At 50.8% G+C, this 142,052-nt stretch overlaps 1 long non-coding RNA gene, 12 other non-coding genes and 1 pseudogene across 13 annotated transcripts in view; 3 read left to right on the forward strand and 11 right to left on the reverse strand.

Annotated features, from left to right (window-relative positions):
* LOC127041588 (uncharacterized) overlaps window positions 1-12,956 on the reverse strand; it is a 271,683-nt gene extending 258,727 nt beyond the window's left edge. Inside the window, exon 1 of the long non-coding RNA XR_007771682.1 lies at window positions 12,929-12,956. This is a non-coding gene — a long non-coding RNA (uncharacterized LOC127041588). The remainder of the gene's footprint in view (window positions 1-12,928) is intronic.
* On the reverse strand, window positions 3,238-3,309 carry TRNAG-UCC (transfer RNA glycine (anticodon UCC)). Its single transcript has one exon. It is a non-coding gene; the product is annotated as a tRNA-Gly (tRNA).
* Window positions 12,957-24,430: 11,474 nt separating the features above from the next.
* TRNAE-UUC (transfer RNA glutamic acid (anticodon UUC)) lies at window positions 24,431-24,502 on the reverse strand. Its single transcript has one exon. It is a non-coding gene; the product is annotated as a tRNA-Glu (tRNA).
* A 3,336-nt stretch (window positions 24,503-27,838) lies between these two features.
* TRNAS-UGA (transfer RNA serine (anticodon UGA)) lies at window positions 27,839-27,920 on the reverse strand. Its single transcript has one exon. It is a non-coding gene; the product is annotated as a tRNA-Ser (tRNA).
* Window positions 27,921-30,210: 2,290 nt separating this feature from the next.
* On the reverse strand, window positions 30,211-30,284 carry TRNAT-CGU (transfer RNA threonine (anticodon CGU)). Its single transcript has one exon. It is a non-coding gene; the product is annotated as a tRNA-Thr (tRNA).
* Window positions 30,285-40,365: 10,081 nt separating this feature from the next.
* TRNAT-AGU (transfer RNA threonine (anticodon AGU)) lies at window positions 40,366-40,439 on the reverse strand. Its single transcript has one exon. It is a non-coding gene; the product is annotated as a tRNA-Thr (tRNA).
* Window positions 40,440-54,998: 14,559 nt separating this feature from the next.
* Window positions 54,999-55,080, reverse strand: TRNAS-CGA (transfer RNA serine (anticodon CGA)). Its single transcript has one exon. It is a non-coding gene; the product is annotated as a tRNA-Ser (tRNA).
* Window positions 55,081-69,110: 14,030 nt separating this feature from the next.
* Window positions 69,111-69,309, reverse strand: LOC127041593 (U2 spliceosomal RNA). The gene has a single exon (XR_007771686.1). It is a non-coding gene; the product is annotated as a U2 spliceosomal RNA (small nuclear RNA).
* Window positions 69,310-70,442: 1,133 nt separating this feature from the next.
* Window positions 70,443-70,557, reverse strand: LOC127041612 (U5 spliceosomal RNA). The gene has a single exon (XR_007771702.1). It is a non-coding gene; the product is annotated as a U5 spliceosomal RNA (small nuclear RNA).
* Window positions 70,558-75,139: 4,582 nt separating this feature from the next.
* TRNAM-CAU (transfer RNA methionine (anticodon CAU)) lies at window positions 75,140-75,211 on the forward strand. Its single transcript has one exon. It is a non-coding gene; the product is annotated as a tRNA-Met (tRNA).
* A 722-nt stretch (window positions 75,212-75,933) lies between these two features.
* TRNAN-GUU (transfer RNA asparagine (anticodon GUU)) lies at window positions 75,934-76,007 on the reverse strand. Its single transcript has one exon. It is a non-coding gene; the product is annotated as a tRNA-Asn (tRNA).
* Window positions 76,008-100,763: 24,756 nt separating this feature from the next.
* Window positions 100,764-100,944, reverse strand: LOC127041600 (uncharacterized; annotated as a pseudogene).
* Window positions 100,945-112,897: 11,953 nt separating this feature from the next.
* Window positions 112,898-112,969, forward strand: TRNAE-UUC (transfer RNA glutamic acid (anticodon UUC)). The gene has a single exon. It is a non-coding gene; the product is annotated as a tRNA-Glu (tRNA).
* A 21,110-nt stretch (window positions 112,970-134,079) lies between these two features.
* TRNAG-UCC (transfer RNA glycine (anticodon UCC)) lies at window positions 134,080-134,151 on the forward strand. Its single transcript has one exon. It is a non-coding gene; the product is annotated as a tRNA-Gly (tRNA).
* Window positions 134,152-142,052: the final 7,901 nt, after the last annotated feature.

The raw sequence follows: 142,052 nt of genomic DNA on the forward strand, positions 1-142,052 counted from the left end.
ATGTTAGTTTAAGTTCCCTGCGGGTCAGGAAAATTCCATCTCCTTGAAATAGGTGGGGAAGTGACCTGTTTGTGTAACCTAGAATAACAGAGCTTTTATAAAGCAGTTTTGCCTTTAATATACTGGGATAAAGACAGTAAATAGTAAATTCTACAGCCAGACACCAGGCCAGGATCAATTGATGGGGCCAGGATCAATTAATTACAGAAGAAACAAACTCTTGGGAAGTAGATGTAATTTGTCCCCAAACCTTTCTTTATTCTCATATGCTCTGAGGGATTCTCTTCCAGAGGGCAGAATTAAAGTTATCTGGGCATGTACCCTCACTCTGTATTCCCTGTTTTTCCAGAGTTTGAGTTTTACTGAACTCGATGTTCTGGAAGGTAAGAGATATTCACAGTCAAAGTTAACTCTGTGTTAATAAAGGTTTTGTTAGTGGCAAATAATGAGACTAATCCCTCACTGCGGTAATTCCACTGACTTCAGTGTACTCCTCCTCATTTCTAGTTCCAAAAAAATAAGCAAATTAAAACAACCTTGAGAACTAAAATACTGTGAGAAAATGGAAATTTTAGTAGCTCAAATAATTCAGTTTCTTCTGTTTTGTGCGTGTGTAAATGGCACAACATGTTAATTTCTAAGCACATCTTTCTTAACTTCTTCAAATATTCTTTAGTACATTAACTATATCAAGTGGGTTGTTCAATGCAGTGAGGTTTTCATGCATTGCCCAAAACATATTTTTCATGTTGTGTAAATGAACACAACTCATTGAACACAAAATTGTGTATTTCATGCCGTGAACTGAGTCGGTAGGTCAAATTAATAGACTTGTTTTTTCTCTGTCTCTCTCCATGAAAACAGAAAGAAACTGTGAAAATACCCATGGAGAGAGGGTGTTTCTGAGAGCTGGGGTAGATATGGAGATATTTATGAAAGGAGGAGAGGCCAAAGTAGGGCCTTAGCTGGAACAAATGGGGAGGTTTTTTGTGCAGTTTCATTTCAGCCAGCCTCACATCCTGTAGTCTCTACTTCACCACCCCACCAACAAAGCCACCTGTGACTCCTAAGACAGTCCCACTGCAAAAACTGCAGAACCCTCAGCACTTCCTCTCCTAGCTGGATCCGCTGGCAGCCAGAGCTCTCCGCAGAACTGCTGTGGTTGCTCTCCTGAGTGTCTGATCAAGGATGGCTATCGGCTTCTCCTGAGACTGCAGCTGAGAAATGACTCACCCTTCTCTAGATTCTCGCCTCTGGGCTCTGAGAAGCAGGATGGGCCCTGTATGATAAAGTTCATGCAACATTCCCCTCTCATCCCAGCCCTGGTTTGTCACTAGTAGCCTGCTGTGTCTGGGTAGCAGCAAAGGATGTTTCCCAACATTCAGGAGACCCCAGCCTGGGACTAAAGTCAGCCCAGCCCAGACCCCACATCCTAAAGTGAATAAGAAAAATTTATTTACTTGTTCTCATAATACAAGAACTAGGGAACACCAAATGAAAGTAATGGGCAGCAGGTTTAAAACAAATAAAAGGAGGTTCTTCACACAGTGCACAGTCAACATGTCAAACTCCTTGGCTGAGAAGGTTGTGAAGGCTGGGACTATAATAGGATTTAAAAAAAAACCTAGATAAATTCATGGAGGTTAAGTCCATTGATGGCTATTATCCAGGATGGGTAAGGAATGGTGTCCCTAGCCTCTGTCATAGGGTGGAGATGGATGGTAGGAGAGAGATCACTTGATCATTACCTGTTAGGTTCACTCCCTCTGGGGCACCTGTCATTGGCCACTGTTGGTAGACAGGATACTGGGCTGGATGGACCTTCGGTCTGACCCAGTATGGCTGTTCTCATGTTCTTATGAAGGGAGGGAGAAAGCCCTGCAACACAGTTTCTGTAGTGTAGTGGTTATCACATTTACCTAACATGCAAAAGGTGATTGGTTCAAAAACAGGAGGATTTACTTTTTCTGCCTGTCCAGCAAAACGCTCCTACTGCTGCCACTATCCTGTCCTGCAATAACCCCAACCCCTGCATGGCAGACGGCGGTGAAATGAGCTGAGCAAAAAGCCTTGGCATCAGCAGGGGAAAGCTAGAGGGTCTAGGCCAGTCACCTTTTGAAGCCTTGTGGCTTGGTCTCCTCTGCCCTTGGAGGCTGGCCTACGGAGGTCGGCTCTTCCTGCTGGCCTCCTTTGTGTGACATGCCAAGGAGGGAATGAGGCAGGAACGGGGCAAAAGAGGAAAGTCCAGCTGAGGAAGGCAGGGCAGAAGCTAAGCACCTCAGTGCTGCTAAGTGGGGTTAGTAGAGTGCCACCATTCGTTCTGCAAAGCCTGGGGAGGTGCAGTTGGCTGCTGGGAGGTAGAATCCTGTGCCTGCCTCTTGGCTTCCCAGGGATGGCTACTTGCATCCCAGGAGAAGAAGGACAGTTCTGGGTGAAAGGAAGGCAAGCAACGCTATGGGAGGAAATTTGGGTGCAGGGTGCTGGCTCTGCACTGGGGGAGGGGATTGGGGTGTAGGAGGGGTGACTGCTTACCTCGGGCAGTGCAGCTCCCAAAGTGATCGGTACAGACAACCCTGCGTCAGCAGCTCCTAGGTGGGCCATGCCAGGGTGTGTCCATGCACTGCTGCATGCAGGCGCTGCCCCCAGAGCTCCCATTGGTTGCAGTTCCTGGCCAATGGGAGCTGCGGAGTTGGTAGTTGGGGCAGGGGCAATGATTGGAGACCCTCCCCCCGCCCCAGGGGATGCCGGAACATGCCAACCACTTCTGGGAGTGGCACGGAGGGATGGAGGTAGAGTGGGCAGGGAGCCACCTTAGTGCTGTTGGCACATCTTTGCACACCCATGGCGGGAGGGGAGCAGAGGTCGCACATGTGCTGCCTGGGGTAGGAGCAGTGCACAGAGCTTCCTCCCCTACTGGGTCTATTACAGGAGTGGATGGGTGGGGTCTTTTGGCCTGTAAGGTGCAGCAGGACGGACTAGATGATCACATTGGTCCCTTCTGACCTTAAAGGCTCCGAGTCTAAAAGGGAGAGGGAAGTAAAGGAAGTTTTAAAAAAAAAGGAAACCAAACATTGTAATACAAAGATGACTCCAACAGCTCATTGTACAGTCCCTCTCCTTTCTTCCTCCATTGTGTGTTGAATGACCTGTAGGACATTGATTGTCTCATTCCATTGATAAACTGATACAATGCAACTGAAATTAAACCAACTCCCAAGGGAGAAAACATCACATCACTGTATTGGCTGGGAATTGAACCCAGGTCAACTGCTTGGAAGGCAGCTATGCTCACCACTATACCACCAATACATTTGGCAAATGTGTCACTTATGCTTGCAAAATGAGGATAGAGCAGCATTGAGGAGATTTTCGGCCTGTTAAAATGTACTGGATTCTCATCACTAAAAAAAAACACCTCCATCTTCACTTGGATTTGAACCATCAGCCTTTCAATTAGTCACCAAAGTTGTTAATCACAGGGTATGTCTACACTACGGATTATTCCGATTTTACAGAAACTGTTTTTTGGAAACAGATTGTATAAAGTTGAGTGCACGCGGACACACTAAGTATATTAATTCGGCCATGTGCGTCCATGTACAGAGGCTAGCGTCGATTTCCGGAGCGTTGCACTGTAGGTAGCTATCCCATAGCTATCCCATAGTTTCCGCAGTCTCTCCCACCCACTGGAATTCTGGGTTGATGTCCCAATGCCTGATGGGGCAAAGGCAGTGTCGTGGGTGATTCTGGGTAAATGTCGTCACTCACTCCTCCCTCCGTGAAAGCAACGGCAGACAATCATTTTGCTCCTTTTTCCCTGGATTGCCTGGGCAGACGCCATAGCACGGCAACCATGGAGCTGTTCAGCTTTTTTTCACTGTCACCGTATGTCTACTGGATGGTGCTGACAGACGCGGTGCTGCAGCACTACACAGCAGCATCCTCTTGCCTTTTGCAAGTTAGCAAAGATGGTTACCAGCCATACCGTCCCGTCTGCTGCTTTGCAAGCTCTTTTTTGATTCTGGGACTGCATGGTCACCTGTGCTGATCGGCGCTCCACGCTGAGCAAACAGGAAATAAAATTCAAAATTTCACGGGGCTTTTCCTGTCTACCTGGCCAATGCATCCGAGTTCAGATTGCTGTCCAAAGCGGTCATAATGGTGCACTGTGGGATGGCGCCTGGAGGCCAAAACCATTGAATTGTGGCCACACTAACCCTAATCCGAAATAGCAATACCGATTTCAGCGCTACTCCCCTCATCGGGGAGGAGTACAGATACCGGTATTTAGAACTCTTTATATCGATATAAGGGCTTCATTGTGAGGACGGGTGCAGGGTTAATGCTATTTAACGCTGCTAAATTTGATATAAACTCATAGTGTTGACCGGGCAGAGAGAGCAGCAGGTTTCCCCTATTGTTTCCCGCTCCTGTGCCACCAGCCACTGCCCGCTGCTGCACCCCCTTCACCCCTAACCCCTGCACCCCCTCCTGCCCCCACGTGGGGACAGTGACCCGTGTGCATGGAGCTGCAGGCATTGCTACCCGCTCCTCCCTGGAATGCTTCTCCTCTGGGCACCCCTAGGAGCTGCAGAAATGGGGGGGGGGCAAGAAGCAACATCATCTGAGTTCCCTGCATCCAGGTCACTTTTCTCAGCCAGACTGCATAAGGGGAGGGCAGAGAGCAGCAGCTTCTGATGCTCCCCTCACAGCACAGCCCAGGTGGGGAAAGTGACCAGGACGCATGGAGCACATAGTGTTGCTCCTCTCTCCCTGCAACCCTCTATGGGGCCATGGAGAAGCATTGGGGCAGGGGAGAGCAGTGAGCACCTTCGCACTGCCACACGGTGCCCTTTGACCCCCTGGAGCCCTGGGCGGATGCTGGGGGGCCCCACCCCTAAGGCCAGCCAAGCTCCCCAGCAAGAACAGCAGAGAACACAAGGAGACTGGCCACACACTGAGCAGCGGTAGCCTGGGCAGCACATAATGGAGGCTTGGGTGGGCTCAGCCTCCCCAAACCTTGTGTCACCAAGAGGCAGTGGAGCCCATGACTAGGGGCCCTGGAGAAATTATGTCCCCCCTGGAAAAGTCTCCCCCATGTCAGCCCCAGGGCTGGAGGAGCTCTCACTCCGTGCTATGGCCCAGGGGCTGCAGCAGGGGCACAGAGCTTCTCTGGTCTTGGGGCCACAGCAGGGCAGGGGTAAAGGAGTGACAGGGTGGGGATAGTGGGGGAAGTGGTGGAACAGAGGTGACATAGTGGATGGGGCCGTGGGTGGAAGGTGTGGCAGGGGGCAGAGCCACAGACAGAAGTGAGGGGGCCTAGTTCCAGTGCTGGGGCCCCTGCACTTGTTCTCCCTTTCCCTGGGCTTTGGCATCACTAGCCCCTGCTTAACATATAGGGTTCAGTGGTCTCCAAAATGTGGAGCATGACTCCTAGGGGGACACAGAGGAAGATTCATAGGGGCCTCAGGGGCTGAGCCAGCGCCCATGGAGGGAGCACCAGTCAGCCCGACTCTGTCCCAGCTCTTTTCCAACCCCACCCTCAGCCTGGGCCCCTGACTCTCAGCTCGGCCTCGACCCCCTTACCCCTGTCTGCACCCCTCTCTTCAGCAAGCAACACCCCACTCCCAGCCCCAGTTTTCAACTATGGCTCCAAGGGCCCACAGCCATGGATAAGAGGGCACAGTGTGAAATGTTTGGGGACCACTGCTTTAGGGTGACGTTCTGAATCACTTCTATGCAGTCCAATAAAAGCTATTCCTCACCCATCAGGACTGACTAAATATGTTCTGCTGCCCTTCACTCATGCAGGAAGGATAATAACATTTCATACCACTCAGTGCTAAAGTGATTTGTAACCCGCTACCAGCTAAAACTGGTCATTTTGGGGAAGCGGCCCCATGATGCTGCATACCTAGGCAGAGTAGGTGTGTCTATGCAAACACGATCTGTTCCTGAAGCCTTTCCCACAGCTGGTCAGTAGGTGTGAGGGGGGAGCTCATTCAGCCCCTGCTTCCGCTTAGTATTTAAAAACACCTTAGTGTCCCTATCTCTGCTTGCCTTAGATTTCTCGTCCTGTCCATTTTCTGACATCTCAGATGAGGTGGCTGAGTGTTTAAGGCAATGGACTATTAATCCATTGTACTCTGCGCTCATGGGTTCAAATCCCATCCTTGTCAAATGCAATTACTCTTCATTCCTCCTTTCTAGACAGCCATCTGCCCCTTTGGTACATGACAGATCAAACAAAAGCCTGCTCAGAAACCCCCTTGCTCTAAATAAAATGTCTAAATCTCAGATTTCTAAAAAAAAAATTCTCTAGCGCTGTATGTCTTAGTTTTTATCTCAAAAGGTAACAGCCTCATAATCTCCCCCAAACACCCTGAGATCTCCCCAAATTATTAAAATACCCCAGTTCTCAGCAAGGCCATGACAGTGACCCACAGCTAGAGTGTCTAGGCTAAGATGTTCTGAAGGAGGCAACTCAAACATTTTCTCCCTGCTTCCCTTGGCAAGGTCTGACTGGGAAAACAAAATTCCCCAAACTGAAAATTTTTGGCTGAAAAACCAGTACTAGATATTTGGGGACTTTGGTTTGAATGTATTATTATTATTATTAGTATCAGTTTTGTCATCCAGGTGTTTTTCCAGCTGTTGATTTGTGGGGGAGAGATGCCAAGTCATGATGTCTCTTCCCCCCTTTCATAGTTTCTTCCAACTTTCTAGAAAGCTCCTTTGCTATGATGTGAGTCAAGGAATGTCCATTGTTGCTGTGTTATCTCGGCAAAGTCTGCATTGTACACGGTTTCTGGGATAGTCCTTGGGACTGTAGCCACCTTTAATGGGCCAGCAGTGAGTCTGGCTCCTCCATTTTTGCACCTGAAAGGCTGGTGGGGGGCATTTCCCAACCTCATAACATATTTCTGTAATGCACACAGAGCAAAGTTCATAACTTCCCAAACCAATGTGAGCACATAGAATGCAAGAAGACATTAAGGTTCAACAGATGAACAGTTCAAGATTTTTGAAATGATACCTCACCAGGCAGACTTTGTTCAAATGTATCATCACTATATGAGAGTGGTGAATACGGGGCTTGCAGGGTGCTGCTTTGAGCACAGCGTGCCACACCTGGGCTTCCATTGCAATGGGAACGTACCCTTAGAATCCATCTCTCCCAGGATAAAGATGGCAGGATGGCTGGCCTGGGTCATCTGACTTGGGCTCATGGAGCTAAAGCTGAGAGGCTAAAAACTGTGGTGCAGATATTTGTGTTCACACTGAAGCCTGGGTTCAGAAACCCTCACCCCTTGTGGGGTCTCAGAGGTTGGGTTCAAGTCCATATGTCTGCACTGTAATTTTATAGTCTTGCAGTCCAAGTCCCATAACCCTGAGTCAGCTGACCTGGGCTTTGAGACAGGTGACCTGGGTGTTTTAATTATAGTGTAGACATAACATTAGGGTAGGTCTAGGAGTCCAGAAAGCTGGGAGGGAGTTTAGCAAGTGGAAATGGTAAAACTGCAGGGAAGTATTACCCTGGAGTCATGGCAGTTCTCCATAGGTCTGTCTGCTTTTGAGACAGGGATAATAACTGCCAGTGGTGCCCTGTTGAGTGGCTTTTGGGGCACCTGCTCTTGGCTGTTGTCAGAAGGACCTTTGGTCTTGCCCAGTGTGGGTTTTCTTATGGTTTAAATTGCACACACAGGCACTGATAACAGAATTACTAAACATTTGGGAGTTAGGAGCTGGTAGGTCAGTGGTCCAGTCCCCTCATGGATGACCCCCTCCCTCTGGGACAGGGGCAGGTCTGAGCTCTCACACCAAATGCTCATTGTGGCTGCCAGAATCTGTGGGCAGCTCACCTAGTTTATGCCGAGGGTTGAGTCCTGCTTTGTGCCCAGTGTCTGAGAATGAAAATCCTAAAGCACCCTATGAAATAACGAATGCAGCAAGATGTGCTATTGTCCCTGCCCCAAAGCAGGCAGACCAATGGAGAAATGCCATTGAGTCCAGGGTAATACTTCATTGCGGTTTTACCTTTTTTGCTTGCTAAACTCCCTCCCAACTTTGAGGGGGCCCAGAGCCCAGTATTGAGCCTGAGCTGAGATATCTACACTGCAAATTTACCACCCCACGGCCAAAGCCTCGGGAGCCTGAGCTGGCATTGGGCAGCTCTGGGTTTTTCATTGCAGCGTGGACATAGCATAGTATTATGTCTGCACTGTCCTAAACACAGCCAAGTCACTATTCTGAAACCCTGGGTCAGCTGATTCAGGCTTGTGGGGCTTGTGCTGCAGGGTTATAAAATTACAGTGTAGACACTTGGGCTTGAGCCCAGCCTCCAAGACCCCACAAGGGGTGAGGGTCTCCGAACCTGCGCTCCAGTCTGAGCCTAAATGTCTGCACTGCAGTTTTTAGCCTCACAACCTGAGCCCCAGGAGTCCAAGTCAGATGATCCAGGCCAGCCGGGCCACACTGCTTTTATTATGTTATAGATGCCCTCTCAGGGTATGTCTACATTGCAATGTAAGCCCAGGGTTAGCAGAAGTCATGTCAGCAGCCCCAACGCATAAATATAAACCAAGAGGAAAAGACCCACCCCCCAAATAAGCTGGGCAGTGTCATTCTCCCTACGGTTCATAAGTCCAGCAACCAAAAGTCCTTTAACATGAGCCATCCCCTCTCTGCACCCCACTCACAGCTGTTGTCCTTAGTCAGTGCAAGCCCAGAGGTGCCTCTATACAGTTCACCTGCCATCCTGGGTGGAAAGGGGGGAAAATAAGAAGGCACTATTCTCACTATGTTGTCTAGGGACTCACTCATCCCTCCACAGCCACCCTATCCTAACACTGATCTAACCCCTAAATTTTAGTATTAGGACCCAGGCACCTGCCCATTTGGCTTTCGAACCCCTGTCTCATGCCTAGCAAGTGCTATTGAACTTAGCATGAGTCCCTCAGCCGGGGTCTGCTGAGCACAGTTGTGCTGCTCTCAATTTACACAACAACGATAACAACGCTTTATTTCTCCTGCCCCAATAACAAGGAGACTGGGAATCCAACACCACGCAAAAGTGATCATTTCGGAAAGCAATCCAACATATTTCCAACGTACTGTAAAATCCACATGCAGACTCATACATGAAACTTTGCAAGAAAATCTTCCTGAGGGGGTCTGAAGCACCTGCTGCTGGAGGGAAGCAGGGAGCTGTGGGTTGGGATTGAGGGGCACTGGGAATAGGAGGGGGCTGTGGGTTGGGATTGAAGGGGCTGTGGTTAGGGATAGAGGAGAAGGGTAAAGAGGAGTAGGCTCTGCTTGGGAGTGAGAAGAAGTGTGCATAGGAGGGACTGAAGTTTGGGATTGAGGGGCACTGGGAAAAGAGGGGACATGGGTTTAGGCTGAAGAGCATCGTCATTTGGGGATCCAGCAGGAAAGGGGAAAGCAGCAGGTGATTCTAATTCCTAGGGATATTCTATGTTTTTGTATGTGTGTGTGTGTGCAGGGAAGGAACATGCTATACGCCCAGAGGCCTTTATTCCTCCAGGCTGCAAGGACAAATGAGCTGTCAGGAAGTTGCCCCTTCAAACCCACACACAAAAAGGCCCTTCTGAGGAAAGGGAAAATCCTGAAGAGAAAAAGTTAAGTCAAAGAGGACTCCAGAGAGACAGTTTAAGATCTTGGGCAGTAGTTTATCACCTGACCAGGGATTTGAACCCTGGACCCTCAGATTAAAAGTCTGATGCTCTGTGAACAGAGCTAGCCAGACTCACAAAGTAGAAGGGCAACTTGGTATGGAGGAGAACTAGTCAAGAAAACAAGAGTGGGAAACAGTAGGGAAGACCTGCTGCTCTCTCTGGCCTGGTGAACACTACAAGTTTATGTCTAATTTAGCAGCATTAAATCACATTAACCCTGCACCCGTCCACACAACGAAGCCCTTTATATCGATATAAAGGGTTCTTAATACCGATATCTGTACTCCTCCTCGACGAGGGGAGTAGTGCTGAAATCGGTATTTGCCATGTCGGATTAGCGTTAGTGTGGCCGCAATTCAGCGGTATTGGCCCCCTTTGAGCTCTGCTTGCAGAGGCAATACAGTCAGTGTTGTTTCAAATTTCTGCATTCTTTATTACTTCATCACACAAACAGGGGGATAACTGCCACAGTAGCCCAGGAGGGGTGGGGGAGGAGGGAAGCAACGGGTGGGGTTGTTGCAGGGGCACCCCCTGGAATGGCATGCAGCTCATCATTTCTGCGGGATGTCTAGGGCTCTGACCCGGAGCGGCCGTTTGCCTCTCTGGTTCTTTAGTAGGCTTGCCTGATAGTCTAGACAGGACTGACTCTCCCTTTAGACAAAACTCAAAGAAGGGAATGATCTGGAGAGTCATTCCCATTTTTGTCCATGCGCCCCTGGCCAACCTCACCGAGGCTGGCCAGGAGCACCCATGACAGCAGCAGACGGTACAGTATAACTGGTAACTGTCATTGTCAACTTGCAAAGCAGCAGACGGGACGGTATGGCTGGTAACCATCTTTGATAACTTGAAAAGGCAAGGGGATGCTGCTGTGTAGTGCTGCAGTACCGCATCTGTCAGCTTCATCCAGTAGTCATACGGTGATGGTGAAAAAAGGCTGAACGGGCTCCATGGTTGTTGTGCTATGGCATCTGCCCAGGCAATCCAGGGAAAAGGGCGCAAAATGATTGTCTGCCGTTGCTTTCACGGAGGAAGGACTGAGTGACGACATTTACCCAGAATCACCCACGACACTGTTTTTGCCCCATCAGGCATTGGGACCTCAACCCAGAATTCCAATGGGTGGGATAGACTGCAGAAACTATGGGATAGCTACCCACAGTGCAACGCTCTGAAAATTGACTCTCGCCTCGGTATATGGATGCACACCGCCGAACTAATGTGCTTAGTGTGTCCCTGTGCACTCGACTTTATACAATCTGTTTCCAAAAGCTGTTTTCCGTAAAATCGGAATAATCCCGTAGTGTAGACATACCCAATGATTAACAAATTTGGTGGCTAATTGAAAGGCTGATGGTTCAAACCCAAGTGAAGATGGAGGTGGTTTCTTTTAGTGATGAGAATCCAGTTCATTTTAATAGGCAGAAGATCTCCTCAATGCTTGTCTAGCCTCATTGGGCAAGCATAAGTAACACTTTCACCAGGTGCATTGGTGGTGTAGTGGTGCGCATAGCTGCTTTCTAAGCAGTTGATGTGGGTTCAATTCCCAGCTAGTGTAGTGATGTGATGTTTTCTCTGCTGGGAATTAGTTTAATTTCAGTCACATTGTATCATTTTATCAATGGAATGAGAGAATCAATGTTCTGCAGGTCATTCAACACACAATGGAGGAAGAAAGGGGTGGGACTATACAATGAGCAGGGGGAGTTATCCTGGTATTACAATGTTTGGTTTTTTTTTTTTTAAAGACTTCCTTTACTTCCCTCTCCCTTTTAGACTCAGAGCCTTTAAGGTCAGAAAGGACCAATGTGATCATCTAGTCCGACCTGCTGCAACTTACAGGCCAAAAGACCCCCCTCCTCTCCTGTAATAGACCCAGTAGGGGAGGCAGCTCTGTGCACTGCCCCTACCCCAGCCAGCAAATGGGCGACCTCTGCCCCCCTCCCCTAATGGGTGTGCAGAGATGTGCCAGCAGCACTAAGGTGGCTCCCTGCCCACTCTGCCTCCGTTCCTCCGTGTCACTCTCAGAAATGGCCAGCATGTCCCGGCATCCCCTGGGGCGGGGTGAGTGTCTCCATTCATTGCCCCTGCCCCAAGCACCAACTCCACAGCCCCCATTGGCCAGGAACTGCAGCCAGTGGGAGCTCTGAGGGCAGCGCCTGCAGGCAGCGGCACACAGAGACTCCCTGGCACGGCCCACCTAGGACCTGCTGCCGCCAGGTTGTGTGTACCAGTCACTTTGGGAGCTGCAGTGCCCGGGGTAAGCGCCACCCCTCGTGCACGCCAACCCGCTCCCCCAGCGCAGAGCCCGCATCCCACATCCAAATTTTCTCCCAGAGCTTTGCTTGTTCTCCTTTCACCCAGAACCATCCTTCTTCTCCTGGGATGCAAGTAGCCATCCCTGGGAAGCCAAGAGGTAGGCACAGGATTTTACCTCCCAGCAGCCAACCTCACCTCCCCAGACTTTTCAGGCTTTGCAGAACAAATGGGCTTAGCTTCTGCCCTGTCTTCCTCAGCTAGACTTTCCACTTTTGCGCCATTCCTGCTTCAATCCCTCCTTTGGCAAGTCAGACAAAGGAAGCCAGCAGGAAGAGCCGGCCGCCATAGGCCAACCTCCAAGGGCAGAGGAGACCAAGCCACAAGGCTTCAAAAGGTGACTGGCCAAGGTACTCTAGCTTTCACCTGCTGATGCTAAGGCTTTTTCCCAGCTCATTTCACCACTCTCTGTCCTGCAGGGGTTGAGCTTATCGCAGCTGTTACCCAAAATTGGGCCAGCTAGTAAGCGTAGGGAGGACTAATGACCCACAAGAGTTTGGCAGAAAGCTGCAGGTTTATTATACTGACAGCTAAGTTCAAAAGAAGAAGCTGGGGTGTCACACTCAGACTTGCATAGTCATGCTCCCAGGACAGGCACAGCACTGGAGATGTCAGGATTCTGCAAGGTAAGTGTCCCACAGTGCAGCTATGGACGGTGCGAGGAAGGTAAGTCTTCCTGAGGCACAATGAAATACAACACAGAGAACCACTGGCCAGGCAATCTGGACAAAGGGCATTCACTGGAGGTACAAGCTTGTGAGTGACTCCTGAGCACATGGCCCCTTCTCCTTTTAAGGACCTGCACCTAATGGCCTGCGACTAGAGATGACTTGGCTGCATCTGGTTGGTCACGCTCCACTTTGGGCAGTGTCCATGCTCTGGGTGTGTGAGTGCTGCCTAATTAGAGTCCCAGACACCTTGTCTACCTGGAAGCTCTTCTGCTCTTTTAGCTGTTCAACCAGCCCATTCATCCCACAAGCATTCCAGGAGGGGGAGGGGGAAAACCACTTCACAGGTATTCAGAGGGGGAGAGGAGACAAAAGCAGGAGGGAGGGAAGTATAACACACCTATCAAGCATACAGGTTATACATTGCATAGAAATCACTGCTGCTCCTACAACAGCAGGGACAGGCCAGTAGGAGCTGGGAAAAGGAAGCCATCACGTTTCTGCCTGGATTTAAACCAGAGACCTTTTGCGTGTTAAACAAACATGATAACCACTAAACTACAGAAACTTTGTTGCAGTGTTCTGCCCCTTCCTTCATAAGAACATAAGAATGGCCATACTGGGTCAGACCAAAGGTCCATCCAACCCCGCATCATATCTGCCAACAGTGGCCAATGCCAGGTGCCCCAGAGGGACTGAACCTAACAGGTAATGATCAAGTGATCTGTCTCCTGCTATCCATCTCCACTCTCTGACAAACAGAGGCTAGGGATACCATTCCTTACCCATCCTGGCTAATAGCCATTCATGGACTTAACCTCCATTAATTTATCTGCAAAAAGAACAAGGAGTAATTGTGGCACCTTAGAGACTAACAAATTTATTTGAGCATAAGCTTTTGTGGGCTAAAACCCACTTTATCAGATGCATGCAGTGGAAAATACAGCAGGAAGAGATATAGATATAGAACTAGATACACACACATACTCACACACACACAGAGAACATGAAAAATGGGTGTTGCCATACACACTATAACAAGAGTGAGCAGTTAAGGTGAGCTATTATCAGCAGGAGAAAAAACCTTTTGTAGTGATAATCGGGATGGCCTATTTCCAACAGTTGACAGGAAGGTGTGAGTAACAGTAGGGGGACAAATAAACATAGGGAAATAGTTTTACTTTGTGTAATAACCCGTCCACTCCCAGGCTTTATTCAAGCCTAATTTAATGGTGTCCACTTTGCAAATTAATTCCAGTTCAGCAGTCTCTCATGGGAGTCTGTTGTTGAAGGTTTTTTGTTGTAATATTGCGACTTTTAGGTCTGTAATCAAGTGACCAGGACGATTGAAGTGTTCTCCAACTGGTTTTTGAATGTTATAATTCTTGATGTCTGATTTGTGTCCTTTTATGTAGAGACTGTCTGGTTTGGCCAATGTACGTGGCAGAGAGGCATTGCTGGCACATGATGGCATATATCACATTGGTAGATATGCAGGTGAATGAGCCTCTGATAGTGTGGCTGATGTGATTAGGTCCTATGATGGTGTCCCCTGAATAGATATGTGGACAGAGTTGGCAACACGCTTTGTTGCAAGGATAGGTTCCTGGGTTAGTGTTTATGTTGTTTGGTTGCTGGTAAGTATTTGCTTCAGGTTGGGGGGCTGTCTGTAAGCAAGGACTGGCCTGTCTCCCAAGATCTGTGAGAGTGAGGGATAGGTTGTAGATCCTTGATGATGCACTGGAGAGGATTTAGTTGGGGGGCTGAAGGTGACGGCTAGTGGGGTTGTATTACTTTCTTCATTGGACCTGTCCTGTAGTAGGTGACTTCTGGGTACTCTTCTGGCTCTGTCAATCTGTTTCTTCACTTCAGCAGGTGGCTAGTGTACTTGTAAGGATGCTTGATAGAGATCTTGTAGGTGTTTGTCTCTGTCTGAGGAGTTGGAGCAAATGTGGTTGTATCTTAGAGCTTGGCTGTAGACAATGGATTGTGTGATGTGGTCTGGGTGAAAGCTGGAGGCATGTAGGTAAGTATAGTGGTCAGTATGTTTCCAGTATAGGGTGGTGTTTATGTGACCATTGCTTATTAGCACAGTAGTGTCCAGGAAGTGGATCTCTTGTGTGGACTGGTCCAGGCTGACATTGTAGGTGGGATGGAAATTGTTGAAATTATGGTGGAATTCCTCAAGGGTTTTCTTTTCCATGAGTCCAGAAGATGAAGATGTCATCAGTGTAGGGCAACTAGAGTGGGAGCATTAGGGGATGAGAGCTGAGGAAGCATTGTTCTAAGTCAGCCATAAAAATGTTGGCATGCTACGTGGCAATGCGAGTACCCATAGCAGTAATGCTGACTTGAAGGTATACATTGTCCCCAAATGTGAAATAGTTGTGGGTGAGGACAAAGTCACAAAGTTCAGCCACCAGGTTTGCCGTGACATTATCGGGGATACTGTTCCTTACAGCTTGTTGTCCATCTTTGTGTGGAATGTTGGTGTAGAGGGCTTCTACCTCCATACTGGCCAGGATGGTGTTTTCTGGAAGATCACCAATGGATTGTAGTTTCCTCAGGAAGTCAGCTGCATCTCGATGATAGCTGGGCGTGCTGGTAGCATAGGGCCTGAGGAGGGAGTCTACACAGCCAGACTATCCTGTTGTCAGGGTGCCATTGCCTGAAATGATGGGGCATCCAGGATTTCCAGGTTTATGGATCTTGGATAGCAGACAGAATACCCCTGCTGCTTTTTTGGCCTGCTGCTTCTCTGTCTGGGATGTTTTTGTCAGCCCTGGCATACAAAAATGGCATCATTGTGAGCGCCCACGAAGGCAAGATGAATTTTGGCTGCCTTGCTCAGCTTGACTTGCTTCCTCACCCCATTCCTGCCTTAGATCCTGGGTCACCTGGTGGCTGAAGATGGTCCATTGTCTCAAGCGGTGCCAGAGCCTGAAATAGTGCCCCTGGGCAGCCTTTGCTCTGCATACGCCGGCCATGCACATTTGCAAATACTTTAAAGTGCCTGTCAGTAAGTTCTGGGAACAGTGGCTCACCTTCAGAGGAAGCGCCCTAAAATTGGCCTGTCTCACCCAGTGGTACATTGATCTCTGTTCAGACTGAGCCAAAGAGGGGGGGGAGCCTAGCTGCTGTGGCTGCCGCTGCTGTGAGGGCAGCCACTGTTGCGGATGAAGCCATCCTACAAGCACCTTCCACCAAGCCACCCACTGAAAATCCTGTAAGGTGTAAGGTGAGAGTAGAAGAACACTAGAGGGGGGGGGCTTCCCCCTTCCCTCATCATCGGCCATCCCTTACCCAGTGCTGCACCCAGTGGGGTAAAAATAATACAGCCATATCGGAAGAGTCAGTTGCATTCTTTGTGGTTGCCCCACCATTTCCATTGGTCCTGACCTGCCTTCCAGCTCAGCCACCACTGAAAATTGAAACACAAAAAAGTAGAGCCGTACAAGGCTTCAAAGCCCACCAAACCCAACCCCCCTTCTAATACGGCAGAAAAGCCACATGTCTCCTGACTAGGTAGGGACGTCCTATTGCCCCACAGGAAGTGGAAAGCCATGGTGTTCGGTCTCAGCAGCACTCATGGAGCAGGGGGAAACACATGGCTGAGGAAATTCCCCACAGCCAAAAGATAGGTCTTGAGCATCATAGCTTTGTAGGCTAATGACAAAGTCCACTTATGCCACTGGCTGAGCCTTTCCTCACAGGCCAGCAACCGCTTCTCCGAGTTCGCGTTCCCCACCTCGTCCCCAACTGAATGGCAGAAGGCCCAGCTCATCAGCCTGCCCACTCTTGCAGCCCTCCTCTTCCGCCCTGACTGATAGGGAGGAGTATTGAGCCTTCCTATCTTAGGACCTTCAGCATTCCTGGGGACATCAACACTGCCCAAGTGACTTTGGGCCAGTAGGTCAACCAATAGGGCTGCCTCCTAGGCCAGGCTGCAACCTAGCTTCAGGACTCAGAGGAAATGAAGCTCGCATCCCTACCTACAGGACTCCAGGCACAGCCAGGCTTCTGGATCAAACATCCCCTCTTGTGCTCAAGTCACAACAGCTAGCGGGCAAAAGACAGACTTTCATGGCCTTTGAGAAAGCAAGCCAGAGCCTTGGAAGACCCAATAGGGTTAGGTGCCACAGGAATTGCTTTCAGATCCCACTGAGACTTCAACTCAGATTGCAGGATTCAAAATCCTGAGTGCTGGCCCTTACACCATGGGACCAATAGGGAACACCCAGACCTCTGCTGAGTTCTGATGAGGATGACCCTGTGTGGGCAACCCTGCATTTGCTCACCAAGTTGTCATGCAGCAGTTTGCTGCAGCTCCCAGAGGCCTTTCTTAATCCAGACTGAGAGGCCAGTGGGCATGTGAGGAAGCTGACCCTTGAGTCCTAGGCAATACATGGTCCTTCCTAGGAAAGGCCAAGTCCTGAAAAGGAGAAGCTGAAGTCAAGGAGCATCCTCAAGAGATGCCTTCTGAAGATCTTGGAAGATATTACAGGGAGAACTGTCTTTTTCACTGACCTGAACTGTAGACCCTCATATGAAAAGCCTGATGCTCTACCAACTGAGCTAGCCAGGCTCGCATATGCAAATAGAAAATTTCATGCAGAAGAGAAATTAATCATGAAAATGAGGGCAGGAAACAATACAGAAAACTTGCTACTCTTGCTTTCTTAGCAGTCCTAGCCCCAGCCTGCTCCTCCATCTGGCGCCCTGAGGCCTTATTCTTTCTTTAGTTAAATATCAAATCCAGGAGAAAATACAGTTATACAGAAATGTCATTGGAAATACAAAAATTAAAAAGGAAAATGCAATTCCCATCACTTTAGCATATCTGGGCCATTCCTGTATCGAGAGGACCTGCTAAGGTCCCTGTGTGCTTACGAGAAACCTGGAGGAACTCATACCACAGCCTGAACATGAAACTCAACTGCTCCCAGGTGCCGCAGTAAAACTCTTTCCCTGCTGTGACGTTGAACTCCATAGGATTTTATGAAAATATGCTAATGAGTGTGAATATAAAGTAACTGAAACATGCTTCATGCAAAAGGTCTCTTGTAAGGTATCATTAAAAAGCTTATAATCTACTGTGTGTATCAGAGGGGTAGCCGTGTTAGTCTGGATCTGTAAAAGCAGCAAAGAATCCTGTGGCACCTTATAGACTAACAGACGTTTTGTAGCATGAGCTTTCGTGGGTGAATACCCACTTCCTCAGATGCATGTAGTGGAAATTTCCAGGGACAGGTATATATATGCTAGCAAGCAAGCTAGAGATAACGAGGTCAGTTCAATCAGGGTAGATGGGGCCCTGTTCTAGCAGTTGAGGTGTGAAAACCAAGAGAGGAGAAACTGGTTCTGTAGTTGGCAAGCCATTCACAGTCTTTGTTCAATCCTGAGCTGATGGTGTCAAATTTGCAGATGAACTGAAGCTCAGCAGTTTCTCTTTGAAGTCTGGTCCTGAAGTTTTTTTGCTGCAGGATGGCCACCTTAAGGTCTGCTATAGTGTGGCCAAGGAGGTTGAAGTGCTGTCCTCCAGGTTTTTGTATATTGCCATTCCTAATGTCTGATTTGTGTCCATTTATCCTTTTCCGCAGAGACTGTCCAGTTTGGCCAATGTACATAGCAGAGGGGCATTGCTGGCATATGATGGCGTATATTACATTGGTGGATGTGCAGGTGATCTATCTGCAGATCAGTGGCACTGCTATGGGCACCTGCATGGCCCCACAATATGCCAATATCTTTATGGCCGACCTGGAACAACGCTTCCTCAGCTCTCGTCCACTCACGCCTCTTCTCTACCTACGCTACACTGATGACATCTTCATCATCTGGACCCATGGGAAGGAGACTCTGGAAAAATTCCACCACGATTTCAACAGCTTCCACCCCACCATCAACCTCAGCCTGGACCAATCTACACGGGAGGTCCACTTTCTTGACACCACGGTGCAAATAAGTGATGGTCACATTAACACCACCCTATATCGAAAACCTACCGACCGCTATGCCTACCTTCATGCCTCCAGCTTCCATCCCGGACACATCACACAATCCATTGTCTACAGCCAAGCACTGAGGTACAACCGCATCTGCTCTAACCCCTCAGACAGAGACCAACACCTACAAAATCTCCACCAAGCATTCTCAAAACTACAATACCCACACGAGGAAATAAGGAAACAGATCAACAGAGCCAGACGTGTACCCAGAAGCCTCCTACTGCAAGACAAACCCAAGAAAGAAACCAACAGAACTCCACTGGCCATCACATACAGCCCCCAGGTAAAACCCTCCAACGCATCATCAAGGATCTACAACCCATCCTGGATAATGATCCCACACTTTCACAGGCCTTGAGTGGCAGGCCAGTCCTTGCCCACAGACAACCTGCCAACCTGTAACATATTCTCACCAGTAACTGCACACCGCAGCGTAATAACTCTAGCTCAGGAACCAATCCATGCAACAAACCTCGATGCCAACTCTGCCCACATATCTACACCAGCGACACCATCACAGGACCTAACCAGATCAGCCACACCATCACTGGTTCATTCACCTGCACATCCACCAATGTAATATACGCCATCATATGCCAGCAATGCCTCTCTGCTATGTACATTGGCCAAACTGGACAGTCTCTACGGAAAAGGATAAATGGACACAAATAAGACATTAGGAATGGCAATACACAAAAACCTGTAGGACAGCACTTCGACCTCCCTGGCCACACTATAGCAGACCTTAAGGTGGCCATCCTGCAGCAAAAAAACTTCAGGACCAGACTTCAAAGAGAAACTGCTGAGCTTCAGTTCATCTGCAAATTTGACACCATCAGCTCAGGATTGAGCAAAGACTGTGAATGGCTTGCCAACTACAGAACCAGTTTCTCCTCTCTTGGTTTTCACACCTCAACTGCTAGAACAGGGCCTCATCCTCCCAGATTGAACTGACCTCGTTATCTCTAGCTTGCTTGCTAGCATATATATACCTGTCCCTGGAAATTTCCAGTACATGCATCTGAGGAAGTGGAAGCAGCAAAGAATCCTGTGGCACCTTATAGACTAACAGACGTTTTGAATACCCACGTCTTCAGATGCAGGTGCCACAGGATTCTTTGCTGCTTTTACAGATCCAGACTAACACGGCTACCCCTCTGATACCTGAGGAAGTGGGTATTCACCCACGAAAGCTCATGCTACAAAACGTCTGTTAGTCTATAAGGTGCCACAGGATTCTTTGCTGCTTCTACTGTGTGTGTTCATCCTATTTGTACGAATCGATAATTCCTGTATCTGAAACTAGAAATATGAAATATAACTCTGAGGTCCTATTGTAATGATGCAAAGTGTGGGCCACTAATAGTGGTTTGGACTCTTGATGACTCCCATTAACCAGGACAATAGACTGCAGATGGCTCTGTCCTGCACTATCTGTGAGTCAGGCCAGGAAGAATGAAGGCTTGGGGTCTCCCAGGACATGTGACCATGTCACCTGGTACAGGAATCCATCTTAAACCTGGGGCTTTTCCCCAGGAGAGAGACAAAAGATTCCTGCCTTGTAGCAAAGTTGTATAAGGGGATGGAACAGAAGAAAGGTGGGTGCAGTCATGAGAAATCTCCTAGCTACCTTGAGCTGGAACAAGGACTATACCTGGTGAAAAGATTGGGCCCAGACAAGAAATAAGTCTAGTCTGTGAAAGAAGAGTATTGGAAGATCTCTGAGGGTGAGACTTGATCTGTATTGAGTTTCATGCTGTATTAGGCTTGGACTTGCATGTTTTTGTTTTATTTTGCTCTATGGAGAATACAAATGGCACAGAGAAGGAAAAGATAATGCCATAGAAAAGTCTCTGTGTGTGTGTGCGTGAGAGATGGCTGGGAGGGTGTCTAGAAACCACTCTCCTCTAGTTTCTTTTCTCTGATTTCCTTTGGGAAATCTGAAGCAGGGAGCAAACACCTTTGCTACCTCTGAAGGTTGAACTTACGACCTTCAGACTATGAGACTGACATGCTGTCAACTGCACTAAGAAGACTTGGTAAAGCTTTAGGCTCCGTGCATGTAGGACCCTCCTACATCGGTGACTGGGGCAGGGAAGGAGCCAGGGGTGTGCTGGAAGAAGCAGGGAGCTCTGGTGCCCACAGACCTGTCCTGGCAGCTTTCTCAGCAGCAGAGAAATCAATTTGCCCTGCCAGTGAACAATCACCTGGAACTAATGGCAGCACAGGGGGGATCTTTCCAAGCTGTGCACCTACTGCCACATTTTGGAACTTACTCTCCTTTTCCTAGCAGGGCACTTTCCATGGGAATTAGGCAAAGCAAACTACACAGGTAAGAGGAACAAGCTGGGGAAGGTACATGGGGAACAGAATCCAGGGCTCCAGATAAGGTCTGAATTTACAATCCCAGCAGCTTGCCCTTCTGCACTAACCAATTGCACCACTGCAGACGCTTTTTAGATGGATTTGGGAAGCAGGCAGTTCCCCGTCTCTGTAGTTCACACCTTTGCCTGGTAATTGAAAAGCAGCTGGTTCAAACCTAATTCAAGATGCGGCTTTTCAGTGATGAGACTCCAGTACGTTTTAACAGAAAGAAAATCTCCTCTATTCTGGTTTAGCCCCATTTGACTCCTTCTGCCCATCTTCTCTGCCCCCCCTCAGTCTCTTTCCTTCCCCACTGGGGCCATGCAGAGAGGAGCCGCAGTCAGTCTCTGTCACAGAGAGTCTGTATCCTACAAATGGAGGGAGGGGTCACTCTAAAACATTGATAACGGGGAGGGGAGGGGTGTGCGTGGTTAGGGGGAGAAAGGATGGAGACCTAACGGTGGGGCCCAGAGAGATTCCTCCAAACAGGGGAGATCCCCTGCTGCCCCCCATCTGCCAGCGGTGGGAAGAACAACTGTGTTTTTGGGGTCTCCACATGCTGTCCCCGCCCCAAGAGCCAACTGTGGCAATGGGAGCTGCAGGCCTGGAATCTGTGGGCAGCAGTGCTCAGAGATGCCCCCAGCCCTCCTGCTTAGGGGCTGCTGCCAGAGGCGGGTGTGGGTTGCTTTAGAGACATGCCCAAGGTAAATGCTGCACCCTTCATCCTCTCCTGTACTCCCAACCCCCTGCCCCAACTCAGACCCCACATCTGCACCCAAACTTCTTCCAGGACCCTGCTCCTTGCACACCCTCCTGCACCTCAGCCCCCTGACTGAGCCCAGCCCCTGCACCCAAACTCTCTCCCAGAGCCCAGCCCCTCTCCCTCCCACACCCAAACTCCCTCCCAGAGCCTTAGGCAGGTGTGGGGAGGAGGGGAAGGACTTGGTCCCATTCTGGGCACCACCAAAAACTATACAAACCTGCCACCCCTGCCCAGCCCAACCTTCTGCTGATGCACCTCACCCCACACCCGTGCAGGGTTTGAAGCTTCCATTGCTTAACTTCCAGGACACGGAAGGATTTCAGCTCCACTTTGCCCAGAGGGAGCCTTCACCCCACTCCCAACCAGGTTCTTGTCCATGAGATCACTGTTAGGGGGGCTGGGTCCCTCGGTATCTTTTCTCTCTCTAGGATAGGCCAGGGTGCAATAACTGGGGCATCTGAGCACCCAGGACCTTCTGTGGCGCTGCCATTCCCCTTCCCCTTCTGTGGTCTCGTCTGTCATTGACTCCAGCCTTTTTCCTATCCATCGTCAGCACCTCCCAAGCAAGCTGCACTCACCTCAAAAAGATAGAAAGTCCTGTGGCACCTTATAGCATAAGCTTTCGTGGGTGAATACCTGCTTCGTCGGATGAAAGTGGCGGAAATTTGCAGGAGCAGGTATAAATATGTAGGTAAGAATCAGTTTAGAGATGAGGAGATTAGTTCAATCAGGGAGGATAAGGCCCTCTTCTAGCAGCTGAGGTGTGAACGCCAAGGGAGGAGTAATTGCTTTTGTAGTTGGCTAGCCAGGCACAGAATTCCCACTACATTCAGCCGATGAAGTGGGGATTCACCCCTCAAAGCTTATGCTCCTGTACATCTGTTAGTCTATAAGGTGCCACAGGACTCTCACTTTTTACAAATCCTGGTTAACGCAGCTACCCCTGTGATACTCAAAAAGACAGTGTCCCCTGTTGGGTGTACATAACTGACCTCTCTCCTCTCCGAGCACTGACTGCCCCTCTGTTTCCTTGCCTCTCAATCTGAGCAGATGGGACCTTTCCCTCCAGTGCTGGAGGATTCGCCCTTCTCATCTACCCTTGTCCCAAGCAGCACAGTGAGAGGGAATCTTAAATGTACCAAGGTGACTTTGGAGCAGAAACCCCGCAGATCTTCCATGCAATTGGCACTTGCCCCTCACTGAGCAGAACTGAAACTGGTGCAGGGATACTGGTAGGCCACATCCCCTCTGGGCATGAGCAAAGCAGCAAGGTGCAAAAATGAACCTGGAAATGCTGAGGATTGGACCCAGGGCCTCATACATGCAATGCATGTGCTCTACCACTGAGCTACATCCCCAGATGGGCTGTGTTTGCTATGGGTTATACTCAGAGCCTTCCTGTTCTCACTGCATCCAGTGACTTATAAGCTTCACAAGAAGCCCATACCCCTCTCTGAGGGACAGGCCTGCTCTCCTGGAGGTTACTTGTTCATAGGAGTCTCTTTGCAGCCCGGCAAGATTCTATGTGTGGGGCAGAGAGAGTTTGTGCCCTGGACTCAGGGTGCCGAGATACACTAAGCCCTCTCCCCTGCATTGGGTGGTGGGGGTGCTGCAATCCCCTGCTGTAAGGTCATTGTGGGGTATGCTGTGAGCAGCTCAACACCTCACCCTGGTGGCAGAAGTGGGGTGTGGAGTTCTAGGTGTTTCCACCTGCCTGTGAAGTCCAACTTTCCCCAGCACTTTCACTGCGGTGCAATTGGGTCACTATTTCCATGGCTGAACAGCAAAGAATCACTCCCAGTTTCCCTTCTAGCTGCAGCAGGATTAGCCTGTGTCAGTGGTTGATGAGGTGGATCTGGTTGTAGATTGTTATTCATTCCCCACCTTGACAATTCACATAGTCCCTTTCCTAATCAAATCCCCAGCACCTCAGTGATCCTGGTAGCAGGGGTTGGGTCCTGAGACTTTGAGGGTCCTTTTTACCCTTCACCTGGAGTGAACTCAGCTTTTCCCCCATCCCAGACAATCCATGAAATAACAACAGGAGCATAAAGAAAGAGGGGAGGGAACATCTCACTGCCACGGCTGGATGTGCCCAGGGCCCCATCTCATCCATTGTTTCCATGGAATTTGGCCCCCTGCTTTGCACAAGGGACAGAGAAAGATCTTGCTGTTCCTGTGTCTGTGCAAGGAAAATTGTGCTTCTGTATGAAAGAGAGGAGGAAAACGGCCCCATGATGGGACAATATCCTCAGGATTAAGACCTAAGGACTCAGGCTGAGAACTGATAGAACTCCACTCATCTGGGATTTAACAAATTGTCTTCCATGGAGCAGAGCCAGATCCAGCATTTTTGCCACCTCAAGCGGAAAAAAAAAATAAAGAAGCTGCAATCAGCAGAAACTCTACCTCTTTTGGCAGTGAGTCTTCCCCTCCAAGAGGGACTGAGAGGACCCAATAGCCACAGAAACCTCCCCACTCTATTGGCCATCCTGAGTGCCTGAAGCCAGCCCTGCAATGGAGACACTGGGAAGATGGGGGAATCAGGAAACAGCCACACATTTATTTACATTGCAATGGAAGTATAACTGAAGCTTTTTCTAATTGAAGTCACTTTTTCCTGACTGGGAATTGAACCCAGGCCTTGGCAGTGAAAGTACCAAATCCTAACCACTAGACCACCAGGGTGCTGATAATGCTGTTTTTTTTCTCACTTATGCTACACTGTCTTAAGCTTCTTTCTATCCACTTTCTGACAGTACTCCATTGTCCACTCCCTGAGGGGTTAAGAACAGAGAGTACAGGAACCCCTATACTCAGGGTCACAACGTCAGCCCAACACAAGCCACTGAAATAAACTCTAAGGATGCTTCCTCCAGCAGGATCACAGAGCCACGCAAAAAAAAACCCAGGAGGAACAATCCTCCTCTGTCTTCATTTACCCCATCGCAACACTCTCAGCAGCCGACTCTTGCAGGAAGGACACTCAGATGACAGGAGCTCTGGCATAGAGACCAAGGGAGGGGTGTTGCTTCCTCTCACTGTGAGCTGATCACAGTCTCACTCCGTGGAACAGGGCTCTGAACTTTGCCATCTTGTGTGTTCTGAGAGCAGAGCTCCCCAGACCCTCCTGCTGAGAGCATGGTGATTGCACAACAGCTGCAAGGCCTTTTTCCTTATCCTTGGCTTCCCTAGACTTTCCTCACAAATGGTTCTATCAGGTGCTGGAGGGATCTAAGGACCTGCAGGTTTCCCTCACCCATCTCTTAAAGCAAACAGCGATTCCCTTTTCTGACACTTCTGGGTCTGGGCTTCTTTTGAGCTTTTCCCAAAGGGGGGGCCCGATTCCCTGTGAAAATGTGTGTGTGGCACCAGCTTGTCTGCCCCCTCTCTGGGAACTGAGAATCTTTTTCAGACTCTCCCCCACTAGATGAGTCCAACAGCACCTCCCCTTGGTGGGAGAATCCTAAATTCCGACCTCCCGCCCTGGTTGCTCTGACCAGCTGATGGTGGCAGCATGCTAAATCAACCCCAGCTCTCTGGGCTAGAAAGCAGCATCTAACCAGCCTGGTGACAGCTCCGGTTTGCTCGCTGGAGACATAACAAACCAGAAAGAAGTCAAATCTCAGACAGGGAACCTCAGCTCACAAATAAAAACCGTCAGGGCACCTTCTACACTGGCAGTTGACTGACTTTAAATCTAGCTAGCTCTGTTGGTAGAGCATGATGCTCTTAATCCCACCATCATAAATCCAAGCCCCATGGTGGGTGGTAGCGACAAACCTTAGGTGTCACTCTTCTGCTAATAGTCACAGATCAAAATGAAACAAACTCTCTATGCTCTTTGGCAGGTCATGTTTCTTCCTCTCTCTGAGCTTCAGTAAAACATGAAGAGAGAACAAACTGACATTTGCATCCTATGTTAAGAGAGTATTTTCTCCTCTTCCATTCTACCCCAGGCAAGAAGAGGGGATAATAACCAGTTAACAGATGATTGCAGAGGGAAAAGTTTGGTCTTTATAAATAGGACAATGATCATTTGGTCTCCATGTCCACTGATGGTAGGACAAGAAGTAATGGGCTTAATCTGCAGCCAGCGAGATTCACGTTAGATATTGGGAACAGCTTTCTAACTGTGAGGGTAGTTAAGCTCTGGAATAGGCTCCCAAGGGTGTCTGTGGAGTCTCTGTCCTCGGAGGTTTTAAGAACAGGTTGAACAAACCTCTGTCAAGGATGCTCTGCATATACTTGGTTCCATAGACAACCTGCTCTGGCTCTGGTTCCCTCCTTCTGCTCCCTGCCTGGGCCGACTGCTGTGGGCACTTGATCCCACATGCCCCCGATGCATCGTCTCTGCTTGGCTCTGCTTCAGCAGAGAGGGCTGGATTTCATGACCTCTCCAGGGCGCTTGCAGCCATACAGCTCTATAATTCGATGCCATCGCAATACAATACAAACAACAACAAAAGTGGAAACACCCCAATCTAACATGTAACAATTCAGCGTGAACTGACATCCTACAGCACAAAGTGACAACACGTAGGAGTGCAAAGCTCGACAATTCAGCACCATGCAAATGAACACCCCATGGGCCAAAATGACGCACTGCAAAAGAGCTCAGCTCAAACCAGTGCAACGCAAGCCAGTGCAAAAACCATACAACACGAAACAATGCATCAGAGTGCAAAGTGACACTGTGCAAAACAGCTCAGCATGGAACAATGACACAGCAGAAACCCACACAACAGAATCATATAGAAAGGTAGGGCAGGGAGGGACTCTGAGAGTCAGGACCAAGTCTCCCTAGGCTGTCCTTGACAGGTGTTTGAAAAACAAGGAAAGAAAGGGCACCACAAACTTATGTTTTTTTGGATGAGCAAAGAAAAGGGAGTAGCATTGTCCCCCTCAGGTAGCCCCTGTTCAATTCCAGGTCAGAAAAGAAAACTCTTCTGCAAGAATATCCAAAAAATATTGTGTTTCACTTTACTTCATAAGTACAGTTGTGTGGCAATTAAATGATGACTCTAAAGTTTCATAAAAGTGTGGGAAATATGGATGTCTGAGGAAATGGCTTGGAATGAAGGAAGACAAAAACTGATGGGTCGAGAGAACAGGCCCTGTTTCCCCCAGGTTTGGAACTTCTCTCATAACTACTGGAAGACAAAAGCTAAGCAAATGGTGTTCTATTGTTGCAAAGGAGGTTAAAGTGAGGCCATTTTCTGCAGATAGAATTAAATGGTCATGTCAGGAGTGGGATTTGAAACCACGTCTCCATGCTTGTCTGTATAATCTCTGTCTGGTTCTGTAACTGTTTCTGTCTGCTGTATAATTAATTTGTTTTGTCTAAACCATTTAAGGTGGTGGGGTATAATTGGTTAGATAATCATGTTACAATATGTTAGGATTAGTCAGTAAAATGATTGGTTAAGATAGAGCTAAGCAGAACTCAAGTTTTACTATATAGTCTGCAGTCAATCAGGAAGTAAGGCGGGGAATGCGAATGGGAATTGGGGTAGGGGAATTGGAATTATGTTTTGCTAAGGGAGGGGAATAGGAACAGGGAAGGGGAACAGGGACACAGGCAAGCCTCTGTGGTGTCAGAGCTGGGAAGGGGGATACTGAGGAAGGAAACTGGAATCATTGCTTGCTGGAAGTTTACCCCAATAAACATTGAATTGTTTGCACCTTTGAGCTTCATGCATTGCTGCTCTCTGGTCACGTGAGAAGGTCCAGGGAATGGGAGGGTGATGGGACAAACCCTGTAACAAGTACATCTTTCAGGGTGTGAAACCCCCCAGAACCAGTATAATTAAGCTGACCTAAGTCATGGCTAGATAGTGCTAAATGGAAGGAAAGATTGTTTTGCCAATGCAGCTATTACAGGGATGGAAAACCCTTCTGGCCCCTGTAGCAACTGTATACTACACACTGCTTTAAGGATAGCCAGCCTCAGAGGGAGACAAGGTCTGGCTCCATGATTGCTCAGGCACTAAGACAGCAGCAATGACAATACACTAACGCTTCCGTAGTTGACAGGATTCGAACCTGCGTGGGGAAACCCCAATGGATTTCAAGTCCATCACCTTAACCACTCGGCCACAACTACTTAATGAATAGGTGCTGCCCTACATGATGATTCTGTTCTCACAGAATTGTCACTTCAGATGGCTCAGACCAACTCCCCCAGCACACTCACGGCTGTGCATTAGTGTAAGTGTGTCCATGGTGAACAGCAAGAGTTCCTGCCCATTTCCCTTCCAGCTGGAGCATGATTAGTGTGTTTGTGGCTAACGACATTGCTATAGATTGTTGTTCATTCCCCACACTGACAATTCAGACAGTCCCTTTCCTATTCGAATCTCCACCATATCATTCCAATAGCCGGGGGCAGGATTTCTCTGGGGCATTGAAATGTTTCAGGGGATTGGTGTGTGAGCTCAGCCTTGCATTCCATCCCTGATGTTTCATGGACTAACAACAGCAGCAGAAAGAAAGAGCCGAGCCAATATCTCCCTGGCAGGGATGCAGGTGCCACGTCCCCTCTGTCTGACCATTGCCATTGCAGGAGAGAAGGGTTCACTGCAATCGAATGCCCTGGCTCAGACCAGAGACACAGGGAGGTTTTACTGTTATTGGATCTGTGCAAAGGAAATTGTGCCTCTATATGAAATTGAGGAGGGAAATGAAACGTCCACATGGTGGCCAAATGCCCTAAGGAATGTGGGCGATTGACTCTGCTGAGAAATGATTTAACAGGAATTTGTATCAATGTATTGCCCTGATTAAAAGCTATGGGTGTAAGGTGCCACTGTTGTTAGTATTTGAACCTGCGTGGAAACACCCGAGTGGGTGTCAAGTCCATTACCTTAACGAGGGGTAGTTGATTATTTTGTCATGATCCAAATTTCTTGGTCAAGATCTAGTCAATGTCTAGATGACAGAGAAAATAATACATTGATGATAATAAGAAGAATTTAGAAATATTTACAGTTGCTATGGGCATAACTATGATGATTGTTTTATGTTTCACTCTTTATATCTGACACCACCATCACCTTTCCCTTTAGCCTTGTAGTTTGCCAAGGGTAAAACTAAACATCTCTTCAGATACAAGGGAGTGTTTGTGTTCACTCCTGCTAGCTACACAGAGGCTTGATGTAGCTGCTTTCAGTCCTCCGGCTCTGCTGGGATAAGAAACATTTCAGGGTGCCACTGAACTGAAGAAGGGAGATCATTTTTTGACAGATGATGCCTCCTCTTAAAGGTGTTTGTCTGGCTGGCAGACCTGATTCCCAGGTGTCTCCTGAGGGAAGAAAGTTTCTGTGCAAAATACTAAAACTTTTAACAGAGAGGAGGGAAAGGTAACGACCACATGATGGGGCCAGTATGTACCACAACATGGTTCTTTTATGTGGGATGACTCTGAACATTGACTGATCTCCACTCCCTTGGATTTGAAGAGATGTTTAGTTGTGCACTTAGGAACCTATAAGGCTGAAGCAATTTTATGGGTGGTGACACTATGATGGAAGGGTTTTTTAATGTTGTAGAAATTGTTAAAAACACTTAGCTTAAACTGGAACTGCCTGTTATTAAAGGTTGGTTTCCCCACGTCAGTTCCATAAGCTCTCCTAAAAACACCCTGGTTTCTCTCCTGCCTCGGTGGGAACTAGAGGGAATCGTCCCCTGCTGCCCTTGGCTCTAGGCTGATTTTTCTGGGGAGGGGACGTGGGATTGATTTGTTCGCTGTTGAGAAGGGAACCAGGCCACTTCTCAGGGAACCAGAACTCCTAGCATCTTCCCAGTCCAACCCAGGCTGCTGCCCCGTCCCAGTCTCTGTTCCTCTGGGAGCCCTCCATGTTTGACTCTAGAGCAGGCTGGGAGCAGCAGCTGAGACAGAAGACAGCCTGGGCCAGGCAGATAAGGAGTTTAGCAAGCAAAAAATGTAAAATGGCAGTGGAGTATTACCTTGGACTTGACGGCATTTCTCCATTGGTCTGTCTGCCTTGGGGCAGGGACAATAACACGTCCTGCTGCATTCGTTATTTCAAGAGGCAGTTTAGGATTTTCATTCTCACACACAGTGCACAAAGCAGGACTCAACCTTTGGCATAAACTAAACAAGCTGCTCACAGATTCTGACAGCCACAATGAGCGGTCGGGTGAGAGCTCAGACCTGCCCCTGTCCCAGAGGGAAAGTGTCATCTGTGTGGGGACTGGAGCACTGACCTACCCGCTCCTAACTCCCAAACTTTCAGTAACTCTATTATCAGTACCTGTGAGTGTTATTTAAAACCATAAGAAAAACCACACCGGGCTAGACTAAAGACCCATCTAGCTCTGAATCTTGTCTTCTGACAGTAGCCAATAGCAGGTGCCCCAACAACCAGTCAGCAAGGCACCACTGGGAATTGAACCCAGGATCTCCTGGTTACGAAACAGATGCTTTAGCCAGCTAAGCCATGGTGCCTGTGGGTAGCTAAAACACAGTGTTTGCCCACACCTGACTCCTGGCCATCGCCACCAGGGCATGACAAGCTTTGCTTGTATTTGGATTCTGCAAAGCAGAGGAGCAGGTGACGTTGTTCTTACAAGTTGTGTGTGAGTGAATCTTTGGCCAGGTCTGCACTACAAAGTTGTTTCAGCAGAATTATGTTGCTCAGGTGTGTGAAAAACACACAACGCTACCTCAGTCGGCAGCTTGTGGCAGGTGTACACACTGCAATGCCACGTCTGGCGACAAAACTGCCCTGTTTTGCTGACAAAATAAAACAACTTTGATGGGAGGTCTAGAGCTTTTTGCAGCAAACTTGAAGTGACAGAGTAGACGCTGCCGTTCATTATATCACCATAACTGGCCTTCTCCAGTATCCCACAATGCCCGCCGTGAACTCGCCTACCCTGCATTCCTGCTACAGAGCCATGGGCCCTCCCCTTTCATTGCTCTGGGAAGTTCTGACAGCTGAGCCAGCTGCTCTGCTCTGGCAGCCAGGAGCAAATCACTGCCGTGGAATGCTGCTCTCTCCCGCACTGCGAACACAGAGCAGGGTGGCGGGAACTTCGTTACAGTGTGGGGGGCCACTGGCATCTGAACTGTGACACGCCCAGGACACCTCTTTTCTCGAGGAGGCTCTTACCTTCTAAACAGGGACGGCTGTTTTCTAGTAAAATCAGGAAAAGGGAAGGAGAAAACTCAAAAGAAGTTCCTCCTGGCACTCACATACGTGAACCCGAATACTTTCTCAGTCCTCAAAGAGAGACCTGGAGAAAGAGACTTGCTGAAGCAAAGCCACAGGGGTCTCTGAGGTTTCCTTGGCCCCTTACCCCTGTCCTGCCTGGCTGATGTCAGCATCTCTCTGTGAGGTCACCACCTCCCCACCACCTTTGACCAATAGTCTGAGGCCCTGCAAAAGGCCTTTGTGATGTCACTGCCACATCCCTCCCTTGCTGTGCTAATGTCCTGCCCCTGGCCAGGAACTTTGGAGGTTTGAGCTACTCCTGTGGTCACCCCACTCAAGGAGCGTTCGTTCTAGGAAGCAAGCCGGCTAGACAGTAAAACATCAGACTCTGATCCCAATACTACACTCCGTTTTTCAGAAATTAGTCGACTTTATGGCCAGAAGAGACCATTAGAGCATCTAATCTGACCCCCTGCATATCACAGGCCTCCTGTATGACAGAATAGCTACTTTTGAGGCAAACACATTCCACAAAGGCATCTAGTCTTCATTAAATGACATCAAGAGATGGTGAATCCACCACTTTCCTTGGTAGCTTGTTCCTGTGGTGAAACATCCTCGCTGTTGAATTTTTCTGCCTTATTTGTAATATGAATTTGTCACTTTTCACCTTCCAGCCACTGTGTCTTGTTCTGCCTTTCTCTGCTAGATTCAAGAGCCCTTTAATGCCCAATATTTTCTCTCCATTAAGGCTCTTCAACACATCACTGAAGTCACCTTTCAGTCTTCTTTTGATAAGCTAAACAGGTTGAGCTCTTTCAGCAACTCACTAGAAGGCATTTTTCTCCAGCCCTCAGAACATTTGATGGCTCTTTGCTGCCCCAGCTCCAATTTCACAACATCTTTTTCAAATGAGGACACCAAAACTGGAGGCAATATTTCAGTATCAGTCTCACTGATGCCGTGTCACCTGCTGTGACGTTATTGACATAATCTGTAACTGTATAGATCACCATTACGACCACTGTCATATATTTGCAGCCAATATTGTAGAAAGGTTGTGGTTTAAGGGGTCTGTGTAGAGGTTCTGATTGGTTGATTAGAATTATGCTATCTCTAGATGTGTATCATTTTTAGTAGTAGACTTTATAAATATTGGTTCTATGCTGCTCATATTTCAAACTTGTGCTCTGCTTACAGGGAACACCCCAGACAAATTGGTGTCAGTTCTGCCTAGCCTGCTTGATGGCCCAGTAAGGACCATCAGCTACACAATTGACCCATTGAGAGAAGGCAGATATACCTTGTGACTCAGCAAGGTATGCAGGGACCTGCCTATGGACAGAACTCTAAGGTTTTTCTATGTCACATGCTGGATGAAGTGTCCTTGGGACAAAGAAAGCAAAGACCACATGGCAAAAGACTATAAAATGCTGAGGCCTCGCCTCCACCTTGTTTTCAATCCTGCTTCATACCTCTGGAGGGACTTTGCTACAAACTGAAGCTCTCTACAAAGGATTGAATGACCCATCCCAGCTGTGGATATATTCCAGAGACTTGATTTCAACCTGCAGTTTATTCCATGACAGCTACAAGCCTGAACCAAGATCTTTGCCATTACTGGATGTGAAGGGTTAAAATCCATGTGCAGTTTATATAACAACCTGATCTATGGATTGTGAAGCTCTTAACCAGACCCAAAGTCCAGAGCATGGTCAAGGGATCAGAGGCCTAGCAAATCGTGATCAGCTAAGAGAAAGCTGGGGTAAACAGAAAGCCTTGCTTGCTAAGATAGGCCTGGTCAGCAAGTTGCCAGGTGTCGGAGCTGAGATCTAAAGAATTGTGTCTTATTCAGAGTTGCAGATTGAACAAAGAATCCCTGTTCCTATTGTGTTAGTCTCTTCTGTAGGGAGACATTCTTCCCACAAATCCAACCTTGAGTTTATGAGAAGTTGGCACATGTCAGTATAAAATATGGCATCCTTCCAGCTCCCTTCCAAGGAACCAACGCCTGCCTTAATACACACAAAAAAGAATCTTTATTGCCATATACTTTCACTGTTTCTTTGCTTTAACCCCTAGGAATGTACCTGTTGGACAATCAAAGAAGTTGCTCCATTCCTATGGACCCCAAATCAGAATTCAACATAGATATTTTATACTAATAACATTTTATCAAAGTATTCATTAAATGTTAACTTGCTAACTTGAGACCATGGGTGGAGACATTATGTAACATGTTTAACCATTGGCTAATATGCTTATCTTGTCTTGCTGCAAAACCTAAGCTGTGGTGTGGAACTGCCTACCCCGTCATTTTCCCCCGCCCATGGACAATCTATATATTCTGTTGTAATCAATTAATTGACAGTGCCTGTCATAAACAGATAGTTAAGGGTTAATGTCTCTTTTACTTGTAAAGGGTTAACAAGCTCAGTGAACCTGGCTGACACCTGACCAAAGAACCAATCGGGAGACAAGATACTTTCAAATCTGGGTGGAGGGAAGTCTTTTTTTTGTGCTGTTTTTCTTTGTTCTCTGTTCTCTCTTGGGATTAAGAGAAGCCAGTCATGCAACCAGATTTCTCCAATCTTACTGAAACAGACTCTCAGGTTCCAGATAGTAAGTAATAGATAGAAAGCGGATTCAATTTGTTTGTTTTCTTTATTTGCAAATGTGTATTTTGCTGAAAGGATTTTACCTCTGTTTGCTGTAACTTGTATTTTATGCTAGGGGGAGGGAGTCCCTCTAGTCTATATAGCTGAAGACTCTGTAAACATTTTTCCATCTTGATTTTACAGTGATAATTTTTATTTTTTTCTTTCATTAATTAAAAGTTTTTCTTTTAAGAACCTGATTGATTTTTTTTTATTCTTGTGTGAGACCCCAGGGAACGGGGTCTAGACTCACCAGGGATTGGTGGGGGGAAAGGAGAAAAGGGGAGGGAAAGGTGAATTTCTCTCTGTGTTAGGTTCACTGTCTCTCTCTCAGGGAGAGTCTGAGAGGGGGAGAGAAGTGGGGGGAAGGTGAATTTCCTCTCTGTTTTAAGATTCGAGGAGGTTGAATCACAGTGATCTCCCAGTGTAACCTAGGGAGGGGAAAATCTGGGAGGAAGAAAGGATAGGGGGGAATGGTTTATTTCCCTTTGTTTTGAGACCAGGGGGTTTGGGTCTTGGGTCCCCCAGGGAAGGTTTTGGGGGACAAAGAGTGTAACTAAACACTGTATTTTGGGTTGGTGGCAGCGTGATAAGATCTAAGCTAGGAATTAAGCTTAGAAGGTAACAGGCAGGTCCCCACTTTCTGGACGCTAAAGTTCAAAGTGAGAAACAGACCCTGACAGTGCCTCTGAACCTAATAAGCAAGGTGACACTCCACCAGCGCTGTGTGCAATAAACTCCTCTGCTTGACCTCTACACGGTATGATTTACGTCCTTCAGAGAACAAAGAAAGAAGTGGAGGCCAGGTGACCAGGTTGCCAGGAAAACAGAACAAAGGACAGAAGAGGGACAAAAGGGCCTGGCTGAGTTGGGCTGTTGGAAGCAAGGAGTCTGCTGGTTTTGAGACTCAAGGGGCGAGCCCAGGCTCTGAGTTTTGGGTCTCATGAAGATGGACTTTGCTGAATCTTCCTACTTCCTATGCTAACAAAGAACTTTCCTAGGCTGTATTCCAGACCACTAATAAACCTTCTGTTTTACAATGCTGGCTGAGAGTCACTGGGGATTGTGGAAGTTAGGGGTGCATGACTCCTTTGGGGGGTGTAAGGTTTTCCCAGGTGTCCTGCTAAGGTGACTCACTACAGGAAGCTCCTGGCATGGAACGGGTGCTGAAAGGTCCAAGGTCAGTCCCAGGTCGTGCTGAAGGCAAGGAGGTTTCCCCCAGTGACAGCGTCCCCTGAGCAGTGTCACACTGATGAGGACTCTGCCTGGGTTTGGCTCAGAGCTGTTCCAGAGCACTGAGCCTGTGTCAGCTCCCCAGCATGTGACCGGCAGGCGCCACTCTGGCAAAGCTCCCTGTCCCTGGGCTTTGGCATCACTAGCCCCTGCTTAGTGACTAGGTGTCAGTTTAGGGCAGTGATTCCCAAAATGTGAGGCATGCCTCCTAGGGGGGCACAGAGGAATGTTCATGGAGGCACCTCAGGGTTCAGCCAGCCCCCATGGAGGTCAGGGAGGGAGCACCACTCAGTCCCACTCTGTCCCAGCTCTTCATCCACCCTACCCTCAGCCTGAGCCCCTGGCCCAGCCGCGATCCCTTTACCTGTGTCTGCACCCCTCTCCCCAGCAAGCCACAGCCCCACTCCCAGCCCAGGTTCTCGACCGCGGCTTCCAAGGGGCCACAGCCATGGTTAAGAGGGCACAGTGTGAAAAGTTTGGGGACCACTGGTTTAGGATGATGTCCGCAATCACTTCTATGCAGTCCAATAAAAGCTATTCCTCACCCACCTACCCCTCCATCAGGATGGACTAGGTATGTTCTGCTGCCCTTCACTCATACAGGAAGGATAATAACATTTCATTCCACTCAATCCTAAAGTGATTTGTAACCCAACACCAGCCAAAACTGGTCATTTTCGGGAAGCGGCCCCATCATGCTGCATACGTAGGCAGAGTAGGTGTGTCTATGCAAATACGGTCTGTTCCTGAAGTCTTTCCCACAGCTTCTCACTAGATGTGAGCGGGAAGCATATTCAGCCCCTGCTTCTGCTTAGTACTTAAAAACTCCATATTGTCCCTATCACTGCCGGCCTTAGATTTCTTCTCCTGTCATGTTTTTAACAGTTCAGGTGAGGTGGCCGTGTGGTTAAGGTGATGGACTGCTAATCCATTATCCTCTGCACACATGGGTTCAAATTTAATCCTCATCAGATGCATTTAGTTTTCACCTCTCCTTTATAGACAACCATCTCCCCCTTTGGTACAATAACAGACCCAACAATGTTGCTTCTTGAAAACAAAAACCTTCTCAAAAACTCAGACCGCTCCCCTTGCTTTAAATTAAATATCTAAATCCCAGATTTCTAAAAAAAATTTCTCTAGTCCTGTATTTCTTAGTCTTTATCTCAAAAGGTAACGTCCTCATAATCTCCCCCAAACACCCTGGGACTTGCCCAAATAATTAAAAGACCCCCATCCTGAGCAAGGCCACAACCGTGGACCAGAGCTAGTGTCTAGGCCAAGCTGTTCTGAAGGAGGAAACTCAAACATTTTCTACCTGCTTCCCTTGGCAAGGTCTGACAGAAAACAAAATTCCCCAGACCGAAAATTTTCTGCTGAAAAACCAATACTAGTCTGTTTGGGGACTTTTATTTGAATGTATTATTATTATTCTCTTCTGATTTATCTCAGTTCAGTGTTTGTCCTCCAGATGTGTTTACAGGTATTGAGTTGTGGGGGAAGGAGGCCAATTCATAATGTCTCTACCCCCCTTTCATAGTTTCTTCCAACTTGCTAGGAAATACCTTTGCTACGACGTGAGTCAAGCAGTGTCCATTGTTGCTGGGCTATCTCGGAGAAGTCTGCATTGTACACGGTTCCTGGGATAGTCCTTAGGAGTGTGGATACCTTCAATGGGCCAGCAGCCAGTCTGGCTCCTCAATTGTCACACCTGAAAGGCTGGTGGGGGGCATTTCCCAACCTCATAACATATTTCAGTAAGGCACACAGAGCAAAACTTTATAACTTCCCAACCAATGAGAGCACACACAATCCAACATGATATTAATGTTCAACAGATCAAGACTTTTGAAATGATAGCTCACAAGGCAGACTTCGTACAAACCATGTCATCATTATATGAGAGTGGTGAATATGGGGCTACCAGGGTGCTGCTTTGAGCACAGCATGCCACACCTGGGCTTCCATTGCAATGGAGACGTACCGTTAGAGTCCATCCCTCCTGGGATAAATGTGGCAGCAGGGCTGGCCTGGGTCATCTGACTTGGGCTCATGGAGCTAAAGCTGAGAGGCTAAAAACTGTGGTGCAGATATTTGTGCTCACACTGAGGCCTGGGTTCAGAAACCCTCACCCCTCTGGGGGGTCTCAGAGATTGAGTTCAAGTCCATATGTCTGCATCGTAATTTTATAGTCTGGCACAGCCCAAGTCCCATAAGCCTGAGTCAGCTGACCTGGGCTTTGAGACAGGTGCCCTGGGTGTTTTAATCACAGTGTAGTCATAACGTTAGGCTACATCTCCATTGCAATGAAACACACACAGTTGGTCTATGTCACATTAATCAGGATCATGCAGCTAGGTCTGGAGTAAAGTTGCAGTGCACATGTCTGGGCTCAGACTCAGTACCCTGCTCTACGAGCCCAGAAGGTTGCGAGGGAGTTTAGCGAGTGGAAATGGTAAAACCGCAGTCAAGTATTACCCTGGACTCAATGGCATTTCTCCATTGATCTTTCTGCTTTGGGGCAGGGACAATAGCAAATCCTGCTGCATTTGTTATTTCAAAGGGTGGTTTAGGATTTTCATTCTCAGACACTGGACACAAAGTAGGTCTCAACCCTGGGTGTAAACTAAATGAGCCGCTCACAGATTTTGGGAGCTACAATGGGCATTTGGTGTGAGAGCTCAGACCTGCCCCTGCCCCAGAGGGTGGGGGTCATCCTTGAGGGGACTGGACCACTGACTTATCAGCTCTTAATACCTAAACTTTCAGGAACTCTATTATCAGTGCCTGTGAGTGTAATTTATACCATAGGTTCATCTAGTTCTGAATCTTGTCTTCTGACAATAGCCAATGCCAGGTGCCCCAAAAGCCACTCCCCAAGGCACCACTGGGAGTCGAACCCAGGATTACCTGGTTTATGAAATAAGGGCTTTAGCCAGCTAAGGAAAGCAAAAGTGAATTTTGTCTTAATGGGTCACTGACAAAAGCATCCCAGACAGAAAAGCAACAGGCTGAAAAGAAACCTAGCAACTGTTGCAGTAGTTCAGTTGGGTGAGTGCTAAGCTAAAGGTCTGTGGTTCAATCCCAACCTCTAGCAGGCTCTTCTTTCTCCCTTTGTGCAGGGCTGGACTGTTTTCTGAAAGTGCAGCAGTTCCTTTAACTGCCACAAGCCCCTCATTTCAGGCTATGCAGCAGGAAAAGACAGCATGGGCTTCTGCACCGAGCTGGCCCACCTGCCCTTTCATTCTTCTCTTGTTCTTCGTCAGCAAGGGGAAGAAAAAGAAGCTTTCCTTCAAGCAAGGTTCAGAAGGGTGACGTAAGGATGACTTCCTGAGCACCGGCTCCAGTCCTCTGCTCTGCCAGCTGAGCTATTGGAGGGCTGCCACCACTCCCCATCAGTGTGTGCCAGGGTGAGCACAAGCTAAGCAGACAGAGTTTCTGTAGTGTAGTGGCTATCCCATGTGCCCAATACACAAAAGGCCCCTGGTTCAGAAACAGGCTGGCTTCCTTTTCTCAAATCCCCTTGCTGTCCAGGAAGGCACTCCTCCTTCTGCTATTGGCCTGTCCCTGAGATAACTCCAACCCCTGCATGACAGAGGGTGCTGACGTAAATGGAGAAAACACCTTGGTGTCAGTCTGGAGAACCTAGAGCAGTTAGGTGTGTCACCTTTTGGAGGCTTGTGGCTTGGCCTCCTCTCTCCTTGGAGGTTGGCCTATAGATTGATGGCTTTAGAGGTGGGGGCTGGGCTGGCTGTGAGCAACTGGGATCCAGGAAACCCCCACCTGCCCTTCTGAGGGCCGAACCTATGGAGGTGTGGTTCGCTTCTGGGAGATAGAACCCTTTACCTGCCTCTTGGCATCTCAGAGATGGCTACTTGTAGGTCAGGAGAAGTGGAGTTCTGTGGGGAAGGAAAAGAAGCAATGGTGAGGCTGAGTGGGCTCCTTTCTGGCTGAGATTGTGGGCTGCGGGGGGTCTGGCAGTTGCCTGTAAGCCATAAGTGGACTTGGTGCAGTGAAAACTGCTGCTTCATTCTGGCCGACCTGGGGGCGCCACTGATGACTTGGAAGTGGGGGCAGAGGGCTGGCTGTGTGCAAATGGGATCCAGGAAGCCCCAGCCTGCCTCACCAGGGTCTGAGTCTTCTTCTCTCCTGCCATGGGGAGCCCGGTCTTAAGCCTGCCCAGCATGTGCTGCAGCTCAAGAATTAAGCCTTTCTGTGGGGCCTGTGCTGGAGCTGACCATGGACCCCTGTGCGGTACTGCTGGGGGAAATCACAACTGCAAATAATTCTGGCCACAAGATCAAGCCGTTGGGTCGAATGGGGCAAGCTGGAGGCCTGGAGACTTAGTCCGCAGGGCTAGCAGGACAAACCTTTTTCCCGCATGTGGGGGAGGCAGCCGCTGTGGTTCGCCTTTCCTGTGGTATAATCCATGGGTGCAAGGCTGCAGAGCTGGGGGGAATTGGCGGGAGGCTCTCTATCATTAGTTTTATGAGTGGCTGGGAGAAGCATTCATGTAACTCAGTTGGATGTGCCCCGACCTGTGGATGTCTGTGTAAGTGAAATATGTGCCAGAGATTTGCAGCCTGTCACAGCATCACAGTGTGAGAGGGAATCCAGGCGGTGGGACACAGGGCTCAGGGGTCCCTCTGTTCAGGTTTCATCCTGTAGATCTCATCACAGATTTTCAACAACCACAGGGGATGTTCACTGAGACAGAGAGAGAGATGCCAAATGGTGATCTCCAGGGCCTGCGGACATCAAACGATAAGGAATTCTGCACACAGAGAGGACCCTGCTAGTGGAAAATGCCTTTGGAAAAGCCCCTTCTGTCACCAGCTGTGGTCCTACAGTGCTCAGTGCTCTGCGTTGTGGCCTCAAGAGCCATGGATGCAAGTTGAGTTACGATGACCTTTTTCGTTGTCCCCACGTTTCTTAGGTGCCTCCTTCTGACACTTGTCAGAAAAAAATGACCAGTTTCTTTTGGAAGCATCTGCACTGCAAGGCAAAGGCAGTCTTCTCTGTTTCCTCGAAAGATTGACCAAGAGGTGGGAAGAGCAGACATATTTGGCAAGGCACCACTGGGTGATATATCTCTAACCTCCACTTTACCTGGCAGGTGCCTTGGCCAGCTTAGCCATGGTGCTGCTCTCTGGGACTTTTCTCTCAGCTGCTCCATTTCTCATCAGTGACAATAAAAAGGAAGGTGACATGGCCTCTGTGTGTGGACATCCCCAGCGAACCCCAAGGACGTGCGGCACAGGCTCTCGTGTTGCAGCAATTGCAGTTGAAGCAATCGCCAGGCTAATGCCAGTCACAGCAGCCTTTTCATCAACTCCAGGCTTGTGATTTGATTCTTTCCAATGCTTCTCTCCAAAGAAGCCTTTTCCTTAGCAAGCAGTTACTTGGATACCAAGGGAGGTCTCTTCTGTTTCCTAGAAAAACACAGGAAAATGTGAGCAGAGGAGACAAAAGCCACACACCAAGGCACCACTGGGAGTTGAACCCAGGATCTCCTGTTTACTAGACAGGTGCTTTAGCCAGCTAAGCCATAGTGCCTGCCTAAAGAAAGTGTTTACAACTGTTCCATTTGATGGTCCAGGACAACACCTGCAAATTCCAAAGTACAGACCTTCCCCATTTCCCTCAAGCCTTGTAGACTTTGAGGTGTCTGGCTCTCTGTGCACAGAAAGCCACAGCTGAGTTGACAGAGGGCTTCTAACATGTGCTTCTCCCACCAGCCACTGTGATCATATACTGATTAGTGATCTGTGTTTCAGTCACAGCAATCTTGGCTCAGTTCTGAGTCATGGTAACCTTTCCTTCAGCTCTAGACTTCTCATTTGCCACTTTCCAAGTGTGGTGGGGTGACTGCCCCAAACAATCAGGAAAAAAATTAAGGCAGCCTTGCAGAGGCGGTGCAGAACCCAGCCAGTCAGGAAAGGGCTTATTGGGAGAGCCAATCAGGAGAAGGCTTGCTGGAGTAGCCCATATATAAAGGGCTGCTCAGCACAGCAAGTTAGTCACTCCTTGGAGTTTGAGGAGGGAGGATTTGCTGCCTGAAGGAAGGAGAAGGAGAAGGAGAAGGAGAAGGAGAAGGAGAAGGAGAAGGAGAAGGAGAAGGAGAAGGAGAAGGAGGGGTACCGTGGTCAGAGTAGTGCTGGGTGGCAAAGGGGAGCATGAGTGACCTCCTGGCTGATTACTGCCAGACTGAGGCCCTTATACAAAGGTGGAGGAAGGTGCTAGGTCTGTGGGGAAGTGGTCCAGGGAAACAGATGGTGAGGGTTGGAGGTGCACCCCTTTTGCCTCAGTCGCCACTGACACAGGTGGCTACACCCTGGACTGCAGCTGGCCACTGAGGCAAGTGTCTGGGTGAAGGACAGCTGCCCCCTGGAAGCGGGGAGAGAAATGAGTGGGGCACAGCCAGAGGGCTCTGTCCATAAGAGGACATTGAAGTCCTGAGAGCGACATGGGTCCTAAAGATAGAACAGATGGCAGCCAGATGCCACTGGATGAAGGTGCACTGGTGGAGCAGACCTAAACGCCAGGATGGCCAACAGGAGGCACTGCAGTGGTGAGATATGCCCCCTGGCACCAAGACTTAGCTGCAAGGAAGGCTCTCTCTGTCTTGAACCACCACTTAGAAGGATTCTGATGACAGGTCTTTTCTTTCTTATGAAGAGATACGAAAAAGGAGCCAACAGACACATTAGGTTCAGCAAGGAAGAACTGTCAGGCCAAGCCAAGATTTTCTGGTTACTAGGAAGGCTCTTCAATCAGCTCTCCAGAGGCCTTTTAACAGTTACTGCAGATGTTCACCACAAAAGAGACAAAGAGATGCCAAAATAGAGTTCTCCACTGCCTGCAGCCATCAAGCTACCAGGAGTTCTGTGCACAGAGAGGCCCCTGCTGGTGAAAAAAGGCTTTGGTAGAGACTCTTCTGACTCCAGCCGTGATCATATAGCGTTTAGCACTCTGTGTTGTGGCTTCAGCATCCACAGATGCAAGTTCAATTAGGAGATTTTTTTCTTGTCTCCACATTTGCCTAGTGACTCCTTTCAACACTTGTCACCAAAAAGACCTGTTTCTTTTGCAAGCAATGTACAGCTAGGCAAAGGCAGTCTTCTCCATTTTCTCAAAAGATCACCAAGCTGTGGGGAGAGGAGGCACATTCAGCCAGGCACCACTGGGTGCTGGATGCTGAATCTCCTCTTTATTCAGCAGCTGTCTGTGAAGGAGATAAATCTACACTGTGTAGAGGTCAATAAAAGGAGAGTCACCTTGCTTGTTAGGCTCAGAGACACTGTCAATCAATTGATTACAATAGAATACATAGGTTTTTCATGGGTGGGGGAAAGTGACAGGGTAGGCAGTTCCACACCCCGAGATAGGTTTTGCAGCAAGACAAAATAGCACATTAGCCAGTGGCTAGCAGGTTACATAATGTCTCCGCCTATAGACTCAAGTTAGCAGGTTAACATTTACTGAATACTTTGATAAAATGTTATTAGTATAAAATATCTATATTGAATTCTGATTTGAGGTCCATAGAAATGGAGCAACTCTTTTTCATGGTCCAACAGGTACATTCGTAGGTGTTAAAGCAAAGAAACAGTGAAAGTATGTGGCAATAAAGATTGTTTTCTGTCTGTCTAAAGGCAAGGCATCGGTCCCTTGGAAGGGAGGTGGAAGGATGCCATATTTTATACTGACGTGCCAACTTTTCATAAATTCAAGGTTGGATGTGTGGGAAGAACATCTCCCTACAGAATAATCAAACACAATAGGAACAGGGATTCTTTGTTCAATCTGCAACTTTGAATAAGACATTACTTAGTTCTTAGCTCCAACTCCTGGCAATTTGCTGACCAGGCCTATCTTAGCAAGCAAGGCTTTCAGTTTACCCCAGCTTTCTCTTAGCTGATCACTATTTGCTAGGCCTCTGCTCCCTTGACCATATTCTGGACTTTGGGTCTGGAAAAGAGCTGGCACAATCCATAGACCAGGTTGTTATATAAACTGCACATGGATTTTAACCCTTCACACCCAGTAATGGCAAAGTTTTTGGTTCAGGTTTGTAGCACTGATGGAATAAACTGCATGTTCAGATCAAGTCTCTGGAGTCCATCCACAGCTGGAATGGGTCATTCAGTTCTTTGTAGAGAGCTTCAGTTTGTAGCAAAGTCCCTCCAGAGGTATGAAGCAGGATTGAAGACAAGATGGAGACGAGGCATCAGCTTTTTATAGTCTCTTGCCATGTGGTCTTTGCTTTCTTTGTCCCAAGGACACTCTATCCAGCACGTGGCATAGAAAAAAACCTTAAAGTTCTATCCATAGGCAGGTCCCTGCATACCTTGCCTTCTCTCAATGGGTCTGTTGCATAACTTGTGGTCCTTAATGAGCCATCAAGCAGGCTAGGCAGAACTGACACCAACTTGTCTGGCTGGAGTGTTCCCGGGAAGCGTAGCACAAGTTTGAAATATGGGCAGCATAGAGCCAATATTCATAACGTCAACAACAAAAATGATACACATGTAAAGATAGCATCATTATAATCAGCCAATCAGAACCTCTCCATACACCCCTTACACGACAACATTTCTACAATATTGGCTGCAAATATAGAACAGTGGTCGCAACGGTGATCTATAGAATTACAGATTATGTCAATAACATCACAGGAGGTGACACAGCATCAGTGAGACTGATACTGAAATATTGCATCCAGTTTTGGTGTCCTCATTTGAAAAAGATGTTGTGAAATTGGAGCTGGGGCAGCAAAGAGCCACCAAATGTTCTGAGGGCTGGAGAAAAATGCCTTCTAGTGAGCTATTGAAAGAGCTCAACCTGTTTAGCTTATCAAAAGAAGATTGAAAGGTGACTTCATTTAAGTGCCTTAATGGAGAGAAAAGATTGGCTATTAAAGGGCTCTTTAATCTAGCATAGAAAAGCATAACAAGACCCAATGGCTGGAAGGTGAAAAGAGACAAATTCATATTACACTTAAGGCACAAATAAGCAACAGGGAGGGTGATTCGCAACAGGGAGGATGATTCATCACAGGAACAAGCTACCAAGGAAAGTGATGGATTCACCATCTCCTGATGTCATTCAATGTAGACTAGATGCCTTTGTGGAATGTGTTTGCCCCAAAAGTAGCTATTGTGTCATACAGGAGGCCTGTGATATGCAGGGGGTCAGATTAGATGCTCTAATGGTCTCTTCAGGGCATAAAGTTGACTAATTTCTGAAAAACGGAGTGTAGCATTGGGAGCAGCATCTGATGTTTTCCTGTCTAGCCGGCTTGCTTCCGAGAACGAACGCTCCTTGAGTGGGGTGACCACAGGGAATAGCTCAAACCTCCAAAGTTCCTGGCCAGGGGCAGGACATTAGCACAGCAAGGGAGGGATGTGGCAGTTACATCACAAAGGCCTTTTGCAGGACCTCAGACTATTGGTCAAAGGTGGTGGGGAGGTGGTGACCTCACAGAGAGATGCTGACATCAGTCAGGCAGGACAGGGGCAAAGGGCCAGGGAAACCTCAGAGACCTCTGTGGCTTTGCTTCAGCAAGTCTCCTTCTCCAGGTCTCTCTTTGAGGACTGAGAAAGTATTTGGGTTCAGGTACGTGAGCATCAGGAGGAACCTCTTTCCAGTTTTCTCCTTCCCTTTTCCTGATTTTACTAGAAAACAGCTGTCCCTGTTTAGAAGGTAAGAGCCTCCTTGAGGTTTGAAACCTGTTTAGTCTGATCCATCTGGTGACAGATGAATTCTAGGCATGGAAAACACGAGCTTAAGGCAGCAGAATTTTATTCTGCACCTGGGATTTTATCCCTTAGAATCACTGGGAACATTAGGGTTTGTCCGTTTTGTTTCACCTTTTCCTCCATCCCTCCCTCCCTCCTTTCTCTTCTTCTCTTGCTTCTAGTGTCCCCTCAGGGGTGTGTGTGTGTGTGGGTGTCGGTGTGTGTGTGGGTGGGTGGCGGGGGAGTGCTCGGCAGCTCCCACTATGGGAGGTCTACCCAAAAATGTGGGGCTGAAATAGTGCTTGGGCAGTGATCCCCACCAGTGACCTGGCCATCCTTTGGGCTCTTTAGTGAGAACTCTCAGCCTCTCATCCTCAGTCTCTACCCTGATTGGCTGAGCTGAGGGTTATTGACAGGGAGGAGACTCAGGTCCTTGTTGTTCTCTTTGAAGACCAAGTAAATAAGTCATAACCACTTATATGTTTGATGAATATTGCTGCTTCTCTGCATTAATGGTCTCTGAGCAGTTCACGATTCTCTCTAACATTGCAGTTCTCCTCAAATACTTGCTGAATAATTACTGTGCACTGTTGTTGATCTGGAGCTCATCTGAGAGCACTTTATTCAGGTCATTCAATGTCTGAAATTCAAGATCCGATGGTTAGTTTGAACATCAGGGCTCTTGGGTCCTACTCCCAACTCTGCCACTGGCTGGCTGTGTGACCTAAGACAAGTCAATTCTCCTTTCTCAGCCTCAGCTTCTCCCTTTTTCAAGTAGGGATAATAATGATCTGCTCCTACCTACCTTACGGTATGTGGAGGCAGGACTGGCTCTAGGTTTTTTGCTGCCCCAAGCAAAAAAAAATTTGTCTGTCCCCGCATCCCCCTGGTGCCCGAGCCCTGGGCTCTCCCCACACCCGCTGCCTCCACAGCTCTGGGCCTCCTCCCACCCCCACCCCCACCCCCCTGCTGCCCCACCCCTGGGCTCTACCCTCTGACCCTCACCCCCCTGCTGCCCCAGCCCTGGGCTCTCCTCCCCACACCCGCACTCCCTGCCAAGCCAGCCCTGGGCTCTTGCACACATACACCCCATGCTGCCCCAGCTCTGGGATCTCCCCTCACCAGTGCTCCCCCACCCACACACCCCCTGCTGCCCCAGTCCTGGGCTCTGCCCCCTTCACCTGGACCCCCTGCTGCCCCAGCCATGGGCTCCTCCCCCCACCTGCACCCTCCTTCTGCCCCAGCCCGGGGTCACTGGTAACTTGCTCCCAGGGTGGGTCATTCAGCAGGAATTTTGGATGTGCACAGAACACAGGATTGGTTCCCACATGGTTACAGAGCTGCAGTAAAGTGAAACAATTTTCAGCTTGTGTGATTGGAAGATATCTGGATGCATATTGTAAGACTGTCCTCCATAAATGAAGAAAAGTTGAGGTGCCTTTATTATTCTTTCTTCCACTCTTTGTTTCTATGGGGAATTTGCCAATGCAATATCACTGTCTTTCGTTTAAACAAACAAAAATGCAATGGCTGTTGAAAATAGCAATTCCAGTCCTAAAAGCCTCTGGGAAGCATTTCTTGCTCAATTTTATCCTACTTTTTCTACAGGAAATTACAGTGGATCAGTACATTTGTTTTGGGAGAAATAAAGTACCAGCTGCCCAAACTGAGCTTGAGCACTCCTGAATTTTGAGGTGTTCAAATCTGGAAGGCAGGTGCTAGATTCCCTTTCTGAATATTAGCTCAATCTGGAAAGGAAAAGTCAATTTCTGCTTCCATGGCTCAGAAGTGGAAATCCTCCTGCGTGCCTGGTACTGTATCTAAAGCTGCCCAGGTCCAGTAGAGCTTCCCCTCTCTTACTTTTCATTTTAAATTCTAGTGGGACCCACATACCTCCCTTGCTAGGCTTCAGATAGAGAGGGGCACTGTCCATTTAGTCCCCCCAATTCCTTCTTTGGGGGCTGCAAGGTGAGGTCACACCAGTGTCCCTAAGCCAGTCTGGGGATGTCTTCTGAAGGGGGTATATGGGCCAAAGCCTTCTACTCCTTGGGCACATTTGTTCCCCATTCACAGTGCCACCCCGCTCTAGCAGTGAGCTCTCCATTCACAGCAAGCTGCAGTATGAGGTTTCACCTACCATACTCCCTTCTCCTCCCTTCCCTGTTGATAGCACCCAATGGAATACTGGGAAATGTAGTTCTTTCCCTGCTCCAGGGCTGACTCTATAGGCAGGGAGCTAACCAAGGAACTACAGCTCCCAAGGCCTCCTGTTGGTTCTCAGCTCCCAGGCTTCAGAGTAGCAGCCGTGTTAGTCTGTATCCGCAAAGAACAGCAGTACTTGTGGCACCTTAGAGACTAACAAATGTATTTCAGCATGAGCTTTCCTGAGCTACAGCTCACTTCTTCGGATGCACAGAATGGAACACACAGACAGGAGATATTTATACATACAGAGAACATGAAAAGGTGGAAGTATGCCTACCAACAGGAAGAGTCTAATCAATTGAGATGAGCTATCATCAGCAGGAGAAAAAAAAAACCTTTTGAAGTGATAATTAAGATGACCCATAGAAGGTGTGAGGAGAACTTAACATAGGGAAATAGATTCAATTAGTGTAATGACCCAGCCGTTCCCAGTCTCTCTTTAAGCCTGAGTTAATTGTATCTAATTTGCATATTAATTCAAGTTCAGCAGTTTCTCTTTGGAGTCTGTTTTTGAAGTTTTTTTGTTGCAAAATTGCCACCTTCATGTCTGGCAGTGAGTGGTTAGAGAGGTTGAAGTGTTGTCCCACTGGTTTTTGAATGTTATGATTCCTGATGTCAGATTTGTGTCCATTTATTCTTTTGTGTAGAGACTGTCCAGTTTGGCCAATGTACATGACAAAGGGGCATTGCTGGCACATGATGGCATATATCACGTTGGTAGATGTGCAGGTGAACGAGCCCCTGATGGCGTGGCTGATGTGATTAGATCCTATGATGGTGTCACTTGAATAGATATGTGAACAGAGCTGGCATTGGGCTTTGTTGCAAGGTTAGGTTCCTGGGTTAGTGTTTAGGTTGTATGGTGTGCGGTTGCTGGTGAGTATTTGCTTCGGGTTGGGAGGCTGTCTATAAGCGAGGACTGGCCTGTCTCCCAAGATCTGTGAGAGTGAGGGATCATCTTTCAGGATAGGTTGTAGATCTTTGTTGATGTGCTGGAGAGGTTTTAGTTGGGGGCTGTAGGTGATGGCTAGTGGCGTTCTGTTATTTTCTTTGTTGGGCCTGTCCTGTAGTAGGTGGCATCTGGGTACTCTTCTAGCTCTTTCAATCTGTTTTTTCACTTCAGCAGGTGGGTATTGTAGTGGTAAGAATGCTTGATAGAGATCTTGTAGGTGTTTCTCTCAGTCTGAGGGATTGGAGCAAATACGGTTGTATCTTAGAGCTTGGCTGTAGTCAATGGATCATGTGGTGTGTCCTGGATGGAAGCTGGAGGCATGTAGGTAAGTATAGAGGTCAGTGAGTTTCCAGTATAGGGTGGTGTTTATGTGACCATCGCTTATTAGCACAATAGTGTCTAGGGAAATGGACCGCTTGTGTGGATTGGTCTAGGCTGAGGTTGATGGTGGGATGGAAATTGTTAAAATCACGGTGGAATTCCTCGAGGGGTTCTTTTCCATGAGTCCAGATGATGAAGATGTCATCAATGTAGCACAAGTGGAGTAGGGGCGTTAGGGAACGAGAGCTAAGGAGGCATTGTTCTAAGTCAGTCATAAAGGTGTTGGCATACTGTGGGGCCATGCGGGTACCCATAACAGTGCTGCTGACTTGAAGGTATATATTGTCCCCAAATGTGAAATAGTTGTGGGTAAGGACAAAGTCACAAAGTTCAGCCACCAGGTTAGCCATGTTATTATCGGGGATACTGTTCCTGACAGCTTGTCTTTGTGTGGAATGTTGGTGTAGAGGGCTTCTACCTCCATAGTGGCCAGGATGGTGTTTTCTGGAAAATCACCGATGGATTGTAGTTTCCTCAGGAAGTCAGTGGTGTCTTGAAGATAGCTAGGAGTGCTGGTAGCATAGGGCCTGAGGAGAGAGTCCATATAGCCAGATAATCCTGCTGTTAAGGTGCTTGAGATGATGGGGCATCCAGGATTTCCAGGTTTATGGATCTTGGGTAGCAAATAGAATACACCTGGTCGGGGTTCTAGGCATGTGTCTGTACAGATCTGTTCCTGTGCTTTTTCAGGGAGTTTTTTGAGCAGATGGTGTAGTTTCTTTTGGTAACTCTCAGTGGGGTCAGAGGGTAATGGCCTGTAGAATGTGGAGTTAGAGAGCTGCCTAGCAGCCTCTTGTTCATATTCCGACCTATTCATGATGACGACAGCACCTCCTTTGTCAGCCTTTTTTATTATGATATCGGAGTTGTTCTTGAGGCTGTTGATGGCATTGTGTTCAGTATGGCTTAGGTTATGGAGCAAGTGATGCTACTTTCCCACAATTTCAGCCTGTGCACGTTGACAGAAGCAATCTATGTAGAAGTCCAGTCTGTTGTTTCGACCCTCAGGAGGAGTCCATGCAGAATCCTTTTTATTATAACATTGGTAGGAAGGATTCTGTGGGTTAGGATGTTGTTCAGAGGTGAGTTGGAAGTATTCTTTGAGTCGGAGATGACAAAAGTAGGATTCTAGGTCACCGCTTCCAGGCTCGATCTCTCTTAGCTGCTGCCCCTGCAAACGGGCTGCCCCAAGTACCTGCTTGCTTTGCTGGTGCCTAGAGCCACCCCTGGGACCGACACGTTTGTTTTCATCCTCTGAGTCAGGAAACCCACAAAAGCCTCTTCTTTTTTACTGGGGCAGGCAAAAATAAGGTGATACTAAATTCTTCTGATTGCTAAAAGCAGGTTTAGGGAGTTGTGTATTTTTGAAAAATAAATAAATAAATAAATATCCTTCTAACTAGCAGCATGAGATAAAAAGAGACCACAGACAAACCTTGTCAGTAAGGGCTAATGTCCTAAATGGGAAATCAGCAGCGGTTTGTAGCTGGGGGAGCGTACAGTCTGAATGTGTATGACCTGACCCCAGCCCCCACCCCCACATAGCAGTAGGGCTTGGCGCTCTCTCTGCATTGATGTGGTGGCTGAGTGGTTAACCAAGCAGTGACAATTCAAGGAGGTTCCCTGAGTCGGTTTCATTCCTCAGGAGATTCTGCACAATAAAAATTCTGTGCACAGTAGTTTAAAATTCTGCAAATTTTATTTGCCAATAAATAAATGTGGAGGCTCCAGCATGGCAGTGGGGAGCAGAGTCTCTTGGATGCTCAGAGGTGGGATATCACCCTGCAGCCCCCTCTCCCTTCCAGGGAAACAGACTCTGTGGCGAGGCTGCACCTCTCTGCTGCCTACTCCAGGAGCTCCCAAAAGACTCCCCAGAACTGCTCATGAGGGGTGGATGACCACTCTTGTGGCTTCCCTTTGCTTCTCCATCAGAAAGCCTGAGCAGCTGGCCCCAGGTGATTGGAAAGGGCCCGGGGGTTCCTGCCACCACTACCGGCAGCACAGTGGGGCTAAAGCAGATTCCTGCCCACCCTCGCTTCACACGGCGCACCACCCCCAGAAGAATCTGGCACGTCCCTGCGGCCCCTGTGGGGTGTGTCTCTTGCACGCTGCGCCTGCCCCAAGTGCCAACTCTGCCATTGGAACTGTGACAATGGGAGCTGCAGGGGTGGTACCTGTGGGCAGTGGTGCCAGGGGACTCCCCCAGCCTCCTCCATGTAGGAATTGTGCCAAATGGGGGTGTGGGTCACTTTCAGAAGCTGCCTGAGATAGGTGCCACATCCCAACCCCCTGCTCCAGCCCAGAACCTGCACCTCATGCACCCAAAATCCCTCCTAGAGCCTGCCACTGTCCCCCTTGCACCCCAACCCCTTCCCCCAGCCCAGATTCTGCACCATACCCAAACTCCATCCCGGAGCCCGCCACCGCCCCCCCCCCCGCTTTGTTGGCAGCTTTGTTCCAGCTGCTGGGGAAATACCACAACATTAAAGAAACCAATGGTACCAAGTCCTGCAGCGTCACCTGTGGGGTTTCCACAAGAGCATCCATGCTGAGGAGCCAGTCAGCATGTGACTGTACGACCGGATCAAACGACAGCTGGCCGAGTTCTAGGAGATGAGGCTGCAGCTGGCCGATATGAGCAGGAGCACTGAGTGAAGGGAGAGGCAGCTCCCCTAACATTTTTGTGGCCTGCAGGGAATGGAGACAAAGCAGGGGGATGCGGGGACTCAGGGCAGGACCTGCGGATCTGATAGTGCAGGACCACAGTCGCTGGAGGAGGAGAGAGAGTCCTGCAAGAGGAAGCTGCTAGAGGGAAGCAATAAGTGCAGGGTACAAACCAGCCAGCTGAGAGTCACAGGGGTCTAGAAAATGAAATGGCAGCAGGTCCCATGGTGTAATGGGCAGCACTCAGGACTTTGGATCCTGGAATCTGAGTTTAAATCTTAGTGGGACCTCCTGGAGCAATGCTGGTTTCCTGCAAAGCCATGGAGCTCAATGTGCTTGGCTCCCCTCTCTCAGGGTGAACTGGAGTGAGTTTTTTCCCTCCTGCTGGGTGACTGATGCCCACTGGAGACAGGTCTTTGGTCCGGCCGGTTCAATGGGCTGGCTGCTATAGGTTGGGGTCCTTGAACTTAACACTCTGGCTGGAGAGCCCTGCAGGTTGACCATATGGTTGTTTCTCACTGCTTCACTTGATGTCCACAACTTTGGTCCCTGCAGCTGCCACACTCTTCCTCTTGCCCACATGGCATTCAAAGGAAGGAGTGCCAGGGCCAGGCTTCATAGTCAGGGCTAGGCCGGAAGGAGGAAGAATCCCAGGCTGGAGCCCAACATCTTTCCTGCTCTGGGCACCTAGAGCAGAGGCGGCTGGGGCTGACAGCTCGAAGGGAAGGTTTATAAGCCACCGAGCAACCGAGGGCAGGGCAAGAGGAGGAGATAACCATGCCTATGCGTGGCCAGCAGACAGCCACAAAGACACCCGGCCAGCCTGCTCCATGCCATGCCAAACCCCCACTGAAGGCCACCCACAGACCAGCATTCGTTCTGCGGCCGGCATCACAAGGTGGTTGGAAAGCAGGTGGGGCCTCTGACCATTCCTAATGCAACCCCCTCAACCCCTAATCTATCCATGAATCAAGGAGACAAGACCCCCAGTTAGGCAGCAGAGGTGCAATGGGTTAGTGCACAGGACTTATAGTAGCAGTGCTGAGGGGAATGATGCTGAAGCTGTGAGTTTAAACCTCACCTAAAGCACTAGTTTTCTTTAAGCAAATGGCTTCTGCCAATCATTTTGTCCTGCAGAAAATACAATTCCAGCTCAGAAGACACCAAAGTCCCCTTGCTTTACAGAGAGCAGGGCAGATTCCACAGATCTACCAGGCTCTGCTCTCTACCAGCCACCTGTGTCAGGAGGGGTCAGACAGAGCACTGCCCCTGACTCCCCCTCAGTCTTTGCTCCCCAAACCACCTGTGTGCTCACTCTCTTCGCTGTGAGACTCCAACCCTGCCTGGCCTTCTATATTTTGATGTGTTTTTCATCTGTCGTGTTGATCTGCATGTGGGTCCTGTGTGATTTTGGTGGATGCCTGGCATAGTTTTGGGTGTGTGTGTGTATGATTTTTGCATACAGATTGCTTTTTGCTTAGTATTCTTTTGGTATGTGGTTGTTGTGCTTTCTTGTTGTGGGCTTTTGCTGTGTTTTTTGGTGTGGATTTGCTCTTTCTATATTTTGTGTGGCTTTCCCTTACGTGTATATGGCTCTGTGTGCTGTGTGGGTTTGGTTTTTGTTTATGTCTGTGTGGGCCTGTGCAGTGTGTGATTTTCTCTTTCTCTCTGTGTGTGTTTGTCTCTCTGTTTGTATCTTCATGTGTATATTCACAGGAACTTTTCAGAATCTCCACAGCTTTGCCAATTTTCACCAGGAATTTTTCTCCATTAACAAATTCTCACGTGTTCCCTACCAGTTTGTGACCATTGCCCCAGGGGCATGTCAGTCTCAGGGGCCTGATTTCCCATTGACCCTTCTCCCTTCTATTGGGACTGGGAACTAGCCAACCAAAAACCCCACTAAGTTTTAGTAAAGGGCCAACAGTCCTTTACACGAGCCAGCCCCATGAGGGTCACCGATGGCCAGAGAAGGCAGCACAAGCTGATCCCATGGTGTAATAGGCAGCACTCAAGACTCTGAATCCTAGAGTCTGAGTTCAAATGTCAGTGGGACCTTGTGCTGGTTTGTGGTAAAGCCCTGGAGCTCAAAGCGCTCAATTTCCCTGTTTCCAGTTGTTTAAGAGTGAGTCTTTTCCCTCCTGCTGGGTGACTCACACCCACTGGAGCCAGGTCTTTGGTTGAGATGGCTGCAATGGATTAGGGTGTAGAAGTGGCTATGGCTGCCTGTAGTTCTGTGGTTTGACCTGGTGGTTGGGATTCTTTCTGCTTCACCTGATTCCCACAAGTTTGGCCCTTGTGCTTGCTGCCACACTTTTCCTTTGGCCCACACAGCGCTTGAAGAAAGGAGTGTCAGGGCCGGGATTAATAGTCAGGGCTTGGCAGGAGGGAGATGGAGCCCAGCCTGCAGCCCCTCACACCTTCCCTCCTCCGGACACCTAGAGCAGAGGCTGCTAGTGCTGACAGCTTCAAGGGAAGGTATATAAACCACAGAGCAACTGAAGGCAGGGCAAGAGGAGGGGAGGACCATGCTTATGCACGGCCAGCAGACAGCCACAAAGACCCCCAGCCAGGCTGCTTCCTGCCATGCCAAACACCCACTGAAAGCGACCCGCAGACTAGCATGCAGGGCAGCTGCTGATGCTCTGTCGCCAACATCAGAAGAAGCTAGGAAAGCAGGACCAGCCTCCTGGTGTGGCCCCTGTCTGTTCCCACTCACAGTGCTCACTTTTACCGTGGGGCAGGAGACTTTACCCCAAGAGGCTTTTCCCCAGCTGGCGAGAAGCAGAGAAACATGCAGGTTCCCAAGGCGCTATGTAGCAACCCCCTCAAGCACAGGGACAGGCGCACTCTTGGAAGAGGGAAACTGCTCTACACGCCAGCCCGGGCAGCTGCCCATTTTCTTTGGCAAGTCAGGAAGGGCAGAGGCTAGACTGGAAGCACCTGGGGCTCATGCCCCAGTCTTTGTGACACTCACCCCTGAATTCCTTCCCAGGACTGTAGCTGAAGCCAGAGCACTGGCCTGAGTGGCCAAGAAGAGGTTCCAGCCCTGAAGGGAGCAGGAATTTCAGCACAAAGGTAAAACTGCAGCAACAAAACCATGAAGTAACTTGAACTCTCAACTCCTGCTCTGAAGTCAGATGCCTTATCCATTAGGCCACATGAGAAAAGCCCCTCCAAGCACTTCTTTAGAAAAGGCAGACACTGTGTTTCTTGGGTCTTCTACTGAGTGGGGCCGAGACTCTCTGGGCACAAGAAGTAGAGTTCCCAGCAACACATGAGAATTAATTCTATGGAGCCAGATGCAGGACTTTGGCAGGGAGGCTCAGGCATGGGGAATTGGGGTGCAGTGGACGGGCTGGCTGTCTAGGTGAGGAGATGTAGTGATCCTCAGGTGCAGGAGGGAGGAAGAATTGACAGTGGCCATAGAGAAGAAGAGGAGGGGTGGAGGTTCTTAGCAAGCCTTGCTAGCTCAGTCAGTAGAGCATCAGGCTCTTAATGGGAGGGGCCAGGGTTTGAGCTGCTGTCCAGAGCCTCAGCTTTTAAGTTGCCTTGTGTGCCAGCAGCTAATTGATTCCTGGTGGTTCCCAGAGCCATGTGTGGGAGAGAGGCTGAGACTTGTGGCACCTGCTCTGCAGCAGGGATCCTGGCAGCTCAGACTCAGGGAAGGCTTCTGCACTCAGAGCCGCTAACTTTGAGAGTTCCGGGCGGAGCTCAATGCTTGCTCCACCTCAGGCCCTGCCCCCAAACCATCAAATCTCTTCCTATTCGACCCTGCCCCACTTCTTTCTCTCCTCACTCCTCCAGCACACCCCATCAATGGCCAGCAGGAGGTGCAGAAGGAGAAGCTTGTCGGCCAGGCCTGCTAGGTGGGAGGTGCAGGGGCAGAGGTGGCTGCTGGGCACCTTTTTTTTTTCTGCAGCCCTGTAGCTCCCATGGAATCGCTGACTTGGCTCCTTTCGCACGCTAGAGAGAGGAGCAGAACCAGGGATATGGCTGATCTATGGGGCACAAGGTGAGTGCCAGAGGCGTCAGGTGCTGAGAAGTGGTGTCCCAGGCATCTCTATGAAAGGAGCAGAACAGGATTTACTTGGGTTGGGGAGAGAATTGAGAGTGTCTCGGGGGTTGTGGAAAGGTATTGCTCGAGTTAAAAACTGGCTAAAACACAGGCCTCGCTGTGAGCAGGATTTGAACCTGCGCAGGGGAACCCTATTGGATTTCGACTCCAACATCTTAACCACTCAGCCATCACAGCTGTGACCACACAACTACCCCACTGCCAGAGAAACTGGTAAAGAATCACAATGCCCAGGCATGAAGTCTTCTGAACTATAGAATTCCCACAGCAAACCTGGCTCCCAAAGCACAGGGGGGATTTGGGGTTTGTTCTCTTTGCTTAGCCATGTGCAGTCGCACAGAGAGCGCGCTTAAAAGTCTCCCCTCCCACAGAGCGGGAATGGGAAATGATTCTCAACTTGAAGCTTGATGTGAATGAGGATGTCTGGGCCACAGGGCCAGGGACTGACCTTTGCTATAGAAACCAGTGACGCACGGAACCAGGCTAAGGAAAATGTTTCCTGGAGTCAGTAACTGGATTAGCAGCAGTATTGTGCAGAGAAATGTCTCACAAGAGGAGTCAGCGCATTGTTGGTTCAGTAGCAGAAGTCACAGATACAGCGGGGGAGGTCTGTGGATCGCGAGTGAGGGGCACTGGCAGAGCAGTGAGAGGGGATCCCAGGGCTGGGATAACAGGGGCTGTGGGTCAGGAAAAGCAGTTCTGTGCGGAGTGTTCAGAGGTGCCCTGTATCTGCCCTTTCTCTGCACCGTCCCTGCTCCCAGAATGCACCAGGCCCTGGACTGAACTCTTCCCCTGCAGGCTGAGCTGGTTTCGTTTGCTGTGATCCTGTTGGATGGGCAGGGGAGGAGTGACAGTCCCAGCCCAGAGCCAATGCCCCCCTCTCACCCAGCACCCTTGGCCCCAGATCCACCCAACCTAGTAGAGAACTCAGCAGGGCAGGTCAGCCAGGAGCTGTGCCCTGCCAGGCGCTCAGGGGCATCTACCCTGCAGCTGTGAGATCTCCCCAGCGTGGTCCATAGGAGCTCACGCATTAATGGGGTAGCGGCAGCAGCCGCGTGGTGGGTTGGGCTGGTGACCCGGGTCCATCTCCTGGGGCCGGCTGGGTTCATGCTCAAGCGACTGGCCCCAGTCACCGTCCGAGCCCCTCAGCCACGCTGCTGCTGTTAGCGCACTAGCCTTGGTTGGAAGCTGCTGGCTGGCTGGACCCTGAGGGTGGATCCGGCACTAGGGGAAACCCTCCGGCCTGGAGATTCGTTGCCGAGATTCCTGGGAGCTGCCCATCCCCATGGCTTCTGTGCCTGCCCCCCGGGGCCCAGCAATGGCTCTGGAGGGTGGCTTGCATCACCTGGGGGGAGGTGATCCAGTCAGTGGGCAGCCGGGGGGCCTGACTTACTGATAAAATTGGTCTCTTCACTCCATGGTGCTCGACGGCCTGGGTCAATACCAACACCTCCCAGGAACAGGTCGGGGTTGGGTGGGCTTAGAATTTCCCTCCAAAGCGATTTTAGGGTCTGATCCTGCAAGTCCCCCATGTACCCAGTACAGGATGGCTCCAGGCACCTCACCAGATCCAGTGCTGGTGTGTACAGCAGAGAATTGGAAGCGGCAAATCGGGGGGTCCTATAAAGAGACTAGAAATACAAGAAATTACTTTTGAAAGGAGAAAAGAAAAAGACGCATTCCCAAGCTGTTTAACAGGGCGAACTGCCCCTTGCAGGCTGCGAAGGGAAATCTCCGGGGTTGTGTTCACCTGTTCCCAGGGCTGTGTCCTCAAGACAGATTTGTGGGAGAAAGGAAATCACCACCAAGAGAGGAGTTGGGCTCAGTGTGGATTTTTGTGCTTTGGCAGGAAATTTAGGACCTGGGACTGGAGCCTTAAAGAGGGAGCGGGTGAAGGCTCCCCTCTGCTTTCAAGCTGAAGGAATCCTGGGTTTGGTCAGTCCATCCGGGGGGTCACATCACTCCCAGGCAAAGAGAGGAGGAGAACTTCCCCCACAATGACACATCTGGATCCTGGAGAATAAGAAAGAGAAAAGAGACCAGCAGCAGGTGAAGGGGACTGAGGAGGGGATTCCCTTGTGCATGTTACGGAGCACTTGGGAAGCTTTGGCCATTCAAACACACTGAGCTTTACTAACAAGCAAGACCAGACTGCTGTGACTCGGAGAAGGGTTTAGGTGTCATAATGAACAAACAACTAAGCATGAAATGCCCGTGCGATGCTGTGGTCGTCCTTGGATATACAGACAGAAGAACAGTGACGAGATATAGGGCACTAGTGTTATCTCTGTACAACATTGGTCAGACCAACACTGGACTCTTGCACACAGTCGTCTTGGCCACATTTTAAGATGAAGAACAAAAAATTGGATGGGGGGCAGAGAAGAGAAAAAAAAGTGCTGAAAAATTGCCTTCCAGTGCGAGACAAGAGCTCAATCTGCTCAGTTTATCACAGAGAAGACCAAGAGGTCACTTGATGACAATGCGTAAATCACCTCCCAAGGAGAAAATTCTGGGTACGGAAGGGTTCTTTAACCCAGCAGCAAAAGGCAGAACAAGAACCAGTGGCTGGAACTTAATGGCAGAGAAAGTAAAATGAGAAATAAGGGACACATTTGCAATCGGGTGATTAAACATTGGAACAAAGTACCCAGGGCAATGATGGATTCTCCACCCCACATGGGGGTGGCAAGAGGGGACAGGGGGGCTGAAGAAAGTGCTCTCGGGTGAGATAGAAAACCATTTCTCTCCGGTGCTTCGCTGGTGGCCTTGCTCTCATGCTCAGTGTCTCCCTGATCTCCGTTGCTGGGGTGAGGAAGAAATTTCCCCCAGCTCACACTGGCAGGGATGTTGGAGTTTTTGTCATCCTCTGTGGCATGGGGCACAAGTCACTTGCCCAGATCAGCTGGGTACATCTCACCAAATCCATTCCAGTTCAGGGTCCTCCAGTATTGGTACCCCTCTGCCTCTCCTATGCTCCGTCTGTGGCACACAACAGGATATTTTCCTAAGGGCTGGAATATTTTGGTTTAATACCAGTGGTTGGGCTCAGTGCAGGGGTGACTTTGTGGCATGTCACGTGCATGGGAGTTAGACAGGATTATTTAGTTGTCTTGACTGGCCTTAAAATCTAGACATGGATGTTCTGGCTACAATGTTGCAGTGTCTGACCCGTGGTCTATCCAGCTCCCAGGGGCCTCGTTCCAATCGAATTCCAGGCCAGGATTCAGAGACTGGCAGCTGCAGGGCAAGGCAATGGGGGCTGGTGGGAGTCACTTTGGGGCTGTCACTAGCCAGAGAAAACAGAACCTCTCCCAACATCCCGACTGCTGCCCATCAGGGCATCTGGCCATAGAGGAGCCGGGTCAGCGCCCCCCGTGGAAGGAATCGGGGGGATGGAAACCCCCAGGATGGGGAGTTATGTGTTTCAGCCCTGTTAGTATCACTCAAACACATGCACAGTACCCACACGCAGAGCCAGTTCATGCTGTAAAACCCCCAGACCCACGAGGGACGTGTTAATCTCAGCACAAGTTCTGCTTTAACCCATTAGAAATAACCCTGTAATTATTGTGGCATCTCAGTGCCAGAGGACGCCAAACCCCTGAGCTGTCAGTAGAGGGCCAGGTGTAGCGTCACTGGACACTGTCAGCGCTTCGGCAGGGAGGCCTTGTACGTGCTGGCCCTGGTGGCTCAGACACATGGCTATGGAAAGGGGAAGGTTACACACATCCCCAGCCGGAGCCCTCACCCCTTCCTGCACCTCAACCCCCTGCCCAGCCTGGAGCCCCTTCCTGTACCCTGAACCCCTCATTTCTGCCCTTCATCCCCTGTTAGAGCCCTCACCCCCTCCCGCATCCTTACCCCCCTGCCCCAGGCCAGAGCCCCTTCCCATGCCCTGAACCCCTCACTCCTGGCCTTCACCCCCCTTTAGAGCTGCTGTGTCACTCTACTGGCTCTTTACCTCCAGCACCCACACTTGCCTTGCGAGCTCTAGCGCTGGCAGGCAGATGCGCACGCTGCTAGGCAGCAGCCTTGGTAACAGCAGACATGTGTCTCTGTGGCGCAGTGGGTCTTTGTGTTTTGCTGTTAATCAAAAGGATGGTGGTTTGAGCTCCCCCAGGGATGGCAGTAACCCCTTCCTCCTCAAGACCTGCTGGGAGCCTCAAAGGCCACCTCAAACCCGTCTCTCTTGGCCTCAGTGGTTTCAGCTCAGGCCCGAAGACTGTGCTGGATGCAACTCAGAAATCCATCTCCCAGCACCCATGCCGGAGGCTCAGGCTTAATCTTCAAAGTTGAACGCAAAACCTTGAGCCAGGCGTGTTTTGCTCCATTCTCGCCTCCGCCCAAGCGGCAATGGAGAAATGTAGGAGAAACGCCTGCTAGAAGACACCTCCCTCTCACTTCTCTGTAGGCTGTGACTTTATTAATATCAACTGGGACCATATAGATCATTGCTGCCACCACTATTACATATTTGCAACAAATATTGTGCAAAAGTTGTCGTGTGAGGTGTCTATAAAAAGGTTATGATTTGCTGGTTATAATTATACTAGCTGTATGTGTGTACCATTTTTGTATTTGAAATTATGAATATGGGCTATGTACTTGTATCTCAAATGTATTTGATTTCAAGTAGCCTCAGTGATGCATTTGGTCAGCTTCATGAGAAAGGACTATTCTCAGTAAGTGCCTAATCAAGAAACGCTTCACTGACAATGGACTTTGGAAAATGCCAATCCACATCTGAGCTTTCCTGGGAACATTCAAACTAACATGTAAACAATGGCGTAGGCCTGCAAATTGAATCATGCATGGACATGTGACCTGCCCATGTGACTCCAGACTCCATCTTGCTGCTGTCATTTTCCTAGGTCAGCCCTAGGACCAATCCTATTCAACTTATTCATAAATGATTTGCAGAAAGGGGTAAAGAGTGAGGTGGCAAAGTTCACAGATGATACTAAACTGTTCAAGATAGTTAAGACCAAAGCAGACTGCGAAGAACTTCAAAAAGAACTCACAAAACTAAATTATTGGGCAACAAAATGGCAAATGAAATTTAACATGGATAAATGTCACGTTGGGAAAACATAACCCCAACTATACATACAATATGATGGGGGCTAATTTAGCTACAACTAATCAGGAAAGAGATCTTGGAGTCATCATGGATAGTTCTCTGAAGACGTAGCAACGAATTGACACATATGACCCCAAGATGAGATCATTAATACACTAACCTGAGGAGAAGGACACCCAAACATTAGTAGGGAGAGGAAATACAAAAAGGGAAGAGGGGAGAAACCCCTACTGAACATGCATTACACCTAGCGACGGCAGCAAAACAGATTATCGGCTACACAACCCAAGAACGGGATCTGCATGTTGCTGTAGACAGATCAGTGAAAAGCTCCCCTCAATTCACAGCTGCCAGCAAAAAAGTTAACATCAAGTTAGTATTCATAAGGAATGGGCTGGAGAATAACACCGAACATTTGTATACAAACCAAGGGGGAAGCCTCCAATACCCTGGGACCACCCTGTCTACTACAGCGCTGCACACAGGATATTTTATATCTATCTTTGAGAACTGGGGAAGAAATGGGTCTAAAAAGAAGCATTTGCTAATGAGAGAAAACCACCCGAATATGAAGATATTTTATATTAAGTGAGAGTAATTGGACAGTGGAAGTTCAATTAACAGACAGCAATAATTCCCACCCACACACACACCCCCACACCATTCACATGGCAGCAGGGAGCCCTTTGAGGAGGTGCTTTAAGAGGGTATGTGAGGGGAGTGTGGAGCAGGAAAACTTCCTGGCAGTGGGAAGGAGGCAGAAGCAGGGGCAGGCAGGTGACTGGCAGTTGGGGGTAGCAGTAGCCAGGACTGCGTAAGCTTGTGCTGGACAGTCTCCACTGCAGCCTTTTTCCTCCTGTCCCCTTCCTCGCCAGCAGAGAAAGGCCACCCCAGCCCACCTGAGAGGCAGCTGTGTCTCGGGGCTCTGCAAACTGCACCCATTAAGCCCCTTCTCCTTTGGGGAATGATTCAGAACAATTTCCCAAAGAAAGGAAGAAAATTTGCTGCAGGTCAAACAGATGTGAAAATATCCCAAATCTGAGATTGTTAAATTAATATTGGAGAATTAAAGAGAAAATGGGGCAAAATCTGAAAAGGAGACTAGAGAAAGGGTCAATAATTTCTCCAGCAGCACCGACCCCTCATGGAGCCCTTGCTGCTTTTACAGCTGAGAGGAAACTTCCTCTTTCTGATGTCTGGCCATGGTGGAAGTGGTGACCCAGTGAAGCTGACTTGAGGCTGATGCAAGCTAAGCAAAGCAGAACCAGCTGCCCAGGGTACAGGGTTGGAAGTCAGAATAGGGGGGTGGGCCTGGGTTCCCCTACATCAGTGGTTCTCAACCAGGGGTACTCATCTAGTTAATTGCCTCATTTTACCACAGGCTACAGAAAAAGCACCAGCAAAGTCTGTACGAACTGACATCCCCGCACAGAGAGTGACTCGTACACATGGCTCTGTGCCCCAGGCACTGACAGGGGAGCGCAGGGCTCACACCCCTGGGGTGTATGGATAATTCTCAGGTACAAGGAGACGGTTGCCAGCTACGCGCAGTCCCCGGGCGTGGGGACAGGCAGCTGTTTCCAGATCGGACGCTCGGGGCCCACAAGTGACCTGCTGCCTGACACCAGCTCCTGGACTTGCATCTTTGGCAGGAGACCCCCCAGCCCCTCCCCCACTCTACCCCCTAATCTCCACTCCCCTCCCCGAGCTGGGGGAGAACCCAGGAGTCCTGGCTCTCAGTCCTGCCCTTCCCCGAGCTGGGGGGAGAACCCAGGAGTCCTGGCTCCCATCCCTGCCCCTCCCCTACTCTAACCCCTAGCCCCCCTTCCCCGAGCTGGGGGGAGAACCCAGGAGTCCTGGCTCCCAGCCCTGCCCACCCTCGTGTTTCCATAGGGCTCCACCCAACGCCCCCCCCCCGAGCGGGGCAGCCCCGCGGGGCACATCGGGGCGGGCAGAGACGAGCCCAGGGGAGGAGCAGGCGCCCGGCAGCCCCCACCGTACTGGGGGGCGCCGCGCTGCGGGGGGCGGGGCCAGGCCGAGACCCCGGGACACGAGAGTCCGCGCCTGGACCCGGAGCTTGGAGAGGGCGGGGCCGGGGAATCTCTGGGGGGCGGGGCGGGAGGTGTCAGGTTGACCCACGGACCCGCCCTCTCCTGGGCTTCAGAGGACGGAAATGCCCCGGGGCAGGCTGGGAGTTGTAGTTCCTGGCTCGTTTCAGAGCGGAAGTGACGAACGGTTGCTCAGGCAACGCGCCCCCTCCCGGTACACACTGGGAAGCGTAGTTCTCCCTCTCACATGCGGCCTCTATTGGAGGAGGGGCCGTAGCTCGTCAGTTCGCCGCGCCCCTCCCCGCTCCCTGATTGGCGGAGAGAGCGCAGGACAGAGACTCGGCGCGGGGGGGGCCTGGTTCCCTCCCCCCGAGGCTTCGCTGCCCCCGCCCCCTCCCCACGGGGAGCCGGGGGGCACTAGTGGGACCCGCCCGGCGCTGCGGGGGGGACGCGGGCTCGGGGGCAGCCGGCGGGCGGGGCCGGGCCAAGGGGCACTGAGGCGGGACGGGGAGAGGCGGCTGAGATGGAAAGTGATCGAGCGCAGTGACAGCGTGAATCCTGTTGATGCCAGGCAAGAGCTGCCCAACTGGAACGAGAGTAACCGTCTTTGTCGGTGAGATGTGTATCTGGTTTGGGAAGGGCTCTGGTCACAGCCGTCCTGGCTCCAGGCAGGGACTTCTTGTTACCTGGGTGTTGGTTTCTGGACTAGCTTTGGCTTCAAGGGAGATGATGTTGCCATTTGCGAGAGCTGATCATCTCTCTGGCCAGGAGTGGTGTGTGCTCACTAGCAGAAAGTTGGATCCATGAGGGTGACTCCCTGTTGTGAATTTCTTTCGTCCTCCTAGGTTTCTCTCTCTGTGTTGGCCAACTTTCACTCAAACTCTCTCTCTCTCCTTTCATGGACACCTGTCATGTTCAGTTGCCTGCATTCTCTTCCTCTGCTCCCCCTCCCCCAGTCTCCTATGGGCTCAGCTGGGTCTATCTGCCCATGGGCAGGGTCTCTGCCTGCTAGGATTGGGGGTTGCTCCTCCCACCTCCTATCTTCAGGAAGACCTCATTGCTGTAACTAGGTCACAGTGTGAGTGGCTGTTCATGTCTTTGGGGCTGTGAGATCTGAGACTGAGAGGGGTGGGCTCACGGTCATGGCTTTGGGCAGAGGAGAAGTGGGGCTGGGATTAGAGATGCCCCTTTCACCCGCTAGCTCCATTACTGCATCACCCAAAAGCCTCGCTCAGGGTCCACTATGCTTCCTTGTGCTGGGCACTGCAGGGACAATCAGAGGGACAGCAGGATGCATGAGGAAATAGATGAGTGTGTGAGGCGATGGGTGAAGGGGTGTGTGTGGCATACGTTGGGGATGGATGTGGGGTTGAGAGTTGGACGGACAGCGGGACAGATGGAGAGCTGCAGGGACGGATGGTGATGTCACAGGCTGGACTTATGATGGGATCAGCTCATGGCCGCTGGCTCTGTCATGTCCTTCCCCCATCTGCCCGTCTGACTCTGGCCCTGTCTCTCACAGGCAGCACTCAGCAGAGTCTGGCCCTGTTGTTACACTGGTGCCTACATCCAGCGCACACCTGTACGTAATGTGCTCCTGGAGAGCTCAGGCAGGGAGAAGCATGTGGCTCATGGCTGCTGAACCAGCTACTCCAAAGAGTGCCGCAGATCTCCCCCTCCTTGGGCAGCAAGACCCTGGCCGGGGGGTTTCCTGTCCCTCCTCGCTGCCAAAGCAGCCTGCTCAGCGCAGAAACCGAGGTCACCTGTCTCCACCCAGCCTCTAGCTGGAGCTGCTCCAGCCCCGAATTGCTGGTATCCAGCCTGGCCGGAGTTGGTGTGATGTCCTAGCGGAGTCTGTTCTTTCTCCCCGGTAGATTATGATTTTCCCCACTGCATGTAGTTGCTCTTTCTCAGCTTCCCCATAGCTCCTCCCCAGTGATAGTGACCTCTGCTGGCCAGGCACGGGAGTGTCCTGTAGGTGCCTTCTTGTAGGAGCAGTGACTCCTGGTGGCGAGGGGCAGCAATGCCTGGCATGTATCCCCCCTAGCATTGCTGCAGTGACCCCTGGTGGCAACTGAGGGCAGTTGTCTGTGTGATGCCACTACTGCCATTGTGCCTGTTAGCGCTGGTGGGTAGGTGAGGCAGGGCCTTGTATGTATATCAGCCATTGGGGCAGGGCCCTCTCCGTATCCCACTCTCGTCTTGTTGACACGTGTTCCCCAGGTGGGGCAGTCCCCTGTGTATATTTACTCCCCCCCCAACCCCTATATTGGGCATGTGACCACTAATAGCCAGAGGAGTCAGTGCCCAAGGTGTATTCTTCACCTCCCCCAAGGTGGCAGGGTGCCTGGGTGGCTGTGTCAAGCAGTGCCCTGGGTGTCTTCCAACCCCTTTGTGGCAGTGAGCCCTGCTTCTGGTGTGTATCACTCTCCCACTAGGGATGTGCACTGTAGGTCCAGTATGGCAGTGCCCTTTGTGTAGCCCCGTCTCTCCCCCGCCCCCAGGGTGACCAGATAGAAAGTGTGAAGAATCGGGACAGGGTGGAGGATAATAGGCACCTACATAAGAAAAAGTCCCGAATATCGGGACTGTCCCTATAAAATCGGGACATCTGGTCACCCTATCCCCTTGACCCGTGTGCCAGGTATGGCAGGCACTGATCCCTGGCATTCCTGTGGGGCAATACCCTCTGTATATCCCCCAATTGGGGCAGTGACCCCTGCTGGTCAGGTGGGGCAGTGCCCTTTGTGTGTGTGTCCCCTATTTAGGTAGTGACCCCGATGGCTAAGTGAGGCAGTGGCTTTTGATTTCCTCTTCTCTCCCCAGCCCCCCCTCTCTCTAGGGTAGGGCCCCCAGTTGGGGCACTACCCGATGTGTATCTCTACTGATTGGAGCAGTGACCTCCCTGTGGTGCCCTGGTGTGGCAGTGCCCTATTGGTATCTCCCTCCCCCTCTCCCCACGCCATTGTGGTAGTGGACACGTCAGGCAGTGGCCTGTATGTACCATCTCCTCTGGAGCGGTGACCACTGGTGTCTTGGTGCTAAGATGCAGCCACCTCTGGGTTACGTGGTGGGGCTGTTGACAGGACAGTGGGGACTGCCGCACCATTCCAGGAAGTAGGGGAAAGTCTGGTGTTCGGGCAGAGCGTTCCACCTTCTGTTGAACTGTGATGCTCTGAGCACCTTTCCCTTCCATGAAGAAGACCTTGTGTGACTCCAAAGCTGGTCCAGTAACAGGTATCACCTCACCTGCCTTGTCTCTCTGGTATTCTGGCCAGTGTCCAACTTCCCCTTCACTGTTGGTCTTCAAACTTCCTCCAAGCCTCCCCACCCAGTCCCTTAAGATGCCAAACCTCCCCTGGAGCCCAACCCTGGGGAGGGCACCCCATCTGACAACCCTACGGCACCATGGGGGTGGTAGTGTCCACTGCCTCCATCTTCCACCAGCCAGGATGGGCCCCACAGCACAATGGGAGTGGTTGTGTCTCCTGGTTCCTTTTCCTGACAGCTGCTGCCAGGCCCGGCCCAAACTTCCCATTTCTGGTGCGAGTCTGGAAGCAGGTGCTGCCGGGAAGGGTGGTGCTGGTGTCAGGAGAAAGCAGGAGGAGTAAGTGGGTCTGTGCTACTGCGGGGAGGTGCTGCCCTTGCTGTGAAAGGGCCCCGCTATTAGAGGAGATGTCATCTCCCTGCCCTGCCACGCTCTGCACCAGCCCCTGCTTGTCACAGGAGCAGGGCTGGCTCCAGGCACCAGCGTAGCAAGCAGGTGCTTGGAGCAGCCAATTCAAAGGGGCGGCCCGTCTGGTATCGGGTCAGCATGTCTGGTCTTTGGCGGAAATTCGGCGGCGGGTCCCCCATTTCCTGTCTTAGTCTTTGAGCTGCCACCAAATGTCTACCAAAGAGGAAGGGAGGGAGGACTCGCCGCCGAACTGCCGCAGAAGAAGCAGTGTGGATGAGCTGCCGTCAAAGAGCCACAGCTTTTTTTTTCTTTTATATTTACTTTCTCCACACACCGGTCATGGTTTTATAGACCTCCGTCGTATCCCCCTTTAGTCGTCTCTTTTCCAAGATGAAAAGTCCCAATCTTATGAATCTCTTCTTAGACAGAAGCTGGTCCATATCCCCTTATCATCTTTGTTGTCCTTTTCTGAATCTTTCCCATTCCAATAGATCTTTTTTGAGATTGGGGCGACGGCATCAGCACACAGTATTCAAGATGTGGACGTATCATGGATTGATATTGAAGCGATATGATAGTTTCTGTCTTCTTACCTATCCCTTTCATAATGATTCCCAACACTCCGCTGCACATTGAGTGGATGTTTTCAAAGAACTATCCACAACGACTCCCAGATCTCTTTCTCACGTGGTAACAGCTAATTTAGACCCCATCGTTTTATAGGGATAGTTGGGATTCTGTTTTCCAACGTGCATTACTTTGCACTTAACAGCGCCGATGTTCATCTGCCATTTGGTTGTCCCGTCACCCAATTGTGTCAGATCTCTTTGTGGCTCTTCGCAGTCTGCCTGGGACTCAACTATCTTGAGCAATTTTGTATCATCTGCAAATTTTGCCACCTCACCATTTACCCCTTTCCCCAGATCATTTGTGAATAAGTTGAACAGTACTGCTCCCAGTACAGACACCTGGGGATAAGAGAGGGAAGATCCTCTTCTGACACTGGCAGACCAGGTGCCAGCTCACGCCAAGGCCCCCAGGCCTTACTGAAAAGTGAAAAACGCATGGCTGGAAACTAGTCTTGCTCACCTGTTTGTTAGTGTTGTTAAAACAGGCATTAGATTCATAAAAATGTGTTTAGAGTTTATGACTAGCTCGTCAGTTGCTGCATGCATTCTTCTCACCTATAATAGCTGTAGCCCGTGTTGTAAGGTGATATATAAGCGTTGGCACTAAAGCTGTAAACCCCCTTGCTGCCACTCCGCCACCAGTCAGGAGAGAAGCATTACCAAGTGTGAAACACTAGTTTACCAGAAGAAGCGTCATCTCCTTTCTAACAAGAGAAGGCCCTGACTGAGACATCAGACAGGCCACTGTGGATCATCAGTGGACAAAAGACCTGGTTGATTGCTCCCCCTCACACACCCACGAGGAGGCAGAGACCTGCACAAACACTTGCCCCCATCAGTTTGAGCTCTGGGGGAATAGAATAAAAATCTCTGTCAGGAAGAAACTGTTGTCCCCACCCCCGATGCTGCTTGGACTTCAGGGAGATGGCACGCCTTCTAAGCATAAGCAAGGGATCCCGGCTGTTTGGCTAGGGTTAGCCCTAAAGGACATACAGAGTTTGAGTGTTACAGCAGCTTCTACTACACCTGGGTTGCAAGCTAGAGTCAGGGTGCCCAAGGGGGCTGTCTGTGACTCCATGTTAAGGCTGTTCTAGTGCCTGAGGAGCTCACACTTGATGCTTGGTGGGTGAGATCAAAGTGTGTGTGGAATACACAACCGTGAGGAACCTCACTGGCTGCCAGCCCCAGGTGCCGGGGGCTCCTGCTCTTTGGGGCTCTGTCTGCACTAGAAAAGTAAGTTTCAAGCTTGCCTGGTTCAGAAAACTGGAAGGGAAAGATAGAGAACCCACATTACATTTTTTAAACAAAGAATTCTCATCATTTGTAAGTCACTGTTGTGATTTTGGGGATTTTCCAATAGTGAGGGCGGCAATAATGAGAACTTAAGGATTATTATTTAGCATTTAGATTACAGTCAGTTTGGGGGGAAAAAAATCAGGCTTGGGGCCCTTGTGTGCCGGATGCAGCACGACACCTAGTGCCTTGTCTCGATCTTACGAACCAAGATACATAGAACGTAGGTCGGGTACGGAGAAGTCTGTGTAACTCATGCAGTTGTTGATGTACACGTAATCTCAAATATTACCAAGCCCCCACCCCAAGAAAAACAAAAAGAAAAAAACAACCATCTCCTGTCATAACCTTAGTCCCAGATTTGGACCTTAGCGTCCAAAATATGGGGGTTAGCATGAAAACCTCCAAGCTTAGTTACCAGCTTGGACCTGGTACCTGCTGCCACCACCCAAAAAATTAGAGTGTTTTGGGGCACTCTGGTCCCCCTGAAAAACCTTCCCTGGGGACCCCAAGACCCAAATCCCTTGAGTCTCACAACAAAGGGAAATAATCCTTTTTCCCTTCCCCCCTCCAGGTGCTCCTGGAGAGATACACAGACACAAGCTCTGTGAAACTACACAGAGAGACTCCCCCTCTCTGTTCCCAATCCTGGAAACAAAAAGTACTTTCCTAGTCCCCCAGAGGGAATGCAAAATCAGGCTAGCAATCCAACACACAGATCTCCCCGATTTCTTCCTCCCACCAATTCCCTGAAGTAAAGAAAAACTCCAACAGGTCTTAAAAGAAAGCTTTATATAAAAGAAAGAAAAATACATACAAATGTTCTTTCTGTATTAGATGATACAATACAGGGTAAATTGCTTAAAAGAATATTGAATAAACAGCCTTATTCAAAAAGAATACAAATCAAAGCACTCCAGCACTTATATTCATGCAAATACCAAAGAAAAGAAACCATAGAACTTACTATCTGATCTCTTTGTCCTTACACTTAGAAACAGAAAATTAGAAAGTAGAACTACTTCTCCAAAGCTCAGAGAAAGCAGGCAGGCAGACAAAAGACTTAGACACTCAATTCCCTCCACCCAGAGTTGAAAAAATCCGGTTTCCTGATTGGTCCTCTGGTCAGGTGCTTCAGGTGGAAGAGACATTAACCCTTAGCTATCTGTTTATGACATCTCCCCAACAGACCCAGAGTCCAGAAAGCGTTTGTCCCTCATACTGTTGAAAAGACTCGCAGCAGAAAGAAGGAGTCCAGCCTCTTAAATAATTCTCTAGCAAAACAAAGAAGAACCTCTCACATCTGCAGACTCACAAAACACTTCCAAGAAAGTGTAACTGTATTGTGTTTATCATAAAGAAACAAAAACACTAAAGATACCACATTTTTCTGCTATTTCAAAAAAAAATCTGCTTAAAAAAAAGATCATCACGGTTTAACTTTTTTCTGTTTTTCTAACCAGAAAAGTCTCTCCTAAAGAAGATACACTGTTCCTGGAGACACTGTAATACCAGATCAATGCATGAAGTAAACAAAGCAAGCTCCTGTTCTCACTAATTCTTTTCTTTTAAAAATCAAGCTAATACACAGTGCTCACATCAAAGACATATTACAGATTATAGTGAGAAGACCAGCCACTATGCTTTGATCTTAGCTCCAAGAAGCCAAAAAACAATGCTGCCACTCTGCTATGCACGCACACCCCTGCGCCCACCCATTTCTACCTCACCAGGACGAGCTCCCAGACATGCAACAAACACCATAACTAGGGAACTCTACGGGAGACTGACTCACTTCCCCGAAATGACTCCAGTGGAAGAATTCAAAGCAAGAACCCTTAACACACAATTCTGTTCAAAGACAGACAAGTCTTGCAGATGCCTTCCTCTCCCTGGTTTCCCCTCTAGATTCCTAATTTCCATAAACCCACCCACTGACCTGTGACTACCAATCTCTCACTGTTAACTCTTACAAGAAACCAGGGCAAAGAAAACCTATGCAAGCGCTATTCCGCAGCCCCAGTGCTCTTTTCTGCTCCTTCCCACGCAACTATCTCAAACATACAGTCAATTGCATCAAAGCAGTTCCTCGCTATTTGGGGCATTGGTGCCCCTTAGTCCCTCTGAGGTGATCGGCTGGTTCCTTCTGGCCTTAAACCCTAGGAATCTGACTCAAATGGCCACAAACTTCCTCCTCTTCTGCTCCTATGAACTATCCCTCATCTGGGCAAAACATTTAAAAACACTGGTGTTTTCCCAACAGGAAAGGGATGGACAATTTCTCTTCTGTGGGGAGACGAGGGAAACCATGCAATCACCTTCTGGAAGGTATATTAAGGAGGGCGGTGTAAGAACCCTCATGGACTGGATTAAGAAAGCAGCTCTTTAACTGACCTTCCAACAAATGACAAACTGAAATCCGCAAGAGCAGCCTTTCAACTCAGGGACCCAAAAATAAGCTGTTGACAATAACTAACCCAAGAGTTACAAATGACTCCAAACCATATACTCTTAGGACAGACCAAACGTTAACACAAACAACAACACAATTCTTTGCTGCTCTTTAACTGTGATAACCAAAAACTTATGAAACCAAAGAGCCAGCAGAATACACATCACAAAACAGTCCCCTGTTAGCTAGGAAGCCATCTCACTAACACGATAAGCTCAAAAAAAAAAAAAAAAAAAGGGTAAAAAATCCCACACAGTCATTTTCAGAGCTCTCAGTTGTTTTCATACACTAATAGAAAAGCTTGAGTTACTGACACTAGGTGAGGTAGTATCCTTCTGTTTTTTTCACAACAGGGAACAGTCTTACCAAAACAAAGCCTCAAAAAAATTGGATACAAACTCATAAATGCTCCTCTCCACAGAAATCTTTAGTAAAAGGCAAAAGATTTATACAAACTGGGAAGGGGAGAGAAAAAGAAGAAGAAGGAAAAAAAAAAAAAAAAAAAGCAGAGTCTCTGCCGGGGCAACCGCGTATGCTACCACAAGTCAGGGTGACTACTCTCACAGCCCACTAAACTGCTAGCTTTTAGAGGAAATGGAATTGAACCTATTGACAGCCTGAGTTGGATCATGGGAACCGGGGACACAGGGAGCAAAACCAGCCCCTTGACCAGGGACTCGCTTCGCTGCAGCAATGCACTGTCAGTATGCAAATAAGATTCTCCGGCCGTCTCCAGCGCTCAAAGGAGTCTTTTCTCCGAGCTGCCTCTGCTCCTTCCCCAGCTGGGTGGAGATTGGGATGCAGCGAGGGTGGGGAAGCTGCTCCCCTGAGAGAGTCCCGCTGATGGCCAGGCACATGGAGGATGGAGCCCGGACAAGAAGCCAGAGGGCACTTGGCCCACAGCTAAAATCTGGAGCAAAAGCACACACTTTGCAAAGGAACAGGAGCCCGGATCTCAGACATGAGATTCTATCTGCCGGCCGGGGGGCGACCCCGTGTTGTACTTGCTGCTTGGTCTGTCTCTCCTGCAAAGTAGCTGGCCTCAGATCCTTGGGGTTCGCTGAGCTGCAGCTCACCTTGATACACGGGAACAGCTTAAAAATCATGGCCTCTCAGGGTTGGAAGGGACCTCAGGAGGTCATCTAGTCCAACCCAATCCCCAACTAAATCATCCCAGCCAGGGCTTTGTCAAACCTGACCTTAAAAACCTCTAAGGAAGGAGATTCCACCACCTCCCTAGGGAACCTATTCCAATGCTTCACCACCCTCCTCATGAAAAAGGGTTTTCCTAATATCCAACCTAAACCTTCCCCACCGCAACTTGGGACCATTGCTCCTTGTTCCGTCATCTGGTACCACTGAGAACAGTCTAGATCCATCCTCTTTGGAACCGCCTTTCAGGTAGTTGAAAGCAGCGATCAATCCCCCCTCATTTTTCTCTTCTGCAGACTAAACAATCCCAGTTCCCTCAGCCTCTCCTCATAAGTCATGTCTTCCAGCCCCCTAATCATTTTTGTTGCCCTAGGCTGGACTCTTTTCAGTTTTTCCACATCCTTCTTGGAGTGTGGGGCCAAAAACTGGACATGGTACTCCAGATGAGGCCTCACCAATGTCGAATAGAAGGGAACGATCACATCCCTCAATCTGCTGGCAATGCCCCTATGTATACAGTTCAAAATGCCGTTAGCCTTCTTGGCAACAAGGGCACACTGTCGACTCATATCCAGCTTCTCATCCACTGTAACCCCTAGGCCCTTTTCTGCAGAACTGCTGCCTAGCCATTCGGTCCCTAGTCTGGAGCCGTGCATGGGATTCTTCCGTCCTAAGTGTAGGACTGGGCACTTGTCCTTGCTGAACCTCATCAGGTGTCTTTCAGCCCAATCCTCTAATTTTTCTAGGTCTCTCTGTATCCTATCCCTACTCTCCAGCGTATCGACCGCTCCTCCCAGTTTAGTGTCATCTGCAAACTTGCTGAGAGTGCAGTCCAAGCCATCCTCCAGATCATTAATGAAGATGTTGAACACAACCGGCCCCAGGACCGACCCTTGGGGCACGCCGCTTGATATCGGCTGCCAATTAGACTTGGAGCCATTGATCACTACCCGCTGAACCTGACGACCTAGCCAGCTTTCTGTCCACTTTATAATCTATTCATCCAGCCCGTACTTTTTGAACTTGCCGACAAGAATACTGTGGGAGATTGTATCAAAAGCTTTGATAAAGTCAAGGAGTAACACCTCCATTGCTTTCCCCTCATCCGCAGACCCAGTTATCTCCTCACAGAAGGCAATTAGGTTAGTCAGGCGTGACTTGCCCTTGCTGAATCCATGCTGACTGCTCCTGATCACTTGCCTCTCCTCTGAGTGCTTCAGAATTAATTCCTCGAGGACCTGCTCCATGATTTTTCCAGGGACTGAGGTGAGGCTGACTGGCCTATAGTTCCCCTGATCCTCCTTCTTTCTTCCTTTTTTGAAAGATGGGCACTATATTAGCATTTTTCCAGTCATCTCGGACCTCCCCCGATCACCATGACTTTTCAAAGATAGCCAGTGGCCCTGCAATTACACCCGCCAACTCCTTTAGCACCCTCAGATGCATCGCATGCAGCCCAATGGATTCTTGCTCATCCAGCTTTTCTAAATAGATTTGAACCACTTCTTTCTCCACAGTGGGCTGGTCACCTCCTCTCCATGCTATGCTGCCCAGTGCAGCAGTCTGGGAGCTGATTTTGTTCGTGAAGATGGGGGCAGGGGGAAGCATCAAGTACATTAGTTTTTTCCACATTCTCTGTCACTAGGTTGCCTCCCTCACTGTGTAAGGGGCCCACATTTTCCATGACTTTTTTCTTGTCGCTAACATACCTGAAGAAACCCTTCTTGTTGTTACTCTTGACATCTCTTGCTAGGTACAACTCCAAGCATGAGTTGCCCTTCCTGATTTCACTTCTGCCTGCCTGAGGAATATTTTTATACTCCTCCCTGGTCATTTGTCCAATCTGCCTGGCTGGGGGGAGGAGATAAGCAGGGTGAGAATGAACTCTACTCTGCGATCTGTTGGTGATCTGTTGTAAAGGCCTTTTGAGGCTGCTGTCATTTGCATGGTTCCACCCACCCCGGATTGCATGATGGGGGTGCTTGTCCAAAGGATCATTTCGGCTGCTGTGGGATCCTCAGTCTCTTTCTTATTAGGGCAGTGGTAATAAAGTGCAGTTATTCCAGTGATATGAATCAAGGACAGTAGAACGGAACTTAGCGGTTCATGATTTCGGGACTCACCTGAACCTACATGAATCTCGTTAGGCAAGGGACATGGGTTCAAAAACATGGTGAAATAAAAAAGACTGAAAAATGATATTTGCACTTAGTGCTATGGATTTCTAGTTGAATCTTTAAGTGCACATTTTATGCCCTTTGTGTCTCTCCAGTTTAAAAATGGAATGTTTTACATTTTTACCCCATGTTTAGAACTAGTCTTAGATAAAAAGTGGTTAATGATTAAATACAGTTTTCCAGTATTTCTGAAGGACTAGATTGTGATTTCTTTTTCACACTAGAAGTTGAAAACAACTCCATAGTTGGGGAAAAGGCTCCCCACCACTTAGACAGCAAGAAAATTTTGCAGATTGGATTCTGACAGTTAAGCTGTGGGGGACAGCTTTTGTGACACACTCTGAAACCAGATTCTTAATAACAGGTCAATGGGTAGGTTTACACAAATTCTGGCCTCTGGGACCAGAGCTGGAGGTGGGCCCCCACAACTTTTGTGGCACATGCACCACCTCTGCAAATCAACTTTTGCTACCTCACTCCGTAACACCACACACACAGCAGCTGCCTTTTACCTCTCAGAACCAAAACACACCCTGAAAGAGATCAAACGGCATAAGCTTAAGACCAACAACTGCACCACTAACAACAACACAAAGAGATTTGAAAACACTTCTGTCTTTAGACACCAGAGACAGCAGGAACGAAACCAGCACGCACCAGCTGCCAAGAAACAAACAAACATCCATTCCAGCCTCCCACAAGCCTTGGGAACCCAGACTCCTTAATAATGAGTACTTTACAGGAGAGGGTGAAGCTCTCAGGCCTCAAATGCCAGCTACAGTTACTCTCTCCTTGATCCAAAATGAACAGCAAAATACACTGCATTACTCCTGCCCCAATAACAAAGAGACTGGGGATCCCACAGCAGCTGAAATGACCGTTTGGACAAGCACTCCCATCATGCAATCCGGGGTGGGTGGAACCATGCAAATGACAGCAGCCTCAAAAGGCCTTTACAACAGATCACCAACAGATGGCAGGGTAGAGTTCATAGCGACCCTGCTTAAACTAGATTGTGGAAAAGATTAAAAAACACTGAACGTTCAAACTCACCAAATGCGGGTCAATCCATCCTCATCGTCCTATCCGCTCGTTATACTCCACACTTGAGCTTAGCCCTCACATGGACAACATACCCTCCTAACTCAGTGTCTGTTCGTTAACCTTTTACCCCCAGTCGGGGCTATTGCACATTATGTATTCCTTATGCCACCCGATCTTAAACCGAACTTCGCACCCCCTGGGTAATCTGTACGTTGTTCCCTGATCACCAGAAACTTCTGCTCCTAAACGCTGTACCGTACCCTTTTTTTTTTCTTTGAACGTCATCTTAATAAAATATTGACATTTGTTCGAGATCCCGGCTCCTCTTCCTTTGCAAGGCGTGTGCGTTTTCTCCGGGTTTTAGTCTGCTAAGACAGCGAGGGGGGCCGATTGAGCCAGAGGCGCTTGCCTGCTGCAGACACGGATCCAAGCCTGAACCTCGTCCCCCACCAGCTGAAGGCTTAACTGAGAACACTTTAAGAAGTGCTCCCGTCTCCGGCACACAGCTACCCAGCTCCCAGTGGGGTCCAAACCCCAAAGAGATCCCTTTTACCCTGCAGACGCTGTAAAATCCTGTGACCAGGGCAGCTGCCTAGCAGCCTGCGCATCCGCCTGCCAGCACGAGAGCGCATAAGCCCCTAATCTGGATAGTGCCGGCTGGGTGGCAGGGCTGTAAAGAGCCAGCAGAGTGGCGCAGCGGAAGCGTGCTGGGCCCATAACCCAGAGGTCGATGGATCAAAACCATCCTCTGCTATGTGTGCGTTTGTTTCTTTTCCCTCTGGGCCTTCCAGCGAGGCGGTGACCAGCAGAGCAGCAAGAGGTGGCTGAGGCGGTGGCCTGCCAGAGAGCTCCCTGGCTACCTGGGCTGAAGGCAAGAGGGAGGTCTGGGTGTGGCAAGGGCCTCCTGTCCCAGAATGAGGCTGCAGTGCTTCCTGGTCCCCCTTTCCCACCCACCCCGGCGGGCTGCGGGAGAACACGAGGGAGGCTCTCGGGGCGCTAGGCAGTGCTGTGTGGCTGTCAGGGGAAAGAGCCGAGGCTACCGACTCGACCTGCCATTGACTCGCGTGGCTCTGCGCGCCGTCAGCCGGGGCGGGCCTGGCTGCGCACGTGACTCAGCCTTGGGCAGCATGGCTGCTCTTTCCTGACGAGGCATGAGGCAGGCCAACAGCTTTGCACAGCCTACAGGGAAGTGGGAGGGAGGCGTCTTTGAGCAGGCGTGTCTCGTCCCCTTCTCCCTTGCCGCTTTGGCGGAGGCGGGAAGGGAGCAAAATGTTCCCGGCTGAAAGTTTTTGTGCTCGGCCTCGAGGATTAAGCCTGAGCCTCCGGCACGGCTGCTGGGAGACGGGTTTCTGAATGGCATCCAGCACGCTCTTTGGGCCACCAGCTGAAAGCACTGAGGCCAAGAGGCAGCAAAAGGGGACTTTGGAGGCTCCCTGCAGGCCTCGGGGAAGCAAGGAAGTAGCACGGGCTCATCGCCGTCCCCGGGTGGGCTCAAACCACCATCCTTTCGGTTAACAGCCGAACGCGCTAACCCATTGCGCCACAGAGACATGGACAGGCAAGACTGTATGGAGCACAAAAGTCAGGAATCAGCACAGGGTACGGTCTAGCATATGCATGCAGCTCTTAGACAAGCAACAGCAAGGGGCTGGACTGGTATGCAGTGAAAGTTCTGTGGGAAGGAACCGAAAAGAGCACGGGGGCTGCGGTACAGTGCTTGCGTACACTTTCTTTGGCCTGTTTTGCTGGAAAAGTTAGCAGGGCGAAATTCCTAGTCAGAGCTCAGCAGGCAGGTTAATGCAAATTCTGGACTCTGGGACCAGAACTGGGGTTGGCGGTGGTGGGGGGGCAAATTTCTGTGGCACCTGCACAACCTCTGCAACCAACCTTTGCTACCTCACTCCATAACACCACACACACAGCAGCCTTTTACCTCTGAGGAACCAAAACATACCCTCAAAAGATCTAATGGCATAAGGTTAAGGCAAACAACTGCAGCACGAACAACAACAAAGAGATTGAATGGCATAACCCTAACCCTAAGGCAGTGGGGCTCCTTATGGTTGCGTGTTCCACTGTCATAAAAAGGGTTAATGTCTCTTTCACCTGAAAAAAAAAGTAACCTGAAGCACCTGACCCGAGGACCAATCAGGAAACAGGATTTTTTCAACTCTGGGTGGAGGGAAGTTTGTGTGTGAGTCCTTTGTTCTTGGTTTTCTGCCTGTATGCTCTCTCAGCTATGAGGGGATTTCTATTTCTTGCTTTCTAATCTTCTGTTTCCCAGTTGTAAGTACAAAGGATCAGCTAGTGATTTATATGTTTTTTTTTTTGTATTTACATGTCTATAGTTGCTGGAGTGCTTTAAATCGTATTCTTTTTGAATAAGGCTGTTTATTCAATATTCTTTTAAGCAATTGACCCTGTATTTGTCACCTTAATACAGAGAGACCATTTTTATGTATTTTTCTTTCTTTTTATAGAAAGCTTTCTTTTAAGACCTGTTGGAGTTTTTCTTTAGTGGGGAACTCTAGGGAATTGAGTCTACAGCTCACCAGGGAATTGGTGGGAGGAAGAAGTCAGGGGGAAATCTGTGTGTGTTAGATTTACTAGCCTGACTTTGCATTCCCTCTGGGTGAAGAGGGAAGTGCTTTTGTTTCCCGGCTGGAAACGGGGGAGGGTGGAATCCCTCTGCTTAGATTCACGGAGGTTGCTTCTGTGTATCTCTCCAGGAACACCTGGAGTGGGGAAGGGAAAAGGTTTATTTCCCTTTGTTAGACTCAAGGGATTTGGGTCTTGGGGTCCCCAGGGAAGGTTTTTGTGGGGACCAGAGTGCCCCAAAACACTCTAATTTTTTGGGTGGTGGCAGCTTTACCAGGTCCAAGCTGGTAACTAAGCTTGGAGGTTTTCATGCTAACCCCCATATTTTGGACGCTAAGGTCCAAATCTGGGACTAGGTTATGATATCCATGCTTTAATCTCACCCACCATGTATCAAGTGTGAGTTTCTCAGGCACTAGAATAGCTTTAACATGGAGTCATAGGGCTAACCCTAGCAAAACAGCCAGGATCCTTTGCTTATGCTTAGAAAGTGTGCCGTCTCCCTGAAGTCCAAGCAGCATCCGGGGTGGGGACAACATTTTCTTCCTGACAGGGATTTTTATTCCATTCCCCCAGAGCTCAAGCTGACAGGGACAAGTGTTTGTGCAGGTCTTTGCCTCCTGCTGGGTGTGTGAGGGGGAGCAATCAACCAGGTCTTTTGTCCACGGATGATCCATAGTGCCTTGCCTGATTTCTTAGTCAGGCCTGGTCCACACTACACAGTTAAATCGATTTAAACAGCGTTAAATCGATTTAACGCTGTACCCGTCCACACTACAAGGCACTTTAAATCGATTTTAAGAGCTCTTAAAATCGATATCTGTACTCCTCCCCAACGAGAGGAGTAACCCTAAAATCGATATTACTATATCGATTTAGGGTTAGTGTGGACGGAAATCGAAGTTATTGGTCTCATACTTTTACTGTAGCTACCCAGAGTGCACCGCTCCGGAAATCGATGGTAGCCTAGGACCATGGACGCACACCACCGAATTAATGTGCCCTAGTGTGGACGCATAAAATTAATTTTATAATATCAGTTTTATAAAACCGGTTTTAGTAATTTCGATTTTATGCTGTAGTGTAGACGTTGCCTCAGGGCCTTCTCTTGTTGGAAAGGAGATGACGCCTCTTCTGGTAAACTAGCATTTCACACTTGGCAATGCTTCTCTCCTGACTGGTGGCAGGGTGACGGCAAGGGGGTTTACAGCTTTAGTGCCAACGCTTATATATCACCTTACAACATGGGCTACGGCTATTATAAGTGAGAAGAATGCATGCAGCAACTCACGAGCTTGTCATAAACTCTAAACACTAAACACATTTTTATAAATCTAAGGCCTGTTTTAACAACAGTAACCAACAGGTGAGAAAGACTAGGTTCCAGCCATGCGTTTGTCACTTTTCAGTAAGGCCTGCGGGCCTTGGTATGAGCTGGCACCTGGTCTGCCAGTGTCAGAAGAGGATCTTCCCTCTCTTGTCCCCAGGTGTCTGTACTGAAAGCAGTACTGTTCAACTTATTCATAAATGATCTGGGGAAAGGGGTAAACAGTGAGGTGGCAAAATTTGCAGATGATACAAAATTGCTCAAGATAGTTACGTCTCAGGCAGACTGCGAAGAGCCATAAAGAGATCTCACAAAACTGGCTGACGGGACAACCAAATGGCAGATGAACGTCGGTGCTGTTAAGTGCAAAGTAATGCACGTTGGAAAACATAATCCCAACTATCCCTATAAAACGATGGTGTCTAAATTAGCTATTACCACTCAAGAAAGAGATCTGGGAGTCATTGTGGATAGTTCTCTGAAAACATCCACTCAATATGCAGCCGAGTGTTGGGAATCATTAAGAAAGGGATAGATAAGAAGACTGAAACTATCATATCGCTTCAATAACAATCCATGGTACGCCCACATCTTGAATACTGCGTGCTGATGCCGTCGCCCCAATCTCAAAAAAGATCTATTGGAATGGGAAAGATTCAGAAAAGGACAACAAAGATGATGAGGGGATATGGACCAGCTTCCGTCTCAGAAGAGATTCATAAGATTGGGACTTTTCATCTTGGAAAAGAGACGACTAAAGGGGGATAAGACGGAGGTCTATAAAACCATGACCGGTGTGGAGAAAGTAAATAAGAAAGAAAAGAAAAGCTGTGGCTCTTTGGCGGCAGCTCAACCACACTGCTTCTTCTGTGGCAGTTCTGCGGCGAGTCCTCCTTCCCTTCCTCTTTGGTAGACATTTGGTGGTAGCTCAAAGACTAAGACAGGGAATGGGGGACCCGCCGCCGAATTTCCGCTAAAGTCCCAGACGTGCTGCCCCGATACCATACGGACCACCCCTTTGAATTGGCTGCTCCAAGCACCTGCTTGCTACGCTGGTGCCTGGAGCCAGCCCTGCTCCCGTGACAAGCAGGGGCTGGTGCAGAGCACGGCAGGGCAGGGAGATGACATCTCCTCTAACAGCGGAGTACTTTCACAGCAAGGGCAGCACCTCCCCGCAGTAGCACAGACCCACCTACTCCTCCTGACACCAGCACCACCCTTCCCGGCATCGCCTCATGGCAGCATCTGCTTCCAGACTCGCACCAGAAATGGGAAGTCTGGGTCAGGCCTGGCAGCAGCTGTCAGGAAATGGAAGCAGGAGACACAACCACTCCCATTGTGCTGTGGGGCCCATCCTGGCTGGTGGAAGATGGAGGCAGTGGACACTACCACTCCCATGATGCCGTAGGGTTTTCAGGTGGGGTGCCCCCCCTAGGGTTGGGTTCCAGGAGAGGTTTGGCATCTTAAGGGATTGATGGGGGGTTGCTTGGAGGAGGTTTCAAGACGAACAGCAAAGGGGAAGTTGGACAGTTGCCAGAAAACCAGGGAGACAAGGCAGGTGAGGTGATACCTGTTACTGGACCAGCTTTGCAGTCACACAAGGTCTTCTTCATGCAGGGGAAAGGTGCTCAGAGCATCACAGTTCAATAGAAGGTGGAACGCTCTGCCCCAAACACCAGACATTCCCCTACTTCCTGGAACAGGGGTGCTGTCCCCACTTTCCTGTAAACAGCCCCACCATGTAACCCAGAGGTGGCTGCATCTTAGCACCAAGACACCAGTGGTCACTGCTCCAGAGGAGATGGTACATACAGGCCACTGCCCTACGTGGCCACCAGACGTCACAGACTGTGCACTGTCTTAGCTGGCCACACACGTTACTGCACCAAGAGGTGAGGTACACACAGGCTACTACTCAAACTGGGCACCTGGGGTCACTGCAGCAAAGCTTAAGGGGGGGATACAGGCAGGGCACTGCCGCACATGGTCACAGGTGGCACTGCTGCAATGGTGCTGGTGGAGGGGAGATGATAAAGAGGCTACTGCCTGAAGTGGCCACTACTACAATGGCATGGAGAGAAGGGGAAGGAGAAAGCAATAGGGCACTGCCACACCAGGGCACCCCAGGGAGGTCACTGCTCCAATTAGTAGAGATACACATCGGGTAGTGCCCCAATTGGGGGTCCTACACCAGAGAGAGAAGGGGCTGGGGAGAGAAGAGAAAATCAAAGGCCACTGCCTCACTTAGCCATGGGGGTCACTACCTAAATAGGGGACACACACACACAGGGCACTGCCCCACCTGACCAGCAGGGGTTACTGCCCCAAGTGGGGGATATACAGAGGGTATTGCCCCACAGGGATGCCAGGGATCAGTGCCTGCCATACCTGGCACATGGGTAGAGGGGATAGGGTGACCAGATGTCCCGATTTTATAGAGATAATCCTGATATTCGGGGCTTTTTCTTATGTAGGTGCCTATTAGCCTCCACTCCTTCCCGATCCTTCACACTTTCTATCTGGTCACCTTGGGGGGCGGGGAGAGGGGGCTACACAAAGGGCACTGCCATACGTGGCCACCAGTGCACATCCCTAGTGGGGGAGTGATACACACCAGAAGCAGGGCTCACTGCCACAAAGGAGTTGAAAGATACCCAAGGCACTGCCTGACACAGCCACCCAGGCACCCTGCCACCTTGGGGAAGGTGAAGAATACAGCTTGGGCAATGACTCCTCTGGCTACCAGTGGTCACATGCCCAATGCAAGGGTTGCGGGGAGTAAATACATACAGGGGACTGCCCCACCTGGGCAACACGAGTCACTGAGATGAGAGTGGGATATGCAGAGGGCACTGCCCCAATGGCTGATATACATACAGAGCCCTGCCTCACCTACCCACCAGCGCTCACAGGCGCAATGGAAGTAGTGGGGGTCACACAGGCAACTGACCTCAGTTGCCACCAGGGGTCTCTGAAGCAATGCTAAGGGGGATACATGCCAGGCGTTGCTGTCCCTCGCCACCAGGAGTCACTGCTCCTACAAGAAGGCACCTACAGGACACTCCCGTGCCTGGCCAGCAGGGGTCACTATCGCTGGGGAGGGGCTATGGTGGAAGCAGAGAAAGAGCAACTAACTGCAGTGGGGAAAATCACTATCTACCAGGGAGAAAGAACAGACTCTGTTAGGACATCACACCAACTCCGGCCAGGCTCGATACCAGCAATTCGGGGCTGGAGCAGCTCCAGCTAGAGGCTGGGCAGAGACAGGTGACCTCGGTTTCTGCGCTGAGCAGGCTGCTTTGGCAGCGAGGAGGGACAAGGAACCCCCCGGCCAGGGTGTTGCTGCCCAAGGAGGGGGAGATCTGTGACAGTCTTTGGAGTAGCTGGTTCAGCAGCTGTGAGCCACACGCTTCTCCCTGCCTGAGCTCTCCAGGAGCGCATTACGCACAGGTGTGCGCTGGATGTGGGTACCAGTGTAACAACAGGGCCAGACTCTGCTGAGTGCTGCCTGCAAGAGACAGGGGCAGATGGGCAGATGGGGGCAGGAGATGACAGAGCCAGCGGCCATGAGCTGAACCCATCACAAGTCCAGCCTCTAACATCACCATCCATCCCTGCAGCTCTCCATCTGTCCTGCTGTCCGTCCAACCCTCAACACCCCATCCATCCCCAATGTATGCCACACACACCCCTTCACCCATCTGCCGCACACACTCATCTATTTCCTTATGCATCCTGCTGTCCCTCTGATTGTCCCTACAGTGCCCAGCACAAGGACGCATAGTGGACCCTGAGCAAGGCTTTTGGGTGATGCAGTAATGGAGCTAGCGGGTGATACGGGGCATCTCTAATCCCAGCCCCACTTCTCCTGTGCCCAAAGCCATGACCGCAAGCCCACCCCTTTCAGTCTCAGACCTCACAGCTCCAAAGACTTGAATGGCCACTCACAGTGTGACCCAGTTACAGCAATGAGGTCTTCCTGAAGATAGGGGGTGGGAGGAGCAACCCCCTTATCCTGGCAGGCAGGACACATCCTTCCCAGTATGGCAGAGACCCTGCCCGTGGGCAGATAGACCCAGCTGAGCCCATAGGAGACTGGGGGAGGGGGAGCAGAGGAAGAGAATGCAGGAAACTGAACATGACAGGTGTCCATGAAAGGAGAGAGAGAGAGTTTGAGTGAAAGTTGGCCAACACAGAGAGAAAAACCTAGGAGGAAGAAAGAAATTCAGAACAGGGAGTCACCCTCATGGATGCAACTTTCTGCTAGTGAGCACACACCACTCCTGGCCAGAGAGATGATCTGCCCTCGCAAATGGCAACATCATCTCCCTTGAAGCACCTGGTTGTCTCCCCAATCCTTGGTGCTGTTCAGCATGTCTCCCTCCACAGAACTTACCTGGCCTCATCTTAGACTTCATCTTCATATTGCTCTTCTCTTTCCCACAGCTCCTGCTCTGCTCCTCAGACCTGTCTGTCTCAGCTCTGCAGGCAGAGGGGAAGGGGCATGATGGGAACACACACGCCCCATTCCAGACACCACACAGCATCCACAGGGCTACCAAAACACCTCATCTTCGGCCAAAACCACACCCCACCCCGAGGGAGCAAAAAGCCTTTGTGAGTACAGCACACAACAAGACAGGAAAAGATTAACACCCACACCCAGCCCAGCCAAAGTGGGAGCTTCCTCACCTTCCCGGTCACAGGACCATGGGGCTCATGGATGGAGAAGTTTGCTGGGCTGTGGGGGTCCCTGAAGAACTAGCTCAGCATGTGAATGACTGGGATGTATGTGGGGGCCTGTCTGTCGGTTGGGGTGTCCAGAAGGACCTAAGGGAATAGGGGGATTAGGGATAGAGGAGAGTGGCATTGCCAAGGTGCATTGTGGGAATGTGGGATTCAGAGAGCCCAGAGTGGATGGGTGTCGGCGGTTGGACGACTCCACAGTGGTTGAAAAGGAGAACCTGGCAGGTTTGGGTGTAGCAGAGATTGAAGATGAGGAACCTCACATCCTGGGGATGGACTGTGGGAGTGGGGGGATGGGAAAGTTGGGCCTAGCAATGAGAAATGGGTTGGAGGCAATTAGGGATGGGGCGCTGAGGACGGGTATGGGGGGGAGGAGGAGGAAGGGAGTGTGGGGTGCTGAGGACGGGAAGGAAGGTGTTGGGGGTGGGGCGAGAGGAGGAGGTCAATGTCGGGGTGCTGAGGACGGTGGGGGAGGAGGAGGTCGGGAGCGAAGGGAAAGGTCAGGTAGAGTGTACACGATGGGGGAGGGGATGCTGTGGGCTGAGGGATCCCCACAGATGGGGGTGGGGCTGGCGAGAGGGTCACAACAGATGGGGAGACACTGGGGGGCAGGTTGGAGGTGTTGAAGGGGCTGCTGGGGCCCTACAGAGGGAGAGGAGGGGGCGGTGCTGGCAGGAGAGTCACAGTGGATGGAGGGACACTGGGGGGCAGGTTGGGGGAGGTTGAAGGGGCTGCTGGGGCCCTACAGAGGAAGAGGAGGGGGCGATGCTGGCAGAAGAGTCACAGTGGATGGGGGGGACACTGGGGGGCAGGTTGGGGGAGGTTGAAGGCCTCCTGCTACTTCATGGCCCTTATCTGTATAGAGCTTATCTCCTGGAATGTGTCCCATCCTTATCTTGTAGGAATGCATCCTGGGAATGCATCCACTTAGCCTGTACATTCCTAGCTGCACTCTTGCTGCCATCAGGGATCTGCCACCCACACAAATCCTCCCCACAGGAAATCTCTTAGAGATCTGGCTCCTTTCTCACCAGCAGTTTGACTTGAAAGATATTTTGTTCACCCTGTCCCTCCCCCTCGCCCATCCAGATCAGTTCCCTACGTACATCCTCCAGGGCTTTATACAGACCAGTTTTAGATAATTCAGGCACTGGGGCTCCTCCTGCCACTTGCCCAATGCCTGTTTAATCCGTGCTCTTTAGCAGCCCCTAGTGACCAGTGGCAGAAGTGCAGTGTAGCTCTGGAAAGCTGCTCACTGCACATAGGGTGCAGATAATGTGCCTGTGTGTGAATTTCTCTCTTTTTAGGAAGAACGGATATAACGGGGAGCACTCAGCTCACCTTAATTATGCCCTCCTGAGGCAACGTGGTTGTTATTTTTCAGGGCTCCTTCCTCATGTCTCTCATGTAGATTAAACAGCAAGTGGAGTTACATGTGAGGCTGTTTTATAGATGAGTTTGGGTAACTAACCAGCCGCTTTAAAGGTCACGTGATGAAAGCGAGCACTGGGCCAAGTGAAGAACAGCAGCCGCTTCCAGAGCTGAGGAGCAGTTAACTTACTGCTGAGTTACCAGCCTTTGTGCTGGGCCAGCGGGACCCTCACGTGCCCCTGTGGCTGAGCCTCCAGCTCCTCTCACACACACGCGCACATAGGAAGGGAGGCTATAGCGGCTTTCAGCCGGGCTGCCGCACGTGGGGCTGCTCCCAGGCAGCTCAGCCCCCCCCGTTGCCCCCCCAGGCCCAGCGGGGGGGGGTGAAGCCCTTTCACTCGCGCTGCCTCTGCCCTGTCCCCCCCCGCCCGGCTCCCACGGGCCCGGGGCTGCTCCCGGGGCAGGGGCTGGGCCTGGTGCCTGGAACTGGGTGTCTGAGCCCCCGGCCCCCCCGTGCGGAGCCGCCTCTCCCCGTCCCGCCTCAGCGCCCCTCGGCCCGGCCCCGCCCGCCGGCTGCCCCCGAGCCCGCGTCCCCCCAGCAGCGCCGGGGCGGGTCCCACTGGTGCCCCCCCCCGGCTCCCCGTGGGGAGGGGGCGGGGGCAGCGAAGCCTCGGGGCGAGGGAACCAGGCCCGCCCCCCACGCGCCGAGTCTCTGTCCCGCGCTCTCTCCGCCAATCAGGGAGCGGGGAGGGGCGCGGGGGAACTGACGAACTACGGCCCCTGCTCCAATAGAGGCCGCGTGTGAGAGGGAGAACTACGCTTCCCAGTGTGCACCGGGAGGGGGCGCGTTGCCTGAGCAACCGTTCGTCACTTCCGCTCTGAGACGAGCCAGGAACTACAACTCCCAGCCTGCCCCGGGGCGCTTCAGTCCTCTCGAGCCCAGGAGAGGGCGGGTCCCTGGGTCAATCGGACACCTCCCGCCCCGCCCCCCAGAGAGCCCCGCCCCCCGTGCAGTGTATTAACCTGCTCCGCGTGGGAACGTGGCGCGCCGCTTCGCCCCTTTCACCCCCGCACAAAGCAGCTGATCGGGGCGGGGGCGGGAGCGCGGGGGGCGGAGGCCGAGGACCGGGGGGGCAGGTCAGTGCCGGGTCTGTCTCTGCCCGGTGACTTGGTACATTTGTCTGCACCGCGGGGATGTTCCCAGCGCCCCTTGTTCGCTGGGGCTGTAACCCCCCGTCTGGGTGTGAGCTGGTTTCTGGGGGTGTCCGATGAGCCTTGGAACCGGCTCCTTGTCACTCCCCGAACTCCCGCTGTGCCCGGCCACCCAGCCCCGTCCTCCTCCCTCGGGTGAGCCCGGCTTTAACCCCCCTGCAGTGCCAGTGTCACCCGCAGACAAACCTGCCACTGAACCGAATTAATCCTCCTCATTCCCCGAGCTCCGCCCTCCCCCCAAAGCCCTGCCCCTGCCCCTCCTCCTGGGGTCCTGCCCCCACACTGCCCCTGCCCCCTCCTCCTGGGGTCCTGCCCCTACCCCTCCTCCTGGGGTCCTGCCCCCACACTGCCCCTACCCCCTCCTCCTGGGGTCCTGCCCCCACACTGCCCCTGCCCCCTCCCCCTGGGGTCCTGCCCCCACACTGCCCCTGCCCCCTCCTCCTGGGGTCCTGCCCCCACCCTGCCCCTCCCCCCTCCTCCTGGGGTCCTGCCCCCACACTGCCCCTACCCCCTCCTCCTGGGGTCCTGCCCCCACACTGCCCCTATCCCCGACGTCCTGGGGTCCTGCCCCTGCCCCCTCCTCCTGGGGTCCTGCCCCCACACTGCCCCTGCCCCCTCCTCCTGGGGTCCTGCCCCCACACTGCCCCTACCCCCTCCTCCTGGGGTCCTGCCCCCACACTGCCCCTGCCCCCCTCCTCCTGGGGTCCTGCTCCCACACTGCCCCTACCCCCGAGGTCCTGGCCTCACATCACCTGTTCCCCCTAATTCCTGCCCCATTCCCCAAAGCCCTGCCCCTGTCCCCTCCTCCTGGGGTCCTGCCCCCACCCTGCCCCTGCCCCCTCCTCCTGGGGTCCTGCCCCCACCCTGCCCCTGCCCCCTCCTCCTGGGGTCCTGCCCCCACCCTGCCCCTGCCCCCTCCCCCTGGGGTCCTGCCCCCACACTGGCCCTGCCCCCTCCTCCTGGGGTCCTGCTCCCACACTGCCCCTGCCCCCTCCTCCTGGGGTCCTGCTCCCACACTGCCCCTGCCCCCTCCTCCTGGGGTCCTGCCCCCACACTGCCCCTACCCCCGACGTCCTGGCCTCACGTCACCTGTTCCCCTAATCCCTGCCCCATTCCCCAAAGCCCTACCCCTGACCCCTCCTCCTGGGGTCCTGCCCCCACACTGCCCCATCCCCGACTTCCTGGCCTCACATCACCTGTTCCCCTAATCCCTGCTCCATTCCCCAAAGCCCTGCCCCCCTCCTCCTGGGGTCCTGCCCCCACACTGCCCCTACCCCCGACGTCCTGGCCTCACGTCACCTGTTCCCCTAACCCCTGCTCCATTCCCCAAAGCCCTGCCCCTGCCCCTTCCTCCAAGGCACCACCTTCGCATTGCCCTTTTTCCCCAATACCCCACCCCCACTCTGCCCCTTCCCCCAAATCCACACTCCTGCATTGCCTCTCCCCAATACACCCCTCCCCTGCACCCCTTCCCCAAGGACCCACCCCCGCCCTCACATTGCCCCTTCTCCAGAGTTCCTGCCCTAGAGCTTCTCTTTTGCCCTGAGAGCCTGACCCTGCACTGCCCCTTCCCCCTGAGACCCTGCCCCTACACCACCCATTCACCCGGGACCCCACCCTCACATTGCCCTGAGACCCTGCCCCTGCACCACCCATTCACCTGGAACCCCGCTCCCACATTGCCCCAAGCAGGGGCCAGCTCTAGCAATTTTGCCGCCCCAATCACAGCGGCACGCTGCGGGGGGCCCTCTGCCACTCGCCGGTCCCGCGGCTCTGGTGGACCTCCCACAGGCATGCCTGCAGATGCTCCACTGGAGCCGCGGGACCAGCGGACCCTCCACAGGCACGCCTGCGGGAGGTCCACAGAGCCACCTGCCGCCCTCCTGGCAACCAGCAGAGCACCCCCTGTGGCATGCTGCCCCAAGCACGCGCTTGGCATGCTGTGGCCTGGATCCGGCCCTGGCCTCAAGACCCTGCCCCCGCACCACCCCTTCCCCCTGAGACCCCACCCCTACACCACCCATTCACCCAGGACTCCGCCCTCACATTACCCCGAGACCCCTCCCCTGCACCACCCATTCACCTGGAACCCCGCCCTCACATTGCCCCGAGACCCTACCCCTACACCGCCCCTTAACCCTGAGAACCCGCCTCTACACCACCCATTCACCAGGGACCCCGCCCTCTCATTACCCCGAGACCCTGCCCCTGCACCTCCCATTCACCTGGAACCCTGCCCTCACATTGCCCCAAGACCTCGCCCTCCCACTGCTCCTTCTCCCGAGACCCCGCCCCTACACCACCCCTTAACCCAGAGAACCCACCTCTACACCACCCATTCACAAGGGACCCCGCCCTCACATTGCCCCAAGACCCTACCCCTGCACCGCCCATTCACCCGAGACCCTGTGCTCACATTCCTCCATGGCCCTGCCCCTGCGCCACCTGTTCCCTCTAATCTCTGCCCCCACATCGCCCCTTTCACCGAGGCCCTGCCCCTTCCCCAACCCCCATCTCTGCATCATCCCTTCCCCCGAGGCCCTGCCCTTGTACCACCCCTACCCCCAGTCCCCGCCCCTTTCCCTCAGACCTCACCCGTGCATCACCCTTCCCCCTGAGACCCCGCCCCTGCACTGCCCCTTCCCCCAGTCCCAGCCCCCGCCTGGCCTCTTCCCTCTAGTCCCCTCCCCTTCACCACCCATTCCCCTGAATCGCCATCCCTACATCACCCCTTTGCCCAAGACCCCGCCCACATGCTTCCTCTTTGCCCTGAGACCCTGCCCTCCCACTGCCTCTTCCCCGAAGTCCCCAATGCCACACTGCCCATTCTCCCGATTCCCTGCCCCCGCACCACCCCTTCCCCCCGAGACCCTGCCCCTGCACCACCCATTCACCTGAGACCCCGCCCTCACATTCCCCCGAGACCCCACCCTCCCACTGCTCCTTCTCCTGGGACCCCGCCCCTGCACCACCCATTCACCTGAGACCCCGCCCTCACATTGCCCCGAGACCCCGCCCTCCCACTGCTCCTTCTCCCGAGAACCCGCCCCTGCACTGCCCCTTGCCCCAAGGCCCTGCCCCCGCACCATTCAGTGACCCAGGAGCAGGCCAGACCTGGGAGGAGGGAGGCAGAAACGTGTTTTGCTCTGCCACAGACTTCCTGGGTGTCCTTGGGCCCATCACTCAGCCTCTCTGGGCCTCAGTTCTCCCGTCTGGAAATGGGGCTGGTGGTGCTTCCTACACTTGCACGAGCCTGGGAGGACAATTACCCTACGAATTAGGAAGATGCTCGGATCCTGGAGTAACGGGGGAGGGGCTCAGGGGGAGCATACCTCCTGACCCTGGCTGGGCGCCCCTGGCCCCTCGTAGCAAGGGGCTGTGCAGGAGGGTCTCCTTGCAACCATGAGTGGGTTTCTGGTGGGTGCTGTCATCTCTGCCAGAAACCCCCTAGAATCTCACTGGCTTCCTCTGCATGCGGGGAGGGGCTCCCAGGGCCACCGGGGGGGGGGCAAGAGGGGCAATTTGCCCCAGGCTCCGCAGGGGCCCCCACGAGAGTTTTTCGGGGCCCCTGGAGCGGGGTCCTTCACTCGCTCGGGGGCCCCAGAAAACTCTTGGGGGCCCCGGGCCCCGGAGCTTCTTCCGCTCCTGGTCTTCGCTGGCGGGGGAGTCCTTCCGCTCCGAGGGGAAGGACCCCCCGCCATTGCATTACCGCCGAAGCGGGACCTGCCGCCGAAGTGCAACCCGGTCTTCAGCGGTAATTCGGTGGTGGGGGGCCCTTCTGTTCAGGGACCCGACGCCAAAGTGCCCCAAAGACCCGCGGCAGCGGGTCCCGCTTCGGCCGTAATTCGCCGGCGGGGGGCCCTTCTACTCAGGGACCCGCCACCGAAGTGCCCCGAAGACCCGCGGCAGGGGTCCCCCGCCACAGAATTACCACTGAAGAGCGGGCTGCACTTCGGCAGCGGGTCCCGCTTCGGCACTAATTCACCGGCGGGGGGCCCCCGCCGCGGGTCTTCGGGGCACTTCAGCGGCGGGTCCCAGCACGGAAGGGCCCCCCGCTGCCAAACAGAGCTGGCTCTAGACATTTCGCCGCGCGGGGGGCCCCCTGCCGCTTGCCGGTCCCACGGCTCTGGTGGACCTCCCACAGGCATGGCTGCGGAGGGTCCGCTGGTCCCTCGGCTCCGTTGGACCTCCTGCAGACGTGCCTGTGGATGCTCCACCGGAGCCACGGGACCAGCGGACCTTCCACAGGCACGCCTGCGGGAGGTCCACTGGAGCCGCCTGCCGCCGATGGCCCCAGGCCCTCGGAATCCTCTGGGCGGCCCTGGGGGCTCCTATTTTCTGACTTGGGGGGGAGATTCTGTGATGTCAGAGCCGGTGGGGGGAGGCGTTTGAATCACAAATCTGGAGTGGCAGGGCAACCCCCTTCCCCAGTCAGATTCCACTAGAGGGCTGGGCTGGGACCTCTAGGGAGGGAGACCCAGGAAAAAACAGCCGCCACTATGGAACCCAGGAGTCCTGGCTCCCAGTCCCCCTGCTCTCACCTCTAGACCCACCTCTGCTCCCAAGCCAGGGATAGAGCCCAACCCCCACCTGCTCTGACCATTAGACCCCACTCCCCTTTTAGGCTCACTGCCTCTTCTATCCACGCAGCCCACCTGTCCGTCCCTTTGCTGCAGGTTTCTGGGGTGTCACCCCTGCTCTGCACTCCCTCAGTGCAACCCAAGGCCTTTCCTCCCACCAACTACATTTCCTCTCCCCCCTTGTGCTGGATCATCTGCTTGCCCCCCTGCCTCTTGCGGTGCGCTGTGCGGCATGGCTGGGGATTGTGCAATGGCCCTCACCAGGCAAGGCAGAATGTAAACCATAGGCCCTGCCCTGACCTGCCCTGCCCCACCCCACCCCACCGGATCTGCCTTCCAGGTGCATCAGAGCCCAGCGCCCTGCACCTGTGCCCTCCTGCCCCACAAGGGGTGAGCTGCAGTCCCCACCGTGCTCTGCAGAGGGGAGAAGGGTCAAGCCAACCAGCCCATTTGGGATGGGGGAATCAACACCCTTTTTTCTGCACAGCCACTGACCATCAGCAGGATTCCTCCTTCTCCTCCCTCCTGTGCCTCAGTGTGACTAAATCTCTGCACCTAGACAGCCGGTCCATCCACTGCACCTCAATCCCCGATGCCTGAGCCTCCGTGCCAAAATCCTGCACGTGGTTCCATAGAATTAAGTCTCACATCTCGCTGGGAACTCGACTTCTTGTGCCCAGAGAGTTTCAGCCCCCGTTAGTAGATGACCTGAGTCTGAGAAACACAGTGTCCGTCTTCTCTAAAGTACTTGGAGAGGTTTTTCTTGTGTAACCATGTGGCCTAATGGATAAGGCATCTGACTTTGCATCAGGTGATTTAGAGTTTGAGTCCCTTCGTGCTTGTGCGGTTTTACCATTGTGCTGAAAGTCCTACTTCCTTTACAGCTGGAACCTCTTCTTGGCTTCTCAGACCAATGCTCTGGCTTCAGCTAGAGCCCTAGGAAGGAGTTGGGGGTTGGACATCACAAAGGCTGGGGCATGAGCCCCAGGTGCTTCCAGTCTAGCCTTTGCTGTTCCTGACTTGCCAAAGAAAGTGGGCAGCTGCCCGGGCTGGCGTATAGAGCAGTTTCCCTCTTCCAAATGTGCACCTATCCCTGTACTTGAGGGGGTTGGTAAATAGCACCTTAGGAGCCTGGGTGTTTCTCTGCTTCTCACCAGCTGGGGAAAAGCCTCTTGAGGTAAAATCTCCTGGCCCACTGCAAAAGTGAGCACTGTGAATGGGAACAGACAGAGGCCCCACCGGGGGGGCTGGCCCTGCTTTCCTACCTTCTTCTGATGTTGGCCACAGAGCATCAGCAGCCGCCCCGCATGCTGGTCTGAGGGTGGCCTTCAGTGGGTGTTTGGCATGGCAGGGAGCAGGCTGGCTAGGGGTCTTTGTCGCTGTCTGCTGGCCACACATAGGCGTGGTCCTCCCCTCTCCTGAACTGCCAGAGTTAGTCTGTGCTTGAAAGCAGGGACACAGGAGACTCAAGACAAGAGGGTGAGAAAGACTGAGAAAGGACCTATGAAGACAGCACACACTACAGGGACACTGCCTCGTGAAGGGATGTAGAGACACCAAGTTGCCCCATTTTTCCTGGTGCCTTACGCAGCTGCATACTGCTCCAGCGTCCAGCCCGATCCCCCGGCTGTCTGAGCCGGCCAGGAAAGCTGCCCCTGCTCCGCCTCTTCCACAAAGCCCCCACCCCTGCTCTGCACCCATGCCTCCTCTTCCCACCCCTGCTCAACTCCATTGCCCCCCCACTCCGCCCCTTCCCCTGAGCTACATTCTGGTGGACTGCAGGAGGGATCAGTCTCATCCTGCACTCACCAGGCACCGGGAAGTGGAATGACCTGGCCCCAGCCTGCTCTGCTCCACCAGCTCCCAGCTGCGGCGCTGGTGAGTGCTGGGGGGCGTTTCCCCCCACTGCTCATCTTCCAAGGCTGGAAGCAGAGTGCAGTAGGCTGGGGCCGGATCACTCCACTTCCTGCCACCCCGTGAGTGTGGGGTCTGGCCTGCCCTGCAATTACCGGGCAGCGGGAAGTGGAGTGACCTGGCCCCAGCCTGCTCCGCTCTGCCAGCTCGGGCTGGGGGACGGGGTGCTGTGTAGGGCACCAAAATGTCTAGGGACAACCCTAAATAGATCATTTTTCCACAGGGACTGATGGCTGTTAGAATAGAGATATTCAGACTGCTTGTACAGGCCTAGACTTTAAGAACTTAGGTGTATTTTTATCACTTAGCCAGTAACAGGGGTATAAAACAAAGAACCAAAATCCCAGTCTGCCTGTGTCTGGGCCTTCTCTCCCTAGGAGAGTCTGAGCCCTTGTTCGTAGGTGTCATAAACAGATAGTTAAGGGTTAATGTCTCTTTTACCTGTAAAGGGTTAAGAAGCTCCATAAAGCTGGCTGACACCTGACCAGAGGACCAATAGGGGGACAAGATACTTTCAAATCTTGGTGGAGGGAAGTCTTTATTTGTGCTCTTTGTTTTGGGGGTTGTTCGCTCTTGGGACTAAGAGGGACCAGACGTCCATCCAGGCTCTCCAAATCTTTCTGAATCAGTCTCTCATGTTTCAAACTTGTAAGTAATTAGCCACGCAAGGCGTGTTAGTCTTATTTTTATTTTCTCAACTTGTAAATGATCCTTGTTAGCTGAGAGGATTTTACCTCTGCTTGCTGTAACTTTGAACCTAAGGCTAGAGGGGTTTCTTCCGGGCTATATAAATCTGAGTACCCTGTAAAGTATTTTCCATTTCGCTGTCCCCGCCCCCTCCGCCACGGGGAGCCGGGGAGGCACCAGTGGGACCCGCCCCAGCGCTGCTGGGGGGGTGCGGGCTCGGGAGGGCAACAGGTGGGGGCTGAGCTGTCTGGAAGCAGCCCCACAAGCGGCAGCCTGGGGCCGAGGGGCCTTCAACCTCCCCCAACCTGCCCCCCAGTGTCCCCCCCGTCCGCTGTGACTCTCCTGCCAGCACCGCCCCCTCCTCTCCCTCAGTAGGGCCCCAGCAGCCCCTTCAAGCCCCCACAACCTGCCCCCCCAGTGTCTCCCCATCTGTTGTGACCTTCTTGCCAGCCCCACCCCCATCTGTGGGGATCCCTCAGCCCCCAGTATCCCCTCCCCCATCGTGTACACTCTACCTGCCCTTTCCCTTCGCCCCGACCTCCTCCTCCCCCCGTCCTCAGCACCCCAACACCGACCTCCTCTCGCCCCATCTCCCACATCCTCCTTTCTGTCCTCAGCACCCTGCCCCCCTTCCTCCTCCTCCCCCCCCAACCCCATCCTCAGCGCTCCACCCATAATTGCCTCCAACTCATTTCTCATTGCTGGAACTCACTTTCCCATCCTCCCACTCCCCCAGTCCATCCCCAGGGTGTGAGGTTCCTCATCTTCAATCTCTGCTACACCCAAACCTGCCAGGTTCCCCTTTTCAACCATTGTGGGGTCATCCAACCGCCGACACCCATCCACTCTAGGCTCTCTAAATCCCACATTCCCACAATGCATGTTGGTAACCCCACCCTCCTCTATCCCTAATCCCCCTATTCCCTTCCCTGGGGTCCTCCTGGACACTCCAACCCACAGTCTGGCCCCCACATACGTCCCAGTCATTCATTCACATGCTGTGCTAGTTCTTCAGGGACCCCCACAGCCCAGCAAACTTCTCCATCCATGAGCCCCATGGACCTGTGGCCAGGAAGCTCCCACTTTGGCTGGGCTGGGTGTGGGTGTTAATCTTTTCCTGTCTTGTATGTGCTGTGCTCACAAAGGCTTTTTGCTCCCTCAGGGTGAGGTGTGGTTTTGGCCGAAGATGAGGTGTTTTGGTAGCCCCGTGGATGCTGTGTGGTGTCTGGAATGGGGCGTGTGTGTTCCCATCATGCCCCTTCCCCTCTGCCTGCAGAGCTGAGGACAGACAGGTCTGAGGAGCAGAGCAGGAGCTCTGGGAAGGAGAAGAGCAATATGAAGATGGAGTGTAAGATGAGGCCAGGTAACGTCTGTGGAGGGAGACATGCTGGACAGCGCCAAGGATTGGGGAGACAAGCAGGTGTGAGCCCCGGGCTCAGATTTCTAATTGTAGCTGTGATGGCAGAATGGGAGGAGGGTTGAAGCCGAAGCCCTGGGGTGCGGGAGTAGCGAGAAGAGGAGCCTCACCACCATTGCTTTTTCTTTTCCTCTTGTGTTGTGTTTCATACCAAGGGAAAAGAAGTCATAGGAACGGAGTCCAGCCCTGAGGTGAGATGGAAAGTGATCGAGAGCAGTGACAGCATGAATCCTGTTGATGCCAGGCAAGAGCTGCCCAACTGGAACGAGAATAACCGTCCCTGTCTGTGAGATGTGTATCTGGTTTGGGAAGGGCTCTGGTCACAGCCCTCCTGGCTCCAGGCAGGGACTTCCCGTTATCTGGGTGTGGGCTTCCGGACTATCTGTGGCTTCAAGGGAGATGATGTTGCCATTTGCGAGGGTTGATCATCTCTCTGGCCAGGAGAGGTGTGTGCTCCCTAGCAGAAAGTTGGATCCATGAGGGTGACTCCCTGTTCTGAATTTCTTTCTTCCTGCTAGGTTTCTCTCTCTGTGTTGGCCAACTTTCACTCAAACTCTCTCTGTCTCTCCTTTCATGGACACCTGTCATGCTCAGTTGCCTGCATTCTCTTTCTCTGCTCCCCCTCCCCCAGTCTCCTATGGGCTCAGCTGGGTCTATCTACCCACGGGCAGGGTCTCTGCCATACTGGGAAGGATGTGTCCTGCCTGCCAGGATAAGGAGGTTGCTCCTCCCACCCCCTATCTTCAGGGAGACCTCATTGCTGTAACTGGGTCACAGCGTGAGTGGCCAGTAATGTCTTTGGGGCTGTGAGGTCTGAGATTGAGAAGGGTGGGCTCGCGGTCATGGCTGTGGGCAGAGGAGAAGTGGGGCTGGGATTAGAGATGCCCCTTATCACCAGCTAGCTCCATTACTGCATCACCCAAAAGTCTTGCTCAGGGTCCATTATGCCTCCTTGTGCTGGGCACTGCAGGGACAATCAGAGGGACAGCAGGATGCATGAGGAAACAGATGAGTGTGTGAGGCAGATGGGTGAAGGGGTGTCTGTGTCATACATTGGGGACGGATGAGGGGTTGAGGGTTGCACGGACAGCGGGACAGATGGAGAGCTGCAGAGATGGATGGTGATGTCACAGGCTGGACTAGTGATGGGTTCAGCTCTTGGCCGCTGGCTCTGTCATCTCCTGCCCCCATCTGCCTGTCTGACTCTGCCCCTGTCTCTTGCAGGCAGCACTCAGCAGTGTCTGGCCCTGTTTTTACACTGGTGCCTACATCCAGCACACACCTGTACGTAATGTGCTCCTGGAGAGCTCAGGCAGGGACCAGTGTGTGGCTCATGGCTGCTGAACCAGCTACTCCAAAGACTGCCGCAGATCTCCCCCTCCTTGGGCAGCAAGACCCTGGCCTGGGGGTTCCCTGTCCCTCCTCGCTGCCAAAGCAGCCTGCTCAGCGCAGAAGCCGAGGTCACCTGTCTCTGCCCAGCCTCTAGCTGGAGCTGCTCCAGCCCCAAATTGCTGGTATCCAGCCTGGCTGGAATTAGTGTGATGTCCTAGTGGAGTCCATTCTTTCTCCCCAATAGATTCTGATTTTCCCCAATGCAGTTAGTTGCTCTTTCTCTGCTTCCCCATAGCCCCTCCCCAGTGATAGTGACCCCTGCTGGCCAGACACGGGAGTGTCCTGTAGGTGCCCTCTTGTAGGAGCAGTGACTCCTGATGGCGAGGGGCAGCAATGCCTGGCATGTATCCCCCCTGGCATTGCTGCAGCGACCCCAGGTGCCTAGTTTGAGTAGTAGCCTGTGTGTACCTCACCTCTTGGGGCAGTAACGTTTGGGGCCAGCTAAGACAGTGCACAGTCTGTGACGTCTGGTGGCCACGTAGGGCAGTGGCCTGTATGTACCATCTCCTCTGGAGCAGTGACCACTGGTGTCTTGGTGCTAAGATGCAGCCACCTCTGGGTTACATGGTGGGGCTGTTTACAGGACAGCGGGGACAGCCCCCCCATTCCAGGAAGTAGGGGAATGTCTGGTGTTCGGGGCAGAGCGTTCCACCTTCTATTGAACTGTGATGCTCTGAGCGCCTTTCCCCTGCCTGAAGAAGACCCTGTGTGACTCCAAAGCTGGTCCAGTAACAAGTATCACCTCACCTGCCTTGTCTCCCTGGTTTTCTGGCAACTGTCCAACTTCCCCTTCACTGTTGTCTTCAAACCTCCTCCAAGCAACCCCCCACCAATCCCTTAAGATGCCAAACCTCCCCTGGAGCCCAACTGGGGGGGGGGGGTACCCCACCTGAAAACCCTACGGCACCATGGGAGTGGTAGTGTCCACTGCCTCCATCTCCCACCAGCCAGGATGGGCCCCACAGCACCATGGGAGTGGTCGTGTCTTCCATTTCCTGACAGCTGCTGCCAGGCCTGGCCCAGACTTCCCATTTCTGGTGCGAGTCTGGAAGCAGATGCTGCCATGAGGCGGTGCCGGGAAGGTTGGTGCTGGTGTCAGGAGAAAGCAGGAGGAGTAGGTGGGTCTGTGCTACTGCGGGGAGGTGCTGCCCTTGCTGTGAAAGGGCCCCGCTATTAGAGAAGATGTCATCTCCCTGCCCTGCCACGCTCTGTACCAGCCCCTGCTTGTCACGGGAGCAGGGCTGGCTCCAGGCACCAGCGTAGCAAGCAGGTGCTTGGAGCAGCCAATTCAAAGGGACGGCCCGTCCGGTATCGGGGCAGCACGTCCGGGTCTTTAGCGGAAATTCGGCGGTGGGTCCCCCATTCCCTGTCTTACTCCTTGAGCTGCCGCCAAATGTCTACCAAAGAGGAAGGGAGGGAGGACTCGCCGCCGAACTGCCGCAGAAGAAGCAGTTGGTTCAGCTGCCGGCGAAGAGCCACAGCGTTTTTTTTTTTTCCTCCTCCTGCTTGAGGCGGCAGAAAAGCTGGAGCTGGCCCTGCACAGGAGGAGCAGGCTCCAGTCTGCGGAGCTGCAGCAGGGAACCCTGCAGCCCAACACCCATCAGGCACCCCCGTTCTCCATGCCCCTAATCCCTGCTGCCCCCCCCCATCAGTTATAGAACAGGAGGCAACTTAACTTCCGCTACCTGTTCCCTTTATAGAAGCACAGTCAGAACTCTCACAGGCTGGGCAGCAAGGAGCTGATGCCGTTGTGTTCACCCCAGTGGATATTTCAGCCCTTAGTATAGAGGTTTGTTCTTTAAACATAGGGTCAGTCTCCTGTGGGGTTGGGTCACAGGAGAGCCCCGTGACCGTTCCTGTGCTTCTAACCCTGCACTGTTCACCCTGTATCCTCCCCCATGCCCCTAACCCTGTGCCCCCCTCTGGCACCCCTAACCTCTGCACCCCTAACCCTGTGCTCCTCCCTGCACTCCCTCTAGCACCCCTAACCCCTACATCCCCAACCTCTGGCATCCCTAACCCTGCACCCCCTCCAGCACCCCTACGTCCCTCACCTCTAACCCTGTGTCCCCTCCTGCACCCTAAACCTGTGACCTCTGGCACCCCTACACCCCGCTCCTGCACCCCTTACTCTTCCCCCCTAACCTCTGAACCCCTAACCCCTATGCCCCCTCCTGCCCCCCAACTCCTGCCCCCCCCGGCACCCAACCCCTGAACCCCTAACCCTGTGCCCCCCCTCTGGTGCCACAACCTCTGCACCGCTAACCCTGTGCCCCCCCTCCGGTGCCCCTAACCCCTGCACCCTCTTACACCCATAATCTCTGCACTGTGCCCCCTTTTTCCCTAACCCCTGCACCCCCTCTTGTGCCCACTCGGGGAAACTGACCTGGATGCACGGAGTAGCTGGCATTGCTGCTCACTCTCCCCGCCGCCCCTGAACACTGCTCCTCCGCCCACCACGAGGGGGCTGTGAGAGGAGACCAAGGACCATCGGGGCTCCTTGCTTCCAGGTCACCTTCCCCATCTGGGCTTCTGCTCTCTGTCCTCCTGTTATGCAGCCCAGGTGGGGAAGGTGACCTGGATGCAGGAAGCCCTGATGTCGCTCCTTGCTCCCCACTCAAAACCCGCTAGGGGGGCACGGAAGAACACTGGGGGGAGCAGTATCCGCTCATCACCGCTCTCTCCCCCTTCTCTTCCCCTCCCTCCCCTCATGTTCCTATGCTGGGAGGGAGCAGGGAGAAATCTGGACACCACCCCAAGCAGCACTCCCCTGCCAGCCAGGAGCAGTTTCTGACTTTACACCAGCAGCACACACCTCACTGCTACCGTACAGCACCGCCCTTGACCATGGTACTCCTAGGTAATTCCCTGGTGGCACCCATCCCTAAGGCTGGCCCTGGCTATGGGCTTCAGAGGGAGTGACCAGACCAGGCGGCCATGGAGAGATCCAGCCCCTGTTCTCCCCTCCCAGCTTCTAGCAATCAGAGGCCAGGGACATGCTTCCATGCTGATGACAGGTACCGCTCGACAACGATCCAAAGTACATTCATAGTCCTTATCTGAGTCAGATGCCACCAACTGAAGATTGATTTTCCTGTCTAGTGGTTCAGGTTCTGAAGTGTCTGCATCAGAGTGTTGCTCTTTGAGGATTTCTGGCAACATGTTTTACACCTCGTCCCTCTTGATTTTGGAAGGCTCTTCAGATTCTTAAACCTTGGGTCGAGTGCTGTAGCTGTCTCTAGAAATCTCATGTTATACCTTCTTTGCATTTTGTCAAATTTGCAGTGAAAGTGTTCTTAAAGTGAACAACATGTGCTGGGTCATCACCCAAGACTGCCATAAAATGAAATATATGACAGAATGCGGATAAAACCATGGAGCAGGAGACATACAGTTCTTCATCAAGGTCTTCAGTCACAAATTAACGCATTATTTTTTTCACGAGCGTTATCAGCATGGAAGCATGTCCTCTGGAATGGTGGTTGAAGTATGAAGGCATATGGATATTAGCATATCTGGCACATTAATACTTTGCAACGCTGGCTACAAAAGTGCCGTGAGAAAGCCTGTTCTCACTTTTAGGTGACGTATCTAAGACATGGGCAGCATTATCTCCAGTAAATGTAAACAAACTTGTTTGTCTTAGCGATTGGCTGAACAAGAAGTAGGACTGACTGGACTCTAAAGTTTTACATTGTTTTCTTTTTGAGTGCACTTGCGCAACAAAAAAAAATCTACATATGGAACTTGCACTTTAATGATAAAGAGATTGCACTACAGTACTTTATATTTTACAGTGTAAATATTTGTAATAAAACTATATATAGTGAGCACTGTACACTTTGTATTCTATGTTGTAATTGAAATCAATATATTTGAAAATGTAGAAAAACATCAAAAATAAATTTCAATTGGTCTATTGTTTAACAGTGCAGTTAAAACTGAGATTAATCATGATTTGTTTTAAGTTAACTGCGTAAATTAACTGTGATCAATTGACAGCCCTAGCTTTGAATTTTTCTGTCACATGCAGGACCATCTAGAACATCCGTGTGCAGGGAAAGATCCTGGGGGGAGTTGTGCTATGAAATTATTTCCTGTTCTGACGTGTCCCCAACTGCCCTTTTTGCCCTAATACACTGCAGCGCAACATCAATGTTTTGCTCCACATCATTCCACCCTTCCAGGGTTCAGGGAAGGGAAATGGCTGCAGTGGAGCCCGTTGAGGTAGGGATTATCAGGGAGTTGCTGGTGGTTTCCCTTTGCAAGGAGAAAGGGCAGTAAATACATAGGGGGTGGGAACTTCCAGGAAGATTGGTCTGTGTGGGTGAGGGCAGGAAATCCCCAGGGTGGGGAAAGGGTGGGGGACAGGGTGTGAAAAACCTGCTGGGATTTGTTTACTGTGAGGCTCCAGCATTTCTCAAATGTTGCCACCAGGGGCTTTTATTGTGGCTACAGCCTCCTGGACTATAATTAAGGGGGAGTTGGGAGCAGCAAAGCAGCGGCCCAGGCTGCCTGCAGGGGCTGGTCCCTACCCGCTTCCCGAGTCACAAACACTGTAGGAGCAGGCAACCAGTGGGAGTTCCCCACCTTCCCACGTGCGGTGGGGCTTGGGCTTCAGGCTTCTGCTCTGGGATGGTGGGCAGCAGGCTCAGTCAAGATACATGGAACGTAGACTGGGTGGGGAGAAGTCTATGTAACTCATGCAGTTATTGATATACATGTGACCTCGAATATTACCAATCTGTGTCGTCCCCCCCAAAACCCTCCAATCGTCTCCCAAACAGACCCTCAGTCCGGAAAGCATTCGTCCCTCATATTGTTGAAAAGACTCATAGCAAACAGAAGAATCTCAGCTTTTAAAACAATCCTCCAGCAAGACAAAGAAACTCACATCTGTAAACTTACAAAACACTCCCAAGAAAATTTAACAATATGTTGTCATGAAGAACCAAAGTGCTAAAGAAGCCTGATTTTTCAACTACTTTAAAAAAATCTTCTCAAATCAGCACCTTTAGAGTGAAACTCTTTCTGCCTTTCTAACCAGACAATTCTCCGCAAAAGGAGAGGTACTGGTCCTGGAGACACTGCAATACCAGGTCAATGCAGGGGGTGGATAGAAGCTCCTTTTCCATCCCCTTGTTTCAAAAATCAATTGAACATACAGTCTTCAAATAAAGAACCTATCATATTAAACTGATAAGAACAGATATAACTTAGATAATATTTTTACTTCAAGGTCCCAGAGACACAGACAAGGTTTTCATCTTGAGGCTAGAAGACCAAAAACATCAAGACACTTGATTGTGGCCTTGGAAAAGCCAAAAGACTACTCACTCTTGATCTTAGCTCACAGAGAGCGGAGCAGCGATGCTGAGTTTCGGATGCTAGGCAGCCTCTCCTCCCCCACTGCTTTCTACTTCAGCAGAGGAGCTCCCAGACACTAACCAAACACCATGCACGAGGCTTTGATAACTAGGTAACTGCAGACTGAAAGGAGATGGTGAAAGGGGGGGGGCAGCTTTTCCAGAGGAAACGCAGGGCCCCAGGCTGCAGTGACAGGGCTGCAGCCCAACCCCCAGCTCCCCGGGGCCTCAGCTACATCCCAAGCAGCCAACTTCAGACAGTCCCCAACTTTCCCCAGCTCAAGCCCCCAAAGCTTCCGCAAGGCCAGATCTGAACACGGAGCCCCCCAAACATCCCCAACCACCAGCCATGATCTCCCCAGCACACCCCAAACTCCCAGCTCCCAGCAGCCCCACAGTCTACCCCCAGCCCTGACCCCCCCACACCCCAAACTCCCAGCAGCCACACAGTCTGCCCCCAACCCTGACCCCCCCACACACACCGCAAACTCCCAGCAGCCCCACAGTCTGCCCCCAGCCCTGACCCCCCCACACCCCAAACTCCCAGCTCCCAGCAGCCACACAGTCCCCCCCAGCCCTGACCCCCCACCATACCCCAATCTCCCAGCTGCCCCACAGTCCCCCCCCAGCCCTGACCCCCCCACCACACCCCAAACTCCCAGCTCCCAGCAGCCATACAGTCCCCCCCAACCCTGACCCCCCCCACACACCCCAAACTCCCAGCAGCCACACAGTCCCCCCCAGCCCTGACCCCCCCCATACCCCCAGCTCCCAGCAGCCACACAGTCTGCCCCCAGCCCTGACCCCCCCCCACACCCCAAACTCCCAGCAGCCACACAGTCCCCCCCAGCCCTGACCCCCCAAACTCCCAGCTGCCCCACAGTCCCCATCCCCAGCCGCTCCCCGTCCAGCCTGGCTCTGACACCCCCTAGCCCCCCCGGCTCCCCCTCCCCTCGCTCCCGGGCCCAGCCTGGGCTCCGAGCTCTGCAGCCGAGCTGCGCTCCGGGCCCCTCCTCCAGCTCCCGGCCCAGCCGCTCCCGGGCTCCGTGGCCCCGGCCCCGCAGGAGAGGCTGCTCCGCCCCACCCCGCCCGGGACACTCGCCCCCCGCAGCCCCGGGCAGCCCCGCTCCGGCTGCGGGGAGCTCGGGGACCCCCCCCGGGCAGGGTGCAGACCAGGCAGCCGGGCCCGGCCCCTCCCGGCAGGAGCGTGTCCGCCCCACGCGTGTCCCCGCCCCCCGGGCCCTGCCCCCGGCCCCACCGCGCTGCCCCGCGGGCTGCAGGGCTGAAGCAGCCTCCACACTGTGCTCCCAGCCCCGGCCCCGCTGCCGCACACAGGGGCGGGGGGTTGGGGGGAGGCAGGAAGGGGCGACTCCTCCCCAGGCCTGGCCCTGCCCCCGCCCCCGGGCCCCTCGCAGGGGGGTTGGGTCATGCGGGGAAGCGGGGACCCCCCTCAGCCCAGAGGGGGCAGGAGAGGGGCTGGGGCTCCCCAGGGGAAAAGCAGGGGCAGAGGCTGGTGCTGCTGAACCATCAGCCCAAGGAGCCCCCGGCTGAGAATGCAGCGAGCACGTGTAGTTCAGCGCTGGAGCTGGGACCCAGCACGTGTCAATCACCTGCCTCTAAAGCCCCTGGGAGATGGGACCCAGCACGTGTCAATCACCTGCCTCTAAAGCGTCTAAATCCCCTGGGCACCGCTCACCAGGGCACAGCTTGGGAGCTACACTGGGAATAGATCCTGTAGGAAACCCCCTCCCCCCACAGCAGAGTGAACCTAGAGCTCGATGGATCGAAACCATCCTCTGTTAGCTTGGGTTTCATTACAGCCCTGGCAATAATCCAGCTGCCTGCGTGTGTTCTGCACAGAAAAGAATCATAGAATATCAGGGTTGGAAGGGACCTCAGGAGGTATCTAGTCCAACCCCCTGCTCCAAGCAGAACCAATCCCCAGATTTTTACCCCCGTTCCCTTAATGGCCCCCTCAGGGATTGAACTCACAACCCTGGGTTTAGTAGGCCAATGCTCAAAACCCTGAGCTATCCCTCCCCCCTGTTCACCCTTCCACGGTGATTAAAGGAAGAAATAAAGCCCCAGCAGAGCCCTGCCCCACAGAGTCCCCTCCTGGAAGGCGAGAGATGTGCAGGGACTAGGGCTCCAGCTTAGGGTTGCCAGGTTTATAGAACTTTTGGCAATACCCAGAACGGGGCCAAGTCCTGCCTCTCCCCCCCCCTCTGCCTAAGGTCTGGGAGGGAGTTTGGGTACATGAGGTGCAGGTTCTGGGATGGGCAGGGGAAGCAGTGGCAGGCTCTGGGAGGGAGTTTGGGTGCAGGAGGGGGTACAAGCTCTGGGAGGGAATTTAGGTGCATGAGGTGCAGGCTCTGGGCTGGGGCAGGGGTTTGGGGGGGAAGGGGGGCACTGGCAGGCTCTGAGAGGGAGTTTGGGTGCAGGAGGGGGTACAAGCTCTGGGAGGGAATTTAGCTGCATGAGGTGCAGGCTCTGGGCTGGAGCAGAGGGTTGGGGTGCACGAGAGGCAGGGGGCAGACCCTGGGAGGGAGTTCGGGTGCGTGCAGGGTCTGGGCTGGGACAACCCCCTAAACCTGCTTTTAGCAATCAGAATAATTTAGTGTCACCTTATTTTTGCCTGCCCCAGTACAAAAGAAGAGGCTTTTGTGAGTTTCCTGACTCAGAGGATGAAAATGGAGGTTTGTCAGTCCGCAATGCTGTGAATCGTTGTCGAGCGGAACCCATTGTTGGCATTGGTAGTGTAGACACAGCCTCAGCCTCGGTGCTGGTGGGGGGAAGTATTGTCTCTAGAGTCACCCAGGGTGGTGTGGGATTGTCCCAGGTTACTGGGTGGGGGCTCGAGCGGATTCTGTGTTGTGTTGTTAAAAAGGATCCCCAAGATGTTGAACCCTGGGCCATGTTGCTGCCGACTCCAACTGGCAGAAGGGTCACAGAAAGAAGCAGGGGGAGGGGAGAAACACCAGTGAATTTATGCAATTATTCAGTGAGGCAGAGGCCTGGCAGGAAGGAACTACCTGTGCAAGCCCCCTTGGCAGAGAGGGGGATCTGGGATGTCTTCGGCACTGGCGATACAGCCCAGGGATGGGGCAGTAAATGGAGCAGGGAAGATTTGTGAGCTGGGAACTCCTCTCCCCGGGTATTTCCCCTGCAGGCCTGTTTCAGTGTCTGTCTTTGCTCTTTCCCTGTGTAACCCAGTGGTTCTCAAACTTTTTGAACTGGTGACCCCTTGCACAAAGCAAGGTGCCAAGTGCGACCCCCCCATCAATTCAAAACACGTTTTTTTATATTTAACCTTATTTTAAATGCTTAATTTATAACCCAATTCTTTAAAATGAGTTTAACTTTTCTCACCACTTTTAAATTCAGCCTAGAACACACTTCGATTGAATTATTGTTATAAGCAGAAAAGGGTTTTTAAAATAGTTACTGTTCAGTACTGGGGGTGTGAAGACATTTGTCAATATCACTTTTCACAGCAGACTGCTCCATTGCCACCCTCACTTCTGCTGTCTGCAGAGCTGGGCGGTTTGTGACCCCACATAATAACCTCACATACCCCCACCTCCGAGGGGCTGTAACCCCAGTCTGAGAACTCCTGGGCTGCCCCCTTCCCGCTCTGACTGGGACACTTGACCACAAGTTTGAAATATGAGCAGCATAGAGCCAATATTTATAACGTCTACTACAAAAAATGATACACATCTAGAGATAGCATAATTCTAATCAACCAATCATAACCTCTCCACAGACTCCTTAAACGACAACCTTTCTACAATATTGGCTGCAAATATATGACAGTGGTCGTAATGGTGATCTATACAGTTACAGATTATGTCAATAACGTCACAGGAGGTGACACGGCATCAGTGAGACTGATACTGGAATACTGCCTCCAGTTTTGGTGTCCTCATTTGAAAAAGATGTTATGAAATTGGAGCTGGGGCAGCAAAGAGCCATCAAATGTTCTGAGGGCTGGAGAAAAATGCCTTCTAGTGAGTTGCTGAAAGAGCTCGACCTGTTTAGCTTATCAGAAGAAGACTGAAAGGTGACTTCAGTGATGTGTTGAAGGACCTTAATGGAGAGAAAATATTGGGCATTAAAGGGCACTTGAATCTAGCAGAGAAAGGCATAACAAGACACAGTGGCTGGAAGGTGAAAAGAGACAAATTCATATTACAAATAAGGCAGAAAAATTCAACAGCGAGGATGTTTCCCCACAGGAAAGAGCTACCAAGGAAAGTGGTGGATTCGCCATCTCTTGATGTCATTTAATGAAGACTAGATGCCTTTCTGGAATGTGTTTACCCCAAAAGTAGCTATTGTGTCATACAGGAGGCCTGTGATATGCAGGGGGTCAGATTAGAGGCTCTAATGGTCTCTTCTGGCCATAAAGTCGACTAATTTCTGAAAAACGGAGTGCAGCACTGGGATCAGAGTCTGATGTTTTACTGTCTAGCCGGCTTGCTTCCTAGAACGAACGCTCCTTGAGTGGGGTGACCACAGGAGTAGCCCAAACCTCCAAAGTTCCTGGCCAGGGGAAGGACATTAGCACAGCAAGGGAGGGATGTGGCAGTGACATCACAAAGGCCTTTTGCAGTACCTCAGACTATTGGTCAAAGGTGATGGGGAGGTGGTGACCTCACAGAGAGATGCTGACATCAGCCAGGCAGGACAGGGACGAGGGGCCAAGGAAACCTCAGAGACCCCTGTGGCTTTGCTTCAGCAAGTCTCTTTATCAAGGTCTCTCTTTGAGAACTGAGAAAGTATTCGGGTTCACGTATGTGAGCGCCAGGAGGAACTTCTTTCAAGTTTTCTCCTTCCCTATTCCTGATTTTACTAGAAAACAGCCGTCCCTGTTTAGAAGGTAAGAGCCTCCTCGAGGGAAAGGATGACCTGGGCATGTCACAGTTCGGATGCCAGTGGCCCCCCACACTGTAAGGAAGCTCCCGCCACCCTGCTCTGTGTTCGTGGTGTGGGAGAGAGCAGCATCCACGGCAGTGATTTGCTCCTGGCTGCCAGAGCAGAGCAGCTGGCTCAGCTGTCAGAACTTTCTGGAGCTATGAAAGGGGAGGGCCCATGGCTCTGTAGCAGGAACGCAGGGTAGGCGAGTTCATGGTGGCCATTGTGGGATACTGGAGGAGGCCAGTTATGGTGATATAATGAACAGCAGTGTCTAGTCTGTCACTTCAAGTTTGCTTCAAAAAGCTCTAGACCTCTCATCAAAGTTGTTTTATTTTGTCAGCAAAACAGGGCAGTTTTGTCGCCAGATGTGGCATTGCAGTGTGTGCACCAGCCACAAGCTGCCGACTGAGGTAGCGTTGTGTGTTTTTCACACACCTGAACAACATAATTCTGCTGAAACAACTTTGTAGTGCAGACCTGGCCAAAGATTCACTCACACACAACTTGTAAGGAAAACGTCACCTGCTCCTCTGCTTTGCAGAATCCAAATACAAGCAAAGCTTGTCAGGCCCTGGTGGCGATGGCAGGGAGTCAGGTGTGGGCAAACACTGTATTTTAGCTACCCACAGGCACCATGGGTTAGCTGGCTAAAACATCTGTTTCGTAAACAGGAGATCCTGGGTTCCACTCCGAGTGGTGTCTTGCTGACTGGTTGTTAGGGCACCTGTTTTTGGCTACTGTCAGAAGACAAGATTCAGAGCTAGATGGGCCTTTGGTCTAGCCCAGTGTGGTTTTTCTTATGGTTTAAATAACACTCACAGGTACTGATAATAGAGTTACTGAAAGTTTGGGAGTTAGGAGCGGGTAGGTCAGTGGTCCAGTCCCCACACAGATGACACTCTCCCTCTGGGACAGGGGCAGGTCTGAGCTCTCACCCAAATGCTCATTGTGGCTGTCAGAATCTGTGAGCAGCTTGTTTAGTTTATGACAAAGGTTGAGTCCTGCTTTGTGCACTGTGTGTGAGAATGAAAATCCTAAACTGCCTCTTGAAATAACGAATGCAGCAGGGCGTGTTATTGTCCCTGCCCCAAGGCAGACAGACCAATGGAGAAATGCCGTCAAGTCCAAGGTAATACTCCAGTGCCATTTTACATTTTTTGCTTGCTAAACTCTTTATCTGCCTGGCCCAGGCTGTCCTCTGCCTCAGCTGCTGCTCCCAGCCTGCTCTAGAGTCAAACATGGAGGGCTCCCAGAGGAACAGAGACTGGGACGGGGCAGCAGCCTGGGTTGGGCTGGGAAGATGATGTGAGTTCTGGTTCCCTGAGAACTGGTCCAGCTCCCTTCTCAACAGCGAACAAATCAATTCCACGTCCCCTCCCCAGAAAAATCAACCTAGAGCCAAGGACAGCAGGGGACGATTCCCTCTAGTTCCCACCGAGGCAGGAGAGAACCCAGGGTGTTTCTAGGAGAGCTTATGGAACTGACGTGGGGAAACCAGCCTTTAATAACAGGCAGTTCCAGTTTAAGCTAAGTGTTTTTAACAATTTCTACAACATTAAAAAACCCTTCCATCGTAGTGTCACCACCCATAAAATTGCTTCAGCCTTATAGGTTCCTAAGTGCACAACTAAACATCTCTTCAAATCCAAGGGAGTGGAGATCAGTCAATGTTCAGAGTCATCCCACATAAAAGAACCACGTTGTGGTACATACTGGCCCCACCATGTGGTCGTCGCCTTTCCCTCCTCTCTGTTAAAAGTTTTAGTATTTTGCACAGAAACTTTCTTCCCTCAGGAGACACCTGGGAACCAGGGCTGCCAGCCAGACAAACACCTTTAAGAGGAGGCATCATCTGTCAAAAAATGATCTCCCTCCTTCAGTTCAGTGACACCCTGAAATGTTTCTTATCCCAGCAGAGCCGGAGGACTGAAAGCAGCTACATCAAGCCTCTGTGTAGCTAGCAGAAGTGAACACAAACACTCCCTTGTATCTGAAGAGATGTTTAGTTTTACCCTTGGCAAACTACAAGGCTAAAGGAAAAGGTGATGGTGGTGTCAGATATAAAGAGTGAAACATGAAACAATCATCATAGTTATGCCCATAGCAACTGTAAATATTACTAAATTCTTCTTATTATCATCAGTGTATTATTTTCTCTGTCATCTAGACATTGACTAGATCTTGACCAAGAAATTTGGATCTTGACAAAATAATCAACTACCCCTCATTAAGGTAATGGAATTGACATCCACTCGGGCGTCTCCACTCAGGTTCAAGTACTAACAACAGTGGCACCTTACACCCATAGCTTTTCATCAGGGCAATACATTGATACAAATTCCTTTTAAATCATTTCTCAGCCAGAGTCCATCGCCCACATTCCTTAAGGCACTGGGCCACCATGTGGACGTTTAATTTCCCTCCTCAATTTCACACACAGGCACAGTTTCCTTTGCACAGATCCAATAACAGTAAAACCTCCCTGTGTCTCTTGTCTGAGCCAGGGCATTCGGTTGCAGTGAACCCTTCTGTCCTGCAATGGCAATGGTCAGACAGAGGGGATGTGGTCACCTGCATCCCTGCCAGGGAGATATTGGCTCAGCTCTTTCTTTCTGCTGCTGTTGTTAGTCCATGAAACACCAGGGATGGAATGCAAGGCAGAGCTCACACACCAATCCCCTGAAACATTTCAGTGCCCCAGAGAAATCCTGCCCCCGGCTATTGGAATGATATGGTGGAGATTCGAATAGGAAAGGGACTGTCTGAATTGTCAGTGTGGGGAATGAACAACAATCTATAGCAATGTCGTTAGCCACAAACACACTAATCATGCTCCAGCTGGAAGGGAAATGGGCAGGAACTCTTGCTGTTCCCCATGGACACACTTACACTAATGCACAGCAGTGAGTGTGCTGGGGGAGTTGGTCTGAGCCATTTGAAGTGACAATTCTGTGAGAACAGAATCATTGTGTAGGGCATAACCTGTCTATCAAGTAGTTGTGGTCGAGTGATTAAGGCGATAGGCTAGAAATCCATTGGGATCTCACCATGCAGGTTTGAATCCTGTCAACTATGGAAGTATTAGTTTATTGTCATTGCTGCTGTCTTCGTGCCTGAGCATCCATGGAGCCAGATCTCGTCGCCCTCTGAGGTTGGCTATTCTTAAAATACTGCTGTAGCACTGTGGAGTATACAGGGGCCAGAAGGGTTTTCCATCCCTGTAATAGCTGCATTGGCAAAACAATCTTTCCTTTCATTTAGCATTATCTAGCCATGGCTTAGGTCAGCTTAATTATACTGGTTCTGGGGGGTTTCACACCCTGAAAGACGTACTTGTTACAGGGTTTGTCCCATCACCCTCCCATTCCCTGGTCCTTCTCACGTGACCAGAGAGCAGCAATGCACAAAGCTCAAAGGTGCAAACAATTCAATGTTTATTGGGGTAAACTTCCAGCAAGCAATGATTCCAGTTTCCTTCCTCAGTATCCCCCTTCCCAGCTCTGACACCATAGAGGCTTGTCTGTGTCCCTGTTCCCCTTCCCTGTTCCTATTCCCTCCCCTTAGCAAAACATAATTCCAATTCCCCTACCCCAATTCCCATTTGCATTCCCCGCCTTACTTCCTGATTGACTGCAGACTATATAGTAAAACTTGAGTTCTGCTTAGCTCTATTTTAACCAATCATTTTACTGACTAATCCTAACATATTGTAACATGATTATCTAACCAATTATACCCCACCACATTAATTGGTTTAGACAAAACAAATTAATTATACAACAGACAGAAACAGTTACAGAACCAGACAGAGATTATACAGACAAGCAATAGGAAAGTGGGGACTACAGTGACAGAACAACAAAGAAATGAGGATTTCACACCCCAGCTGTTGGTAAGCGAGTTGTTCCCAGACAGGATGCTGTCATAGTAGAGGTTGTGGGTGCTGGTTGCTTAACTGTCTGGCGCACAGGGCAGGATTTTGAGGTTCACCATTACTGTCTCAGAATGCCAGCACCCATCTTTTGTTCACTTAAAAAGCGAACAGGGAGATACCAACACCACAGAACTCATGGAGCTACAGGAAACGTGTAACTTTAGGTCTGGGTGAGTGTGTCTAAAAATCAGCTGTGCTGTAGAAGATCTCTAGGAGTTGAAAGAGATGTGCCATCTTGACCTCCCTAAAGAGTTCATCAACTATTAATGAAAACTAGGGTTGATAAGTCACATTCTTTGTAGTATCAGGATGGTGGACTGGTCTAAAGTGCTAGCTAAAAGTATCTTTTTTTCCAATCCATTGGGTGTTCTGGTCTCTGCATGGAGACGTGGTTTCAAATCCCACTCCTGACATGACCATTTAATTCTATCTGCAGAAAATGGCCTCACTTTAACCTCCTTTGCAACAATAGAACACCATTTGCTTAGCTTTTCTCTTCCAGTAGTTGTGAGAGAAGTTCCAAACCTGGGGGAAACAGGGCCTGTTCTCTCGACCCATCAGTTTTTGTCTTCCTTCATTCCAAGCCATTTCCTCAGACATCCATATTTCCCACACTTTTATGAAACTTTAGAGTCATCATTTAATTGCCACACAACTGTACTTCTGAAGTAAAGTGAAACACAATATTTTTTGGATATTCTTGCAGAAGAGTTTTGTTTTCTGACCTGGAATTGAACAGGGGCTACCTGAGGGTGACAATGCTACTCCCTTTTCTTTGCTCATCCAAAAAAACATAAGTTTGTGGTGCCCTTTGTTTCCTTGTTTTTCAAACACCTGTCAAGGACAGCCTAGGGAGACTTGGTCCTGACTCTCAGAGTCCCTCCCTGCCCCACCTTTCTATATGATTCTGTTGTGTGGGTTTCTGCTGTGTCATTGTTCCATGCTGAGCTGTTTTGCACAGTGTCACTTTGCACTCTGATGCATTTTTTCGTGTTGTATGGTTTTTGCACTGGCTTGCGTTGCACTGGTTTGAGCTGAGCTCTTTTGCAGTGCGTCATTTTGGCCCATGGGGTGTTCATTTGCATGGTGCTGAATTGTCGAGCTTTGCACTCCTACGTGTTGTCACTTTGTGCTGTAGAATGTCAGTTCACGCTGAATTGTTACATGTTAGATTGGGGTGTTTCCACTTTTGTTGTTGTTTGTATTGTATTGCGATGGCATCAAATTATAGAGCTGTATGGCTGCAAGCGCCCTGGAGAGGTCATGAAATCCAGCCCTCTCTGCTGAAGCAGAGCCAAGCAGAGACGATGCATCGGGGGCATGTGGGATCAAGTGCCCACAGCAGTCGGCCCAGGCAGGGAGCAGAAGGAGGGAACCAGAGCCAGAGCAGGTTGTCTATGGAACCAAGTATATGCAGAGCATCCTTGACAGAGGTTTGTTCAACCTGTTCTTAAAACCTCCGAGGACAGAGACTCCACAGACACCCTTGGGAGCCTATTCCAGAGCTTAACTACCCTCACAGTTAGAAAGCTGTTCCCAATATCTAACGTGAATCTCGCTGGCTGCAGATTAAGCCCATTACTTCTTGTCCTACCATCAGTGGATATGGAGACCAAATGATCATTGTCCTATTTATAAAGACCAAACTTTTCCCTCTGCAATCATCTGTTAACTGGTTATTATCCCCTCTTCTTGCCTGGGGTAGAATGGAAGAGGAGAAAATACTCTCTTAACATAGGATGCAAATGTCAGTTTGTTCTCTCTTCATGTTTTACTGAAGCTCAGAGACAGGAAGAAACATGACCTGCCAGAGAGCATAGAGAGTTTGTTTCATTTTGATCTGTGACTATTAGCAGAAGAGTGACACCTAAGGTTTGTCGCTACCACCCACCATGGGGCTTGGATTTATGATGGTGGGATTAAGAGCATCATGCTCTACCAACAGAGCTAGCTAGATTTAAAGTCAGTCAACTGCCAGTGTAGAAGGTGCCCTGACGGTTTTTATTTGTGAGCTGAGGTTCCCTGTCTGAGATTTGACTTCTTTCTGGTTTGTTATGTCTCCAGCGAGCAAACCGGAGCTGTCACAAGGCTGATTAGATGCTGCTTTCTAGCCCAGAGAGCTGGGGTTGATTTAGCATGCTGCCGCCATCAGCTGGTCAGAGCAACCAGGGCGGGAGGTCGGAATTTAGGATTCTCCCACCAAGGGGAGGTGCTGTTGGACTCATCTAGTGGGGGAGAGTCTGAAAAAGATTCTCAGTTCCCAGAGAGGGGGCAGACAAGCTGGTGCCACACACACATTTTCACAGGGAATCAGGCCCCCCACTTGGGAAAAACTCAAAAGAAGCCCAGACCCAGAAGTGTCAGAAAAGGGAATCGCTGTTTGCTTTAAGAGATGGGTGAGGGAAACCTGCAGGTCCTTAGATCCCTTCAGCACCTTATAGAACCATTTGTGAGGAAAGTCTGGGGAAGCCAAGGAGGACAAGGAGAGGGAAAAAGGCCTTGCAGCTGTTGTGCAATCACCATGCTCTCAGCAGAAGGGTCCAGGGGGCTCTGCTCTCAGAACACACAAGATGGCAAAGTTCAGAGCCCTGTTACACGGAGTCAGACTGTGATGAGCTCACAGTGAGAGGAAGCAACACCCGTCCCTTGGTCTCTATGCCAGAGCTCCTGTCATCTGAGTGTCCTTCCTGCAAGAGTCAGCTCCTGAGAGGGTTGCGATGGGGTAAATGAAGGCAGAGGAGGATTGTTCCTCATGGAGTTTTTTTGGTGTGTTTCTGTGATCCTGCTGGAGGAAGCATCATTAGAGTTTATTTCAGTGGCTTGTGTTGGGCTGAGGTTGTGACCCTGAGTACAGGGGTTCCTGTACTCTCTGTTCTTAACCCCTCAGGGAGTGGACAATGGAGCACTGTCAGAAAGTGGATAGAAAGTAGCCTAAGAAAGTGTAGCATAAGTGAGAAAAAAAACAGCATTATCAGCACCCTGGTGGTCTAGTGTTTAGGATTTGGTACTTTCACTGCCAAGGCCTGGGTTCAATTCCCAGTCAGGAAAAAGTGACTTCAATTGGAAAAAGCTTCAGTTATACTTCCATTGCAATGTAAATAAATGTGTGGCTGTTTCCTGATTCCCCCATCTTCCCACTGTCTCCATTGCAGGGCTGGCTCCAGGCACTCAGGATGGCCAATAGAGTGGGGAGGCTTCTGTGGCTATTGGGTCCTCTCAGTCCCTCTTGGAGGGGAAGACTCACTGCCAAAAGAGGTAGAGTTTCTGCTGATTGCAGCTTCTTTATTTTTTTTTTCTGCTTGAGGTGGCAAAAATGCTGGATCTGGCTCTGCTCCATGGAAGACAATTTGTTAAATCCCAGATGAGTGGAGTTCTATCAGTTCTCAGCCTGAGTCCTTAGGTCTTAATCCTGAGGATATTGTCCCATCATGGGGCCATTTTCCTCCTCTCTTTCATACAGAAGCACAATTTTCCTTGCACAGACACAGGAACAGCAAGATCTTTCTCTGTCCCTTGTGCAAAGCAGGGGGCCAAATTCCATGGAAACAATGGATGAGATGGGGCCCTGGGCACATCCAGCCCTGGCAGTGAGATGTTCCCTCCCCTCTTTCTTTATGCTCCTGTTGTTATTTCATGGATTGTCTGGGATGGGGGAAAAGCTGAGTTCACTCCAGGTGAAGGGTAAAAAGGACCCTCAAAGTCTCAGGACCCAACCCCTGCTACCAGGATCACTGAGGTGCTGGGGATTTGATTAGGAAAGGGACTATGTGAATTGTCAAGGTGGGGAATGAATAACAATCTACAACCAGATCCACCTCATCAACCACTGACACAGGCTAATCCTGCTGCAGCTAGAAGGGAAACTGGGAGTGATTCTTTGCTGTTCAGCCATGGAAACAGTGACCCAATTGCACCGCAGTGAAAGTGCTGGGGAAAGTTGGACTTCACAGGCAGGTGGAAACACCTAGAACTCCACACCCCACTTCTGCCACCAGGGTGAGGTGTTGAGCTGCTCACAGCATACCCCACAATGACCTTACAGCAGGGGATTGCAGCACCCCCACCACCCAATGCAGGGGAGAGGGCTTAGTGTATCTCGGCACCCTGAGTCCAGGGCACAAACTCTCTCTGCCCGACACATAGAATCTTGCCGGGCTGCAAAGAGACTCCTATGAACAAGTAACCTCCAGGAGAGCAGGCCTGTCCCTCAGAGAGGGGTATGGGCTTCTTGTGAAGCTTATAAGTCACTGGATGCAGTGAGAACAGGAAGGCTCTGAGTATAACCCATAGCAAACACAGCCCATCTGGGGATGTAGCTCAGTGGTAGAGCACATGCATTGCATGTATGAGGCCCTGGGTCCAATCCTCAGCATTTCCAGGTTCATTTTTGCACCTTGCTGCTTTGCTCATGCCCAGAGGGGATGTGGCCTACCAGTATCCCTGCACCAGTTTCAGTCCTGCTCAGTGAGGGGCAAGTGCCAATTGCATGGAAGATCTGCGGGGTTTCTGCTCCAAAGTCACCTTGGTACATTTAAGATTCCCTCTCACTGTGCTGCTTGGGACAAGGGTAGATGAGAAGGGCGAATCCTCCAGCACTGGAGGGAAAGGTCCCATCTGCTCAGATTGAGAGGCAAGGAAACAAAGGGGCAGTCAGTGCTCGGAGAGGAGAGAGGTCAGTTATGTACACCCAACAGGAGACACTGTCTTTTTGAGTATCACAGGGGTAGCTGCGTTAACCAGGATTTGTAAAAAGTGAGAGTCCTGTGGCACCTTATAGACTAACAGATGTACAGGAGCATAAGCTTTGAGGGGTGAATCCCCACTTCATCGGCTGAATGTAGTGGGAATTCTGTGCCTGGCTAGCCAACTACAAAAGCAATTACTCCTCCCTTGGCGTTCACACCTCAGCTGCTAGAAGAGGGCCTTATCCTCCCTGATTGAACTAATCTCCTCATCTCTAGACTGATTCTTACCTGCATATTTATACCTGCTCCTGCAAATTTCCGCCACTTTCATCTGACGAAGCAGGTATTCACCCACGAAAGCTTATGCTATAAGGTGCCACAGGACTTTCTATCTTTTTGAGGTGAGTGCAGCTTGCTTGGGAGGTGCTGACGATGGATAGGAAAAAGGTTGGAGTCAATGACAGATGAGACCACAGAAGGGGAAGGGGAATGGCAGCGCCACAGAAGGTCCTGGGTGCTCAGATGCCCCAGTTATTGCACCCTGGCCTATCCTAGAGAGAGAAAAGATACCGAGGGACCCAGCCCCCCTAACAGTGATTCCATGGACAAGAACCTGGTTGGGAGTGGGGTGATGGCTCCCTCTGGGCAAAGTGGAGCTGAAATCCTTCCGTGTCCTGGAAGTTAAGCAATGGAAGCTTCAAACCCTGCACGGGTGTGGGGTGAGGTGCATCAGCAGAAGGTTGGGCTGGACAGGGGCGGCAGGTTTGTATAATTTTTGGTGGTGCCCAGAATGGGACCAAGTCCTTCCCCTCCTCCCCACACCTGCCTAAGGCTCTGGGAGGGAGTTTGGGTGTGGGAGGTAGAGGGGCTGGGCTCTGGGAGAGAGTTTGGGTGCAGGGGCTGGGCTCAGTCAGGGGGCTGAGGTGCAGGAGGGTGTGCAAGGAGCAGGGTCCTGGAAGGAGTTTGGGTGCAGATGTGGGGTCTGGGTTGGGGCAGGGGGTTGGGAGTACAGGAGAGGATGAAGGGTGCAGCATTTACCTCGGGCATGTCTCTAAAGCAACCCACACCCGCCTCTGGCAGCAGCCCCTAAGCAGGAGGGCTGGGGGCATCTCTGAGCACTGCTGCCCACAGACTCCAGCCCTGCAGCTCCCATTGCCACAGTTGGCTCTTGGGGCGGGGACAGCATGTGGAGACCCCACACACAGTTGTTCTTCCCACCGCTGGCAGATGGGGGGCAGCAGGGGATCTCCCCTGTTTGGAGGAATCTCTCTGGGCCCCACTGTTAGGTCTCCATCCTTTCTCCCCATAACCACGCACACCCCTCCCCTCCCCGTTATCAATGTTTTAGAGTGACCCCTCCCTCCATTTGTAGGATACAGACTCTCTGTGACAGAGACTGACTGCGGCTCCTCTCTGCATGGCCCCAGTGGGGAAGGAAAGAGACTGAGGGGGGGCAGAGAAGATGGGCAGAAGGAGTCAAATGGGGCTAAACCAGAATAGAGGAGATTTTCTTCCTGTTAAAACGTACTGGAGTCTCATCACTGAAAAGCCGCATCTTGAATTAGGTTTGAACCAGCTGCTTTTCAATTACCAGGCAAAGGTGTGAACCACAGAGACTGGGAACTGCCTGCTTCCCAAATCCATCTAAAAAGCGTCTGCAGTGGTGCAATTGGTTAGTGCAGAAGGGCAAGCTGCTGGGATTGTAAATTCAGGCCTTATCTGGAGCCCTGGATTCTGTTCCCCATGTACCTTCCCCAGCTTGTTCCTCTTACCTGTGTAGTTTGCTTTGCCTAATTCCCATGGAAAGTGCCCTGCTAGGAAAAGGAGAGTAAGTTCCAAAATGTGGCAGTAGGTGCACAGCTTGGAAACATCCCCCCTGTGCTGCCATTAGTTCCAGGTGATTGTTCACTGGCAGGGCAAATTGATTTCTCTGCTGTTGAGAAAGCTGCCAGGACAGGTCTGTGGGCACCAGAGCTCCCTGCTTCTTCCAGCACACCCCTGGCTCCTTCCCTGCCCCAGTCACCGATGTAGGAGGGTCCTACATGCATGGAGCCTAAAGCTTTACCAAGTCTTCTTAGTGCAGTTGACAGCATGTCAGTCTCATAGTCTGAAGGTCGTAAGTTCAACCTTCAGAGGTAGCAATGGTGTTTGCTCCCTGCTTCAGATTTCCCAAAGGAAATCAGAGAAAAGAAACTAGAGGAGAGTGGTTTCTAGACACCCTCCCAGCCATCACACACACACACAGAGACTTTTCTATGGCATTATCTTTTCCTTCTCTGTGCCATTTGTATTCTCCATAGAGCAAAATAAAACAAAAACATGCAAGTCCAAGCCTAATACAGCATGAAACTCAATACAGATCAAGTCTCACCCTCAGAGATCTTCCAATACTCTTCTTTCGCAGACTAGACTTATTTCTTGTCTGGGCCCAATCTTTTCACCAGGTATAGTCCTTGTTCCAGCTCAAGGTAGCTAGGGGATTTCTCATGACTGCACCCACCTTTCTTCTGTTCCATCCCCTTATACAGCTTTGCTACAAGGCAGGAATCTTTTGTCTCTCTCCTGGGGAAAAGCCCCAGGTTTAAGATGGATTCCTGTACCAGGTGACATGGTCACATGTCCTGGGAGACCCCAAGCCTTCATTCTTCCTGGCCTGACTCACAGATAGTGCAGGACAGAGCCATCTGCAGTCTATTGTCCTGGTTAATGGGAGTCATCAAGAGTCCAAACCACTATTAGTGGCCCACACTTTGCATCATTACAATAGGACCTCAGAGTTATATTTCATATTTCTAGTTTCAGATACAGGAATTATCGATTCGTACAAATAGGATGAACACACACAGTAGAAGCAGCAAAGAATCCTGTGGCACCTTATAGACTAACAGACGTTTTGTAGCATGAGCTTTCGTGGGTGAATACCCACTTCCTCAGGTATCAGAGGGGTAGCCGTGTTAGTCTGGATCTGTAAAAGCAGCAAAGAATCCTGTGGCACCTGCATCTGAAGAAGTGGGTATTCAAAACGTCTGTTAGTCTATAAGGTGCCACAGGATTCTTTGCTGCTTCCACTTCCTCAGATGCATGTACTGGAAATTTCCAGGGACAGGTATATATATGCTAGCAAGCAAGCTAGAGATAACGAGGTCAGTTCAATCTGGGAGGATGAGGCCCTGTTCTAGCAGTTGAGGTGTGAAAACCAAGAGAGGAGAAACTGGTTCTGTAGTTGGCAAGCCATTCACAGTCTTTGCTCAATCCTGAGCTGATGGTGTCAAATTTGCAGATGAACTGAAGCTCAGCAGTTTCTCTTTGAAGTCTGGTCCTGAAGTTTTTTTGCTGCAGGATGGCCACCTTAAGGTCTGCTATAGTGTGGCCAGGGAGGTTGAAGTGCTGTCCTACAGGTTTTTGTGTATTGCCATTCCTAATGTCTGATTTGTGTCCATTTATCTTTTTCCATAGAGACTGTCCAGTTTGGCCAATGTACATAGCAGGGAGGCATTGCTGGCATATGATGGCGTATATTACATTGGTGGATGTGCAGGTGAATGAACCAGTGATGGTGTGGCTGATCTGGTTAGGTCCTGTGATGGTGTCGCTGGTGTAGATATGTGGGCAGAGTTGGCATCGAGGTTTGTTGCATGGATTGGTTCCTGAGCTAGAGTTATTACGCTGCAGTGTGCAGTTACTGGTGAGAATATGTTACAGGTTGGCAGGTTGTCTGTGGGCAAGGACTGGCCTGCCACTCAAGGCCTGTGAAAGTGTGGGATCATTATCCAGGATGGGTTGTAGATCCTTGATGATGCGTTGGAGGGTTTTACCTGGGGGCTGTATGTGATGGCCAGTGGAGTTCTGTTGGTTTCTTTCTTGGGTTTGTCTTGCAGTAGGAGGCTTCTGGGTACACGTCTGGCTCTGTTGATCTGTTTCCTTATTTCCTCGTGTGGGTATTGTAGTTTTGAGAATGCTTGGTGGAGATTTTGTAGGTGTTGGTCTCTGTCTGAGGGGTTAGAGCAGATGCGGTTGTACCTCAGTGCTTGGCTGTAGACAATGGATTGTGTGATGTGTCCGGGATGGAAGCTGGAGGCATGAAGGTAGGCATAGCGGTCGGTAGGTTTTCGATATAGGGTGGTGTTAATGTGACCATCACTTATTTGCACTGTGGTGTCAAGAAAGTGGACCTCCCGTGTAGATTGGTCCAGGCTGAGGTTGATGGTGGGGTGGAAGCTGTTGAAATCGTGGTGGAATTTTTCCAGAGTCTCCTTCCCATGGGTCCAGATGATGAAGATGTCATCAGTGTAGCATAGGTAGAGAAGGGGCGTGAGTGGACGAGAGCTGAGGAAGCGTTGTTCCAGGTCGGCCATAAAGATATTGGCATATTGTGGGGCCATGCAGGTGCCCATAGCAGTGCCACTGATCTGGAGATAGATCACCTGCACATCCACCAATGTAATATACGCCATCATATGCCAGCAATGCCCCTCTGCTATGTACATTGGCCAAACTGGACAGTCTCTGCGGAAAAGGATAAATGGACACAAATCAGACATTAGGAATGGCAATACACAAAAACCTGGAGGATAGCACTTCAACCTCCTTGGCCACACTATAGCAGACCTTAAGGTGGCCATCCTGCAGCAAAAAAACTTCAGGACCAGACTTCAAAGAGAAACTGCTGAGCTTCAGTTCATCTGCAAATTTGACACCATCAGCTCAGGATTGAACAAAGACTGTGAATGGCTTGCCAACTACAGAACCAGTTTCTCCTCTCTTGGTTTTCACACCTCAACTGCTAGAACAGGGCCCCATCTACCCTGATTGAACTGACCTCGTTATCTCTAGCTTGCTTGCTAGCATATATATACCTGTCCCTGGAAATTTCCACTACATGCATCTGAGGAAGTGGGTATTCACCCACGAAAGCTCATGCTACAAAACGTCTGTTAGTCTATAAGGTGCCACAGGATTCTTTGCTGCTTTTACAGATCCAGACTAACACGGCTACCCCTCTGATACACACAGTAGATTATAAGCTTTTTAATGATACTTTACAAGAGACCTTTTGCATGAAGCATGTTTCAGTTACTTTATATTCACACTCATTAGCATATTTTCATAAAATCTTATGGAGTTCAACGTCACAGCAGGGAAAGAGTTTTACTGCGGCACCTGGGAGCAGTTGAGTTTCATGTTCAGGCTGTGGTATGAGTTCCTCCAGGTTTCTCGTAAGCACACAGGGACCTTAGCAGGTCCTCTCGATACAGGAATGGCCCAGATATGCTAAAGTGATGGGAATTGCATTTTCCTTTTTAATTTTTGTATTTCCAATGACATTTCTGTATAACTGTGTTTTCTCCTGGATTTGATATTTAACTAAAGAAAGAATAAGGCCTCAGGGCGCCAGATAGAGGAGCAGGCTGGGGCTAGGACTGCTAAGAAAGCAAGAGTAGCAAGTTTTCTGTATTGTTTCCTGCCCTCATTTTCATGACTAATTTCTCTTCTGCATGAAATTTTCCATTTGCATATGCGAGCCTGGCTAGCTCAGTTGGTAGAGCATCAGGCTTTTCATATGAGGGTCTACAGTTCAGGTCAGTGAAAAAGACAGTTCTCCCTGTAATATCTTCCAAGATCTTCAGAAGGCATCTCTTGAGGATGCTCCTTGACTTCAGCTTCTCCTTTTCAGGACTTGGCCTTTCCTAGGAAGGACCATGTATTGCCTAGGACTCAAGGGTCAGCTTCCTCACATGCCCACTGGCCTCTCAGTCTGGATTAAGAAAGGCCTCTGGGAGCTGCAGCAAACTGCTGCATGACAACTTGGTGAGCAAATGCAGGGTTGCCCACACAGGGTCATCCTCATCAGAACTCAGCAGAGGTCTGGGTGTTCCCTATTGGTCCCATGGTGTAAGGGCCAGCACTCAGGATTTTGAATCCTGCAATCTGAGTTGAAGTCTCAGTGGGATCTGAAAGCAATTCCTGTGGCACCTAACCCTATTGGGTCTTCCAAGGCTCTGGCTTGCTTTCTCAAAGGCCATGAAAGTCTGTCTTTTGCCCGCTAGCTGTTGTGACTTGAGCACAAGAGGGGATGTTTGATCCAGAAGCCTGGCTGTGCCTGGAGTCCTGTAGGTAGGGATGCGAGCTTCATTTCCTCTGAGTCCTGAAGCTGGGTTGCAGCCTGGCCTAGGAGGCAGCCCTATTGGTTGACCTACTGGCCCAAAGTCACTTGGGCAGTGTTGATGTCCCCAGGAATGCTGAAGGTCCTAAGATAGGGAGGCTCAATACTCCTCCCTATCAGTCAGAGTGGAAAAGGAGGGCTGCAAGAGTGGGCAGGCTGATGAGCTGGGCCTTCTGCCATTCAGTTGGGGACGAGGTGGGGAACGCGAACTCGGAGAAGCGATTGCTGGCCTGTGAGGAAAGGCTCAGCCAGTGGCATAAGTGGACTTTGTCATTAGCCTACAAAGCTATGATGCTCAAGACCTATCTTTTGGCTGTGGGGAATTTCCTCAGCCATGTGTTTCCCCCTGCTCCATGAGTGCTGCTGAGACCGAACACCATGGCTTTCCACTTCCTGTGGGGCAATAGGACGTCCCTACCTAGTCAGGAGACATGTGGCTTTTCTGCCGTATTAGAAGGGGGGTTGGGTTTGGTGGGCTTTGAAGCCTTGTACGGCTCTACTTTTTTGTGTTTCAATTTTCAGTGGTGGCTGAGCTGGAAGGCAGGTCAGGACCAAGGGAAATGGTGGGGCAACCACAAAGAATGCAACTGACTCTTCCGATATGGCTGTATTATTTTTACCCCACTGGGTGCAGCAATGGGTAAGGGATGGCCGATGATGAGGGAAGGGGGAAGCCCCCCCTCTAGTGTTCTTCTACTCTCACCTTACACCTTACAGGATTTTCAGTGGGTGGCTTGGTGGAAGGTGCTTGTAGGATGGCTTCATCCGCAACAGTGTCTGCCCTCACAGCAGCGGCAGCCACAGCAGCTAGGCTCCCCCCCCTCTTTGGCTCAGTCTGAACAGAGATCAATGTACCACTGGGTGAGACAGGCCAATTTTAGGGCGCTTCCTCTGAAGGTGAGCCACTGTTCCCAGAACTTACTGACAGGCACTTTAAAGTATTTGCAAATGTGCATGGCCGGCATGTGCAGAGCAAAGGCTGCCCAGGGGCACTATTTCAGGCTCTGGCACCGCTTGAGACAATGGACCATCTTCAGCCACCAGGTGACCCAGGATCTAAGGCAGGAATGGGGTGAGGAAGCAAGTCAAGCTGAGCAAGGCAGCCAAAATTCATCTTGCCTTCGTGGGCGCTCACAATGATGCCATTTTTGTATGCCAGGGCTGACAAAAACATCCCAGACAGAGAAGCAGCAGGCCAAAAAAGCAGCAGGGGTATTCTGTCTGCTATCCAAGATCCATAAACCTGGAAATCCTGGATGCCCCATCATTTCAGGCAATGGCACCCTGACAACAGGATAGTCTGGCTGTGTAGACTCCCTCCTCAGGCCCTATGCTACCAGCACGCCCAGCTATCTTCGAGATGCAGCTGACTTCCTGAGGAAACTACAATCCATTGGTGATCTTCCAGAAAACACCATCCTGGCCAGTATGGAGGTAGAAGCCAACACCAACATTCCACACAAAGATGGACAACAAGCTGTAAGGAACAGTATCCCCGATAATGTCACGGCAAACCTGGTGGCTGAACTTTGTGACTTTGTCCTCACCCACAACTATTTCACATTTGGGGACAATGTATACCTTCACGTCAGCATTACTGCTATGGGTACTCGCATTGCCACGTAGCATGCCAACATTTTTATGGCTGACTTAGAACAATGCTTCCTCAGCTCTCATCCCCTAATGCCCCCACTCTACTTGCTCTACACTGATGACATCTTCATCTTCTGGACTCATGGAAAAGAAAACCCTTGAGGAATTCCACCATAATTTCAACAATTTCCATCCCACCTACAATGTCAGCCTGGACCAGTCCACACAAGAGATCCACTTCCTGGACACTACTGTGCTAATAAGCAATGGTCACATAAACACCACCCTATACTGGAAACATACTGACCGCTATTCTTACCTACATGCCTCCAGCTTTCACCCAGACCACATCACACAATCCATTGTCTACAGTCAAGCTCTAAGATACAACCACATTTGCTCCAACTCCTCAGACAGAGACAAACACCTACAAGATCTCTATCAAGCATCCTTACAAGTACACTAGCCACCTGCTGAAGTGAAGAAACAGATTGACAGAGCCAGAAGAGTACCCAGAAGTCACCTACTACAGGACAGGTCCAATGAAGAAAGTAATACAACCCCACTAGCCGTCACCTTCAGCCCCCCAACTAAAACCTCTCCAGTGCATCATCAAGGATCTACAACCTATCCCTCACTCTCACAGATCTTGGGAGACAGGCCAGTCCTTGCTTACAGACAGCCCCCCAACCTGAAGCAAATACTTACCAGCAACCAAACAACATAAACACTAACCCAGTAACCTATCCTTGCAAAAAAGCGTGTTGCCAACTCTGTCCACATATCTATTCAGGGGACACCATCATAGGACCTAATCACATCAGCCACACTATCAGAGGCTCATTCACCTGCATATCTACCAATGTGATATATGCCATCATGTGCCAGCAATGCCTCTCTGCCACGTACATTGGCCAAACCAGACAGTCTCTACATAAAAGGACACAAATCAGACATCAAGAATTATAACATTCAAAAACCAGTTGGAGAACACTTCAATCGTCCTGGTCACTTGATTACAGACCTAAAAGTCGCAATATTACAACAAAAAACCTTCAACAACAGACTCCCATGAGAGACTGCTGAACTGGAATTAATTTGCAAAGTGGACACCATTAAATTAGGCTTGAATAAAGCCTGGGAGTGGACGGGTTATTACACAAAGTAAAACTATTTCCCTATGTTTATTTGTCCCCCTACTGTTACTCACACCTTCCTGTCAACTGTTGGAAATAGGCCATCCCGATTATCACTACAAAAGGTTTTTTCTCCTGCTGATAATAGCTCACCTTAACTGCTCACTCTTGTTATAGTGTGTATGGCAACACCCATTTTTCATGTTCTCTGTGTGTGTGTGTGTATGTGTGTGTATCTAGTTCTATATCTATATCTCTTCCTGCTGTATTTTCCACTGCATGCATCCGATAAAGTGGGTTTTAGCCCACAAAAGCTTATGCTCAAATAAATTTGTTAGTCTCTAAGGTGCCACAATTACTCCTTGTTCTTTTTGCAGATAAATTAATGGAGGTTAAGTCCATGAATGGCTATTAGCCAGGATGGGTAAGGAATGGTATCCCTAGCCTCTGTTTGTCAGAGGGTGGAGATGGATAGCAGGAGACAGATCACTTGATCATTACCTGTTAGGTTCAGTCCCTCTGGGGCACCTGGCATTGGCCATTGTTGGCAGATATGATGCGGGGTTGGATGGACCTTTGGTCTGACCCAGTATGGCCTTTCTTATGTTCTTATGAAGGAGGGGCAGAGCACTGTAACAGAGTTTCTGTAGTGTAGCGATTATCATGTTTGTTTAACACGCAAAAGGTCTCTGTTTTAAATCCAGGCAGAACGTGATGGCTTCCTTTTCCCAGCTCCTACTGGCCTGTCCCTGCTGTTGTAGGAGCAGCAGTGATTTCTATGCAATGTATAACCTGTATGCTTGATAGGTGTGTTATACTTCCCTCCCTCCTGCTTTTGTCTCCTCTCCCCCTCTGAATATCTGTGAAGTGGTTTTCCCCCTCCCCCTCCTGGAATGCTTGTGGGATGAATGGGCTGGTTGAACAGCTAGAAGAGCAGAAGAGCTTCCAGGTAGACAAGGTGTCTGGGACTCTAATTAGGCAGCACTCACACACCCAGAGCATGGACACTGCCCAAAGTGGAGCGTGACCAACCAGATGCAGCCAAGTCATCTCTAGTCGCAGGCCATTAGGTGCAGGTCCTTAAAAGGAGAAAGGGCCATGTGCTCAGGAGTCACTCACAAGCTTGTACCTCCAGTGAATGCCCTTTGTCCAGATTGCCTGGCCAGTGGTTCTCTGTGTTGTATTTCATTGTGCCTCAGGAAGACTTACCTTCCTCGCACCGTCCATAGCTGCACTGTGGGACACTTACCTTGCAGAATCCTGACATCTCCAGTGCTGTGCCTGTCCTGGGAGCATGACTATGCAAGTCTGAGTGTGACACCCCAGCTTCTTCTTTTGAACTTAGCTGTCAGTATAATAAACCTGCAGCTTTCTGCCAAACTCTGGTGGGTCATTAGTCCTCCCTACGCTTACTAGCTGGCCCAATTTTGGGTAACAGCTGAGATAAGCTCAACCCCTGCAGGACAGAGGGTGGTGAAATGAGCTGGGAAAAAGCCTTAGCATCAGCAGGTGAAAGCTAGAGTACCTTGGCCAGTCACCTTTTGAAGCCTTGTGGCTTGGTCTCCTCTGCCCTTGGAGGTTGGCCTATGGCGGCCGGCTCTTCCTGCTGGCTTCCTTTGTCTGACTTGCCAAAGGAGGGAATGAGGCAGGAATGGTGCAAAAGAGGAAAGTCTAGCTGAGGAAGACAGGGCAGAAGCTAAGCCCATTTGTTCTGCAAAGCCTGAAAAGTCTGGGGAGGTGAGGTTGGCTGCTGGGAGGTAAAATCCTGTGCCTACCTCTTGGCTTCCCAGGGATGGCTACTTGCATCCCAGGAGAAGAAGGATGGTTCTGGGTGAAAGGAAAACAAGCAAAGCTCTGGGAGGAAATTTGTGTATGGGATGCGGGCTCTGCGCTGGGGGAGCGGGTTGGCGTGCACGAGGGGTGGCGCTTACCCCGGGCACTGCAGCTCCCAAAGTGACTGGTACACACAACCTGGCGGCAGCAGGTCCTAGGTGGGCCATGCCAGGGGGTCTCTGTGTGCCGCTGCCTGCAGGCGCTGCCCTCAGAGCTCCCATTGGCTGCAGTTCCTGGCCAATGGGGGCTTTGGAGTTGGTGCTTGGGGCAGGGGCAATGAATGGAGACACTCCCCCCGCCCCAGGGGATGCCGGGACATGCTGGCCATTTCTGAGAGTGACACGGAGGAACGGAGGCAGAGTGGGCAGGGAGCCACCTTAGTGCTGCTGGCACATCTCTGCACACCCATTATGGGAGGGGGGCAGAGGTCGCCCATGTGCTGGCTGGGGTAGGGGCAGTGCACAGAGCTGCCTCCCCTACTGGGTCTATTACAGGAGAGGAGGGGGGTCTTTTGGCCTGTAAGGTGCAGCAGGTCGGACTAGATGATCACATTGGTCCTTTCTGACCTTAAAGGCTCTGAGTCTAAAAGGGAGAGGGAAGTAAAGGAAGTTTTTAAAAAAAATAAACCAAACATTGTAATACCAGGATAACTCCCCCTGCTCGTTGTATAGTCCCACCCCTTTCTTCCTCCATTGTGTGTTGAATGACCTGCAGAACATTGATTCTCTCATTCCATTGATAAAATGATACAATGTGACTGAAATTAAACTAATTCCCAGCAGAGAAAACATCACATCACTACACTAGCGGAGAACTGAACCCACATCAACTGCTTAGAAAGCAGCTATGCGCACCACTATACCACCGATGCACCTGGTGAAAGTGTTACTTATGCTTGCCCAATGAGGCTAGACAAGCATTGAGGAGATCTTCTGCCTATTAAAATGAACTGGATTCTCATCACTAAAAGAAACCACCTCCATCTTCACTTGGGTTTGAACCATCAGCCTTTCAATTAGCCACCAAATTTGTTAATCATTGGGTATGTCTACACTACGGGATTATTCCGATTTTACGGAAAACAGTTTTTGGAAACAGATTGTATAAAGTCGAGTGCACAGGGATACACTAAGCACATTAGTTCAGCGGTGTGCATCCATATACCGAGGCGAGTGTCAATTTTCAGAGCGTTGCACTGTGGGTAGCTATCCCATAGTTTCTGCAGTCTATCCCAGCCATTGGAATTCTGGGTTGAGGTCCCAATGCCTGATGGGGCAAAAACAGTGTCGTGGGTGATTCTGGGTAAATGTCGTCACTCAGTCCTTCCTCCGTGAAAGCAACGGCAGACAATCATTTGGCGCCCTTTTCCCTGGATTGCCTGGGCAGATGCCATAGCACAACAACCATGGAGCCCGTTCAGCCTTTTTTTCACCATCACCGTATGACTACTGGATGAAGCTGACAGACGCGGTACTGCAGCACTACACAGCAGCATCCCCTTGCCTTTTCAAGTTATCAAAGATGGTTACCAGCCATACCGTCCCGTCTGCTGCTTTGCAAGTTGACAATGACAGTTACCAGTTATACTGTACTGTCTGCTGCTGTCATGGGTGCTCCTGGCCGGCCTCGGTGAGGTTGGCCAGGGGCGCATGGACAAAAATGGGAATGACTCCCCAGACATTCCCTTCTTTGAGTTTCGTCTAAAGGGAGAGTCAGTCCTGTGTAGACTATCAGGCAAGCCTACTAAAGAACCAGAGAGGCAAACGGCCGCTCCAGGTCAGAGCCCTAGACATCCTGCAGAAATGATGAGCTGCATGCCATTCCAGGGGGTGCCCCTGCAACAACCCCACCTGTTGCTTCCCTCCTCCCCCACCCCTCCTGGGCTACTGTGGCAGTTATCCCCCTGTTTGTGTGATGAAGTAATAAAGAATGCAGAAATTTGAAACAACACTGACTGTATTGCCTCTGCAAGCAGAGCTCAAAGTGGGCCAATACCGCTGAATTGCAGCCACACTAACCCTAATCCGACATGGCAAATACCGATTTCAGCACTACTCCCCTCGTCGAGGAGGAGTACAGATATCGGTATTAAGAGCCCTTTATATCGATATAAAGGGCTTCGTTGTGTGGACGGGTGCAGGGTTAATGTGATTTAATGCTGCTAAATTAGACATAAACTTGTAGTGTTCACCAGGCCAGAGAGAGCAGCAGGTCTTCCCTACTGTTTCCCACTCTTGTTTTCTTGACTAGTTCTCCTCCATACCAAGTTGCCCTTCTACTTTGTGAGTCTGGCTAGCTCTGTTCACAGAGCATCAGACTTTTAATCTGAGGGTCCAGGGTTCAAATCCCTGGTCAGGTGATAAACTACTGCCCAAGATCTTAAACTGTCTCTCTGGAGTCCTCTTTGACTTAACTTTTTCTCTTCAGGATTTTCCCTTTCCTCAGAAGGGCCTTTTTGTGTGTGGGTTTGAAGGGGCAACTTCCTGACAGCTCATTTGTCCTTGCAGCCTGGAGGAATAAAGGCCTCTGGGCGTATAGCATGTTCCTTCCCTGCACACACACACACATACAAAAACATAGAATATCCCTAGGAATTAGAATCACCTGCTGCTTTCCCCTTTCCTGCTGGATCCCCAAATGACGATGCTCTTCAGCCTAAACCCATGTCCCCTCTTTTCCCAGTGCCCCTCAATCCCAAACTTCAGTCCCTCCTATGCACACTTCTTCTCACTCCCAAGCAGAGCCTACTCCTCTTTACCCTTCTCCTCTATCCCTAACCACAGCCCCCTCCTCAATCCCAACCCACAGCCCCCTCCTATTCCCAGTGCCCCTCAATCCCAACCCACAGCTCCCTGCTTCCCTCCAGCAGCAGGTGCTTCAGACCCCCTCAGGAAGATTTTCTTGCAAAGTTTCATGTATGAGTCTGCATGTGGATTTTACAGTACGTTGGAAATATGTTGGATTGCTTTCCGAAATGATCACTTTTGCGTGGTGTTGGATTCCCAGTCTCCTTGTTATTGGGGCAGGAGAAATAAAGCGTTGTTATCGTTGTTGTGTAAATTGAGAGCAGCACAACTGTGCTCAGCAGACCCCGGCTGAGGGACTCATGCTAAGTTCAATAGCACTTGCTAGGCATGAGACAGGGGTTCGAAAGCCAAATGGGCAGGTGCCTGGGTCCTAATACTAAAATTTAGGGGTTAGATCAGTGTTAGGATAGGGTGGCTGTGGAGGGATGAGTGAGTCCCTAGACAACATAGTGAGAATAGTGCCTTCTTATTTTCCCCCCTTTCCACCCAGGATGGCAGGTGAACTGTATAGAGGCACCTCTGGGCTTGCACTGACTAAGGACAACAGCTGTGAGTGGGGTGCAGAGAGGGGATGGCTCATGTTAAAGGACTTTTGGTTGCTGGACTTATGAACCGTAGGGAGAATGACACTGCCCAGCTTATTTGGGGGGTGGGTCTTTTCCTCTTGGTTTATATTTATGCGTTGGGGCTGCTGACATGACTTCTGCTAACCCTGGGCTTACATTGCAATGTAGACATACCCTGAGAGGGCATCTATAACATAATAAAAGCAGTGTGGCCCGGCTGGCCTGGATCATCTGACTTGGACTCCTGGGGCTCAGGTTGTGAGGCTAAAAACTGCAGTGCAGACATTTAGGCTCAGACTGGAGCGCAGGTTCGGAGACCCTCACCCCTTGTGGGGTCTTGGAGGCTGGGCTCAAGCCCAAGTGTCTACACTGTAATTTTATAACCCTGCAGCACAAGCCCCACAAGCCTGAATCAGCTGACCCAGGGTTTCAGAATAGTGACTTGGCTGTGTTTAGGACAGTGCAGACATAATACTATGCTATGTCCACGCTGCAATGAAAAACCCAGAGCTGCCCAATGCCAGCTCAGGCTCCCGAGGCTTTGGCCGTGGGGTGGTAAATTTGCAGTGTAGATATCTCAGCTCAGGCTCAATACTGGGCTCTGGGCCCCCTCAAAGTTGGGAGGGAGTTTAGCAAGCAAAAAAGGTAAAACCGCAATGAAGTATTACCCTGGACTCAATGGCATTTCTCCATTGGTCTGCCTGCTTTGGGGCAGGGACAATAGCACATCTTGCTGCATTCGTTATTTCATAGGGTGCTTTAGGATTTTCATTCTCAGACACTGGGCACAAAGCAGGACTCAACCCTCGGCATAAACTAGGTGAGCTGCCCACAGATTCTGGCAGCCACAATGAGCATTTGGTGTGAGAGCTCAGACCTGCCCCTGTCCCAGAGGGAGGGGGTCATCCATGAGGGGACTGGACCACTGACCTACCAGCTCCTAACTCCCAAATGTTTAGTAATTCTGTTATCAGTGCCTGTGTGTGCAATTTAAACCATAAGAAAACCCACACTGGGCAAGACCAAAGGTCCTTCTGACAACAGCCAAGAGCAGGTGCCCCAAAAGCCACTCAACAGGGCACCACTGGCAGTTATTATCCCTGTCTCAAAAGCAGACAGACCTATGGAGAACTGCCATGACTCCAGGGTAATACTTCCCTGCAGTTTTACCATTTCCACTTGCTAAACTCCCTCCCAGCTTTCTGGACTCCTAGACCTACCCTAATGTTATGTCTACACTATAATTAAAACACCCAGGTCACCTGTCTCAAAGCCCAGGTCAGCTGACTCAGGGTTATGGGACTTGGACTGCAAGACTATAAAATTACAGTGCAGACATATGGACTTGAACCCAACCTCTGAGACCCCACAAGGGGTGAGGGTTTCTGAACCCAGGCTTCAGTGTGAACACAAATATCTGCACCACAGTTTTTAGCCTCTCAGCTTTAGCTCCATGAGCCCAAGTCAGATGACCCAGGCCAGCCATCCTGCCATCTTTATCCTGGGAGAGATGGATTCTAAGGGTACGTTCCCATTGCAATGGAAGCCCAGGTGTGGCACGCTGTGCTCAAAGCAGCACCCTGCAAGCCCCGTATTCACCACTCTCATATAGTGATGATACATTTGAACAAAGTCTGCCTGGTGAGGTATCATTTCAAAAATCTTGAACTGTTCATCTGTTGAACCTTAATGTCTTCTTGCATTCTATGTGCTCACATTGGTTTGGGAAGTTATGAACTTTGCTCTGTGTGCATTACAGAAATATGTTATGAGGTTGGGAAATGCCCCCCACCAGCCTTTCAGGTGCAAAAATGGAGGAGCCAGACTCACTGCTGGCCCATTAAAGGTGGCTACAGTCCCAAGGACTATCCCAGAAACCGTGTACAATGCAGACTTTGCCGAGATAACACAGCAACAATGGACATTCCTTGACTCACATCATAGCAAAGGAGCTTTCTAGAAAGTTGGAAGAAACTATGAAAGGGGGGAAGAGACATCATGACTTGGCATCTCTCCCCCACAAATCAACAGCTGGAAAAACACCTGGATGACAAAACTGATACTAATAATAATAATAATACATTCAAACCAAAGTCCCCAAATATCTAGTACTGGTTTTTCAGCCAAAAATTTTCAGTTTGGGGAATTTTGTTTTCCCAGTCAGACCTTGCCAAGGGAAGCAGGGAGAAAATGTTTGAGTTGCCTCCTTCAGAACATCTTAGCCTAGACACTCTAGCTGTGGGTCACTGTCATGGCCTTGCTGAGAACTGGGGTATTTTAATAATTTGGGGAGATCTCAGGGTGTTTGGGGGAGATTATGAGGCTGTTACCTTTTGAGATAAAAACTAAGACATACAGCGCTAGAGAATTTTTTTTTTAGAAATCTGAGATTTAGACATTTTATTTAGAGCAAGGGGGTTTCTGAGCAGGCTTTTGTTTGATCTGTCATGTACCAAAGGGGCAGATGGCTGTCTAGAAAGGAGGAATGAAGAGTAATTGCATTTGACAAGGATGGGATTTGAACCCATGAGCGCAGAGTACAATGGATTAATAGTCCCTTGCCTTAAACACTCAGCCACCTCATCTGAGATGTCAGAAAATGGACAGGACGAGAAATCTAAGGCAAGCAGAGATAGGGACACTAAGGTGTTTTTAAATACTAAGCGGAAGCAGGGGCTGAATGAGCTCCCCCCTCACACCTACTGACCAGCTGTGGGAAAGGCTTCAGGAACAGATCGTGTTTGCATAGACACACCTACTCTGCCTAGGTATGCAGCATCATGGGGCCGCTTCCCCAAAATGACCAGTTTTAGCTGGTAGCGGGTTACAAATCACTTTAGCACTGAGTGGTATGAAATGTTATTATCCTTCCTGCATGAGTGAAGGGCAGCAGAACATATTTAGTCAGTCCTGATGGGTGAGGAATAGCTTTTATTGGACTGCATAGAAGTGATTCAGAACGTCACCCTAAAGCAGTGGTCCCCAAACATTTCACACTGTGCCCTCTTATCCATGGCTGTGGGCCCTTGGAGCCATAGTTGAAAACTGGGGCTGGGAGTGGGGTGTTGCTTGCTGAAGAGAGGGGTGCAGACAGGGGTAAGGGGGTCGAGGCCGAGCTGAGAGTCAGGGGCCCAGGCTGAGGGTGGGGTTGGAAAAGAGCTGGGACAGAGTCGGGCTGACTGGTGCTCCCTCCATGGGCGCTGGCTCAGCCCCTGAGGCCCCTATGAATCTTCCTCTGTGTCCCCCTAGGAGTCATGCTCCACATTTTGGAGACCACTGAACCCTATATGTTAAGCAGGGGCTAGTGATGCCAAAGCCCAGGGAAAGGGAGAACAAGTGCAGGGGCCCCAGCACTGGAACTAGGCCCCCTCACTTCTGTCTGTGGCTCTGCCCTCTACCACACCTTCCACCCACGGCCCCATCCACTATGTCACCTCTGTTCCACCACTTCCCCCACTATCCCCACCCTGTCACTCCTTTACCCCTGCCCTGCTGTGGCCCCAAGACCAGAGAAGCTCTGTGCCCCTGCTGCAGCCCCTGGGCCATAGCACGGAGTGAGAGCTCCTCCAGCCCTGGGGCTGACATGGGGGAGACTTTTCCAGGGGGGACATAATTTCTCCAGGGCCCCTAGTCATGGGCTCCACTGCCTCTTGGTGACACAAGGTTTGGGGAGGCTGAGCCCACCCAAGCCTCCATTATGTGCTGCCCAGGCTACCGCTGCTCAGTGTGTGGCCAGTCTCCTTGTGTTCTCTGCTGTTCTTGCTGGGGAGCTTGGCTGGCCTTAGGGGTGGGGCCCCCCAGCATCCGCCCAGGGCTCCAGGGGGTCAAAGGGCACCGTGTGGCAGTGCGAAGGTGCTCACTGCTCTCCCCTGCCCCAATGCTTCTCCATGGCCCCATAGAGGGTTGCAGGGAGAGAGGAGCAACACTATGTGCTCCATGCGTCCTGGTCACTTTCCCCACCTGGGCTGTGCTGTGAGGGGAGCATCAGAAGCTGCTGCTCTCTGCCCTCCCCTTATGCAGTCTGGCTGAGAAAAGTGACCTGGATGCAGGGAACTCAGATGATGTTGCTTCTTGCCCCCCCCCCATTTCTGCAGCTCCTAGGGGTGCCCAGAGGAGAAGCATTCCAGGGAGGAGCGGGTAGCAATGCCTGCAGCTCCATGCACACGGGTCACTGTCCCCACGTGGGGGCAGGAGGGGGTGCAGGGGTTAGGGGTGAAGGGGGTGCAGCAGCGGGCAGTGGCTGGTGGCACAGGAGCGGGAAACAATAGGGGAAACCTGCTGCTCTCTCTGCCCGGTCAACACTATGAGTTTATATCAAATTTAGCAGCGTTAAATAGCATTAACCCTGCACCCGTCCTCACAATGAAGCCCTTATATCGATATAAAGAGTTCTAAATACCGGTATCTGTACTCCTCCCCGATGAGGGGAGTAGCGCTGAAATCGGTATTGCTATTTCGGATTAGGGTTAGTGTGGCCACAATTCAATGGTTTTGGCCTCCAGGCGCCATCCCACAGTGCACCATTATGACCGCTTTGGACAGCAATCTGAACTCGGATGCATTGGCCAGGTAGACAGGAAAAGCCCCGTGAAATTTTGAATTTTATTTCCTGTTTGCTCAGCGTGGAGCGCCGATCAGCACAGGTGACCATGCAGTCCCAGAATCAAAAAAGAGCTTGCAAAGCAGCAGACGGGACGGTATGGCTGGTAACCATCTTTGCTAACTTGCAAAAGGCAAGAGGATGCTGCTGTGTAGTGCTGCAGCACCGCGTCTGTCAGCACCATCCAGTAGACATACGGTGACAGTGAAAAAAAGCTGAACAGCTCCATGGTTGCCGTGCTATGGCGTCTGCCCAGGCAATCCAGGGAAAAAGGAGCAAAATGATTGTCTGCCGTTGCTTTCACGGAGGGAGGAGTGAGTGACGACATTTACCCAGAATCACCCACGACACTGCCTTTGCCCCATCAGGCATTGGGACATCAACCCAGAATTCCAGTGGGTGGGAGAGACTGCGGAAACTATGGGATAGCTATGGGATAGCTACCTACAGTGCAACGCTCCGGAAATCGACGCTAGCCTCTGTACATGGACGCACACGGCCGAATTAATACACTTAGTGTGTCCGCGTGCACTCAACTTTATACAATCTGTTTCCAAAAAACAGTTTCTGTAAAATCAAAATAATCCCGTAGTGTAGACATACCCTGTGATTAACAACTTTGGTGACTAATTGAAAGGCTGATGGTTCAAATCCAAGTGAAGATGGAGGTGTTTTTTTTTTAGTGATGAGAATCCAGTACATTTTAACAGGCCGAAAATCTCCTCAATGCTGCTCTATCCTGATTTTGCAAGCATAAGTGACACATTTGCCAAATGTATTGGTGGTATAGTGGTGAGCATAGCTGCCTTCCAAGCAGTTGACCTGGGTTCAATTCCCAGCCAATACAGTGATGTGATGTTTTCTCCCTTGGGAGTTAGTTTAATTTCAGTTGCATTGTATCAGTTTATCAATGGAATGAGAGAATCAATGTTCTGCAGGTCATTCAACACACAATGGAGGAAGAAAGGAGAGGGACTGTACAATGAGCTGTTGGAGTCATCTTTGTATTACAATGTTTGGTTTCTTTTTTTTTTAAAACTTCCTTTACTTCCCTCTCCCTTTTAGACTCGGAGCCTTTAAGGTCAGAAGGGACCAATGTGATCATCTAGTCCGTCCTGCTGCACCTTACAGGCCAAAAGACCCCACCCATCCACTCCTGTAATAGACCCAGTAGGGGAGGAAGCTCTGTGCACTGCTCCTACCCCAGGCAGCACATGTGCGACCTCTGCTCCCCTCCCGCCATGGGTGTGCAAAGATGTGCCAACAGCACTAAGGTGGCTCCCTGCCCACTCTACCTCCATCCCTCCGTGCCACTCCCAGAAGTGGTTGGCATGTCCCGGCATCCCCTGGGGCGGGGGGAGGGTCTCCATTCATTGCCCCTGCCCCAAGTACCAACTCCGCAGCTCCCATTGGCCAGGAACTGCAACCAATGGGAGCTCTGGGGGCAGCGCCTGCATGCAGCAGTGCATGGACACACCCTGGCATGGCCCACCTAGGAGCTGCTGACGCAGGGTTGTCTGTACCGATCACTTTGGGAGCTGCACTGCCCGAGGTAAGCGTCACCCCTCCTACACCCCAATCCCCTCCCCCAGCTCAGAGCCAGCACCCTGCACCCAAATTTCCTCCCATAGCGTTGCTTGCCTTCCTTTCACCAAGAACCATCCTTCTTCTCCTGGGATGCAAGTAGCCATCCCTGGGAAGCCAAGAGGCAGGCACAGGATTCTACCTCCCAGCAGCCAACTGCACCTCCCCAGGCTTTGCAGAACAATGGTGGCGCTCTACTAACCCCACTTAGCAGAACTGAGGTGCTTAGCTTCTGCCCTGCCTTCCTCAGCTGGATTTTCCTCTTTTGTCCCGTTCCTGCCTCACTCCCTCCTTTGGCATGTCACAAAAAGAAGGCCAGCAGGAAGAGCCGACCTCCGTAGGCCAGCCTCCAAGGGCAGAAGAGGCCAAGTCACAAGGCTTCAAAAGGTGACTGGCCAAGACCCTCTAGCTTTCCCCTGCTGATGCCAAGGCTTTTTGCTCAGCTCATTTCACCGCCGTCTGCCATGCAGGGGTTGGGGTTACTGCAGGACAGGACAGTGGCAGCAGTAGGAGCGCTTTGCTGGACAGGCAGAAAAAGTAAATCCTCCTCTTTTTGAACCAATCACCTTTTGCATGTTATGCAAATGTGATAGCCACTACACTACAGAAACTGTGTTGCAGGACTTTCTCCCTCCCTTCATAAGAATATGAGAACAGCCATACTGGGTCAGACCGAAGGTCCATCCAGCCCAGTATCCTGTCTGCCAACAGTGGCCAATGACAGGTGCCCCAGAGGGACTGAACCTAACAGGTAATGATCAAGTGATCTCTCTCCTACCATCCATCTCCACCCTATGACAAACAGAGGCTAGGGACACCATTCCTTACCCATCCTGGATAATAGCCATCAATGGACTTAACCTCCATGAATTTATCTAGGTTTTTTTAAAATCCTGTTATAGTCCCAGCCTTCAATACCTTCTCAGCCAAGGAGTTTGACATGTTGACTGTGCACCGTGTGAAGAACCTCCTTTTATTTGTTTTAAACCTGCTGCCCATTACTTTCATTTGGTGTTCCCTAGTTCTTATATTATGGGAACAAGTAAATAACTTTTCCTTATTCACTTTAGGATGTGGGGTCTGGGCTGGGCTGACTTTAGTCCCAGGCTGGGGTCTCCTGAATGTTGGGAAACATCCTTTGCTGCTACCCAGGCACAGCAGGCTACTAGTGACAAACCAGGGCTGGGATGAGAGGGGAATGTTGCATGGACTTTATCATACAGAGCCCATCCTGCTTCTCAGAGCCCAGAGGCGAGAATCTAGAGAAGGGTGAGTCATTTCTCAGCTGCATTCTCAGGAGAAGCCGGTAGCCATCCTTGATCAGACACTCAGGAGAGCAACCACAGCAGTTCTGCAGAGAACTCTGGCTGCCAGGGGATCCAGCTAGGAGAGGGAGTGCTGAGGGTTCTGCAGTTTTTGCAGTGGGGCTGTCTTAGGAGTCACAGGTGGCTTTGTTGGTGGGGTGGTGAAGTAGGGACTACAGGATGTGAGGCTGGCTGAAATGAAACTGCACAAAAAACCTCCCCATTTATTCCAGCTAAGGCCCTACTTTGGCCTCTCCTCCTTTCATAAATATCTCCATATCTACCCCAGCTCTCAGAAACACCCTCTCTCCATGGGTATTTTCACGGTTTCTTCCTTTTTTCATGGAGAGAGACAGAGAAAAAACAAGTCTATTAATTTGACCTACCGACTCAGTTCATGGCATGAAATACACAATTTTGTATTCAATGAGTTGTGTTCATTTACATAACATGAAAAGTATGTTTTGGGCAATGCATGAAAACCTCACTGCATTGAACAACCCACTTGATATAGTTAATGTACTACAGAATATTTGAAGAAGTTAAGAAAGATGTGCTTATAAATTAACATGTGCCATTTACACACGCACAAAACAGAAGAAACTGAATTATTTGAGCTACTAAAATTTCCATTTTCTCACAGCATTTTAGTTCTCAAGGTTGTTTTAATTTGCTTATTTTTTTGGAATTAGAAATGAGGAAGAGTACACTGAAGTCAGTGGAATTACTGCGGTGAGGGATTAGTCTCATTATTTGCCACTAACAAAACCTTTGTTAACAGAGAGTTAACTTTGACTGAGAATATCTCTTACCTTCCAGAACATCGAGTTCAGTAAAACTCAAATTCTGGAAAAACAGGGAATACAGAGTGAGAGTACATGCCCAGATAACTTTAATTCTGCCCTCTAGGAGAGAATCCCTGAGAGCATATGAGAATAAAGAAAGGTTTGGGGACAAATTACATCTACTTCCCAAGAGTTTGTTTCTTCTGGAATTAATTGATCCTGGCCCCATCAATTGATCCTGGCCTGGTGTCTGGCTGTGGAATTTACAATTTACTATCTTTATCCCAGTATATTAAAGGCAAAAATGCTTTACAAAAGCTCTGTTATTCTAGGTTACTCAAACAGGTCACTTCCCCACCTATTTCAAGGAGATGGAATTTTTCTGACCCTCAGGGAACTTAAACTAACATGCTCAAGATCACACATTCCTTAGGAGAAAATGAAGGGGAAAAAAACAAAACCCACTAAACCATTGCTGTTTCTACCCAAATGATCAATGAGACCAGAAAGTGAGACTGTGCAATTAACTGTCTGGTACTACACTGACTCTGCAGTTACTTGGATGCAGACACACCCTGCTCTACGGTTGGTAAACGTACAGAGACTCTGCTGCTGCTCATAAACTAGCAGCACATGACCTCTAAGCAGCTGCCATTTGAATGTATCTGAAAGTTACACAGAACAATGATCCGTGTTAAAGGAAGGCTGCCATTTGTCAGAGCCCCAGTTGATGCCATGTGCACACACAGAGGATTGGATGTGTAACAGGAAGTTTGGTAAATCTTGGTTATTTTATTTTTGTAACAGGCTCCTTTCCATCTCCAGTAGAGTTTTCAGTCCGAATGGCAACTTACTTACCAAATGTAATACAGACTAGCCCATTCCTCCCAAGTGGATGTGGTTCTTGTTTTTCTGCGCACTGTAGCCCATGGAGGCCAAGGACCTGCAAATGTGTTTTCATGTGCCTTTGTTTAATTGATGAAAACAAACCTAGAGACTTAGAGGATTGGAAGTGATTTCAGTTGGGGGACATGTTTGTTAGGTTTTTATGCATTTGCACCGAAAAACATTGAGTGTGTCCATTCATTTCAGGGGTCCCTATTTAGTGGAGCTCCTGAACATACTGCAGATGGAATTATTTTTATTGAAGGAACAGGTTTGTGAGAGGGCACTTGGATTTGAACCAAGGACCACTTGATCTGCAGTCAAACTACAGAGGAAGTTGTGGTTCTTTAGTTTCAACAGAGCTGGGCCTTGTCTCACTCTCAAGCTAGGCCTACACTAATGGGTGATGTGGCTTTAGTTAAAGTGTTTTAATTGAACAGCTATTGCATGCCCACCCTGCGTCACCAGTGCACATCCATGCTAGAATCTCTTGGATCACCACAGAGAGCAGTGCATTGTGGGTAGCTATCCCACTGTGCAACTGGCTGCAGGGTGCTTTGGGAAGGGTTTGCAATGCCTCACGGGCTGGTACAGCATCACATGATGCAGGTTTCTCTATCCCATTGTTCTGTGGGCATCCTACTAGATTACCAGCTCTTTTCAACTGCAATGTGCGTGCTGGGGTAGAGAGCGTGTGCGTGTGGGGAGGAGAGACAGTGTGTGCATTGCAGAAGAGTGAGTGTGTCGGCACACTGTCTCTAAGTTCAGACAGCAGCTGGAAGCAACCAGTCCTGAGGCAGGGGACAGCCCCGACATCAGCCCCCCTTCTCTCACTAGCTCAGCTCAGCACAGCACAGCACTCTCTGTCACACACACACACATACACATACACACTGCTGCCTGCTTAGCTCTGTGTCAGAGGTGCTGGAACAGGGGGGTTAGAGGGCCATGGCCCCACCACTATTTATTGGCTGTTAGGACAAATGATGGAGGGGAGGGGAAAGGGTACAGTCTTGGGGAAGAGGCGTTCTGTGGGTGTGGTCTCGAGGGGAGAGGTGCTGTGAGTGAGGGTCCTTAGGGAAGGGGTGTCATAAGGGTGCCACAGTTCGGACAACGGTGCCCCCCCCCCACCGCTGTAAGGAAGCTTCTGCCGCCCCTGCTCTGTGTTCGCAAAGCTGGAGAGAGCAGCATCCACAGCAGTAATTTGCTCCCCAGGGCTCTGGCATGGGGGCTTGGGAGATGATTTAAAGGGCCCGCTGCCTTTCATATGTGAAGAAAAGATTCTGTACTGCCTGGACTACTATAGCAGCAGGATGCTGGGCTCCTCTCCCTTGCACTGCTTAATGTTGTGCCTGGACTAATAGCAGTTGGAGGCTGCCTCCCCCTCATTTTATCTGTAATAAGTCAGTGTTTCTTATTCCTGCATTCTTTATTACTTCATCACACAAATGTGGGGACACTGCAACGGTAGCTCAGGAGGGTTGGGGGAGCAGGGAAGCAACAGGTGCGGTTGTTGTAGGGACACCCCTTAGAAAGGCATGTAGTTCATCATTTCTCCAGGATCCAAAATGGAGCAACTGTGCTCTCTGATACACTGGTTCTCTAGTACACTTGCCCCATATTCTAGGCAGAACTGACTCTATTTTTAGATACAACGTAAAGGAGGGAATGACCAGGGGAGTCATTCCTATTTTTGTCTTTGCATTTTTGGCCAACTTCAGCAAAGATCAGCCAGGAGCACCCATGACAGTAGCAGATAGCACAAAACAACAGATAACAATCATCTCATTGCCAATTTACAATGGCACTGCAGACAGTACAGAACAACTGATAATCATCTCTGCTATCATGCAAAGGAAAATGAATGCTGCTGCATAGTGCTGCAGTACTGCCTCTGTCAGCGGCATCCAGTACACATACGGTGACAGTGACAAAATGCAAAACAGGCTCCATGGTTGCCATGCTATGGTGTCTGCCAGGGCAATCCAGGGAAAAAGGGCGTGAAATAATTGTCTGCCGTTGCTTTCCCGGAGGAAGGAATGAGTGACGACATTTACCCAGAACCACCCGCAACAATGATTTTTGCCCCATCAGGCACTGGGATCTCAACCCAGAATTCCAAGGGTCGGAGGAGACTGCGGGAACTATGGGATAGCTACGGAATAGCTACCCACACTGCAGTGCTCCAGAAATCGACGCTAGCTTCGGCCCTTGGAAGCACACACCGCCGAATTAATGTGCTTAGTGTGGCCACGTGCACTCGACTTTATACAATCTGCTTTACAAAACTGGTTTATGTAAAATCGGAATAATCCCTTAGTGTAGACATACTCTGCAGCTCCCACTGTGGGAGGTCCACCCAAAAATGTGGGGCTGAAATAGTGCTCGGGCAGTGATCCCCACCAGTGACCTGGGCCATCCTTTGGGCTCTGTGGTGAGAACCCTCAGCCTCCCATCCTTAGTCTCTACCCTGATTGGTTGAGCAGGGGATTATTGACAGGGAGGAGACTCAGGTCCTTGTTGTTCTCTTTGAAGACCAAGGAAATAAGTCATAACCAGTTATATGTTTGATGAATTTTGCTGCTTCTCTGCATTAATTGTCTCTGAGCAGTTCATGATTCTCTGTAACATTGCAGTTCTCCTCAAATACTTGCTGAATAATTACTGTGCAATGTTGTTGGTCTGGAGCTCATCTGAGAGCACTTTACTCAGGTCATTCAATGTCTGAAATTCAAGATCTGATGGTTAGTTTGAAAATCAGGGCTCTTGGGTCCTATTCCCAACTCTGCCACTGCCTGGCTGTGTGACCTAAGACAAGTTAATTCTCTTTTCTCAGCCTTAGCTTCTCCCTCTTTCTGGTAGAGATAATAATGATCTGCTCCTACGTACTTCGACACATTCACTGTCTCTCTCCATACACAGTCTCCACACTGCAGTTGAAAGGCAGCTGGCAATCTAGTAGAATGCCCATGGAACAATGGGATAGAGAAACCTGCATCACTGAAAGTACAGCCATGAAGACACCACACGCCAGCCTTCCCTAGCTGGCAAGAATCAAACCTCCACAGAAAGACACCTATGGTGTCAACCCAGCTCCCTAAGCACTCAACCACAACCACTTAACACAGGGGCCTTTCTACACTCTGGTTCTGTTCTTACTGACGGGTCATTTCCAATTGTTTGCTCAGACCAGCTTCCCCAGCTCACTCACTGCTGTGCAGCTCTGTACATTTGGCCCTGGCTGAACAGCAAGAATTCCTGCCCATTTCCCTAATGGCTGGAGCATAGTTAGAGTGTGTTTGTGGTTAATTATGTTGCTGTAGATTGTTCATTCCCTGCCTTGGGAATTCGGACAGTCCCTTTCCCAACATATCTCCAGCACATCAGTCCCTGGCTGGGTCTCCTGGGCAGTGGAAAACATCCCTTGTTTGGTGCTGCCATGGGAATCATGCAGAGATGTGCCAGCAACATTGATGTGACTCCCTGCCCACTCAACCTCTGTCCCTCCGTGCCGCTCCCAGAAGTGGCTGGCATGTCCCAGCATTCCCCAGGGTGGGGAAGCATCTCCATGCGCTGCCCCTTCCCTGAGTACCAACTCCGCAGCTCCCATTGGCTAGGAAGGCCATCGTGTTTGGTCTCAGCAGCACTCGTGGAGCAGAGGGAAACACGTGGCTGAGGAAATTCCCCACAGCCAAAAGATAAGTCTTGAGCATCACAACTTTGTAGGCTAATGACAAGGTCCACTTATGCCACCGGCCGAGATATTCCTAACAGGCCAGCAACTGCTTCTCCCAGTTCGCATTCCCCACCTCATCACCAGCCGAATGCTAGAAGGCCCAGCCATCAACCTGCCCACTCTTGAGCCCTTCTCTTCCGCCCTGACTGATAGGGGAGAGTATTGAGCCTCCCTCCCTTAGACCCTTCAGTATTCCTTGGGAACACCAACACCGCCCAAGTGACTTTGGGCCAGTAGGTCAACCAATAGGGCTGCCTCCTAGGCCAGGCTGCAGCCCAGCTTCAGGACTCAGAGGAAATGGAGCTCGCATCCCTACCTACAGGACTCCAGGCACGGCCAGGCTTCTGGATCAAACGTCCCCTCTTGTGCTCAAGTCACAACAGCCGGCAGGTAAAAGACAGGCTTTCATGGCCTTTGAGAAAGCAAGACAGAGCCTTGGAAGACCCAGCAGGGT

This window comes from Gopherus flavomarginatus (genome assembly GCF_025201925.1).
Source record: "Gopherus flavomarginatus isolate rGopFla2 chromosome 13 unlocalized genomic scaffold, rGopFla2.mat.asm SUPER_13_unloc_3, whole genome shotgun sequence".
In the NCBI taxonomy this organism is placed as follows: Eukaryota; Metazoa; Chordata; order Testudines; family Testudinidae; genus Gopherus; species Gopherus flavomarginatus.